At 39.7% G+C, this 144179-nt stretch overlaps 4 protein-coding genes across 4 annotated transcripts; 2 read left to right on the top strand and 2 right to left on the bottom strand.

The window, feature by feature from the left end:
• Positions 1 to 10005: 10005 nt before the first annotated feature.
• LOC118849958 (C-type lectin domain family 2 member E-like) lies at positions 10006 to 15827 on the bottom strand. Its single transcript, XM_036759073.1, has 6 exons — positions 15423 to 15827; positions 15016 to 15105; positions 13609 to 13802; positions 13039 to 13145; positions 10796 to 10933; positions 10006 to 10299 (listed from the first exon to the last, which is right to left on the bottom strand). Exons 1-5 carry the CDS (start codon positions 15559 to 15561, stop codon positions 10822 to 10824), a joined length of 642 nt encoding a protein of 213 aa, XP_036614968.1. The 5' UTR covers positions 15562 to 15827; the 3' UTR covers positions 10006 to 10299; positions 10796 to 10821.
• Positions 15828 to 32348: 16521 nt separating this feature from the next.
• LOC118851155 (C-type lectin domain family 1 member B-like) lies at positions 32349 to 41122 on the top strand. The gene is made up of 6 exons (XM_036760678.1): positions 32349 to 32421; positions 34245 to 34343; positions 36005 to 36115; positions 36280 to 36431; positions 38243 to 38349; positions 40957 to 41122. Exons 1-6 carry the CDS (start codon positions 32349 to 32351, stop codon positions 41120 to 41122), a joined length of 708 nt encoding a protein of 235 aa, XP_036616573.1.
• A 20689-nt stretch (positions 41123 to 61811) lies between these two features.
• On the bottom strand, positions 61812 to 92394 carry LOC118849779 (C-type lectin domain family 1 member A-like). The gene is made up of 6 exons (XM_036758747.1): positions 92141 to 92394; positions 78418 to 78516; positions 76815 to 76991; positions 74452 to 74603; positions 65762 to 65880; positions 61812 to 63618 (listed from the first exon to the last, which is right to left on the bottom strand). Exons 1-6 carry the CDS (start codon positions 92253 to 92255, stop codon positions 63468 to 63470), a joined length of 813 nt encoding a protein of 270 aa, XP_036614642.1. The 5' UTR covers positions 92256 to 92394; the 3' UTR covers positions 61812 to 63467.
• Positions 92395 to 121385: 28991 nt separating this feature from the next.
• TMEM52B (transmembrane protein 52B) lies at positions 121386 to 139253 on the top strand. The gene is made up of 5 exons (XM_036758553.1): positions 121386 to 121469; positions 123995 to 124038; positions 131302 to 131340; positions 136727 to 136893; positions 138997 to 139253. The coding sequence occupies exons 1-5, from the start codon at positions 121386 to 121388 to the stop codon at positions 139251 to 139253; spliced, it is 591 nt and encodes a 196-aa protein (XP_036614448.1).
• Positions 139254 to 144179: the final 4926 nt, after the last annotated feature.

The following is a 144179-nucleotide window of genomic DNA, read 5'->3' as shown; positions in this document are numbered from 1 at the left end:
ACAGCAGAGGGAAGCAGGGCTCCAGCCCAGGACAGCCTGGATGGTCTCTGGGTGAGGTCTATCCCACATGGAGCTGGGAGCTGGGAGCTGGGGAGCTGGGAGCTGGGAGCTGGGAGCAGAGCGGAGCAGAGCACAGCGTGAGCAGCACGGACCAACCAGACCAGGCAGAATGTGCCCTACCACCCCGAATCAGTGAGCTGCGGCAGTTACCAGACTTCTCAACCCACAAACACCAACAGCGGAGAAGGTTAGTGGGAAAATCTGCGGGAGTGGAAGGAGTTCACGGTTCGGCTACCAGCCCCGGGGGCAGCGGAGGTGGGGCAGCTACAGCTGCAGTTGCTTCCGGCCCCAGGCCCACGTGGTGGGAGGAATTAAGTGGCGGATCAGAGCAGGAGTGCACAGCCTGATGAAGATTTAAGCCCAGTCAAGGTTGGGGGTTCTTGGGGAAGGAGCAGTGCTGGTGTGGCAGAGCTGGCACATCCCCCCCAAACATGGAACATAGAACTCTTTAGCCTACAAGCAGTCATACCCCACTGAAAAACTCAAGGGTCAAGTTAGTTGGTTGGGAATATGGCCAGGCAGCGAAAACGCACCCAGATTCAGTCTCAGACTTTGGATTCTTTCTTTGGTGACAAAGAAGACCAAAACATACAGACAGAAGTTAACAAAGTCAAAGAACCTACAGCAGAAACCTCCAAGAAAAACATGAACTAGTCCCAGGCCATGGAAGAGCACAAAAAGGATTTGGAAAAGCAAGTTAGAGAAGTAGAGGAAAAATTGGGAAGAGAAATGAGAAGGATGTGAGAAAACCATGAAAAACAAGTCAATGACTTGCTAAGGGAGACCCCAAAAAATACTGAAAAATACACTGAAGAAAACAACACCTTAAAAAATAGACTAACTCAAATGGCAAAAGAGCTCCAAAAAGCCAATGAGGAGAAGAATGCCTTGAAAGGCAGAATTAGCCAAATGGAAAAGGAGGTCCAAAAGACCACTGAAGAAAATACTACTTTAAAAATTAGATTGGAGCAAGTGGAAGCTAGTGACTTGATGAGAAATCAAGATATTATAAAACAGAACCAAAGGAATGAAAAAATGGAAGACAATGTGAAATATCTCCTTGGAAAAACCACTGACCTGGAAAATAGATCCAGGAGAGATAATTTAAAAATTATTGGACTACCTGAAAGCCATGATCAAAAAAAGAGCCTAGATACCATCTTTCAAGAAATAATCAAGGAGAACTGCCCTGATATTCTAGAGCCACAGGGCAAAATAGAAATTGAAAGAATCCATCAATCACCTCCTCAAATAGATGCCAAAAAGAAATCTCCTAGGAATATTGTCGCCAAATTCCAGAGCTCCCAGATCAAGGAGAAAATACTGCAAGCAGCCAGAAAGAAACAATTTGAGTATTGTGGAAACCCAATCAGAATAACCCAAGACGTGGAAGCTTCTACATTAAGAGATCGAAGGGCTTGGAATACGATATTCTGGAGGTCAATGGAGCTAGGATTAAAACCTAGAATCACCTACCCAGCAAAACTGAGTATCATGCTCCAAGGCAAAATATGGATTTTCAATAAAATAGAGGACTTTCAAGCTTTCTGAGTGAAAAGACCAGAGCTGAATAGAAAATTTGACTTTGAAACACAAGAATCAAGAGAAGCATGAAAAGGTAATCAAGAAAAAGAACAAGAAAAAGAAATTGCAAGGGACTCACTAAAGTTGAACTGTTTTGTTTACATTCCTACATGGAAAGATGATGTGTATGATTCATGAGACCTCAGTATTAGGGTAGCTGAAGGGAATATGCATATATATATATATGTATATATGTTTATGTATATATATATAAGTGAATGTGTATGTATGTATATATCTATGTATATATATATATATATATATATATATATATATATATATATATATATATATATATATATATAAAGAGAGAGAGAGACAGAGAGAGACATAGAGAGAGCGGGCACAAGGTGAGTTGAAGATGAAGGGAAGATATCTAAAAGAAATAAAATAAAATTAAGGGATGAGAGAGGAACATACTGAGAGAGGGAGATAGGGAGAGATAGAATGGGGTGGATTATCTCACAAAAAGGTGGCAAGAGGAAGCAGTTCTGTGGGAGGAGGGGAGAGGGCAGGTGAGGGGGGAATGAGTGAACCTTGCTCTCATCAGATTTGGCCTGAGGAGGGAATACCATACATACCCAATTGGGTATCTTACCCCACAGGAAAGAAGAGGGAAGAAGATAAAAAAGGGGGGGGGATGATAGAAAGGAGGGCAGATGGGGGTGGAGGTAATCAAAAACAAACACTTTCAAAAGGGGACAGGGTGAAGGGAGAAAATTTAATAAAGGGGGATGGGTTGGGAAGGAGCAAAATATAGTTAGTCTTTCACAACATGAGTGTTGTGGAATGGTTATACATAATGATACACATGTGCCCTATGTTGAATTGCTTGACTTCTTAGGGAGCATGGGTGGGAAGGGAAGAGGGGAGAGAATTTGGAACTCAAAGTTTTAAAAACAGATGTTCAAAAACAAAAAAAAAAGTTTTTGCATGCAACTAGAAAATAAGATACACAGGCAATGGGGCATAGGAATTTATCTTGCCCTACAAGAAAGGAAGGGAAAAGGGGATGGGAGGGGAGTGGGGTGACAGAGGGGAGGGCTGACTGGGGAACAGAACAACCAGAATATATGCCATCTTGGAGTGGGGGGGAGGGTAGAAATGGGGAGAAAATTTGTAATTCAAACTCTTGTGAAAATCAATGCTGAAAACTAAATGTGTTAAATAAATAAATTTAAATTAAAAAAAAAAAAGAAAGAGTGCTGGATTTGGAATCAGAGAATGTAGCTTTAGATCCTGGCTCTGCCATTTATTAACCATACTGTAACCTTGGATAAGTCACTTAATTTCTCTGAGTCTCAGTTTTCTCAATTGTAAAATGAGAAAATTTAAGTAGATGGCCTCTGAGGTCCCTTTGAGCTTTAAAACTGTGCTCCTATGTGGTTTTCCCTGCTATTTGCTACATATTATGATGTTTATGTGTATTATCTATGATCTCAGAGTAGACCAGGAAAGATGCTGTGGAATAGTACATGGAAAGCCAGCTTTATAGTCAGGAACTCTTACATTCAAGCCCCGCCTTTGATGTATACTATCTGTGGTAAACCCCTGAAACTTGGAGTGTCCCTAGGCAACTCTTCAAGACATTAATTGCAGAGGAGGTATTTATCTGCATAGACAGAGGATGTTTTTCATCAGGAGTTTTCTAATACAAGATGCTATCAGAAAAAGCTGGAAAGACCTACATGAACTGATGCAAAGTGAAATGTACTGTGTACCAAGTAACAGCAATATTGTAAGATTGTAATATTGTAACTGTAATTGACTTAGCTCTTCTCAGCAATACAATGATCCAAGAAAGCTCTCAAGGACTTATGATGAAAAATGCTAAAATTCCCAGAGAAAGAACCGATGGCGTCTGCATACAGATTGAAGCATACTCCTTTACTTTATTTTTATTGGGGGTTTTTGATCTGTTTTCTTTTACAACATAGTAAATATGTTGTAATATGGAAATATGTTTTGCCTGACTACATATGTATAATCTATATCAAATTGCTTGCTTTCTCAGTGAAGGGGGTGTGGAGAGAAGGAAGGAATTTGGAACTCAAAATTTTTGAAATGAATGTTAAAAATTGTTTTCACATGTAATTAGGGAAAAAATAAAATACTAAGTGAAAAATATTTTTAAAGGAATTTGCTAATACAATAAAAAATGAATTTGAAGTAGTTTGGGGATGAGATAGAATAATGATAGAGTATTTAAACTGGTGCCATGGTTGAGGGACAGAAAAGAGGACTAGTGAAAGTATTAAAGAATAATAAATAGTGAGTTAGGGGTAATCAGTCTTCTATCCAAGCCTATGAGTATATATGCAGAAGGAGGTATGACCTGGGTTCAAATTCTCCCTCTGATTCTACCTATGAGACCTTGAGCAAATTATTTAAACTCCCTTGGCTTTGGGGTTTCTTTATCTGTAAAAAATGAGGGAGTTGGGCTAGATGGACTCTGAGATCCCTTCCCATTCCAAATCTATGTATATAATACTGTAGTTGAGATCTTTCCCTCCATGTTAGGATCTTTTTGTAATGGAAGTTTATCCTCCCTGCCCTTTAAAATCTAAGCTAACATTCCTTTGTAGAATCTCAAAGGAAAGAGCTATCAACAATTCACATCAATGGACCTGAGATCCTCACTTGAGAGACCAACTCAAGATCATCCTCTAAGCACTGGTCAGGTAGTTTGGAGGCCTGGAATTCTCTGGAAAAACTCATACCCATTAGAGACTATCCTATATACCTCTGTGATTTGAATTGCTTTTTATTTTCCTTTGCATTCTCCCCTATTTCTCTCCCTCTGTTTCTCTATTATAAATTTATAAATGTATATCTAGTTCAATGGCCCTATAGCCCATGCGATCATAGGTAAGATCTTCTGTATCCCTGTTGTTATTCAGCCTCAAGTAAAGTATGAAATACTTTAAATTTATATTATCATTTCCCTGGACCAATTATAATGCCTGAAGATTCTTAAGTGTAGTTCTCAAAGTATAGATAACATATCGTTCCCCACAAATCAACACCCTAGAGCCCATTAAAGGAGGGAGCATCCCTAAAACAGGTCAAAAATGAGATTTTTTCTGTACAAAAGGGGAAAGCTGAGGACCCATTTTTGAGAACTACCACATCACCACCTCGATGGATTTGAAGAAATACATAAACCCTTTCCCAGCCCAGCACCCTTGAGGTCTTGTTCAATTGTACAGGATATCCTTTGGTAAATCTCATTTAGACATGTAAGTACCATGTGTTTCCCTTTTCCTTCCCTAATGTTGATGCTAAATTATCAATCTTTGAGGGGGACTTTGCTACCAAATGTAGTGGAATGGTGGGGAGACTGATTTCCTCAACAAAGCCTCTACTTACAGAAAATGATTAAGATGCTCGATCACTTCAATCATAGGTTTAGACTAGGTACAAAGTGGTCTTCAAACTGGAATGATAGTGCAAAAGAATCCGGTTTTTGTTTTAATAAGCCAAGGAAACATGCTCATACCTCAGAGATCATTTATAAATTATCAAACAAATTGAGAAAGGATTCCACCCCAGAAACTGGAGCAAATGTGGCTTTCCAGCACATTCTTAAAGACAGACTATCAAGGGGTGGTGGTGATGGGTAGGAAAGGTCTTCACCTGGTCTCTTCTCTCTGTCACCAGGGACATTACTTTGTGGGCTCCAAAGGGTCAAGACAAGGCAAGAAGCATTTATTAAGGACCTCCTAGGTACCAAACACTTTTTTTTAAAGCTGGAGATACAAAGGAAGGCAGAAAACTAGTCCTTGTGCTGAGGAGTTCATAGTCTAATGGAGACAACGTGAGAACAACTATGTAGAAGTAAGCTATGTACAGGATAAAGTAGAGATAATTAACAAAAGGGAGGTCCTAGCATTAAAGGGGCATTGCAAAAGACTTCTTGTACAAGGTGAGTATTTTTTTATCTGAGACTCGAAGGATTCCAAGAAAAAGGAAGAAATTTCCAGGTATTGTGGAGGGGGAGGTGGGTGGGGACAGCCAGCGGAAATGCTCAGAATCAGGAGTAGTATTCTGTTTGAGGATCATCAAGGAGGCCACTGTCCATTATTCACGCAGTACCTGGAAGGGACTAGGGTGTAAGAAGATTGGAAAATTAGGAGGGGGATAGGTTATGGAGGGCTTTAAAAGAGGATTTTATATTTGATCCTGGAGGTGATAGAGAACTACTAGAGTTTACTGAGTGTGTGGGTGGGGGGGGGGGGGAGAGGGTGTGTGTGTGTGTGTGTGTGTGTGTGTGTGTGTGTGTGTGTGTATGGGTGGGTGTTGGTGTGGTCGTGGGTGTATATGTGACATGATCAGACTTGTGATTTAGAAAGGATACTTTGACAGCTAATTGGAGGATGGATTGGTATAAGATGATAAAGACCTACACTGGGATGGTGGGAGTATCAGGAGAGAAGGGTACATTTATGAGAGATGTTATGAAGGAAGGAACCACAGGACTGGAGAACTGATTGGGATGAGAAAGTGTGAGGAGTACAGAATGATGCCCATATTGTGAGCCTGGGTGAATGGGAGGATAGTGATACCCTCAACAGTAATAGGAAAGTTAGAAAGGAGGGATGATTTTTTTGGAAAGATGATGAGTTCAGTTTTGGGTATGTTGAGCTTAAGATGTCTATGGGATATCTGGTTCAATATGTCTAATAGGCAGTTGAAAATTTGAGAATCTAGGTCAGAATAGAAGTCAGGGCTAGATAAATAGGTCTGAGAATTATCTGCATAGAGATGATAATTGAATCCATGGGAGTTAATGGGGTCCCCAAATGAAATAGTACAGAAGAAAAGAGGGCCCTGACAGAGCTTTAGGGACACTCATAATTAGCAAGTGCGACCTGGATGAAAAGACCACAAAGGAGACTGAGGAGTAGTCAAGTAGGTAGGAGGAAAACCAGGAGAGATCAGGTCATAGTGAAAACAAAGAACAGGGTTGGGGGATGCAAAACAGAAGGAGCGGAGTAATGACAAGAGATTGTGGTAAGGTATAGGAATTTCAGAGTACATGAACATGGAAGTAGAATGCTTGTGGGTGGCAGCAAGATCAAGGGTATGATCATCTACCTCTGTGTGTGGGTGAGGTGGAGTGGAGGAATAGGTCATGGAAAATGAGGAATTTGAGGAATTGGGAGGAAAAGGGGTATCAGTTGAGAGACTATCAATATGTATGTTGAGGTCCCCTAGTATAAGGGCAGGAGTTGGGGAGGAGAGAAATACTATAAACTAGGCAAAAAAGAAAAGAAGGAAGGAAGGAAGGAAGGAAGGAAGGAAGGAAGGAAGGAAGGAAGGAAGGAAGGAAGGAAGGAAGGAAGAGGAAGGAAAGAAGAGGAGGGAAGGAAGGCAGGAAGGAAGGAAGGAAGAGTGATCGGAGGTTATTACTTTTTCACTGTGCCCACCAGTGTTCCAGTATTGGTGGGACTATTGTGGCTGCCATTTTCACACCATTCTCCTAACTGCTTCCTTGTAAGGTCTTTATCATCATGGCTCTACAAGGAGCCCAGAAAAGGAAAAGGGAGAAAAGCACTTCTAGCAATCAAGGGCTGTGCATTATCTCTTTGTCATATGCACTCTCCAAGTCTGAATCAATTTTCCTCTGGATTCCATATGCATTTGTGAGAGAGAGTGCTTTACAGAATTTGGAGGTGAGGGGAGCTCTGTACCGACTGCTCATATTGCTCTACCTTAGAATATACCTCCTTTCTAAACTACTTAAAGTTGGCTGACTAAAATTATTCTTAGCTGTTAATCTTAGGGAGAAGAACACTGGTTAGGGATGAAGCCAATGACATTAAGAAACACCCCTTATTTCTCAAGGGGTACCCTTTGAACCCTGAGAGAGAGTTGTAGCTAGCATAGCTCTCAATCAGAGTGGGAGCTGGGATGAAGACCATCAGAGCTGATATGGCCTATGGTAGGAATGGGTAGGAGAAACTCATTGCCTCATTTTAAAACACTTTGAATCCATAACACCCTTATTCTGTAATTGCTGGATTGAATATCCTTAATGGACCATTACTCCCAACCCCTAATAGTTTCTGTCACAGGTGAACACATTCTTAGTTATTATTCAGTTCCTGGAAGCTAGTTTTTTTAAAATCATTATCTCTTCTAACATAAGCCATAAAAGGAGGTTTTTCTGTATTAAATAAACCTGGAATTAGCTAGTAGTGTTAGGCAACTGTATGCTTTTGTAGCCTTGGGCACACAACCCTTCCCTCTTAGATGGAGTCACAAACTCTAACCACAGGTACAAGAAGACTTTGGTCCTAGTCTCAAGTTTGCTATTTATTACATGGTTGACTTTTGTCAAGTATCCCCATTTCTCTGAACCACAGTATGCCAATCTGTAAAATGTGGCTAACAATGCCAAACCTTTCTATATCCCAGGGTTGTGGTGAAGAACACATAAGATAATGGACAAAATTATTATTTATAAAGTATAAAACATTATATAAGTGAAAATTACTGCTAATCATCTTTTGTGAGCATTTCCTGACCCTACTGCCGACTCGATTGTAAGCCTCTTTAGGGCAGGTACTATGTTTTATGCTTCTTTCTGTCTCCTGTGAATTGTACAGTTCATCGCCCAGAGCAGGTGTTCAGTATATTTGATTTTTACTGTGATCATCCACATTTACTGTTGCATTAACATTCAGAATTATCTTGAATTGTTCACGTTTAATTTTTTATTGCACAAGTTTAAAAGCAGAACCACTGCTTACATCTTAGTCTCTCATCTATGCTTTTTAAAATTTTTTTTAATTACTTGCCTATATCTGTATGAGTCCTGGATGTCTACCCCAATCCCTAACTCACAATTCTTCCAGTGTCTTATTTCTTTTTCATCGCATCTCTACTTGACTATTCTGTTGCCACTTTTCAGTCAATTTTATGGTGATTAGTCTGCCTACACACCATTAATTGGTTCCATGGAAACACAACATTGAATGAAACATTATCAAGAGCCATTCAGCTGAAAGATACTTCAGCAACATTAAGTGAGGTTGGTCATAAAGTCTTGATGACAGTGGTGGGCAATGCCTGAATTGTAGTGTTATCACCTTAGGGGTTAAATTCTTCCTTTGAGTTTCTGCCCTTGCAAATATACACACACAGGTGATGGTAATTAATTATACATTTCAAATGAGTATTGTATCTACTCTTCATTTAGCTTGTTTATACTTTATTATATGCTATATATATATATATATACATATATATTATACTAAACTATTTCCCTCATTAGAATGTGAGCTCCTTGAAGAGAGATTTTTTTAAAAAATTTCTTTGTATCCCCAGTGCTTATGAGATGCAGGGCATAAAGCAAGCACTTTTAAAATGTTTCTTGATTGACTAAGAAAGAAATATCACAAATTCTGTTTCTTAAAAATAAATTCCTTATTAAAATAATTAAATTTAAGTTAATTAATTAAGTCCAATTAACACCAGAATTTTCTAGCTCTAGTACCTTATGAGTCTAAGTATGATGTTTATAAAGCAAAATATAAAGTCTCTGATACATACATACAATACATTTTTGTTAAATAAATCATTTGTTCCTTGAACATTTGTTACTTTAAGATGTTTAGAAAAAATCTCAGTCACATACTCAGCCTCAGCTTACTTTTTTTGGAACTACTTATTTCATTGACTTCTTGCTTATAAAGGCATCTGTTTGTGATGGCTTCCTGAGATATCCATGGAAGGTAAGGTATTTGCCTGTATCTCTGAATTTTTTTTCCTAACTAGGAAGATGCCCTAGGAAGATGCTGTTCCCATCAGAACACTGAGCATTCTGTTACTTATGGGAAACATAAAACTTGATTGGTGTTGACAACCCCATGAATCACAGCTCATAGATTCCTTTTTATCCCTTCTAGAATGGAAGCTTCTTAACCTTCTTTCGTGTCATGGAACCCTTTGAAAGTCTAGTGAAGCCTATGGATCACTTCTCAGGATCTTTTTTCAGATGCATAAAATAAAATGCATGGAATTACAAAAGGAATCAGTTATATTAAAATGCAATTAGCAAGATGTATTTTAAGTTCACAGGTCCCAGATTTTAGAAGAATGGAATAGTCTGCCTATGAAAGTAATTTGGATCTTAGATATAGATTTAGCATATATAGATTTAATAATGCTAGCCAGTTTCTAGATTTCTTTAGGAGTTGGTTTAAGGCACAGAGAGAAGGCTTTATTTTTTTTAACATTTCAAGACTTACTAGAATATGAGCATTTTGTTATAATTATAATGATGATGGGGCACATGACTGCCCCTCCTTTATGCAGCAAGGAAGAGAATTTTTAAAAAAAACCAAACAGTTCAAGAAAGGTACAAAATAAGGCTTTTATTATTTTTTTAAACTAAAGACTATGGAAACAAAAGCAGCAAAATGAAACACAATTACTTTAGGGAGTTAAGAGGCTGTCAGGGCAATAACGTTGAGAAGATTCATGCTTCAGATTGGGGTTAAACTAGATCACAGCTGAAGGCTTCTCCCACTTCAAAGACCGTTTAAACTTCGACCAGAGCAAGTCGATCTATTCACTTTCTCATTAGCCTAATTAAGGCTCTTCACTGGGATTTGCCACGTAGTATTAACTAGTCACATCTGGACCATCCTTCAGGTTTGGGGTGTAATAAAAATGGTTCAGATATAGCTGTTCCAAGTGCCTCCCCTGCCCTAGTTATAAATGTCACCTCATTATGCTTATGAATGGCCTTTTTCTCATGGGACTGGCTTATAGGACTTAACTTTTAGCCTCAGGAGAGAGGATGAAGTACTTCATAATCTGTCCATAATAATACTGGGTTTGGCCTTCTTGGACAGGCTGTGTACTCCCATAACCATTCATAATCCCCTTCCCCCAGGCCCATTTTTTCTTGTCTCTCCACCATAAGACAAGCCACCAGAGAGAACAAGAGACACAGTTCCACTCCTTGTGCCTTCCTATCACCACACATGGTACTGTATAAAAAAATAACATGAAACAAAGGAAACCCCAAATTTCTCACATATATATCTACATCATAAAGTGTTTGAGAGGAAGGGAAGTGTCCATTGCATATATCACCATGTGTGCCAAGAAAAACCTAAATTTTCTTTAAATGCCATACCCCTTTTTATGAATGCCACTCTTTCTTTAGCCGCATAAGTCGACTTTGCTGCACATGTAGTTTCTAGAAGATTTACAACTGTCAGTAGAAATGCCTCTTTTGCTTAAACGAGCACAACCAGCTCCCTCAATCAGCAACCTGGAACAAAATGGAGAAGTGAATCTTTCGATGGCTTGACTCCAGCAGCAAGAATGAGGATGGAGTTCATCCTCAGAATCTCTCACAGCATAAAGTAAAGTGACTGGTTATTCAACTGGTCATTATGGGATAGGAATAAAATCATGGGTCAGGCAGTATGGCTGGGTAAGGTGAGACTGGCAGATTTCTCTCTTCCCCTCACCTTTCCCCCACCTCCAGTCTTTGCACTCTGCTCAATGATTGTGTTTCAAAATCCCACCCACAGGTCACATCAGCCTGCATGTCCCTTAAATTCCCATGGAAAGAAAAATAACATATCTATGACATGATAGCATAAAGCATCCCTGCTTTGTCACTTGACATAGAGCTGTGTGTGGCAAGTTACTTAATCTCTCTTCAACTGTAAACTGGTATTAGTGCTATCTACCTTTACAGAGCTTCAGTGAGGATAAAATAAGGGAATGTGTATAAAATATTTGGTGATTACAAAATGTTAAATCAAACATTATACGCTAAGTATATTCAGGAAAGGGTTCTAGTGTCCCAAACTGCTAAGGACCATAAATCAATTACTTTGGGGACAAATTATACAACCAGTGTGATCTTAGAAAAACTCAGAGAGCACCTCACAGAATATTAAAGTTCAAGGAGATCAGGACTAGATCAGAACTTTCTCTATGTGACATCAAAAACCAGGGTATGCATAATGGATCACTGCAAGCAGCAGCTCCATGGCCCATCCCTGAACACCTACTTCCTAATATTACAAGACCACCACTATTTTCTACTTTCCTGAATTGAAATGTTCTATCCAGAAGGGTTATCTGTAAAGTTAGTCTTTGCAAAGGAAACTCTGCTTTTCCATTTTTCCAATTCCTGCTATAAAATTGTACATATCATTATATTGTTTTCAGTGCTACAATAGAGTGAATTGAGAAAAATTCAACAAGGAATAAGTAAATACAATAATGAATCTATCAGAGTTGTGTTCAACACTTTTTGAACATTGTAGTGGCACACATTTCTTCAGTCCCCTTCTTGCTGGTTTGCCCTAGAAAATACTTTCCATGTAGGTGACAATTCCCTCCTTTCTTTCTCATTCATTTGTTTATTTTTCTCTTTTGGCAAATTTTGTCTACTTACTCTATTTAATCAAGTTAGGCTACAAAATCTCATGATAGATATCTATATCATAATGGACTTGCCAGAAATTCATTGAGTTTTAGATTCAAAGAATTAATGCTTCATTTTACTCATTCTGTATATTAAAATTTTGTAACACAAATTTACCTTAAAACAAAGCATGCTGGGAATATTCATTACTTTCCATTTAATCAATGGTAACTTTATAACTGCCTTTTCCTCAAATTTTGTATCTGTTTCATGCCCCCAAACTACAGCATGAATTCCTTGGTATTAGGAATTCATCCTTTGTTATCAGGTGACCCTCAAACCCTAAATGTCTTAAAATAGTACTCTGAGTATAATAGGAAATTAAGAAAGGCTTCCTGTTTAAAAACACCAAACAAAATGGAAAACTGACAAACTAAACCTTCTTTGAAAAAAACTGGCAAGGGATTGGGGAAAGGTTTAGTTTTGGAAAATGGTTCATTTGATTTAAGATTGGTGAGCTCCTCTGGAAATGTTTTGTTCCTTTTTAACTTAAACTTTAAGATCAAGAACAGATCAGTAAAGATCGATGAGGAAATGAAAACCAAACAGTCTGATAGGAAAAAAGGTAAGTTTTTATTAAGGGAATTCTATTTTTTCCCATTCTCTAATTCTCAGTATAAAATTGAATTTTTTTCAAATAGGGCTAGGGGGAAGATACTCCAATAAACCAAATTAAAAAATATTTGATGAGGAAAAGGTAAATGTATCCATGAGTTTTATATGTTTTGTAACACTGTCATAGACCTGTAATTTAGTCATCATAAAACCTGCCAGTGTAGAATACCTTCCACTCATGTAAATTGTAACCCATCTCTAACTGATAGTCTTAGAGAACATATCCTTCTAGTTTGGTGGCCAGTGAGTTGGTAATAAAGAAATAGAGCATTTCTCTTATCAATTCTGAATAAATGAATAGACATCTCAGGACTCACCAACTGGAAGGTGAAGTTCCATCTGTCCACATCCAGGATGAGGTTCCTGTGTCATTAGTTAGTCCAAGCCAGTAGTTATGAAAGCCAATACGTTTCATCAGGAATTCCTTTCACAAAGCATAGCTGGATGTGACATCTAATTCTCCAGCCCCCATCCCTCCCTCCCACCTAAGCTCATTTCTCCTTCCATAACCTGTCCTCTCTCTGAACACAGTTTGCCCACTCAAATCACTAACTTGCAACTATGTCTAGAATTCCTGTGCCAGGACTTGTTTATGCTGTGTATTATTCTGTATATTAGTGATGGGCACAGGGTCTCTTTAGTTAGTCTCTTCAACATGGCGATTCACGTGGGGGAAAGAAGGAGTTGATGTAAAGAGGCCAACCCAACTCCCAGGATTGTGCAGAGACCTGTTTCCCTATTTGTAAAATAAAGTTATTGGCTTACACAATCTCTTTGGTCCTTCAAGTGCTAATGCTCTGAGTCTATGTCTCATCACCTTAATGGAGAGGCTGGAGATGAGAGGATAAGATGAATGTTCAACTATAGCTCTAAAATAGATTCCTTACCATTTCCTCCATGGTTCTAAATATAGCCAGATTTGCACCAAGAGACCTACACGCTTTCTGACTGGCATTCCAGGACTTTCGATCCAGTGATAGGTAGTAGCATTTACGAAAAGCTCTGAACCAGCCTTTTGGACACCCAGTTGTGTTAGGTGGGCAGAGCTTGTCTTCAGAGATTATATCTGCCTTTTTTCCAACTAGAATTGAGACAGTGATACAGTGAGGCTAATGTGGGGTTAGGTCACTGAACCTTAGTGATGGTGAGATCTGCATTCCCAGTCTGTTTTCATTTCATTGGGTTAAACTTAAAACATTAAAACAGAATCGGAGAGACATTAGCTCAGACTCTGAAATAAATCATCACTAAAGGAAGTACTTAGAAAAGGGACAAAAACTGTGATTTCATTAGGAGAGGGAACTCCCAAGGGAGAAAACTCTCTCTTCCAATGAAGATTGGCACCTCACCTGCAACTTGTGGCCTTAGATAGCTGTCCAGAACACTGTAGAGACTGTGACTTGCTAACCAGTGGAACTGAAATCTAGGTCTCCCTGACTTTGAGGCTAGCTCTCTATCCAACTGTATGACATTGCCTCCCAAACTAATGCATATTGTTTACTTCTTTTTGGTGGAGAGGGGAGATGAGGATGTTTTAAACTTTAATTTCACTTTCCCAATGAAAAATAACCCCGTACCAAAGCAGCAAAATGACTTAACCAGACTTAAACAGCCAATTTGGGTCAGAGCTAGGATGTGAACCCAAGTGTCCATGGCTTCAAGGCCTCCTCTCTGTCTACTATACCTTTATCTCCTACACCAGTGGTTCTCAAAGTGTGGTCCAGGGACCATCGAGGGTTTCCAAGGCCCTTTCAGGGAGTCCCTAAGGTCAAAACTATTTTCATAATAATATTAAAACATTTTAATTTTAGATAAAGTACACATTGAGAGATATAACCTGAATAAACCAATGCTTTTTGTGGTTCTCAGTAATTTTTGATATTGTAAAAGGACACCGAGGCCAAAAATGTTTGGGAATTCCTGTACTACGCAGTGCTGTCTTTCCACATATTTTAATGAATGTTGAAAACACTCACTGGTGCACCATTTCTCATGGGCAATAGAAGTGTCACTACTAAAGGACAGGAAGTGTGGGAAAATTAATAATCCTTTGGATGGTAAATTTTGCGTAGTTGATTACATTTACTACCTCTCTTTCCTTCCAGAGTTGGTCATACGGCCTAATTTGCAAGGAAACTGAGTTCAAGGTCTTTCCTTGTCCTGTTTGAAGTTCTTTTGGGAGGGCCCTTCCTGCCCCCAGGCTTAAAGTGTCCAAAGACTGAGAGGGTGAAAGCTATGATCTCAGAGCCTGGGACTCAGAGGGGAATAAAAGTTTAGGAGGATGTATCACTTACCGAACTTACTAAAGAGGACCGCTAGCAATAAGACTAAAATGACGCCACCACCAGCCGCAGTTGAATAAATCAGTCTCTTGGGTATCGCACCTAAGGAGAAAGCGTGCTAATGTACACTACTTGAAATTCCTCCGGAGAACAGGCTTAACGGAACAGTTTCATCTCGAGTTTAGAAGGATGTTTTATTTTCTCAGACTTGTTTTTCCTAGGGGCACTTTACTCTTTCCCCCACCCCTCACCTCCTTCTGCCAAGATTGGAAAGGAAGAGTTCTTCTGTTCCCGGAGTTACGTAGGTTCTTCCTTCTTCGCCCCCACCCAAGGCAGTCCGATTACAGTCGGGTGTTGGGTTTCGGTGGGGAAGGGGACAGTTACAGCCCCCGGGATACAGGGTCAGGAGTCCTTCTTACCTGGCCTGAATAACCTCTGTGGCATCTTTACCTCCTCCTCCAAGATCTTGTCTTTTTTGTCCTCCTCCTCCTCCTCCTCTTCCTCCTCGAGTTCCTTATTCTCCTCTCTGGCATTCTTGCACTTCTCTTCTTTTTCCATTTCCCTCCCTCACCTGCTGTGGTCTGGGCACTGCACGGGTGGGGATCGGGGCAATCTTAGGGCATAGCTAAAGGTTGCGATTGTCTGAGAGAGAGCCCAGGTACTGGAGGAGTATGCCCGTAGAGAAGCAGAGAGAGAAACGAAGACCCGAAAAGCTATGAGATGCCACTGAAGGCTGGCAGTCCCCGGAGGAGCGGCGTACTACATTAGCATCTCCAGTGGGTGCATGTCTGACCTTGTCCAATTCCCCCAGCTTGCGCCCAGACGGCTGTCTCTAAGTGCCTTGTTCTCCGGGCCTTTTAAATGTCCGTGACAGCAACGGCAGGCGGAGAACTACCCAGTAACTCGCGTGACAAAGACTCCAGTCACTGGCTTGGCTCATTTGAGGAGAGCGCACGCAGGCCTGCTCTCGCTACCTGCTTCCCCAAGCTCCCAACTGCTCCATCCCTCGGTCTTCTCTCACGCCCAGTCTCCTCGCTTCATAACCACCCTCCCAGCCCTATTCGCCCCTCACAACCACCCTCCCAGCCCCATTTCCCCCTTATGGCTACCCTCTCGGCCTCATTCCCCGTCATGGCGACCCTCTCAGCCCCATTCCCCCCTCACGACCACCCTCCCAGCCCTATTCTCCCCTCATAACCACCCTCCTAGCCCTATTCTCTCGGGAGATGTCAGTTCTGGTCGTGGAAAGGTGGTTTATCTCAGGCTTTCTTTCCACCTGGCCAGAGAACACTCCTGACTGCATAGGAGGAAAGACTTAAGACACCCAAGGTGGACAAACCTCAGGCCCCACTGCGGAAACAACCTTCATCTTAACGCCCACTGATTTCCATGCAGCACCTTGTTCAATCCCAAATTCCTGGCCTGGCTTCAGGGCCGTTTTGTTGGAAGGCAAGGCTGTGTGCCTGCGTTCTGCTGCCCACCCTGATACCAAGGGCCAGGGATGTACCAAGACCTAAATACAGAAGAGTAAAGCACCAGAACTATCAGCCAGCAAGGAAGCTAAATAAAGACACATGGCATTTTTTTAGCCATAGCTCTTCTCTTCTCAACAGTCTTCCAAACCCTTGAGACAATTCTAGATCACTGAGCATATAAGGCCCAGGTAAGAAGAATACAACAAACAAATTAATTAATAAGATAGATAGACAGTCGGACGGATGGATGGATGGATAGATAGACGAAAGGATGGATGAACAAATGAATGAATGAATGAATGAACAAATAAACAAATGTGTACTGTTTGCATATTGTACTAGGCCATGAAGGAGAGAAAATATTTAGATGTCAAGGATTCTGCCCTCAACCAACTTAGAGTCTCATGTGAGAATGAGACACAACACAGAGAGCTATAATACACAATATTACATGATAAGAAAAGTTACAAAACTGAATGTTGTTTGAGGGGATAATTGTTGCTAACCTAGGTGAAAAAGAAAGCTTCATGGAGGAGGCAGCATTGGAACTGGGCTTCAACAAGCAATAGGATATAAACTACATAAGAGAAAGGACTCTTTACATTTCAGTCTTTGTATCCCCAGCCCAGCATATGCACCTAATGGTGCTTAATAAAATTGTAGGTGAAGAACAGATGGATGAATGAAGTGGGAAAGCTATGTATGCCTAGGGAATATTGTGGACAAAGGCTTGGAGGGCTGAGAATACAGTCAGTGTATAGAGGGCAAAGGATAATCAAAGTTGGCTGGATTATAGAATGGAATGTGTGAAGAGGGGAGTAATTTGAGATAAGTAGTTGGGGATCATATGTCTTCTTGAACGCCAGGAAGAGGATGATGAACTTTCCTTAGCAGTGTAAGAAGCCATTGAAGATTTTCAAGCATGGAAGAAGACATTACTTGTGTGTGTTAAAGATTATTTTTTAGCAGTGCTATGAAAATAGGCTATAGGCTGAAAGGATGGAGAAACAGAGACTTAGTAGATCCTAATAATTTGGAAGTTATTTCACTAGGCAGGCTAGTCAGTCAATAAGCATTTATTAAGTACTCACCATATGCCAGGAAGACTAGGGATTGAAAAACAAGCAATATCTGTCCCTGAGGAGTATCTATTCTAATGGAAGAGGCTTTATATTAAAGTTTGTAAATAATACATATAAAATGAATACAAGTTATTTATTGGAGGAAGGGAACTAGCAGACAGATCAAGAAGGGCTTCATATAGAAGGTAGCACTGAAGGTGTCTTGAAGGAAATCCAAGATTCCAAAAGGTGAGAAAAGGGAATGCAATCCAAACACTAGAAGGAGGCTATGCAAGAGAATGGAATGGAGTACCATAGGTGCTGAATATCAGACAGGCCAGTATGGCTGGATGGCTGAATGAGGAGAAGGGAGAAATATGTAAGAAAATCAGAAAAATAGAAAGGGATCAGATTGCAAACACCCTTAAATGACAGAGGAATAATATGAAGGCTTATACTAGAATGGTGGAAGTGGGAAAAGGAGTGCATGTTCTGGAGATATTGGGATAAGGAACTGCCAAGTTTTGGTAACTGATCACATATGAAGATGGAGGATGAGAGAGAGGAATAAAGATAGGGAAGGAGGGAGGGAGGAAGGAGGAGAAAGAGGATTGCAAAAAAAAATTCAAACCAGGTGGCACTAAAGACAGAAGTAGTGAATTCAGAGGACAGGAGGAAGAACAGAATGAGCTTAATTTTGGACTAGTTGAATTTGAGATGGAAGAGAAACATCCAGGTGGTGATATTCTAGAGGCAATTAGGGATTTGAGTCTGTAGTTCAGAAGACAAATCAGGACTGGAGATATAGATCTGGAAATCATCTAAAGAGAAATGCTATTTAAAACCATGGAAATGAATTTGATTGTGAAGAGTGACAGGATAGGGCTTAGAAGGAGACCAAGATCAGATGCTTGGAGAAATCCCACATTTCCAGGTTGATAAAAGGATGAAGGAGCAACAAAATAGACAAAGGAGGAGCCGTTAGAGAGGGAAGGAAAAAGGAGGTGACCACTATAGTCAAAAATTGAAGGTAAGTCAAAGACAATGAAGACTGCAAAAATCACTGGATTTGTCAATTAGGGTGTCCCTGGTGAATTTGGAGAGGAGAGTTTCAAAAGAGTAGTGGTAGCAAAAATCTAGTTAGGATTGACCGGAGCAGTGGGTAAGGGGGAAGCATCATATATTGATAACTTTTTTTAAATTGGTAATTTCAATGGCCCATCAAAGCACTCAAACAGGTGAACAAGGATCATAGAACTAGAAGAGATATTAATAGTCATCTACCCTAACCTGTTCATTTTACAGACGAGGAAACTTATCCTTCAGAAAGGATAAATAATTTACCCAGGATCATGCCGATAAGTAAACAGCAGACCTAGGATTCAATTTAGATTCCCACACTTCAAATACAGTGTGCTGGACAAAACTGCACCATGCTGCTTCTGGAAAGATATTACAGCAAAATAAAACAAAAGACCAAAATAAATCTCCCCCCAAAGTGCTAAGCAACACACAAAGTGATTGTCTATAATTGTACACAGTCATAATGACTAATATCTAGGGCAGCTAGGTTGTACTGGGCCTAGAGTCGGGAATACCTGACAGTTTTCTCAAGTGTAAAATAAAGATGTAAGATAAATAAGTGAAGATTTATTTATAAATAAAATTATCGATAACAATCTAAATTATAAGGGAGAAGGAAATAAACATTTATTTATCACCTATTTTGTACCAGGCACTATGCTAAGCGCTTTATAGATATAATATCTTCGATCATGTCAACAACTTTTTGAGGTAGGTGTTCTCCTCATTTCACAGTTGAAGAAACTGAGGCAAGCAGAGGTTAAGTGACTCGTCCAAGATGACACAGCCTGTAGGTATCAGAAACCAAAATTTAACTCAGATGTTATTGAGTTCTTGACTCCAGGCCCAGCAACTCTAGCAACCACATCATCTAGCCACTTATAGGTCAATGAGTTTAACTTTGATTCCTGGGAAAAAAATTCTTAAAATTATTAAAGAGGTGGTTAATTAACATGTTGAAAGGAGAAGAGTGATTACCTAAAGCTTCCATGGCTTCATTAAGAACAGATCCCAGGATCAGAGTATCTTGGAATCACAGAGTTGTAAATGCCTCAAAGGTCATATGAAACTAAGACCAAGAGAGATTAAATGATTTGTCCAAAGGTCATAGATAGCCAGGGACAGAGCTGGGATTTGTCTTCCCACTTTCTCCTAGTTTTGTAGTGGACAGAGCACTGACTTTGGAGTCAGGAAATTGAATTCTATTCCAGCCCCAGACTCTGAATCTTATTAGTCCTCCTGGCAAAAGCCTCAAGCCACACCATCTTCTGGGAACTCACTTGGCTTCTGGACCCCCACACCTTCATGCTTGCTCCTCCTCACTCTAGTTTTCATCCTCATGGTAACCTCCAATCTCACTGTCCCTCTGCTACATTCTCCTCCCTTCCCAAACCCCACCCCTTAATGAATCAGTCTGACTTTGCATCATCCTCTACTCTTGAATCCCATTTTTCCTCATCCACAAATGACACCTTGCTAAACTCCAGCCTTAGATCTTCCTCTTTTGCTTCTATGCCTAGAGACAGCTAGATGAAGCAGTGGATAGAGCAGCTGAGCCCTCTCAACTTGGTCCTCTCTTGTAGCAAGCCAATTCTATGACTCTTCCCTAACTGATTCTCTAGCCTACTCACCACAAGAGCTCTTCCAAAACTTTTCTTTTCTCCTCAAGCCTCCTATGGCACCTCTTTCCTAAACCATCTCAGCCAAAGATTTGGACTTCACTGATTAAAAATTGAGGTGAGACCTTTGCTGGGACCTTCTTCTCCAATCCTCCTCATCTCATATCTCTCTAACATCATTCCCCACCATCTCCTTCTTCACTTCAGTCTCTGGTGATGGGGTGGCTCTTTTGCTTCCTGCAACTATATGTATTCTTTTTTTGGAGGGGAGAAAGCAGGGCAATTGGGGTTAAGTGACTTGCCCAAGGTCACACAGCTAGTAAGTGTGTGAAGTGTCTGAGGCTGGATTTGAACTCAGGTCCTCCTGACTCCAGGGCCGGTGCTCTACTCACTGTGCCACCTAGCTGCTCCCCAGCTACATGTATTCTTGATCCCACTCCCTTCCATCTTCTCTTGCAAATTGGCATCCACTATTATTCCAACTTTTTAATCTTCACTCTCTCCCTATCTACCAGTTGCTTGTCTGCTGCCTACAAAGAAGCACAAGTCCCCCACCCTTAAAAAACAAAACAAAACAAAACAAAAACCCCACTGGATCTTACCATCTCCAACAATCATCATCTAAACTTCTAGAAAAATATGTCTATAATCTTACATTCTCTTTTAAACCGTCTACAACATGGTTTCTGACTTCATTATTCAACTGAAACTGACCTCACTATATACAGATACAGATATAGATATAGATATAGATATAGATATAGATATAGATATAGATATAGATATAGATATAGATATATAGATATATATATAGTTTCTTAAATGGCAAGTGCAATATTTTTTTTCTCAATCCTCATCCTTCTTGACATCCCTGAAACTTTGGAAACACCTCTTCTTCTTGGATACATTCTTCCCTCTGGATTTTTGTTACTTTGGTATCTCCTATTTTTTTTCTCCTACTTGCCTCAGTCCTCCTCAGTCTTCTTTGCTGGAACTTCATCCGTGTCATACCCACCAAATGAAAGTGTGCCCAAGGTTCTGTCCTGAGCCCTCTTCTCTCTCTACACTGTTTCACTTGAAGAGCTTCTAGACTTCCAAGGGTGCAAGTATCTTCTTTATGTAGATGATTCCCAGATTACTATATCCAGTCTCCGTATCTCTCCAGAACTTCAGTTCCTTATCGCCAGTCGCCTGTTGGACTGGTTATTATGGCTTTCTCGAGCTCAACATATCTAAAAGAGAACTCATTATCTTTCCCTGCTCAACGCACACCTCTTTTAAAATTCCCTATTATTACCACCAGCCTGCTTCTGATCACTCAGGTTTACAACCTCAGCGTCAACTGTAACTCCTCAACCTTTCTTACTCCATGTATCCAACCTGTTGTCAAGTCTCATCATTTTTACTTTCACAGTATCTCTCTTGTAGTTCCCTTCTCTCTACTTACACCACCACCACCTTAGTTCAGTCCTTTATCACCTCTCACCTGAATTATTGCAATAGTTTTCTTATTGATCTCAAACATTTCTCCAATACCTTCTTCACAGATGTGTCAATACCAAAGTGATTACCTAAAGCATAGATATCTCTGACCTTGTCACTCCCTCCACTCAATAAATTCCAATGTCTCCCTATTTAATATCTAAGATCAAATATAATGATGATGATAATGATGATGGCAAAATAATAATAATAGCATGTATTCTGGGTTAAGATTTGCAAAATACTTTTATACTTATTATCTCATTTGATCCATCTACTATATAAGATGACTACTATTATTATCCCCTTGTTCCAGATGGGGAAACTGAATCTAAGAAAGATTAAGTGACTTGCCCAAGGTCATATGCCAAAGAAGTATCTGAATCAGTATTTGAACTCTGTTTTATTTTTTCTGACCAAAGTTCAGTTCTACCCCTTTCATCAAGTATAAGCTTTTTGTTTTCATTTAAAGGTCTTCACCACTTGGCCCCTGTTCCAGTCTTTTTACGCATTATTCCCTTCCATGAATTCTAGAGTCCAGCCATATCTATCTGCTTGTTAGTCCTCACAGTCTCCTGTCTCTGTGTCTTTGCATTCACTGCCCCTCATTCCCGGGTTGCTCTGTCTTCACCTCCGCCTCTTAGAATCAAACTCTGCTGAAGCACCACTTCCTGCAGGAGAGACTTCTTGGATCCCCCTCTCACCCCTGGGCCTTCTCCATCAAGGCATCTTTGCATTTATTATCTATTTATCTTATACGAACCAATTTACATGCCAATTTTCTCCTCTTTGCAATTTGAGCTCCCTGAGGGCAGAGACTGTTGTTATTCCTCTGTGTTTTGTTTTTTTAATCCTCCATACTTAGTACGATATGAGACACATATTAAATATTTAATCAATGTGTCTTAATTGTTTGATTAATTTAAGTTCTCTTAGTCTAAGTTTTGTTATTCATAAGATGGGGATAATAATGGCTTCACATGGTCATTGAGAGGATCAAATGTAAAGCAATTTGCAAACTTTTAAGTTACTACACAAATTTTTATTATTAATATTGTTAATACCTCACCATTATCGGGTTTTTATGTTGAATCACAAAATACTTTTCTCATAACTGCCCTGTATGGATGAAGAAATTGAGACACAAAGAAATTAATGGTTGTGCTAGATTACCATGAAGGTCCCTTCTAGCTAAAAGCTGTTACAATTTATTATCATTTCCCCAGGGTCACACAACTACTAGATAAGTGTAGGAGTCTAACCTTCAAACCAAATCTTCTGATTCCAAGACCCAGTGTTCTTTCTACTAGAGTACAATGTTTTTTATTTTTCTTCTTTTTTTCTTGGGGTATTTGAACATCACTGTTGTACTCCAGACTTGCCATCATGGCTCCTTCATGTTCTTCCTCTGTTCATTCCCTGACTTTTCATGGCTACAATCATTTTTCCACCTACCTCCAACCACACCTGTCACAGAACATAAATATCTAGCTAACTTTGTAAAAGTACCTTCAAGGGTTCACAATATATTCTTTAAAAAGCAACTCATGTTTACATAGGCATGTATACATATATGTATACATACACATACACACATATATATGTCTATACACACATACATATATACACACATATGCACATATGTACATATACATATATGTGTGTGTGTATATGTATGTATGTATATATGCCCAGTTTCTGCTATATTGCTTTCCAGTTTTCCCAAGTTTTTTTTTTTTTTACCAAAAAATGAATTCTTATCCCAAAATCTTAAGTCTTTAAACTTGTCAAATACAAGGTTATTATGTTTATTTGCTGCTGTAAATTGTATGTTTACTCTATTCTATTGATCTACCTTTCTATTGCTTAGCCAGTACCAAATAGTTTTGATAATTACTGCCTTATAATACATTTTAAGATATGCTACTGCTAAACCTCTTTCCTTAACATTTCTTCATTATTTTCTTTGATATTTTTGACTTTTTGTTTTTCCAAATGAATTTCTTATTTTTTTAAATTCAGTAAAATATTTTTTGGTAATTTAATTAGGTTGGTAATGAATATATAAGTTAGTTTAGATAATCTCAATTATATTATAGCCAAGATCAGAAGGAAAGCAGAAAATTTGGGGAAAATTTTATGGACAGTTTATTAGATAAAGTCATATCTAAAATATATAAAGAACTTTGTCAAATCTATAAGATTATGAGTCATTCCCCGATTGATAAATGGTCAAAGGACATGAAGAGGAAGTTTTCCAATGAAGAAATCAAAACAATTTATGATCACATAAAAATGCTCTAAATCATTACCAATTAGAGAAATGCAAATTCAAAAAACTTGATTGGCTAAAATGATAGAAGGGGAAAAGGACAAATGTTAGAGTGTGGAAAAATTGGGACACTAATTCATTGTTGTTGGAACTGTGAAATGATCCAACCATTTTGGAAATCAATCTGGAATTATGCCCAGAGTTATTAAACTGCTTATGCCCTTTGACCACCGCTTGGTCTATTTCTAAACGTGATTAGGGGGAAAGGAAAAGAACCTATATGTTCTAAAATGTGTATAGCAGCTCTCTTTGTGGTAGCAAAGAACTGGAAGTTGCAGGGATGCTCATCAATTGGGGAATGGCTAAACAAGTTGTGATATAGGATTATGATGGAATAATACTGTACTATAAGAAACAATGAGCACAATGAATTTTAGAAAAACATAGAAAGACGTGCAAAATGAGCAGAACCAAGAGAACATTGTATTCAGTAACAGCAATATTGTTTTAAGAATGACTTTGAGCAAATAAGTTATTTAGTCTATTATAAATACCCAATTAACTATAAAGCACATATGAAGAAAGACACTATCTAAATCCAGAAAAAGAATTGATAAATAGAAGTATGTGTCTAATGGTAGCCATCTAGGACAGGGTTGAGGGGAAGGGAAGAAAAAAAAGAAATTTACATGATAATTTTGTTGTATGTTTGAAAGGAATAGCAAATTGTGCATAGTAGATTTGCAGTTTCATGTATAATCATCTTTTTTATTGTACTATGTTATGGAAATGCTTATTTTATTCCATAAATTATATACATATTCAGAGTAACCCATCTCTTTCCCAGCATCATCAGGAAACGTAGGCTAACCTTGTTTCTTTTTTGTACAGAGTAATTAGAATGATAAATCAGGAGAATACTATAGAGATAATTTACCTAGATTTTACAAAGCACTTGGCAAAGTCTCTTATGCCAATGTCTAGGCAGCTGGATTTGGAACTGGGTGCATGACTGGCTATAAGGAATACTCATGGGTGGTTCAACTTGAACTGGGAATGCGGTCCCTAGTAAAGTGCCCCCCAATTTCTTCTTGATTCTGTCCCATTTAGAGATGTCTCCTTTTTGATGTGGATAAAAGTATAAATGAAATGCTTATTAAATTTGATGATGCAAAGGGGAGAATGCTACCAAGCAAAGAGGACTAGTTAAAACATTGTGTAGCAGAGTCAGTGTCCAAATAAATCTTGACAAGCTAGAACTTGGTGATTAAATTTGAGGTTAAATTTAATTCAACAGTTTATAGATGCGCCACCCTACTAGGCCTTTGGGATAAAAAGACAAAAAAAGTATATAATTACATCCTATTGGAGGAAAGATAACATTTTCACAGATGTGTCAATACCAGATAATCTGGGGAGGGAGAAAACACTAACAGAGAGGGAGATCAGATAAGACTTTCTATAGGATATGGCATCCAAGTTAAACCTTGAAGAAGTCTAAGGGATTTAATGTGTGGAGATGAAAAGGCAGTGCATATCAGGCTTATAGGACAGCTTGCTCCAAGCTACGGAAGTGAAAAATGGAATGTCAGACTCAGGTACAGCAAGTATGGTAGTTTAATCAGAATATGGAGAAAGGAAAATATGAAGCAAGTCTGGAAAGGTAGGTTGGATCCAGATTGTGAAGGGCTTTCAAACTAAGCTAAACCAAAGAGTTCACATGTTACCCTAGAGGCACTTAGGAGCCATTGAAGAAATTTAAGCCAGCGAGTAATTTAGTCTTGACTTTCTGCCTTAAGATCATTTTGTTAGCTGTGTTGATAAGCCAGAGAGAGTCCAAAGTAGGACAACCAGAATGGTGAAGGTTCTTGGGATTTCATCCTATAAAAATTGCCTGAAGGAATTAGGAATGTTTAGACTGAGCAAGAATTAGAGGGGACAAGATAATTGTCTTAAAATATGTGAAGAGCTGTCTTACAGGGGTGGGATTAGCCATGTTTTACTAGGCCCCAGAGGGCAGAACTAGCAAGGAACAATAGCTAAAAGTTGAAGGGGTGGAAAAATTGGGGGGTGGTGTAAGGACAACTTCCTAATGTTTAGAACTTCCTAAGGTGCTGTTTCAGGATGTGGTGGGTTCCCCCTCTCTGAAGGCCTTCAAACAAGGAAAGTTGTAGAAAGAATTCTTGTTCACTCAAGGGCTTGTTTACTGAGTTTTCTTTCAATTCTGAGATGCTATAATTCTTTTGATGTTCTCTTGGAATTATAGAGAAAGACAAAAGCAAGAACCTCGAAGGCATGATGAGAAAAATGTGTATCAATGGAAAAACTGGTCCATTATGAAAAAGAATGTCAATCTGGAAAAGAGATATGGAGTTGCCAAATTTGTGATGTTTGTCATTGTCTACAAAGTTTCATTCATCTTTTTAGTAATTATATTTACTTACATTTATGCAAGAAACAGGAGATATAAACTTATTCTGTTGATATAAAACACAGAACCAGGAAGTATAACAGTCAATTAAGAAGTATTTATTAAGCACCTACTATATGCCAAACCTGAGTAAACTGCTGGGAATATACAAAGATAGGGAGAATAAAACAAAAGCAATCTTTGCCTTTAAGTAGTATGCATATTAAGGAGGGAGACAACACGTAAATAATCAGGTATGTACAAGATACATAGTCAACAAGCACTTATTCAGAGCTTCTATGAGCCACTCACTGTGCTAAGCACTGGGGATACAAAAAAAAAGCCCTGAAGTAGTTCACCAAATGGGAGAGGCAACATGCAACTATATACAAATAATATATACAAGATGAATTAAAGATAATCTCATGGCAGGGGACAAGCATTTTAAGAAAGGCATTTTTACAAGGTGAGATTTTATTTAAGACTTGATGAAAGCCAGGGAAGCTAGGAGGTCAAAATGAGAACAGAAAAGATTCCAAACATTGGGTAGAGTCAGTGAAAATGCCCAGGGGCAGGAGATGAAGTGTCTTGTATGAGAATGAGCAAGGAGGCCAATGTCTTTGGATCCCAGAGTATATGGACAAAACTAAGGTTTAGGAAGACTTGAAAAGTAGAAAGGTGCCAGGTCATGGAGATCTTTGAAAGCCAAACAGAAGATTTTATATTTGATCCTAGAGACAATGGGGAGCCACTAGAGTTCATTAAAAGGGAAGGTGGTGTAACATGATCAGGCTTACACTTTAGGAAAATGTCTTTGACAGCTAAGTGGAGGATGGACTGGAATGGGGAGAGATTTGAAGCAGGGGGACAAACCATGAGTCAATTGCAATAGTCTGGATGTGAGGTAATGAAACCTTCTACCAGAGAAGAGAAGGGGTCATATGTGAGAGGTGTTCTGAAGAAAGACCTTGACCTGAATGTTGGTTAGAGGGATGATGGCATAGTTATAACTACACTTAAAATAATCAATTGGAAGCGAAGTAGAAGATGGATTGAAATGGACTCTCTGTCACAGTACAGATGAGAGGTGATGAGGACCTGAACTAGGGTAGTAACTATATGGATAGAGAAAAGGGGATGGCAGATGTAAAGACAGAAATTACAAGATTTCACAATGGGTTGGATATGTGGGGTGACTGAGAGTGGAAAATAGAGGATGATAATGAGGCTATGAACCTAAGTGAGGGGGAGCATGGTGGGAAATTTGGAAAGAGGGAGGGTTTGTGGCCATAATGAGTTCTGTTTTGGACCTAGTGAGTTTGAAACGTGTACAGGACATCTATTTCAAGATGTCCAAGAGGCAATTGGAGACGTGTGACTGACTCAGCAAGGAGACTAAGGATGGATATATAGAGCTGGGAATCATCTTTATTGAAATGATACTTGAACCCATGGCAGCTGGTGAGATCTAAATATAGAATGAGAAGAGAAGGAGGCCCAGGACAGAGCTTTGAGGGATGCTCCAAGTTAGTGGGCATGACAATGGATAAAGAACCACCAAAGGAAACTGAGGAGCATTCAGACAAATAAGAGGAGGACCAGGAAAGAGCAATGTCACTAACAGGGAATGAAGCTTGACTCCTCTCACAGCATTTGTGAGAGCTCTCCAGATGTAGATTTCTATATTGTTTAAAAATTCCTTGTGAGAAACTTTGGAACTTTTCATCTGTGTGTTTTAATCATTTATAAATTTATCTATGGCGATTTAATAGGTAATGGCAGGGGCCATGGTTTCTCAAAAGTATTTCCATCAATTGACACTATAAAGGGATATGAATATCTTCCTACCCAGCCTGTTTTATTCTCACCTAAAAAGAAACATGAGATGTGTACATTTAGAGATATCTCCACTTCAAATGTTTGTATGGACTATTTATGCCCAACCTGTGGTGGAGCCTTCTGAGCTCATATTGGTCTGAACAGCCACAGTCAGACACGTTGTACCTTGACCCCAACACATTGTTGTCATTTTGATTCTCTTCTAGAATGAAGGACAACAACCACCATTCTTACATGCATCTTCCCAGAAACTTATGAAGTTTGACCACTTATAGGAGCATTATCTTTACTAAGACACTGACTCTATCATTTTCAACACTAAGGGAAAACTAGGATCTCTCTCCTTTTTTTACATTTTTAAAGTTTTGGGTTCCAAATTCTATCCCTCCTTCCCCTTTCCCCTCCCTGAGACAGTAAGCAATCAAATATAGATTATACATGTGCACTTATGTAAAATATTTCCATATTAGTCATTTTGCACAAGAAGATTCAAATAAAAGAAAAAAATAAAGTAAAAAATAGCCTGTATTCGGACAATCTCAGTTCTTTTTGTGGAGGCAAGTAGTATGCTTCATCGTTAGTCCTCTGGGATTGTCTTGGATTGTTGTATTGCTGAGAATTGCTAAGTCATTCACAGTTCTTCCTTGAACAATATTGTTGTTACTGTGTACAAAGTTCTCCCAGTTCTGTTCACTTCACCGTGCATCAGTTCATGTAAGTCTTTAAAGGTTTTTCTGAAAATGTCCTGGTTGTCATTTCTTATAGCACAATAATATTCCTTTACAATCATACACTGCAGCTTGTTTAACCATTCCCCAATTGATGGTCATAGGATCTTCTTTTAATGGAGTTACTAAGTGAGTTGATGATTGATTTACCATTGGGAGAGCACATTATAAAGTGTGTTTCAGTTTGCTGGAAAATGCTAATGACACAAAGGAATCTTAAGAATTGGTAGGATGAAATTGAGAGACCTTGCTTCGGATGACCTACATTTTAAAAATGAAGTAGGAAGTGAAGCTAAATAAACTCAGTGGTGGATCTTAGGAGAGGGACAAGTTTAAGTAGTGACTGAATAACTGAGTAAGGAGCAAGAATAGTACCTACTCTGTGTAGGACCCCAAGTTAATCCTAATGGAGAGTGAAAAATAAAACATTATAAGTGTCTTAAGACACTTATAAGATGCTATGAATCTTAATCCATTAAGGGATAGGTAATGTTCACAAAAGCCTAGAATACTAGCCAATAATGTGAAAATGCAATGAGTGATATGAAATACTATGTTAGTTCATAGAAGGGATAAGTGATTTCTTACTGGAGGTGTCAGGGAAAGCTTCATAGAAGAAACATCTTTTGAGCTGGGTTCTGAATGATGAGTGGGACAGGATGATCTGATGCAAGAGCATTCTAGAAGAAAGGAATTATGGCAGGAGTGAAAATGCCTTGGAATCAAATGTTGCCTTCTGCAGGAGATCCTCTTTTAAAATACATACCTCAATGTGGTGATTCAGGAAAGCCCTTAAAGTCATTAATTTGAAAGTTTGATCCTCCAGATTTTGAAGGTATTTGGTATTGTGGGGAGTTAGGGAAGCATGATATAGTTCAGTTCAACAAGACACCATTTTCCACACAAGATAGAACATGTACACAGTATAAGTAGATAAAGTAATTTTAAAAAGTAATTTCAAGAGAAAGAGACATTGCTATTCTAGGTTGATCAGGAAAGGCCTGAGCTTTGAAGTAAACTAGGAATTTCAGGAGGCAATTTTAGTTGAGACGGATGGTAAGGAGGCAGACCTTATAAAACAAGGCCCTGTTGAGGCAGGATCCTGAGATGCTATCCCCTGGTTGAACAATAAGGGATTAGACTTTCTGTGAGTAGGAGAAATTTCATTCCACAGTACAGGGGAGAAATTTTATTCCATGTCATACCAAAAGAAAGTTTGATCTATCCTTTGAAATCTGTCCCATCTGTGCCCCTACGCATAGCTGGCACTCGACCCTTGACTCACTCACAAGCCTTGGGACAATGTGAGTGGTGTGGGAAGAGAGAAGGCCAGTGGAGACATTGAGAAAGACATGCCCAGGGAGAAGGGCATCAGGACAACTGTACCTGAGGGTACAAGTCCATAGCCAAGTGAGGACTGATAAATGATAACAAAGTACCAGAAGAGTATGCATTCCCCACCAATCACCCCATCCTAGTTATAGCTCTGTTTCTGTAGTTTGTGGCAAGCAAAAGAATGGTGGAAATGTTAGAAAGAAAAAGAAAGAAAACAGACACTTGCAAGCTAGGCCATATTTGAACTTAGGAAGAAGAGTCTTCTTAATTCCAAGCCCAGTGCTCAATCTACTTCACTATCTGGCTACCCAGTTTTTTAGGCTTTCTCTTATTTATTCATCATTTTTCTAGTGTCAGAATATATTTATATATTATATATATATATATAATATGTAATCCAGGGCAAGTCTGGATTAATAATGTCAAAATAAGTAGTTATATTAGTAATCTTTAAAAAGTTTTGTACTGCCACTAAATAGCAACACTCATAGCCACAGTTTCCTGTTATGTTTGAAATATATATGTAGATATGTAGGTATATATATATACACATACACACACACACACACACACATATATTTGAAATCAATGTCACGTTCATCCTCTTACCCTTTTCTCCTCAAAGTTAAATCTATTCAATTGCTTGCATTTTTCCTTACTGACCCTATCCTTAACCCACACTGAATTGTTATCTTCTATATATGGGTTTGATTTTGGGGAAAATAAGTGTTTGTGTAGAAGTATGTATAATGCGGTGATCTCTTAAAGTGAGGGGCCCTAGACTGTAGAAAACTCTGACCTCATTATGGCAAATATTCTCTCAGCCTACAGGTCAATTTGGGTGTCCCACTGAGAGAAAAATACAGTGAGATCAATTCCCCAAAGGATTCAGTTTTGCTCTTGCTAGGATCATTCTGGTACTAGTTAAGTGACAGACTTTTAGCTTATCAGGAGAGGATGGGTTGTATATATGGTATGTAATATAGCTACTGGTTATTCACAGTCCTACAAAACTCTGAAAAGCTAGTTTGGAATTAAAAATGATGTGGGAAAAAAAAGAATGATGCAAGAATTCAAGTTTATTTTATGCCAGCAATTCCCAGCCTGTGGGAGGGCAATGGAGTTATTAAATGAGTCAGTATTATGAACAAGCAAACAGACCTTTTGCAGACAGAATAAATATTCTTTCCAAAAAGATACGTATTACTATTTCTAAATATATGTAGCTGTTGTGATTAATAAATTCCGAATTCATTGAAAAGTGTTACTATTCATCCTAGCTTTTTGTCATGTGTTTCCCAATCAACAAATCAACTAGTAATACTACTATTATTATTCACAGGGATTGGTGAAATGCCTGGGCATCAAGAAGTTTTGGACATATGGCTTTAGACACTGTCTAGTTGTGGCTCCAACCCTCCACATCAGGTCATGAAATATTTAATTTTCCCAGGTTTGAAGTTGGACCGTATTAGATCCTCTCCTCAGCTTTTCCCGCTCCAAGATCAATATCCTTGTTCTAAACTCAAATAAGAGTTTTGCCCTACGATAATTTGTGGAGAAATTCATGTCAGAATCTAGGTCATTCTGCTCCTTCAAATGGAAAAAAGTAAGGATGGAAGGAAGGAAGGAAGGAAAGACAGACGAGTGAAAGGAGAGAGAAAGAAATGACAGAGAGAAAGAAATGATGGAGAGAAAGAAAGAGAGAGAGAGAATTGGTTCTTTGGAAAGATACATGTAATGGAATGCCTCTGTCACTCACTAGAGATAAGAAAAAAAAGGAAGAATTCATTCCATCTGTTTCCGCACCAAAAGTTCCTTTTCCTCTGTGTCCAAGGCCAGTATATCTCTGAGTATCCATGGGAGGACTTCCTGAAAGAGGCATAATATATCCAGCCTGTAAATGACTCCTTCGTACTGATGAAGAGCAAAAGAAAAGAAGAATAAAGATAGAGACATTGATCTTGGAACTGTGAAGGTGGTCTGTGCTCTCTGGTGTGGCAGTCTATGCTAAGCACTATAGTCCAGCAAAGGAAGAGACATGCAGGATGAAGATGGATATATCACGTTGAATTTTAAATCAAGGACATCAGCCATGACTTCAGGACTTGCAGGTAGGAATTCAAATATCCTTGGTTGTTCCAAAAGCCAGCAGGTTGAGATCATTCTAATTCCAGCAGTTATTGAGGAATGCCCCCCCCCTTTAAAAGAAAAAGTGTCATCCATATACTTTTATGGATGTGCCTATATTTTTATATGCCTATGGAGAGCTGGCCTCAAAGACAAGAACTGAGCCAATTCTCATTTCTTACATGTCCAGGTTGTATGAGAATTAAAGAGGTAACCATTTAGTACTCTAGGCATCTGACATAAATTGTGAAGAAAGTACCCACTTGCTTTGGTAAAAGGAATTTTCTCACCCGGGAGTCCCCTACACCGATGAAATCACAGCCCCATCTCTAGATTTACAACAAGGTGTATATTTGTATTGTCTGTGTGTGTTTAGTAGAAATGGTACGGTATAATGGATAAAGGGCTGGACTTGGAATGAGGAAGACCTGAGGTCCTGTCTCAGACATTAGACTAGCTCTGTGATGCTGTGAAAATCACTTAACTTTTCTAAACCTTAATTTCCTCATCTGTAAAATGGGGATAATATAAGCAACTACCTTACAGGGTATTGAGAGAATCAAATCAGATTATATATAATATATATATATATATACACTATATATATGTGTGTGTGTGTATCTAGATTTATATATGTAGATATATTTATATGTGTATCTAGATTTATATATATAGATATATCTAGATTTATCTATCTAGACATATCAAGATTTATCTATCTATATCTATATATGTATGTGTATGTATGTATACACACATACACATATATGTGTATGTATATAGTGGTACATATACACACACACACACACATATATATGTTGCTTTGCAAAATTTAAGGCATTAGGCAATTGTGATCTATTTTTCGCCCAGCCAAATAATGTGCCAGAGTCCGGAGGTTATGTAGTGTCCAGACATGGGGAACAGATTTATTTGAAAAAGAGACAGCTGAAAAGATAAGGGAAGACAGTGAGACCATTGAGAGAGGTGATCACAGGATCAAAGAATTAGAGCCGGAAGGTATCTTTGAAGTCATGTGACCATGTGTATATTATTTGTCTGAGAAGCATATTATTTAGTGAAGAATGCAAAGTATTTGAGAGCAGGGACTATTTTGTTTCTAACCCCTCATTTTATAGATGAAATTGAAATGCCAGGAAATTAAATGATTGTCTAAGATCTCATTGGTAGTAAATTGCAGAGCCAAAATCTGAACTCGTGTTTGGTTCCAAAACCAACTCTTGTTGCACCTCACAACATTGATAGCTGTCTCCTCTGTCTATCCACCCAGAAAATATCTATGATTGCCTTGTAATGGACTGATAAGTTCCACTCTACCCAACCTAAAATCAACTTTGAAGATATCTTATTATTAAGGGAAAATGAAGCCTACTTACCAGTGAGACGAATGTGCAGTAATGATCAGAGATTCTTTCTGGGGAGCCATTCCCTTCACACTCAGCTTAGCTTTAGTGACATCCCTATTAGGACCCAGAACAGGAGAAAATGAAAAAAAGCTCTAGGTAGCTAAAGATGTAGGATAGCTCCCCCTTCCTTTTGTTGATCCAATAATCAGCAGTTTTAGCCCATGTCATAGATGCAACGTATAGGAAAGGTATAGACAGACAACAGGGAAACAGCATATCTTGGAAATGGGTGTGGAAACGCTGATAAACAAGAGGCAAGCTTGGTCTCTGGAGCTGCCTCTATTTCTGGTCAGCTCCTGGGAAGGTAAGGAGGAGCCCCTAGGCTGTGTTTCCAGGAGGTGCATGCTATTCTCTGACTCTCCTCTCCTGCTGGTTGCCCATAGTTGAACCCAGTGTTTCTCCTGTGTGGCGTACAATGGCTGTAACGCTGCTGTTCCTGTGCCTAGGGTTGACAGCTGGTCTGGTGACTCTAGGAATAATGTGTAAGTGTCAACTGGCCCCCAAGACTGGGATGGGGAAAGAGCCCCAATTTATAATTCACCTGATTATATATCCTTATAACATCCATTTACACCCCATTCTTGGGACCTTCCCTCTGAAGAACCTCTCACCATACTTAGGCCCTTTTAGAGATGCAAGATCCCAAACACTGAAAAAAAAAATGAAAACAGAGGGTTTTTCAGCCCTAATTTACATGTAGTAGTATGATTCCAGAGACCTAGTGGGGAAACCATCACTCCTTCTTGCTCCAGTTTAACTTTTTGTTCTTGCTGTTCAGTCACATCCAACTCTCTGTGATGCCATTTTGGGGTTTTCTCAGCAGATATTGGAGTGGTTTGCCATTTTCTTCTCCAACTAATTTTACAAATGAGGAACAAAGAAAGCAAACAGGGTTAAGTGACTTACCCTGGGTCACACAGCTGCTAAGCATCTGAGGCCATATTTGAACTTAGGAAGAAGAGTCTTCTTAATTCCAAGCCCAGTGCTCAATCTACTTCACTATCTGGCTACCCAGTTTTTTAGGCTTTCTCTTATTTATTCATCATTTTTCTAGTGTCAGAATATATTTATATATTATATATATATATATATAATATGTAATATACAGTTAAAGAACTAGTGAGTTCTCTATCACTGGAGGCCTTCAAGTGGAAACCAGATGACTGTTCATTGGTGGCTTTAGGTGGGGGGTTTCTGGAAGAATGGATTGGACTGGATAACCTTTGAGTTGCTTTTTAACTCTGAGATTTCATTATTTGGTGTGTTGCCAAAATTCTGGTCTGTTGAGTAAGCACTCATGAGTTAATTTGTTAGTTAGTTAGCTAGATTTTCTCATCTACCTCCCTTACTCTGGTTAGTGGCCTGCCACCATGGAAACACAGAGCATTTCCTTTAATGTGCTGTAAATTCTTCTTTGACAGCAGACCCAGTTTTACTTTTGTCTTTGTCCTCAGCCCCGAGCACAGTGCTCATCACAGGCCAGGTGCCATACAAATGTTTGTTGATTGATTGGTCTGTTTTGTAGAGGTCATTTGATTCTTCACCTTTCCTTCTGGGTCTCTTTCATAGCATCTCACAAGGGGAAGGAACTTCAGAAGCCAACTGAAGTCAGCTAAGTAGTACAGAGAATAGAACACTGGGCCTAAAACCAGGAAGACTTGCTTTCAAATTTGACCTCAGTAACTGATAAAGTCATTTAACCTCTGTTTGACTTAGTTTCTTCATCTGTAAAAATGCGGATAATAATAGCACCCACCTCCTGGGGTTCTTGTGAGGATCAAATGTGATAACATTCCTAAAGCACTTTGCAAACTTAGCTATAGTTACTGTTTTAACTCAAGACTGATTGAGAATCCCTCTACAAGGTCATCCGCCTTGGTTCGACAGCTTTTAGTGAGACAGAACCTAATAACTTCCAAGGCAGGCCATTCTGCTTTTGTGCAAGTCTGTCAACTAGATTATCCGATCATTTGAGTAACCTTTCTATGTACCAGACTTCCTCTCTTCATCCTTTTACAGAACACCCTACCCTATATGTGTGTTATAAATTATCCTGAGAGCAACAACTATTGAATTCATAAAAAGGCCTTTGATGTGTTATAAACTAACATTATTCAATTTCTTTCACTTCCCCCATCCCCAGCTCCCCCAGTCTTCAAACAAGATTACCTTCATACTCAGAATGGAAATCTCTCAGAGATTCTCCAGAAAGTAGCAAAAAACTTCTGTCAAGAGCTTATTCAAAAGCCTATGGGTAAGTGTATCAGGGGACTCATTATTCTTTTTTGAGTCCATCTCCTCTGGCTCTGCCAGAGTTTCTTTGCTGTCTTGAGATCTGAGAGGGGAGACTCCAGTACTGAGAGAGTGGGAAATCATTGCTGGACTGAAGAGGTACCTTTGCTCTGTCTTGTACTATAGGTCACAAATACAACCCCTGTGACACCAACTGGAGATATCATGGAGACAAATGCTATGGTTTCTTCAAACACAATCTGACATGGGCAGAGAGTAAACAATATTGTGCTGAAAGGAATGCCACTCTTCTGAAGATAACCAGCCAGGATACTTTGGTAAGGAGATTGAACTCCCATCCCACTTCGGAGGGATTCCCATAATAAATACTCTGGGACTCCAAATGGTTAGGTTAGCATGCTGACTCCCCTTGATTCTTCAAAATGTGACCTCTCTAAAAAGTGTAGGATGTTCTTGAGAAAGTGGTAAACAATATCCTCTCACTTTGCCTGGGACCGCTGAAGCTTCTACGGGGAAGTCTTTCTTGGCTTTTAGGGATTGTTCTTTCTCTCCAGTCAAGCAACACAGAAGATGCTTTGAAACTCCCAAATCAGTTAACAGGGGAACAGAGTGGACATTTATCACCTGTATTTCTATAAACTCCTTTGAGTTTCTGTAAAAACCTTCAAGGCCAAAGTTAGGTCAGAGAGACCTACCTGAAAAATGTATGAGTACATATCCATATCCATATCCATATATGCATACATATATGCATACATATACACATACATATACACATACACATATACTACATATACATCTACACATACGCATAAACACACACACACACACACACACACACACACACACACACACATATATATATATATATGTGTATATGTATATATATCTGAGGAATAGAATTATTCCCTGTGACTAAAAGTTATAGAAAAGAAGAATTCAGCCAAATATGAGGAGGTAGGATCCTAAGACAAAGCAGTTTGAAAATGAAATGAGGCCATCTTGGTAGAGAAATAGGTATACAAAAAGAGGGCAAAAATGAACACTTGTTGGGGATGACTTGTCTTACACACAATTTCTACTTCAGTTAAGGATTGGACTCAGTAACCTCTGAGCTCTCTTCCACCTCTGGGATTGATTCTATGACAATAAGGACACTGACAGCAGATTAGTGGAAGTGAAGTAGCAAAGCAGATAGAGCACCAGCCCTGGGGTTAGGAGGATGTGAGTTCAAATCCAGCTTCAGACACTTATTAGCTGTGTGACCCTGAGCAAGTCAGTTAACCCCAATTGCCTCCCCAAAACCCAAAACCAAACAAAAAAGTGGACCGAGTAGTTAGTTCTATGATGAATGGTGAACTGGAGTCATGTTTTTGAGGGATTCTTTTGTTTTGTTTTGTTTTGGAAAGAGAACTTTTATGTCAGAAAAAAAAAAAGGAAGCCCAGCAGGTTGTGAAGGATAGCCCATTGTCACTTATATCTTGATTCTTGTAAGCACCTGTGGGGGGAAGGACAGTAACCTCAGATATCACATACCTACCAAGTAACCTGTGCCATATTTCATTACTATGAGATTTTCCTTTGCTCTTCTGTCCCTTTCTCCTTACCGACATAGTCACCACCCTAGTTCAGGACCTCATCACCTCTTTACTGGATCATTGCAGTGGTCTCTCTAATTCAAGTAGTTCTCCATTCCAATCCATTCTGTACTCAGTTGCCAAAGTGATTTTTCCAAAGCTAGGTGAAACCATCGTATCCTATCACCCAGTTCAAAAAGTATTCAAGCCTCAACCACAAAACATGCCTTTACTCTCATCCTATCTCACATCCATCTTGCTAACTTAATTGCATTTCATGCTTGTATTCCACCTTTGGGGCATAAATTGTGAAATATCTTCTTACCAACAGACTCTGCCAGAGTGATAATAGGAGATCAGTTGTTTAGAGTTCTCAGATAATGGGGTCTTTCTCATTCTAACACCACAAACCTTGGAACCCTAATAGCCTTCTGTGGTCTACTTCATTTGACCACCAGCTCATTTTCCTGTCTTTACTGTAGTGGAATCTTGTGTAACTATCACCACCGTGAGTTACTCTGACTAGTAGGACTTCTATATGTCCTCTTTAGGATTTCCTCAAAGGAAGAACTGTTTATATTCGCTGGATTGGACTGTCCCGTAAAAACTCTGATGGAATCTGGATTTGGGAAGACGGTTCACCCCTCTCTAAGAGTGTGTAAGTCACTAGACATCTATAATTAAGACACAACTAGGATGTTTTGTTCCTTTGGCATGCTTCAGGAATTACAGTCCTCCTAACTATTCTCTCACTTTTTTACTGTCTTCCCTCCACTGCCTGCTACTTTATCTCACCTCTGAGGTGGATAAAACTGGCAAGGCAACGCAATGATAGCCCTGGAAAGCCATTTCTAGTAGAAATACCTCATGATTAGATCTTGGGGTCTGAAAGATTGCCTAACATTCAAGATCCTCAACAAGCTGGCCCCAACCTATGTTATGTCCCTTTGTTCCCCAGCAACAACTTTTTGCTTTAGCCAGGGGTGGTGAACCTGTACCTTCAAGGCCACATGTGACCTTCTAGGTCCTCGAGTGTGGCCCTTTGACTGAATCCGAACTTCACAGAATAAATCCCCTTAATAAAAGGATTTGTTCTGTAAAACTTGGACTCGGTCAAAAGGCCACAACTGAGGACCTAGAGGGCCACATGTGGCCTCGAGGCCACAGGTTCTCCACCCCCACTTCAGTCTATTTGATATGTCGGACCATTCTTTCTCACTCTCTTTTGGCAGATTATTATCTATGTCTTTAAAACAATCAATAGACATTTATTAAGTGCCTACTGTGTGCCAGATACTGTGCTAAGCACTATGGATACAAAAAGAGGCAAAAGATAGTCCTCATTCTCAAAGAGTTCACGATCTAATGGGAGAGACAGCAAGCAAATATATACAAACAAACTACATACAGGATAATTGAGAGAGGGAAGGCACTAGCATAAGGCTTCCTTATAGAAGAGGGGATTTTAGCTGAGACTTAAAGAAAGGCAAGGGAGGCAGTATGTGGAGTTGAAGAAAGAGAGCATTCCAGGCATGGGGGACAGCCAAAGAAAATGCCTGGAGCTGAGAGAAGGAATGTCAGGCAGGATAAATTCAGACAGTGTCACTAGATCAAGAGTACAGATAGGGGAGTAAGGTGTAAGAAGACTGGAAAGATAGGAAGCTATGCTGTTAAGGGCTCAGAATGCTAAACAGAGGGTTCTATATTTGATCCTGGAGAAAACAGGGAGCCACTGGAATTTATTGGGTAGGAGGAGTGCCATGGTCAGACACGCATTTTAAGAAAATCATTTTAGTGGCTGAATGAAGGATGGATTGGAGTGGAAGAAATTTGAGACAGACAGACCCATTAACAGGTTATTTTGATAGTCCAAAAACATGAGGTGATAAGGACTTGTACCAGAGTGGTGGCAGTGTCAGAAGAGAGAAAGGAGTGTTTTCAAGAGACACTGCAAAGGAGAAATACCCAAGCCTTGACAATAGATTGGATATAGGGATAAGAGATATGGATGTTCCAGGATGACTGATAGGTTGTAAACCTTAGGGAATGGAAAGACGGTATTGTCCTCTATAGTAACAGGGGAAATAGGATGGAGGGAGAGTTTAGCAGGAAAGATTAAAAAGTCCTATTTTAGACATGTTGAGTTTAAGATGTCTACTGGGCAACTAGTTTGAAATGTCCAATAGGTAGTTGGAGCTGTGAGACTTGAGGTCAATACAGAGTATGGAGTAGTAGGATAGGTAGATTTGAAAATCATCAGCATAGAGATGGTCATTAAATCCCTGGGATTTAATGGGTCACCAAATGAAATAATGTAGAGGGAGAAAAGAAGTGAGCCCAGGACAGAACTTTTTAATGATGAGGATAGCCAAAAGGATCCCTCCTTGGCCCTTTTTTTTAATCTACATTTTCCCTCTTAGTGATCTCATCAGCTACCATGGGTTAAATTATCATCTTTGTTCAGATGATTGCTAGATCTACCCCTAGTCTTACTTGGGTTCTAGTGCCATGTCACTAAATGCCTTTTGGACATTTGAACTGGATATCTTGTAGGCATCTCAACTCAATCTGTTCCAAAGAGAATTCATCATCTTTTCCCCAAAATCCACCCTTTTGAACTTCACTATTATTATCAAAGACAACACTATCCTTCTAGTCACCCAGGCTTGCAACTTTCTTGTTATCTTTGACTTCTCATTCTCACTTACCCTAGATAGAAAATCATCTGTCAGATCTTGGGGTTTCTACTTCCATGACCTCTGTCACATCTATCCCCTTCTCTCTACCCACTCAGTCATGCCCCCAGCTCAGGACCTCTTCACTTATCAATAGGACTATTATGACACCCTGTTAATGAGTCTCCCTGTCTATAGTCTTGCTTCTATCCAATCCATCTGCAAGAGCAGTTTTCCTAAAGTGTAAATCTGACCATGTCATCCCCTACACACACACACACACACACACACACTCACACACACTCCTTTATGCAGCCTTCCTTCATTACCCAGTCCAATCCATAGTGATCTCTCTCTCCCTTGAACTCTCATAACACCTATTTGACATTTCCTCATTTGTTGTCTTGTATTATTCCTTAAATTTGCACATATCAACTTGCATTTACTTGTCTCTTCCCTCCTTGAGGGAAAGGTCTGTATCTTAAATCTAACACATGGTCATATGATTGGTGATCAAATAAGTATTTACTCTTTGCTTTTTAATTAAGTTGCAGTTCTTGTTAACTTTTACCTACCTTTTCCTTCCACAGGTTTAAGCTTTTAGTTAATGGAGAAGATCAGCATTGTACCTATTTTTTAAAGGGAAAAATTTATACTTCACTCTGTAATGACACACATTACTTAATGTGTGAGCGGAAGACCAACACAGTGAGGATAGACCAACTGATTACTGGAAAGACAGATGCAGAAGAATGATATGTCAGTGACAAGCAGCTTGTCATTGGTGGCAAGTGAGAAAGTCCTCCACAGAAAGAAAAGACTTTGCTCTGTGGCTTTAACATACACACGCACATGCACACGCACACGCACACACACTTTTGGCTAATCACTTTCCTGCACCTATACACACTCTAATTTTGGCCTTCTTCCCCAAGATTGTTCGTTTGTTTGTTTTTTGCAAATGAGCCTTTTTCTCAGCCTGTTACTTTGGTTGTTTCAAAGTTGAGTGTTTCTCACCACTTTCTCAGCCATCATCTTATATAAAGAAATCAAGGCAGGAATTGCTAGTGTCTTATGGATGAAGCGTTTGACCAGACTCAGAACACCTCTAGGAGTATGACATAGTGATTCCTAAGGAAAACAGCTTTGAATGACAACAGAAAGCTGGTCAATGCTGTGCGCAAGGATGACGTCAGAAGAAATCTGATGTTGGAGCAGGAATGTCTGTCTCTTGGCAGAGAAGTGATAGACTAAAAATGAAGAATGAGATACACATTTTCCCACGTTGGCCAATGTGATGACATATTTTGCTTTGTTGGACTTATTTGCTACAAGGGAGGATGTCAGAGTGGGCTTGAAACAATGAGATATAGCAGAGTTTCCCAAGAAAAGAACATTGGCAAACTGAAAAAAATACTCAGAAAAAATTAAAACCAAAAGTGCAGAAAGGGAAAATAGGACAATTTTGTAACTACTGGTCAAATCTAATACACATAGTTATGTTAATGTAATATACAAAGTTATGTAAATGCAATATACATAGCTAGGTGGGGGAGGGGGTGTGCATAGCTAGGTGGTAGCTGGGCCTAGAGTCAACAGATAACATGCTGGGCCTAGAGTCAAAAAGACTCCTCTTTGTGAGTTCAAATTTGGCCTCAAAAACTTACTAGTTGTGTGACCCTGGGCAAGTCACCTAACCTAACCTGTTTGCCCCAATTTCTCATCTGTAAAAAAAGATGAGATGGAGAAAGAAATGGCAAATTACTCCAGTATCTTTGCCAAGAAAACCCCAAACTGGGTCATGAAGACACAACTGAACAACACCTTTTAAAAACAATCTATATGTAACAGTTCATAGTTTCACAGTCTTCTTTATTCTTCTTCTTTGTATAATGGAATATTTCTGTTTGTGGATGATTTTCAAGTGCTTAATAAATAAATGCCGCTCCTATGAAATACCACCTTTTGTGGCAAAGTCTTTGCAGAGGTGGGGAACCTACAGCCTTGAGACCACATGTGGCTCTCTAGGTCCTCAAGTGCAGCCCTTTGACCGAAAACTTCATAGAACAAATTCAACCCTTTAGTCTTTTAAGCCCTTCCTGGGAAGGAACTATTCATTGGTAACTAGGTTCTCTCATAGCAGTAATGTGGAAAGGTCTTATCAGTTCCAGACTGTAATGAGCAAAAGTCTGTGCTGCTCCTGCCTGTGTGTGTCTCATGCCAATATCCCCTGCAGGCTCCATGTTTCAGCACACACCTGAAGCTTATAGTTCTGTTCCTTTTGCCAAGGCCCACAGGACCACTGCTCCTCTATACTAGGGTTGAACACTGTCCCACTCTTCCAGGCTCTGGCCATGATGCTCTCACCAGCTGAGGGCCTATGCTAGGACCTGAATACCGCCAAGCTTTCCTGGGATGCTGAGGCCAAGCAAGCATTCAAACCCCCAGGAATGTCCATCTCAGGACTGTTCTTTACTCACTTGGGCTCAGAAGATACACAAAACAAACTCATTTAGGTGCCCTAGCTGCCACGTGCAAATAGGCACCATTTTAGCTAGAGTGGAAGAGGGAAGCCAGGGCCCTCACCAAGACCCATCCACAGGGGTGCCTCACCCCAGTTCTTACTTAAGATCCCAGTGAGAAAGAGAATTATCATAGTTAACCATTCTGGAGAAAAGGCAAAAGCTGTAGCTCTCTCTCCTTTCAAAATGTCCTCAGCAAATTGACTGCAAATGCGTTTAGCACATATATCCATATCTTCAGTTTGGGAAAGGTCTTTAGGGTTCTGGGAAGACCCAAGCCTGGTCCTTTTAAGAGCTTACCTAGTGCTTGGAACCAAAGAGCCTTAATGGCCTCCTAAATACTAAATATAATGTTCCCAGCAATCACTTAGATTTTGCAAATTTTACAAATTCAATCAACAAAGATTTACATGTATCATTATTAGGCAAGGGTTTTGAATGCACAGAACACATTCACATCTGTCTCTAGCTGTGTCCACAGTTTACTAATCTCCCCAGGTCGGTGGGGACTGCCTGGCAGCACGCAATCAAAGGCAAAAACAACACCAGAAGCACGGTGGTCAAAGGATGCAAGGCTCCCATATCATGGCATCTGATCATTTAGGGCCATTCTTCCTCTGCATAGCTCTTCCCCCTTCAATCATTCTGATCTAATACTGGTGACTAATACCTAGATTTGTTCTGACTCAAGCCACTTTAGTAATTCAGGTTTAGGACTGAAATAAAATAAGCACATCCAAACCATTTAGCAGTTAACAAAAGGAGGGTTTCTAACCACAGCATGGAAAGGATATATAACAAGAATATAGAATTGCTTCAGGTGAGCACAGCTTGTCTGTCTCTGGGTTTGCCATGCTGACTTAGTGGTAAGAAGTTTTTGTTGAACCTGAGAGCCCAGCAGTCTCCTCATACCCTGACTTTAGGACTTGGAACACCAGGAAACTACATTAGTGCTTTGAGCCATTTATGGTTTTGCCTGCATGGGGTAGATGGTGCTTATAAAACACTGGTGCTTAGCACAGTGCCTGGCACATGATAAGAAGTTAATAAATGTTAACGGATTGATTTTTACTGTAATGGTTGTGTTGATGGATGTAATTTATAAATTTATAGGGAAAAAATTTTTAAAGGAAAAGAGAAACTTGAAGTGACGAGTAGAAGAGTCTAGATTTAATTGTAAAGGCAATGAGCAAGCTTACTGAGGAGGGAAATGACATGGTCAAATGGGTGCTTTGGAAAAATTGACAACTGAGTGGGTATACAAATAGAAAACTAGAGATAGCCTCTGACCACAAAGAACTCACATTGCAAAGCGCAATACGTACAAGCAGTTTTAGCTATAAGCCACGTGGGAAGGTTCCATAGTATTTAGGGTGACTCAACAAAGCAGTTGGTAATGTATCTTCTTGAATGTCATGTGGGGATATGTCATTGGGCTTAGGACAGGACTGAACTTTCTGTTTCTATTTCTTTACATAGAAAGAAGAGATGGTCAAAGGTGTCAAAGGTGAAGAGGAAGAAGTTCAATTTGTTTTGCGTGACTATATATATTTGTAATAGGTTTTGTTTATCTTGCCTTCTCAATGGGTGGGGAAGGAGAGGGGAGGGAGAGAATTTGGAACTGAAAATAAAATAAAATTTAACTTAGAACAGGAATAAAAGAAAAAGAAAAAGCAGGTCCCTGATTATCTTAAATGTAGTCATTATCCTAGGTAATAAATATTACCTCTTTTGTTTGTTATCAGTATCAAAAGTAGCCTGGAGTCAGGAAAACTCATCTTCCTAAATTCAAATCCATCTTCAGACACTTAATAGCCCAAGTCACTTAACCCTGTTTGCCTCAGTTCCCCATCCGTAAAATGAGCTGGTACTTCAGTACCTTTGCCAAGAAAACCCCAAATGGGGTCAGGAAGAGTACATGATTGAAATGACTGAAAAACAAAAGTAAGGTACTCATTGTACTTGGTGCTGTTCCAAGTACTTTATGAAAGCTGTTGAAGAGATAAAATTGTTATTCTCTAGGAGCTTATGATTCAAAATACACAATACTGAAATGTGTCTGTGACCTCGCTGAACTGTCTGTGCCTACTTATCCACAGACTCTCTTGTCCAAGTCTTCCCATTACTGGGAATTTGCCCATACTGGACAGCTTCCTCATGTTCTCCTGACCTTGCACAAGTACCAGTGGCACAATCTGGGGATCCAACTGTCATCTTTGGTTCTTGCCACAAGATCAACATATCTTTTCTTCATAGCAAAAATGCTCTGGTGATGCTAATTGTGGGTGACCTGGTACCCTGGACCTTTTTCTCTTCTCCCTCTATTCTATTTCACTTGGCAATCTCATCACCTCCCATGGAGTTCTATGCAGATGATTCTCAATTCTGTTTCTATAGGATCTCTGTCCTGCAGACATCTTAAACTCCACATCTCCAAAACTGATCTCAATTATCCAACCCAACCACACCTCTTCTAAACTTCCCTATCACTGGCAAGGGTACTTCCATCCTCCAGTCATTCAGGTTCCCAACTTAGGTGAAATCCTTACTTCCTTATTCTTTCTCTCTCAGTACTCCATATCTAATCTGTTACTAAGTCCTATTATTCTACTTTATACTATTTCTCATATATATGTACTCTCTTCTCTCCTCTGACACTTCCACCAGCCTGGTACGGTCCCTCATCACCTCATCCCTGTACTGTTGAAAGAACCTGTTGGTTCGTCTACTTGCCTCAATACTGCTTCCATTCCAGTCTATCTTCCACTCAATTGTTAAATTGATCTTTCTAAAGTGCAGGTCTGACCATGTCACCCCTTCATTCAAGTTCCAATGGCTCCCTAGCAGTTTCAGGATAAAATTTAAAATCTTTCATTTTTTGTTTGAAGGCACTTCATAACCTGGCCCCCTCTTACCTTTCCAGAATCATAATCCATTAACACTTGCCTTGCTGTTCTTTGCACAAGAAACTTCATTGTCCAACTCTGGGTATTTTCATGGTGGTCCTCCATGTCTCAAATTCTCTCCCTCCTTATCTCTACCTCCTGGATTCCTTGGCTGCATTCAAATTCCAGCCAAAAATCTCAGCTTCCCCAAAAAACTTTTCTCAATCCCCTTAATGCTAGTGCTTAGCCCTTAGACTATCTCCACTTTATGCTGTACATCTTGTTTGTGTAGAGTTGTTTGTATGTTGCCTCTCTTATTAGATTGCCATCTCCTTGAGGGCAGAGATTTTTTTTTTGCTTTCTCTGTATCTCCTGTGTTTCATCATAAAGCCAGGAAAGAACAAGCCATTTAATAAATGTTTGTTGACTTGACTTGGCTTACCACCAAGTTCTTTCCCCTTGGTAGGGTAGAGGGAAAATCAAGGTATTTCTGTAAATAGAGAAAATTGCATAAATCACTGGAAAGGATGTTCTCATGACCTTGAGTATTTTCTACCAAGTAGACCTCAACTAAGCATAACAGTGACTACCCTAGCCTCCACTGCCTGAAGGCCAGCTATGTTACATTTCACTCCACTCTCAGGGTTCTCTACTACTTGGGGGTGGAGGTTTCTAACCTCTCTACCATTGGCTCAAGCCACCACCAATTGTGTTCCTCCAATTTTAGCAGTCCCCTGAATCCTAGTTCCATTTAACCACTAAACAGTGGGATAAGCTTCAACAAAGGATGATCTTCCTCAAAGATATAGCTAGAACAACTATACAAACACCTTCCCCAACACATGGGGACATAATCCCTCCCTCCAATACTAACTCAGTCTCTGAGGAGGGGAGTGGGATTAGGTTCACAGCTTAACTCAGTTCCCATATAGCATGGTCCAAGTCTCAAATCTCAAGTTCCCCCTGTCCTGGACTTTTGTTCTGGCCCCACAACTTCTCAGAGATTGTCCACTGGGCTAGCAGCAACATCAAGCTTGGAATCTTGCCTCCAAGGTCACCATGGCTCAAGCACCTGGGTCCAGGAATTCTATTGTATGCACCTAGAAATGAAAAGCTCAAATGAAACAGCACAACTCCAAGCCTGATGTTAAAAGCCATCCAGGGGGATGATAGCCCTTCCCTCACACTCAGCTCAGTGCATGGCACTCAAATCCTCTTCCTCCATACCCCTCTGGACATCACCAGAAAGAGAGTAACACTGTCTCAGCCTGATATAACTATGTAGTCAACAGAAAGAGGCACTCCTACCCATGTGGTGGGGAAACTCAGAATATTTTCTCCCAGAAACAGGTTCCAAGGATCTTCCATGTGGGTGCCTCCACTGTGGGTAATCTGGTTATGTGTCAAAGTCCCATCACACAGGGATAATTCTGAAGGAGTTTTAACAGATCACTGGGGAAAAGTAGAGGCCCACTAGAAAGGGAAGGAAGGTTGTTCTGATTATTCATGGGCATAGTTATGAGTCTGTTGCTTTTTGCTGGATAAAATAAACACTTTTTGGTATTCGATATTATTAGCCTAAGGGCTTTCATTGGAGCTGAAGATTCTTTTATTCTGAGGTTCCCAGGGAAAACCTTAGGTGGGAAACAAATCAAGGAGAGTGATTTATGAGATCAGACCCAATTTATGTAAACCCAGAGTTCTAGAATTTAATCTTTTCTACTATAAAATGGGCATAAATTACTTGTTGTCAGCTCTCTGGGGGACCTGTCTTGTAAATGCAATTAGGAGTTAAGAAAAGTGCCCCTCAGCTACTAGATGTCCAGGGATCAGAGATTATGCCAGATTTTGTTGTCAGTGTAGGCCCGAGGAGGAACAACTTATGGGACTCAGCCCATCAGTGAACTGGACCCAGCATCTGAGATGCTACTATCTAGAGTGATTTCATTGATCAGCAATGTCTTGTGTGGAAGTGAACTTGGTGGAATGAATGCTTAGCAGAAGACATTTTAAGTTTGAACCCACTCCCCCCAGGGACTAAGTTGGTTTAGTGAAAAGGATTTGTTTGTTTTTCTCATATTTTAGCTTCTCAGTAAATATCCCTTTGTGAACAATAATTGATGTTGACTGGTTAAATGACAATGAATGATAATCATTGTAGAATATAGATAATATAAAGGAGATACTACTGAACAGATGGTTGATATTAGGGAGAGCACACCAGAATAGGGACTTGAGCTTATAGCATTAGAAAAATGCCTCCAACCTCTTAGGGATATCCCTAGAACCCTGAGGAGGAAATTACGGGTGAACTTCTGGTGACCTGGCCCAGTGTGAATGGAGGTCCAGAGCCTTTATCAAATTACATAATACCTACAGTCCACTCAGGTTTTTTTTTTAATTTTTAAAATGCATTTTGTTTTTAATTTATGGAATAAAACAAGGATTTCCATAACATAGTAGAATAAAAAAAGATGACTGCACATGAAACTACAAACCTATTATATATAGCTTGCTGCTCCTTTTAAATATACAATAAAGTTATCATGTAAACTTTTTTCTTCTCTCCCCTCCTACCTTAAAGATGACTGCCATTAGACACAAGTATGTATGTGTGTGTGTGTGTGTGTGTGTGTTTAAAATCATTCTATACATGCTTCATTTCTTTCTCTGTAGTTAATTTGGGCATTTATAATAGTCAAAATGACTTATTCACGCAAAGTTATTCTTAAAATAATACTGCTTTTACTGTATACAGTGTTCTCTTGGTTCTGCTCATTTCGCTCTCCTTTATTTCATGCAAATTTATTCGTGTTTTTCTAAGAACATCAAGCTCATCATTTCATCATCTGTGAGATTCCATCACAATCATATGCCACAACTTGTTCATACAAGGTTTTTGTAACTAAAGCATCTAAGTCAGGTGAACCCACATTTATAACAGCATTGCAAAATTTATAAAGTCCTTTCTTCAAATACCACTGGGAGGTCAGTAGTCCAACTATTACTGTTTCCCTTTTCACAAAAGAAAAAGCTAAAATCTAAAGAGATAAAGGGATTTGCACACCTGGTGTCACAGCTGGACCCAGGTCTCTTGATTCAAAATCCAGTGCTCTTACCGCCAAACTTTAAAGCACCGCATAAAGTATGAGCTTCTTCATGTACTGTATCTTCCCTTTTACATTGGAGTTTGAATAGTTAGCTCAGAAGTAAGCGTATTTCATCAACTAAGATATTTTCTCCTAGTCATCTAAGATCCTGAGTTTTGTAAGAGAGAAGTCCAGTCTTTATGGCTGCTAAATGTACGGTAATCGTATTTCATACAGCACCACTATAGTTCTGGCTTGGTTGTTTGTTTGTTTTGTTTGTTTTTGGAGAGAAGGAAATCTAGCCAGTAAACCCAAAGTCAAGGAGGCTAGATTTCTTCCTCAAAAACCAAGCCTTAAACTCACCTTACTCTGGAGCTTGTAGATTGGACAATAGGTCCCTGCCCCCCTAGCACAGAGTGAATGTAAACACTAAATAATAGCTGCTTCTCTTTTGGCCAAGAACTCTGAGGGTCTTCCCCTCCCAGTTAGATTCCTTTTTTTTTTTTGAGTTTTTGATTAAGGGGGCCATCCCTTGTTAACTTCTTAAAGAGACGTATTCACTGAATGGGTGTTACTTACTCAAAGTGAGAACCTGAAAAGACTTTAGCCTGAAAGGGCCAGGGTCTCCCATGCATCCTCAACCATCTCCAGTCATCCTAGTGAATATCAGGCCACTGGAGCCAGATGGCTCTGGAGGAGAAAGTGAGGCTGGTGACCTTGCACAGCCCTCCCTCACTGAAAACAAAGTCAACTGCAAGTCATGTCATCATTTCCCTGATGTCGTGGTCCTCTTCGAGAATGAAAGAACACAGTTCAGGCTCTGATTGCCTTTCTGTTTTTTAAAACTTCATCATTTTTATTTAATATTTTAGTTTTCAACACTGATTTCCACAAGATTTTGAGTTACAAATTTTCTCCCCATTTCTATCCTCCCCCCTATTCCAAGATGGCATATATTCTGATTGCCTCAGTCCCCGGTCAGCCTTCCCTTCTGTCACCCCACTCCCCCATAGATTTCTATGTCCCATTCCCTATATATCTTGTTTCCCAGCTGCATGTAAAAACAACTTTTTTTGAGCATATGCGTTTAAAAACTTGAGTTCCAAATTCTCACCCCTCTTCCCTTCCCACCCACCTTCCCTAGGAAGGCAAGCAATTCAACATAGGTCACACCTGTATCATTATGTAAAATACTTCCACAATACTCATGTTGTGAAAGACTAACTATATTTCCTTCTGTCCTATCCCATCTCCCTTTATTCAATTTTCTCCCTTGACCCTGTCCTTTTTCAAAGTGTTTGCTTTTGATTACCTCCTCCCCCTATCTGCCCTCCCTTCTAGCATCCCCCCTTTTTTATCCCCTTCCCCTTACTTTCCTGTGGAGTAAGATACCCAACCGAGTGTGTATGTTATTCTGTCCTCAAGTCAAATCTGATGAGAGCAAGATTCATTCATTCCCCCTCACCTGCCCCCTCTTCCCTTTGAAAAGAACTGCTTTTTCTTGCCACTTTTATGTGAGATAATTTACCCTATTCTATCTCTCCCTTTCTCCCTCTCTCGATATATTCCTCTCTCACCCCTTAATTTTATTTTATTTTTTAGATATCATCCTTTTATATTCAACTCACCCTGTGCCCTCTGTCTATAAATATATATGTATACTTGTATTGGCAATCAAAATGGGCTCTTAGCACTTAATTCAACCAAGGGCCCTTGAAGAATTTGGCCTTTCTTTCCTTGATTAAATTAGGAGGCCTTGATGACCTCCTTGCCTCAAGGAAAAGCCTAGTTTACATTGGTTTGAGTGACAAGTTTGTGACATCAGAGGCTTTTATACCATGTGGGTTTAAGTCACACTTTTTTGATGATTTTAGATCACATGGGTGAGTTGCATGTGTGACTCACCCTTGTCCCTGAAAAAGATATAAAACCAGGGGTTGGCTTTCCTTTTCCAGAGCTCTGACCCACAGCAGCAGTGGCACACATGCATGACTCTGGTCCAGTTGTTCTTATGAGCTCCTTGGCTGAACCCAGATGTTGGTAACTATGAATTGTATTTGGTCTGTCTGTCGATGTTTGTAATTTGTTTGTATTTGCTCTGAAGTTCAGGGTTCTGGCTTTTTCCCCTGAACTAAGTGAATGGTATTTATATGCTGGATTAAAATAAGATTGTTAACCCCTTAACATTGCTTTCCTTAGTAAAGCAGATCAAAAGAACCTGGGCTTGCAGCATTCTGTGAGTTGTTGTTGGTTTTACACCCCCACAGCAGCTGCTAGCCAGATTGTTGAAACAGTATTCCCTTCAACTACCCCAATACTAAGAAAGGTCTCGTGAATTATACACATCATCTTTCCATGCAGGAATGTAAACAAAGCAGTTCAACTTTAGTAAGTCCCTTATGATTTCTCTTTCTTGTTTACCTTTTCATGCTTCTCTTGATTCTTGTGTTTGAAAGTCAAATTTTCTATTCAGCTCTGGTCTTTTCATTGAGAAAGCTTGAAAGTCCTCTATTTTATTGAAAATCCATATTTTGCCTTGGAGCATGATACTCAGTTTTGCTGGGTAGATGATTCTTGGTTTTAATCCTAGCTCCTTTGACCTCTGGAATATCATATTCCAAGCCCTTTTATCCCTTAATGTAGAAGCTGCTAGATCTTGGATTATTCTGATTGTGTTTCCACAACACTGAAATTGTTTCTTTCTGGCTGCTTGAAGTATTTTCTCCTTGACCTGGGAGCTCTGGAATTTGGTGACAATATTCCTAGGAGTTTTCTTTTTGGGATCTTTTTCAAGAGATGATGGGTGGATTCTTTCAATTTCTATTTTACCCTCTGGTTCTAGAATATCAGGACAGTTCTCCTTGATAATTTCCTGAAAGATGATGTCTAGGCTCTTTTTTTGATCATGGCTTTCAGGTAGTCCAATAATTTTTAAATTATCTCTCCTGGATCTATTTTCTAGGTCAGTGGTTTTTCCAATGAAATATTTCACATTGTCTTCCTTTTTTTCTCATTCCTTTGGTTCTGTTTTATAATATCTTGATTTCTCATCAAGTCACTAGCTTCCACTTGCTCCAATCTAATTTTTAAGGTAGTATTTTCTTCAGTGGTCTTTTGGACCTCCTTTTCCATTTGGCTAGTTCTGCCTTTCAAGACATTCTTCTCCTCTTTGGCTTTTTGGAACTCTTTTGTCATTTGGGTTAGTCTATTCTTTAAGGTGTTATTTTCTTCAGTATTTTTTGGATGTCTTTTAGCAAGTCATTGACTTGTTTTTCATGGTTTTCTCACATCACTCTCATTTCTCTCCCCAATTTTTCCTCTACTTCTCTTACTTGCTTTTCCAAATCCTTTTTGAGCTCTTCCATGGCCTGAGACCAATTCATATTTTTCTTGGAGGCTTTTGATGTAGGCTGACTTTGTTGACTTCTGCTGGCTGTTTGTTTTGATCTTCTTTGTCACCAAAAAAGGAATCTAGAGTTTGAGTTTGAGTCTGAGTTCATTTTCGCTGCCTGTTCATGTTCCCAGCCAACTACTTGACCCTTGAGCTTTTTATTAGGGTATGACTGCTTGTAGAGTAGAGAGTACTTTGTCCCAAGCTTTAGGGTACAAGCACTGCAGTTTTTAGAGCTACTTCCACTCCACCATCACCCCAGGCTCTGTCACAGCAGTGCTCCTCCTCCCCCAAGAACTGCCAACAAGGACTGCAATCCAGATCTAAGCAGGGCACAGCAAGGGAAATTGCCTCTGTGCCCACAAAGCACTCCTTGCACTTCTACTCTGATCCACTACTAGATTCCTTCCACCATGCGAGCCAAGGACTCAGGAAGCAGCTGATGCTGGAGCTCTGGCAACAGCCTCAGGAGCTTCCTGCTGCTGCCACTGCCACTGCTGCAGCACCTCTACCACCACCAGGGATGGGGCCGGACCCCTCTAAACTCGATCCTGCAGTTTCCCACTAACCTGCTCTTTGGTATTTGTGAGTTGAAAAGTCTGGTAACTTCTGATTGCCTTTCTTGAAGATCATAGCAAAGAGCCTCCCATTTGCTCTCCTTCCTCCAGCTCTCTCCTCCCATCATCCATTTTCCATATAGCTGACCAAGTAGTTTTCTTAAAGCTCAGGTTTGACTGTGCCATTCTCTTGCTTAATAATTCCAGTGGCTCTCTGCTAGTTCTAGGATCAACTATAGCCCTGCCCTTACATTTAAAGCTCTCTAAAACTAGCTTCCTTCCATCTTCTTCAGTCTTCTTACACATTACCTCTTTCCACACACTATAAGGTCCAACCATGCTGGAGTACTTATCTTTCCTTGTGCACAATTCTCCATCTCCTATCTCAAAGCCTTTACCCTAGGCCTCCCTCATTACATTTGCCTTGTTCTTTAAAACTCAGCTCCTACTACCTTTTACATAAAATCTTTCCTGTACAAACAATTTTGAACTGTTTTTTTTATTTTGAGTTCCAAATTCTCTCCTCTCCTCTTTGTCCTCTTCTCTCCCTGACAGTAAGCAATTTGATATAGGTTCTACATGTGTAGTGATGCAAAACATATTTCCACATTAGTGATGTTGTGAAAAAAAACAGAGACCAAAACAAAAAAAAACACGCACAAAAAAGTGAAAAAAAAGTATGCTTCAATCTTCATTCAGACTCATTCTCTGGGGGTGGATACCATTTTTCCAACATGCATCCTTTGGTATTGTCTTGAGTCATTGCTTTGCTGAGAATAGCTAACTCATTCACAGCTGATCATTGTACAGTATTGCTATTACTGTGTACAATACTCTTCTGATTCTGCTCACTTCACTCTGCATCAGTTCATGTAAGTCTTTCCCGGGTTTTCTGAAATCATCTTGCTCATGCTTTCTTACAGCACAATAGTATTTCATTACAATCATATACCGTAATTTGTTCAGCCATTCCCCACTTGATAGACATCTCCTCAGTTTCCAATTCTCTGCTATCACAAAAAGATCTACTATAAATATTTTTGTACAAATAGGTCCTTACCTCCCCCTCACCCCCACCTTCTTTAATCTCTTTGGGATACAGACCTAGTAACTGTATTGGTAGATCAAAATGTATGCACATTTTGATAGCTCTCTGAGCATAGTTTAAAATTGCTCTTCAGAATGATTGGATCAGTTCACAACTCCATATGCATTATGTGTCCCAATTTTCCCATATCTTCTTCAAAATTTATCATTTTCCTTTCATATTAGTCTATCTGATAGGTGTGAAGTGGTACCTCAGAGTTGTTTTTTCATTTCTCCTTCATTACATTACATGGAGAGATGGAAGATAAAGAATCAGAAGACCTAGATTCAAATCCTACCTCTTGATAATTACTACCTTGTGTGATCTTAACCTGCTCGATCCTCAGTTTCCTCATCTGTAAAAAGAGAGGGCCTGGACTTAGTGGTCTTTGAGGACCTTCCGACTCTAAACATATGACCTTATGAGCCCTCCTATATATACTTTTCATGTCTGTCCACAAGTGATTTCAACTCTGACTTCCCTTCTACCACCCAGCAGCTAAATCAGATGGCCTGCCCTGTGAATACATCAGAGTGTGGAAAGAAGGAAGGAAGGAAGGAAGGAAGGAAGGAAGGAAGGAAGGAAGGAAGGAAGGAAGGAAGGCCACCAAAAATAGAATGAAATGGTACAATTCTATGATTGGTCAGCTTTAGAATGGGGAACTCACATGATTGGCTAAGGGGGAAAAGCTGAGGAAATTTATCCCACATTTGGTTATAAGGAAGGAGCACCCATATTTGGTTAAGGGAAATGTCCATCCACCATTACTATTTTGTCAGCAGTATCTTCGAGCCTTTCATAGCCTATCCCAGCATAGACTTTCTATTGTCCATATTTCCATTATGGGGCATTAGTCACTAATGTTTGACCTGCAGAGACTTTCCACAGCCTTATGAACCTTATTTCAAGCATGGTATACTTAGGAGTGGTGGGATCAATGCTAATATAGCAGCACAAGCCAAGATAAGTCCTTTTAATAGGCCTATCTAATACAGTATAAATCTATTCTATATATCAATCACAAGTAATATAATCATCAATACATTGTGGGTTAACTAATCATAACTCAGAGATTAACTAACATAACTAACTCAGACTAAATTCTGTTACTTTACTCATTAATACAGTCACTGATACTCATTAAATCATAATTATTTGAGTAAATACTGATTAAATTGACTAGAGGTATCAAAATTATCTTCATAACAGGTTTCCTATCTCAGTGACATCCTTGATTCCTCACTCTCACTCATTCCATATATCCAATCAATTACCCAGTCTTGACATTTCCACCTTCACAACACCTCTTTCATATGTCCCTTTCACTCTACTCTTGTAGCTGCCACCCTTTCTTAAGCCCTCATCACCTCTAACCCAAATAATTATAATTGCCTTCCCTGCCTCAAGTCTCTCTCCACTCCAAACCCCCATCCACTCTGCTGCCAGAGTGATTTTCCTAAAAGGTAGTAGGTCTCACCACATCCCTGTTTTACTCAATAAACTCCATATTGTTCCATATTGTCCTTAGGATCTAACGTAAAGTCCCTTGGTTTTTAAAGCTTTGTATAACCTGGACCCTTCAAGCATAATTATTTGCATTTTGTAAATGAGGAAACAGAAATTCGATGAAGTTACATGACTTTCCCACTGTCTTACAACTAGCATATGTCCACCAGTAAGTCCAAAGTTATAACCCATTTTTAATTGGGATTAATCAGCCAAGTTTAAGCCTGAGGACTTCTCTCTAACAATAATATGTACAGTCTAGGCTTGTTCCCACCCAGTCACATTTAGTCCCTGGGAATGTTTGAATTTAATTCATTTTTACTCCTCCTCCTTTCTTATTCTATCTCTCAGTAATTCAGCAAGCTTCAGATAAGCATTTGAACACAAAGAAACATTATTATAGGCATGTAGAAAACTGAAATGGAACTTGTCCTTGCTCCCTCCCCCAAAGGGTGGGACTTCTTACCTGGGAAAACTACATTGTGAATGGCCTTGAAGGGAGAACTCAGTTGAAGTCAGACTACTCTTTGGTGTTCAGCTACTTCTTCTGAGAATTGTTCTACAAAGAGGGGACGTGGCCCCTCAGGAGAGACTCATAGTATGACTACAAGTCAGCCGTGATATGACCCAAGGGTGTATGATCAACCAACCTGGCTAAGAAGATGGTTCCTATCCCACAGTACAGAGTGGAACTTATCTCCAAGTGCATCCCTATCCTTTGACATTCCCTCAAGATGCTCCTATTCTCTTCCCTGTAAGCATTGAACTTCTTCCCTTTTGAGCCAGATGTTGATTTCTCGTGGCAGTTATAACTTATAGTCTAACCTCCCCTAGAACCCCATAGCAGCAACTGTGCAGGTGCCTTTGAGTGAATTCTACTTGCCCAGAGAATTCCCCTGCTCTCAAGATCACCTCTTGGCTGCTCATCTCTCCCCACTCCCCCCCACCTCACCTCCATCTAGCTTTCCTGTGCAGGGTACCTCCCCTGCCCCCTTTTGTCTGTTGTCTCCCCCTTTAGATTGAAAGTTCCTTGAGGACAGGAATTTTCTTTCTTTTTACTAATTAAATCCCTAGTGATTAGCACAGTACTTGTCACATAATAGGAGCTTAATAAATGTTCATTGGAATTTGGGACTTGTTAGTTCAGCCACCATTTCAAGGATGAAATTACCATTAAATCAAGTCAAAAAACTATTTGCTGCTCTGCTTTAGCCATCCTGGTACAGCCCGTCATCACCTCAAGCCTGACTATTGTAATCTCCTTCTGTCTGGTCTACCTGCCTTAAGACTCCACCTACTTTGGTCCATTTTCTGTTCAAATGCCAAAGTGATCTTCCTAAAATACAGATCTGACCAAGTCACTGCCTTCTCAATAAACTCCAGTGGTTCCTTATCATGTCTAGGTTCGAATACAAAATCATCTGCCTGGCTTTCAAAGTCCTTCATAACCCAGCCCCCTTCTACCTTTCCAGTCTTCTTAAACATTCGTCCCCTCCAGGTACTCTACAATCCAGCAACACTGACCTTACTGTTTTTCACACATGACACCTCATCTCCCAACTCTGCACCTTTTCTCCAGCTGTTCCCCATGACTGGACTGCTCTCCCTTCTCATCTCCACTTCCTGGCTTTGGTGTCTTCCTTCAAGATCCATCTCAACCCCCACCTCCTGCTAGATATTTGTACCATTTTCCCCTACATTTTCTGCCTTCTCTCTGAGTTCACCTTCAATTTATCTATATAGATCTTGTATCTACATAGTTGTTGGCAAGTTGTCTTCCCCGTTAGAATGTGAGCACCTTGAGGGCAGGGAACATCTTTTTGCTTTTCTTTGTAACCACAAGTGCCTGGAGTCACTCAATGAATGCTTGTTGACTGACTGGCAAAGAAAGAGCTTCAGTAACTCAGAGGATCCCTGCAGTCCATTATCAATAAAGTATCAGGCCTCTTTCCTTCACTTGGAATTTGCTTTTGAATTCTTCATCTAGTTCCTCGTTCTGGCTGCATGATCTATGGTGCACTCCTATTACAATATTATTTAAATTTCTGCCTCTGTGGAGCCTTCTTTGATAACTTTTTCTTAATTCTCTCTCCTCCTAATTACCTTGTATTTACTTATCCATGGAAATGTTGCATTCCCCCATTAGAAAGTAAGTTTCTTGAAGATGGGGATGTCCTTGTATCCTCAGCACCAGGAACAGTGCCTGGTACATAAGTAATAGTGAATTTGTACAAAGCTGATAGTGTAAAGCACTCAAATGAATCTACAAGCCTATTGCTGAAGACCACATAGTTCCAGAGCAAGCTGTGGGTTTTTTTGAAATTAAAAAAAAAAACTTTGATCTTGAACTGAAATGGAGGGGAGTTATGTTCAAAGGTTACCTCTCTTCTTCATGAGAGGCTCTGGGAAGGGATAACACAGAATGTAATAAAGAAGAGGCTTTATTTGAGGGTTCCCCTGAGCTCCATTGTCCTGCTGGTGTTTAGATAGAGCAGAGATAATGTCACTCTTGGCAGGTAGTAATAGACAGAAGTGTCCAGAAGTCTTCAAAGGCTTTCACAAACTGGGGCTAAGTATAGTTCCAAAACAGGAAACTCTCATAACTCCTCTTAGCCGCAGTACAATGAGGCAAGGGATAATAACATCCTCTTGCAAATGTCTTCCTCCCTATGGGTTGATATAGTGCTGGAAGAATGAGAGGTTTGTTTTCTGGTCCAGATGACCTTATCTCCTGGGAGTTTCATTGTTATCAACTGTTTAGCGTGCAGGTGCATTGGGGAGGAGACTCTTCCTTGTAGCTCACATCTGGGCCAAGATTCCTGGGTCTTATGATAAGTGATTCAGAAATGAGGAGGCACTTTGGATGTCATGTCATCCAATCCTCTTCTCTATCCCCTCCTCCCTCTCCCCACTTTAGAGATGAAGAAATTAATTCCCAAAAAGGAAAGGTGATTTACCCTTGTTCACACAGGTAGTAAATGGCAGAGCCAACGTTTAAAACCAGTTACTCTTCCAAATTCAGGGCCCTTTCACTCCAATGTGCCCTTTGCGAGGTATTAGAGGTCAAACTTTGCCACTTGTGTTCAGAAAACAGTGTTCATAATTTTCATCACTGACAGAAAAATCTTAGGTGATTTCTTTTTTATTTTATTTTGTTTTGGGTTGTTGGTTTTTGTTTTGCTTTTCTTTGTTTTTTCCCTTCTTCACTAGTTTGATGTCTATGAAATATCAAGAATATACACCCTACCCTCTTCCTAAGAATATAAAAAGACCTTATTTGCTGACATGATTAAAGTGCTCTGAGCTCATTAAGATATATGTGTAGGGCTCCCCCTAGGCCCTCTCTCCTAATTGGGTACTCACGCTTGAAGTCTGAGGTCATGAAAGACTGTCTGGCTATTTATTCCCAAGGTCCTAGGGGTAGGGCTGGATTTCTAGTAGTTTTGTTCATAATCCCCCAACCCCCTGTCCTGGGGCAGTATAGGACAGCAGAAATAGCAGAGTCAGAGGACTTGGGTTCAAATCCTGCCTCTGATACTTACTGGCTTGGACAAATCACTTAAACTTCTTGGTTCTCATCTGTAAAATGAGAGAGTAGGACTAAAGATGGTCTTAGAGGTCCTTCCAGCTTTAAATCTGTGATCCTGCTTTGCATATATGCAGATGCCTATATTATCTTATAATATTATAATAATATTACCACATCTATAGATGATGTGGCATGGATAGAGTGCTGGGCTGGGCTTAGAATCAAAAAGACTTGAATCCAAATCCTGCCTCGGACTCTTACTAGCTATGTGACCTTGGGCAAGTCACTTAATCTCAGCCTGTTTCCTCATCTATAAAATTAGGAAGCTGGACTTGATGGTATCCAAGGTCCCTTCCAATCCTACATCTATATTCTTATGACCAGCCGGTTGACTCAACTGACTTTTAGAAAATAGATTTACAAAGATGACATAAGTTGGTACAAAAAAATTCTTTCCATCATCCTCGTGTACAGTATCCCACAAACACATACAGGTCCATGGGAAGAGTCAGCTCACAGAGTACAGAAGCAGGGAAGCATACTTTGAAGATCTGCTTACTCTTAGGGCAAGAAAGCAGCTCACAATGACTGGCTTCTTACACCCTGGAAGTCCGCCCTGGATTTCATAGCCAGCATTCTTCTCTGATATTAGGGGTCAAGCTCCTGAAAGCTGCCTCCCTTCTTTCATGACTGACTCTCCCCGGTTAGATATTCTGATTCTTACTGATTTCTCTTATTCCGTTGTCTGTCACTGGTTCTCTGATGACACAGTTAATGTCTTTGTTCTTGTTCTGCCATTCCAATTGTGTTGGACTCTTCATGACCCCACTTGAGATTTTCTTAACAAAGTTACTGGAGTGGTTTGCCATTTCCTTCTCCAGCTCATTTTTACAGATGAGCAAACTGAGGCAAACAGGGTTAAATGACTTGCCCAGGGTCACACAGCTAGAAAGTATCTGAGGTCACATTTGAACTCAAATCTTCCTGACTCCAAAGCATTCTATCCAATATGGTTTATGTTATGGGTGAGGTAAAAGGAGAGAGAGAGGAGAGAAAAAGAGAAGGGAGAGAGGAGGGGAGAGGAAGAAAAACACTCTCCTCCCTCCAAGATTGATCCCTTCCCCAGGGATCCTCATCTCCTGAACTTGGAATCCTCTGCCATTTGATTGGGTCACCATTTCACTGGTTCACTGTTAAAATTCCTGCAGCTACTTAAATTCCCTCACACCCTGGCTGGCTTCTTTGCTAAGCCAAAGACCTATTCCCTTCTTGATGTAATCAAAGAGGTTTACAGTTTAAAGAGATCATAGGCTACAGATCTTCATGTTTATACATTTAAAACTTCACGTAGTTATGCTTATTACATTGAAGTAGGGGCTGTGGAACTCCCTCAATTAATGTAATCAACATAACTATGTGAAGTTTTAAATTAATAAACATGTATATACATATATGTATATCTATGCACATGCATATGTTATTTGCCTGTCAGTAGTTATAATATGTGTCCAAAAAATGAATATTAGCAGCTTCTGCCAATGGACTTTTTTCTAAGGAATCACAGTGTACTGAATATTGGAAATATTATTCTATTTCTGTGGACACTAAATATTGAGGTATGTGGGGTGTTGAGGCAGGACTGGCACCTCTGGTGTGAGGGTTTGCACAGCCTTTTTCAGGGCTGCTTATCCACCTTTGGTGTCCACCTGCCATCTAACTCTCACCTGTGGCTCCAAGAAGCTGTAGCATGTGCAGCAGCCACAACACCTTCTCAGCAGACAGTCTAAACGAGGTTGAAAGTAACTGATAGGCCTCAAACTTGTCAGGGAGCTAGGGGGATGTCTACTCCAAGAATATGACTTCCCCTGCCAGAATGGAAAGATGAGAAGAATTCATTCCAACAGCCATGAGGGCAGCTGAAGCAGGCATTGGGGAGCATTTAGGGCTTGGTCAGCCATTGAAAACACCAAGGTCATCCATTTCATCCCAGGGCATCACCAGTCATCTTGACTTTTGTCCTGCCACTGCACTTTGATGACTCTGGAAGAGAGAGTGAGGCTGACAACTTTGTGCAACTCTGCCTCACTTAAATCCAATTCATGCACAAGTCATGATATCACCCTGTGATGTCATTGGCCCTCTTCGAAAACAAAGGACAAACAACATTAAACACTAATATTAAGAATACAAAAATCATGTAAGAGTGCTTTTGGCCAACATTCTTAGATAACACTAAGATCTCCTTGGTCAATGCCTCTTTTGGCTAGACTGCTGCCTAAATGCCCACCCACTTTTTATGATTCAGTTTGTATCTGAGGTCAAAGCCCCCTAGCACATTTCCTGCTATTTCAGTGTTTACCTCCTGTATCCTGCTGATAAAACCTGACTGCTAGTTCTGTGTTCTGAGGAAAAGAAAGAGCTAATTACTTACTGTAGGCCACTTAGTCTATTAGAAGAAAGCCTCCTCCCTGCAGTTCCTTCAGAGTTACCTTCTCAAATGATGACAGGACGACCTCAGAGAATCAGAGTCCTTGAAACTAATTGCAGTTAGTTGTTGTTTCTCTATTATTTCTATCAAACTTTATTCTTGCTCAACTTATAACCAGAGCTACCTTTCCCCTAGTTTTATCAGAATTCCTTACTTGAAAAAAAAATTATTTTACTCTCTTCTTCTCTGGGACCTATTCCTCAGGACATAGGCTAATATTGTGAGTCCTCTTATAAAAAGTTAATTATGATGAAGGAGAATAACTAGTTCAAGGTCACAGAAAATATTGACAACTGAGAAATGAATCAATCTCATATCTGTTCTGCAACTCATTATACAAACTCTCCTGGCTTTCTTAAATTAACTCTCCATACTTTCTACAGGTAGGTTTAAGCTTGTTTTAATTCACAGTTACATTTCTCTTAGAATAATCACATACAATTCACATTTGTGGGATGCTAACACTTGCATGCATCAACCCTTCCAACACGTGTTTTGGCAACTTTCATCGATCCTTACCCATAAAATCTAGGTACTTCACAGATTGTCAATGTATCTACAGATACCTGGGGAAGGACTTTCCCCACATTTCTGTAGCTTCTCTACCTCTATTGATGTCCCAGGAGATTCTATGAAGAATATATATTTTGACTTTCCCCTTGAAATTTCAATCTGTTGCTCCAACATAAGCCTGAATATTTAGTATGATAGTGCTGACAATACAGATTGTTCTGTGTTCTTCATTCTAGTCTCATTTCCCAGGAGCCACACCACCTTCTCAGCATAACCAGCAACCAAGAAGTGAACTGGCAGACAACTTTTAGGGAACTTTTCAGACACAAAGAAGTTGCTGACTGATTTCTAAGTAACTTGTGGAAGTCTTACCACCATCCAACATTTTCACTGAAAATTGATCTGAAACACAACACCCAGGATGTAAGTGGCCCTATTGGGACCGTGTACAGGGTCCTTTGGCTTGCCTCTTCCTGTCACCTTCTGTGCTGATTGGCAGTCTCTTCATGTAGGAGTTTAGTCTTCTGTCTTAAGGGTTCTTTTAACCTTTCCTGTGAGCTTGGGAAAAAAGCCATTTGCCTTCTTTGGGACTAAGTTAATTCATTTATAACCTGGCTTCGACACTCTGTCATGGGACCCCACCCCTTCCCTCACAGCACAGAGCACTGAATACAACTGCAAATTCACCTCACAGTCAGCCTATACACACACATTTATTCTTGTACAAGTACCTGAAAGGACTGATGGTAATTTTCTAGCGGGAAAAGGACCTTAAAAGTCACCAATCCCCTGTAAGGAGAGACATCTGGAGCCTTACTTTTCCCTGGACTCCCAAGTCCTTGAAAGGAGGAAATGAGTCTTATTCCTTCCCATAGTGATCTAAAATAGATATCCTTGGCTGCTGTAGGCCTCAGATAAACGTTCCTCCCTGAAGACTTCTGGGGCAAATGAAAAATTCTTAGAATCCATTATGGGTTTAGAAAATTGTAATATTTAAATGATTCTCAAAGGAAGAAAATCATTCAGGTGTTATAAATTGCGGGAGGTGTACCATAAAACAAAAACAAACCAAAAAAAAAGGATCAATGATGGTCATTCTTTGGGGTACCGAATTTTCCGTTAGTGGCATAACTTTTGTCCAAGAATTTCTCATTTTCCTTTTAAAAGCAGTAAGAATGACAGCAGAGGGATATTAACAACCAGTATAAATGAGGGAAATTAGGATCTTGAGAATTAAAAACAAGGCCCGGACATAGAGGATGTGAATCCAGGGCTGGGTGGAGTATCAAAATTGGATTTTTCTGGGACTGAAAAGTTTGTGCTTAAACCCAGGTGTATGGGGCTGATCCTCCTTGGTAGTTTCCATGAAGAAGATTCTTTTTTTACTGGCCAGAGAGACCTGCTCTTCTCCTTGTATTCACAGAGATCCCAGGGATTCGGAGAGCTCTTGTCCTTTCTCCCGCTTGGCTTTCATCCGTTTTGGTTTGTAGATATGTTTGAAGGTCCATTTACCTCCAACTCGTCTTTAGGAAGATTATTCCAGCCACTCTGGCATCACTGTTGCTGCTGTCTTCTGACATGCACAACGCCTCAGCTCCTTACAATCCTTTGAGAAAGCCCTTCCATTCAATATTGTCACACAGTCCCAGCTCCGTAAGCTGCTGAAGTCAATGGCAATCTCAAACCTGAGGGAAAAAAAAGAATCAATCTTGGGTCACTCCCCATCATCAAAAAGGAGTTAAGATCATAGACAAGAAACAGTCTCTGTCCCAAACACTCTTACTCCTATGATGGGGTCACAAAGGCTAAGGCCAGAAGCTCTACTTTCTGCCACATTTTACTTACCCAAATCTCTCCTTACACCTTGGTAAAATAGGATAGAATTAGCTATTGTAATCAAGAGATAAAGGTATTACTCCAGCATCCTGTTGTGTACTGACCTATGGCAGTCACCTAATTCTCTGTAGTTTAGTTTTTCCATCTCTAAAATGAGAATGATTGAACCTTCACTCTTCCTATCTCCTGGAAGCACGTAAATGTGACAGTTCAGTATGTAACCTTCCCTGAGCTCCTTTAAACAAAAGTACAACATCGATCCAAGACATTGTTTGAGATGGTAATAATTTAATAGGTAGAGATTATATTTGAGTGTATACTCCCTACTCACTCACATTAGGTGGTTTTTGATGCATGCTACAGAGGGAGTTATTACTTCTGATTGACGGAGAAAATGTTGAACCACAATGGGAGAGTGGAGAATGGAGACTCGAGATGGTTAGATAACCACTAGAGATGCAAACTTGGCCTTTTGAAAGGCAGAAAGGAGATGCCCTGGAACCTCAGACATGTGTGAAGATGGGACCAAAGATGTCCCTTGGCTTCTAACCTCTGCAACTATAGAGAATGACTTTTCACAACCCCATTTGGGGTTTTCTTGGCAAGATACTGAAATGGTTTGCCATTTCCTCCGCCAGCTCACTTGACAGATGAGGCAAACAGGGTTAAATGACTTTCTCAGGGTCACACGACTTTCTCAGGGTCACACAGCCAGATTCAAGCTCAGGTCTCCCTGATTCCAGGTCTGGCACTCTACCCACTCACTGAGCCACCTAGCTGCTCTTTGGTGAGCTGCAATCTTATCTTCTTCACAGCTGCAAAAGTGCCTTACTCTCGTATGTCTTTAGTGTAGTCTAACTTGGACAACTTCCCCAGTTTCCATTTGCTGCTTACTTTGATAGAGGTTTACTAGTTATTCGTGATGGTCATTTGTGTAACAAGTGTTTCTTGGGGGAGTGGGGTGTGTGGGTGGTGGACCTAGGTTATATTTGAGAGCTAATAGGGAAAGTGGCATTGATCATCACTATGTAAGCACCAGACTTCAGAGAAAACAACCCAACCTGAGGATCACCATTAAAACAACTCCACTTCTTTTTAATCAAAAGGAAAATGACCAGCAAAACAAATGACCAGCAATCACTAGTGTAAAAATATTCCTGCAGACAAACTCTCCCATGTAGGAAATATGTGGTTGGCTAATGTAAACAGAAAGATGGCTAGACATGTGCATGGCATGGATAGCTATCAGAACCAAGATCAGGTCCACCCGTTTCCTAGGGAGACTGTTATTTCTGCTTTTGGGGAAAGTATGAGGAGTACTATGGCTAGGCTTTTTGTCCTTCCTTCACTTGTCTTTCAGAGAGGGACTTAAATAATGGTATTCTGGAGGACAGCCTGGGATCATTTTCCCTGATTGCACAAACTGACATTTCAAATAACTAATACACCTATTTCTTAAAGTAAACGGGAAAACAGAAATCAGGAAAGTTATATAGATTAGAATAGATCAAATGATCCTCAAGAGTACAAGAGCTCTTCAGCTGGGACTAAGGTAAGATCTTGGCTCACAAAAGAAATAGAACAATCACCAAGGGCAGTCTGCTTTTAGCAGTATCTAGGTTGAAAGCATTAGAGATTAAGGGATATGCTGGGGCCCACTTCCCTACTGAACTGAAGCTCCAGGGGAAATCTCTTTTTGCCATTCAAAAGGTTGAGTTTGCCTCTTATGATCGCTTCTCATAAAGACTTCAAATCCCCAGCCTCCAGCCCATCATTACCCAATATTCTCTCAACCAACATGGAGTTACATCTGTCTCTACCATATGCAGTAAAAATCACTCATCCTAAATGTGCAAAGGTGTTATAAAAGGATTTCAAAACTTCACATTCTTGTTCCATAATCATCTTCCCTAAAGTGAGATTTCCATTTCAGAATGAATTCACCCTCCTACCTTCCCCCTTCCCCATGTTTCTGAGAGGCTGGAGTCTTACAAGTCAGAGGAATGGAGAGATCCATCCGTCCACAGCCAAGGATTGCCGCTACCATTGCGGGACAGCCCTGTCCAGTAAGAGTAGAAAAACTGAGAGTAGCTCTGAGGCATCACAAATTCCTGTAAGAGAGACAAAGAAAGTGGGTTGTTCTTTACCTTCTCTTCATACTGTTAGGGCATACCAATCAAGTAAAGAAGACAATGTATTAATGAAAAATTCTCTGGTAATGTGTCATTGAGCCAACACATTTAGACTATATACAATCAATAGGTACTTTAAAAGCACCTACTATATGCCAAACACTATGCTATGGATACAAGCACAAAAAAAATTTTTTTTTAAATCCCTATTTCCAAGGAGATCACATTCTAATTGGAAACATATGCAACATAAATATGAGTTTAATACAGATATACATGTATGTATATATAAACACATACAGATATATACATACGTATTGTGTACATGTGTACATACACACATGTATATGTGTGTATATACATACATATATACATACCTACATATACATACACACATACATGCATACATACACACACACATATATGTGTGTGTGTGTTGTATATAAAAAACAATGTGGTTTAGGAAAAAAGGAATTAGTAGTAGAGGGACTGGAAAAGGCTTCATGTGGAAGATGGTACTTTAGCAGCATCTTAAAAGAACAGTATGACTCTATGAGAAGGAGGTAAAGAGGGCATGCATTCCAGTCTTTTGGTATGGCTAATGCAAAAGCAATGAGCTATCACAGTCCCTGATTTTCTACATGAGAAATTAGAGAAGAAATTAAAGAAAACAGAAAGGAAAAACAACCATATTGAACCAAGTATATGTGAGAAAAACTATGTTATCACTAACACTGTTGAGAGGCTTTCATGAAGACTATTCCCACATTTTCTGAGAGGACACCAACTTATTTGGGGGAGGGAGAAGCAAGATGTTATTTTTTTTAGTTTTTTAAAATAAGCTTTTATTGATAATTTCTATTTCTTCTATCACCATAGTTATTTCAGATGTCCTTCCCTCTCCCCCTCCCAGAGAGTCATCTCTTTAGAAAGGAAGAAAAATCAGTACAACAGATCAATACATTCAAAAAGTCAAAAAATATGTCCAGCGTATAACACCTGTGGACCTCCCACTTCCACAAAGGAGTAGTTGGGGATATCTTCTCATATCTTTTCATTTGAATCTTGCTTGATTTTTATAATTTTGTTGTTTTTTACCTTCAATTTTCCGGTGTACAGGTATGCTTTCCATTTACATTGTCGCAGTTACCGTGTATATTTTTTTCTTGGCTCTGCTTACTTCACTGTGCTTCAGTTGATGTAGATCTTTCCATGCTTCTCTCTATTTATCGTTCACATTATTTCTTATAGCACAGTAATATTCTACTGCATTCATGTACCATAATTTGTTTAGCTACTTACCAATTGATAGGCATCTAATTTGTTTCCAATTCTTAGAAATCATAAAAAGTACTTCTATAAGTATTTTGGAGTATATGAGGACTTTTTCTTATTGATCACTTACTTGGAATATAATCTCAGTAAGGGAGTCTCTGGTTCATATTTTAGTCATTTTATTTTCATAATTCAAAATTGCCTTCCAAAATAATTGTACCATTTCACAGCTCCACCAACAATGTATTAGGGGGCTTATCCTTCCACAACACTTCTAACACTGACTGTTGCCATTTTTTGTCATTCTTGCCAATTTTCAGGGTGGGGGTAAAGCCAGAGCATTGTTTTAATTTGTGTTTCTCTTATTGTTAGTGATTGGGATCATCCTTTCATTTGTTGTGAATATTTTGCAGATCTTTTGAGAACTGCATCTTCATATTCTTTGACTATTTATCTATTGGTGAATGGCTGTTAGCAAACACACACGCAGGCATGCACGCACACCCACGCACATGCCCAGTGTGTGTGTGTGTGTGTGTGTGTGTGTGTGTGTGTGTGTGTGTGTGTGTGGTTTATATATCTTGGATGCCAAACCTTTATAGTGGAAATTCAATGCAAAAATTTTTCCCATACCAGATTTTAAACTATGTCACAAAACAGTAATCATCAAAATAATCTGTTACTAAGAAATAGAGTGGTGGATCAGTGGCATAGATTAGCAACACAATACACAGTAGAAAAGGGCAACTAAGTGGCACAATGGATAGAGTGCCAGACTTGGAGTCAGGCCTCAGACATTTACTAGCTGTGTGACCTATTTGCCTCAGTTCCCCATCTATAAAATGACCTGGAGAAAGAAGTGGCAAACCACTCCCATATCTTTGCCAAGAAAACCCCAAATAGGGTCATGAAGAATTGGACATGACTGATATGACTGAATAATAGTAATCTAGTGTGTGATAAACCCAAAAATCCAAGCTTTGGGGACAAAAACTCACCATTTGACAAAAATTGTTGGGAAAACTGGAAAGCAATTCGGCAGAAACTAGGCATCAGCCAATATCTCACACCATATACCAAAATAAGGTCAAAATGAGTAAAGAATTTAGACATAATAGGTGACATCATAAGTAAATTAAGGGAGCATAGAAAAATTTACATGTCAGATCTATAGATAAGGGGAGATTTTATGATCAAACAAGAGATAGAGAGCATTCCAAGATGTAAAATGATTAATTTTGGTTACATGAAATTAAAAAGGTTTTGCGAAAATAAAATCAATACAGCCAAAATTAGAAGGAAACCGGGGTGGGGGCGGCATATAATGTACAACTAGTTTCTTTGGTAAAGGCCTCATTTCTCAAATATATAGGAAACTGATACCAATTTGTAAAAATAAGAGCCACTCCCCAATTGATAAATGGTTAAAAGATAAGAACCAGCAATTTTCAGAAAAATAAAAGAAAGCTATCAATAGTTACATTAAAAAATGCTCTAAATCACTATTGATTAGATAAATAAAAATTAAAAGGTATGAGGTACCATCTCACACCTATCAGATTGACCAACATGAAAGAAAATGAAAATTATAAACGCTGGAGGGGATGTCGAAAGATAAGGACATTAATGCATTGTTAATGGAGTTATGAACTGATCCAATCATTCCGGAGAACAATTTGGAATTATGCCCAAAGGGCTATACAAATTGCACACCTTTTGACCCAGCAATACCACTATTAGGTCTATATCCCAAGAGATCAAAAGAAAGGGAAAAGGACCTTTTTCTACAAGAATATTTATAGTAGCTCTTTTTGCAGTGGCAAAGGATTGGAAATTGAGGGGATGCCCATTAACTGGAGAATAACTGAACAAGCTGTGACATATGATTGTGATGGAATTTTATTGTGCTTTAAGAAATGATGAACAGGATGGTTGCAGAAAAATCTGGGAAGATGTATATGAAATGATGCAAAGTGAAGTGAGCAGGAGCAGAACCAGAGGAACATGATACATAGTAACAGTGCTATTGTAACAATGATCATCTGTGAAAAACTTGGCTGCTCTTATCATGACAACAATCTAAGATGATTCCAAAGAACCCATGAAGAATATGCCATTTACCTCCGTAGAGAGAACTAATGAATTCTAAGTGAAGGTTAAAGCATACTCTTTTCCCTTTTTCTATTTTTCTTGCATTTTTGCACTTGTGTGTGTTTGCTAATATAGAAATATGTTTTACATGACTTCGCATGCATAATTTATATCATATTGCTTGCCTTCTGAATACGTGGGAGAGTGGTGGGAAGGCTGAGAGGCAGGAGAGAACTTGGAGCTCAAAATTCTTAAAGTTGAGTGTTTTAAAATTTTATTTCATTAAACGTTTCTTAATTACATTAAAAATATAATTTAAAATATATAAAAATATAATTTAATATAATTATATATTGTGTGTAATATATATTATGTATTATGTATAATAATACATAATGTATAATTATAATTAAATAAATGAAATAAAATTTTAAAATTAAATAAAATTTAAAAATAATTTTAAAATATTTCTCCTATTCAACCCTTTCCTTCTTATCTTGGATGTATTAATTTTGTCTGTTCAGAAGCTTTTCAGTTTCCAGCAATCAAAATTGTCTAGTTTATTTTTTGTCATTGCTTCTATCTCTCATATGATTAAGAATATGTCTCCTACCCATAGCTTTGAGAAATACAGGATCTATTCTCTTCTAGTTTTTTATAGTATAATCTTTAATATTAAGGTCATTTATTATTTTAGAATGTATTGTGGAATATAGTATAAGGTGTTGGTCTAAGTCTCATTTCTGCTAGACTGCTTTCCAGTTTTCCCAGAAGTTTTTTAATCAAATAAAGAGATGTGTTTGTTTTTAACTAGGAAATTTAGGATTTTCACTTTATCAAATACTGGATGACTGAATTCTATTTTTTCCAATTCTTCCTTGTCTAGTCTTTTCTACTGATTTCTCCATTCCTTAACCAATACTAGGTGGTTTTCATGATTTCTGCTTTATAATATTGTTTGAGATCTGCTAATGATATTTCCCTTTTGTCCCTACTTCTTTTCATCATTTCCCTTCATATTGCAGATCTTTCATTTTTCCAAATGATTTTTTATTGTTTTATCAAGTTCTGTAAACTATCTCCTTGGTAATTTGATTGGTATGACATTAAAAGTGTAAATTAATTTTAGTAACATTCTAATTTTTTTTATGTTGGCATGGACCACTGATGAGATTCCTCCAGCTATTTAAATTACTCTTTATTTCTTTAAGGAACACTTTGAATCTATAGAAGTCTTTTATGTTCTTTGGTAGGTTAATTCCCAGATATTTTTTGCATTTTATAGTTATTAGGAATGGGATTGCCCTCTTTATTGTTGTTTCTTATGTTTTATTAGTAGTATATAGAAAGGCTGTTGATTTTTGATGATATATTCTGTGGCTTGCAACTTTGCCAAAGCTATTAATTATGTCAATTAGCATCTTTACTGATTCCCTATATTTTCCAAGTAAACCATCATATCAACAGCAAATAGAGAAAATAATATCTTAACTCAATTCCAAAAGCATTGATTAGGTGCTATTTAGCATGCTTGACACAAGACATACAAGCACTTAAAGGAAATAATCCCTGCCTTCAAGGAGCTTATATGATGCTAATTGAAAACAACATGTAAATAGAAAAATACATAGAAAAATATGCAAAATAAACATGAAGTAGTCTGAAGAGAGAACACAAACAACCTGGGGAGTCAGAAAAGATCTTTTACCAAAGGTGACATTTGAGATAAGACTTGAGATACCAAGACTAGAGATATCAAGAAATAAAGAGGGAGAGTTATCTTTAAACAGGGGGTGGGTGAGACTGCAAAGGGACAGAGATGGGGGAGAAAAAATGTTGTGCATGGATGATATCAAGTAAAATAGTTTGACTGGAATTTAGAGTGTGTGAAGAAGATTAACAGCAGGAACCTTCAAATATGGGCTGGAGTTAGACTGAGAAGGGCTTGACATGCCAAGGAAATTAGTTTGTATTTTATCCTAAAGGCAATAGAGAATCAATGAAGCTTCTTGGGCAGGGTAGTATCATGGTCATATCAATCATATCAATTTAGCAGCTTTGGAGAATGAATAGGAGAGAGAAAAGGTTGAATATGGAGTGAAGTAAAGTACTTCAATAGGTCAGGTGAAAGATGACAAGGGCCTGAAGTAGGGTGGTGGCTGCTTGAATGAAGAGAAGAGGATGAAGTTGTGAAAGTAAAATCGACAAGTCTTCCAAGTGACTACATACAGTTGAAGGAGATGGAGTTGGCGATGACTCATAAGCTATGAACCTGAGTGACTAGAACAGTAGTATGGTCAATAGGAAAAGGGAAGGTAGAGGCAGGATAGACTTAGAAGGAAAGATAATTAGCTAAGTTAAAGGAGTGTTGAGTTGGAGATGCCTACAGGACTGCCAGATGGAGATATCTATAAGGCAACTAGACATGTAAAACTGGAGTACAGGAGAGATTGGAGGGCTCAATACATAGATAAAGGAGTTGCCTAAAAAGAGATGATATTTCAACCCCTGTTTGCTAATGAGATGACCAAGAGACAGATTGTAGAGAAAGAAAAGAAGAGGGCCCAGATTAGTGCCCTCGGCATATTGGTACAACACATAAGGTACAGGACATAGATGATGATCCTGCAAAGGACACTGAGGATTGGACAGAGAGCTAGGAGGAGAACCAGAAGAGAATAATGTCACAAAAATCCAGAGTCAATAATGGTCAGGTGTAGAGAGAGAGTGGTCAATAGTATGAGACTCAGTCAAGTGGTGAGCTCTAAAGTTGGGTTGTAAGGCATTGAGAAGTGAGTAGGAGGCATAGAATGTCAAAGTAATGAAAGTAGATAACTTTTTCTACCAAACATTTCTACTCAAAAAATGTGATTGTGAAAATAGCAATAGTTACCAACCCTTGTATCTATTTTCCTAACTCTATAAAATCTTCATGAGAATATTCTGCCCAAGCACCCAGAGAATCCTTAATGAGAATGGAATAGACACACTTTCATAATATTTTGTAGGAACTGATTTTTTTTAAATCACACAATTGACTGAAAAGTGACTCATTAGCAAACTCTACGATCCTTTTGTGATTATTAATTTTTTGTTTATAAAACTTTTGGCTCGGCATTACAAAATGTCACTTTAAAGGCTCTCTGTCAATAAGATGTCTCTGATGCATGTAAAAATTATACAAGACTCCTTGGGAAATGAAACAGTAGAGGTAACTTTGCTCAAAGATCTTTTGATTATTAATATCGAATGAGACAAAAAACAGGGATGTATGCTCACCAAAGGTGTTTGTCACTGTCATGTAGACTGGTACAGAGACAAGCAAATGAGAAATTCCCTATAGGTGATGAGATCCTCCAGACGCTCCTTTTTGTGGATAACATGGGGCTTGTATCAAACCTCAAAACATTGCAGAGCCTCCTAAATGAAATCCATAGTCACTCAAAAGAGTTTAACCTAACTATTCACCCAGGAAGAACTAAGTGGATGAAGAATGCCTGTAGTCCAGACTATAATATGTAGTTGAATGGCCATCCCATAGATTTTAGCCATCAGTACATATACCTTAAGCGGACAGCCTACAGATTTTATCCATAGGTACATATATCTTAAACAGATACTGCAGATGGACAGAAGTGGACTGAGAATTGAATAGGAAGCAAACAGAGGGCTGGGTTGCATTTGGGGAACTGCACTGTTCTTTTAATGACCCCAAGTTTCTGAAACTGAACCAAAAAAACAAGTTTGTAGCACCAACAGCCATTAGTAATAAAAATAATCAACATCTCAGAAGAATCAAAATTGGAGGCACTCAAAGGCAATAGAGAGATAAACAGTGAATGTGAGTAAGCTAAAGAATTGTGCACGAGAATAGGCCAAAAAACATATCATCAAGGAGATTTGTGACCGGAAAAGAAGAGGAAAAGCAAGAGATTGTAATAGCAAGGAGATTAAAGGAAATCATGTTGGGTAGATCCTCTGTGAAGAATTTATAAGAGGACATAGACATGTCATACAAAATGAGAAGATTGGATGGTTTGCCTTTGACACAGTCGGAGGAAGTATCCACAATGATGAGATTACATTGAGAGATCTGTAGATATACTGTAGCAGCAGTTCTCATAGTGTGACCTAGGGACCCTTCCAGGTTCCCAAGATCCTTTTGGGAGTCTGCAAGGTCAAAACTATTTTCATAGTCATACTGTTTTAAATTCTAATATGGTAAGTAACAATAAGAATAACCGACATAAACAAATGGTCTTTGGGGTCCTCAATAAATTTTAAGAGTGCAAAGGGATCCCAAGACCAAAAAATTTGAGAACTGCCATACTGAAGTATTCAACAAGTAATGTCTATAAGTGGATGCTAAAGTCACAGACAGCGCAAATGAGACAGGTTATGTTCCATTTTGTCTTTTTGTCTCAACTTTATGGAGGTAGTGGAACTTGAGCTATGGCTTGAAGGAACTGTAGGCCTTGAACATGGGGAGAAGGCAAAGGTGGGTATCTCAAGGAAGGTGAACATCATTAGCAAAAGCAATGGGCATGTAGTGAGAGACTCTGAAATGTTATTCTATTTATTTACCAGCCTGTTCAGTTTTCAGTATGCCTTTATGTCAGAGTACATGAATGCCATCTGTTTTAGAATGTAAATTCCTAGAGGACGAGACAATTCTAGCAGCTGTTCTGGCTTGCAACCTAAGAATCACTTGAAATTTTGCCCTCTATCTTCCCCTATACAGTTCTTGGTATTAATTAGAGCACATTAATATAGGAATTTTGATGATGACATTGTTCACAGCGATGGTCTATATTTTTAAGTCAATGATTTGTATATTTGAGAGGAGGATGACTGTGGGCATTTATAGAACAGCCAGCAATCCTGCTTTTGCCCATTTTACCCTATGCTATGATTCTCTTTCTTCCTTAACAAGCCACTAGACATTTGAAACTCAGACATTCTTCCAGCTATCTGATCTGGGGTTGAAATAGAGATCTCACTAGGTTTCTCCAGCCCTCATGGGAACCATGTTATTTGTGTTGTGTTGAGGTGCTGGGCTAGGAAGTCTCCCTCTTAGATGCATGCAATGAAAGCTGCCAAGAGGAATGGGGTCTGAAACATGAGGCTTTGCTTCTCTTCCTGTAGCAAGAATATTAGGAATAAAAAGCCCCAAACACGCCTTACCAGAACATCTTGTGCCTCTATCTTCAGAAGGGTGGAGTTCTCAGCAGCGCAGAAATGTTCACATCCCTGCCAAGTATTGCTTTCCTTAGAGAAACAGTAGCAACTATCTTTGTGCCACTTCCATTTCTTAGGGCAGGGGCTGCATCGGTGCTCTGGCAAAGAATCCAGACATTGTATTGGTTTGATGTGTTTAGCTATACTCCTCCTGCTTTTTAATTTTTTTTTTTACAATGGAGTTTTCTAGGGAAGAGGGAGACTGAAGAGTGATTAGAAAGTAACAGTGACATAAAAAAGAAAAAAAGCAATGATGAAGCATTTTCTTTCTTTCAAAATGCACTCTTTCCCCCTGCCCCTTGTTTAGCTTCTTAAAAATGTTTTTGAAGGACATGGGCTGTCATTTCTTTCTTTGTATCTCTAGTGCTTAGCCTAGTGCCTGGCACATAGTAGGTGCTTAATACATGTTTACAGGCTCTGATTTTGACTTTGATTTCCGTTTGGACAGGGGTTTCTAGTAGAATGTCCCAGGGATATGTCCTTGGCCTTATACTACTAAACCTTTTTATCAATGGCTTGGGCAAAGGTGTGATTATAACTTTACAGGTGGAAGAAATCCAAAAGAAGTTGTTAACATGTTGGATGACAAAATTAGGATCCAAAAAATTTCTCAGTAGGTTAGAATGATGGGTCAAATCAAATAAAATGATTTTTAATAGAAACATATGAAATTTCCTGAATTCAGATTAAAATTAATTAACTGTACAAGTATAAGATGGAGGAATTAATAAAAAAACTCTGGGTTTTAATGAACTGCAAATGGACTGGGTTAAGATCAAACAGTTCAAAAAAGCAAAGATGGTCTTAGATTGCATTAAGAAAAACAAAGACTCCAAAACATGGGAGGTTATAGTCCCTTTGCACTCTTACCTCTGACTTTAAGAAAAGGTGGAATGACTTATCAATAAATAATTAATTAATAAACATTTGTTAAGTGCCTTCTATGTGCCAGGTACTGTGCTAAGCATTGGGACACTGCACTAAGACCAGTAGGGGCAGCTAGGTGGCCTATTAAATAGAGTGCTGGCACTGGAGTTAGGAAGACCTGAGTTCAAATTCAATCTCAGCACTTAGCACAGTACCTGGCACATAGTAAGGGTCATGTAAGTATTAGCTATTATTATTATTATTATTATTATCATCATCATCATCATCATCACTAGTTAGTATTTACATTCAGATACAATTAGGCTAGATGGTCTTTTCCAATTCTAAGATGCAAGGACTTTGATACAGAAAAAACATCTACAAACAGCAAATCATCAAAGAAAAACTCCTGAATGTTGAAATCCCTGTCCGGAAGCCCATTGGTGTGAGATTCTCTCCTTACTGGGGAAGATGAAGACCCTACCCTATATCAGGGGCAGGGTGAGGGGAGCTAGCGAGAGGCAAGAGAGCTCCAGCTTTCACTAGTCCCTTTTGGGACTCTATGAGAGAGTCTGTGTCCTCCCTTTGGGATTCTTCAGGGCCAGTCCCCTTTGGGTACTCTTCCAACAGGAGTGCCCCTTCTGGACTTTTCAGAGCCAGTCCTCTTTGAGACCAGTCAAGCTTCAAGTCTTCTTTGATACTGAGTCACTTCAGGTGCTCCTGACTTTTAGCTTGGTGAGAGAAGGTGGAAGAGGCCAACCTCCCTTCGAGTTACTGAAGATAAAGACTCCAAGAAGACATGAATGGAGCTCACAGTCTCCATTACGTCTCTACCCTCAGCTTGTCCACTAGAGACCATGAGGAATTTCCCACAGGGTGAGATCCAGAACTCTCTTTTGGTTAAGATGAATTACCTTGCTCCTAATGACAGAACTCCTTCATTCTGTATTGTCTGATATATATTCTCCTATATATACCGTCTCTGATTTCTGTTTTTCTATGATATGGATAAATGGGCTTTTCCCTCCCTATCCATTGTGTGTTCCCTGTGGATCTCATATTAGATAGGAAAGGGGTCAAACCTTGGATATAGGGCTTGGGGTCCTCCTTCCCCCCAAAAATGACAAAGCAATCCAGAAGTTGGATGGAACCCAATCACATCCCCCAGATGAACAATATATAAGGGAGCAGATAGACACAATTCTAGCCTGAATCCCCCTCTCTCTGGGAATCCTCTCTGGCCCCAACTTCCTGCATCCCTTCTAGGCAGGAACAAAAGTATCCTTTGGAGAATGGTAAGGAGAGAAAAGTTTTAAGATGTCTATTCTTCCTCACTTGGAGCACTAAGCCTTTGCTATATGTGGGCCTCTCTGAAAATGTGGGCCCCACCACTTTCTTTCACTATAGTGCCTTATCAAGCAGACAAATAACAGGGCACTTACCTCCAGTTTTGTTGTAGAGCTCCCGACAGAGCTTTTTAGCCAGGTGATGCAGAGTATCTGTGAGCTTCCTGTTCTGGGCCTGGAGAGAATGCAACTGTCTGGAAAAGTTTGCCAGCCTTTCTTCCTTTTGAGTGAGAATATCCCTCTGGGTGACTGAGAGTTGGTTGATCTGAAAAACTGATCAACTGAGATGGTCAGAATGTGTATTGGAAATGTCCCTATCACTATACATCACTTATATATAAGCTTCCTTGCTCTACTTTCTGTATGCCCTATCTACTCACCAGCACAACTCAGGCTCTCACTAAATGCTTATATGGGTGATATAGATTGTCCCCTATGCTATAGAATAGATTAGGGCCTGGAGCAGGGGTGTACTGCTAAATATTTAATATCAGCCTTTCTGTATACATGATACACTTTTAAGTTTCATCTGTTTTACACATAACATTTTCTCCATCACTTTCTTTAAAAATCAATCAATAAACATTTATTAAGCAACTACTGTGTGCCAAGTACTGTGCTAAGCTAGGAACACAAAAAGAGGGAAAAGACAGTCTCTGCCCTCAAGGAACACAGAATCTAATGGGGGAGATACAGTGCAAACCAATATATACAAAGCAAGCTATATACAAGGAGAGAAAGGCAATGATTAACAAAGGTAAGGCTTTAGAGTTAAGAGGACTTGGGGAAATCTTCCAGTAAAAGAAGATATTTTAGTTGGGATTTAAAGGAAACTAGGGAAGTCAGTAATAAGAATGAAGGAGAGAAAGTGTTGCAGGAATGGGAGATAGCCAGAGAAAATACCCAGAGCAGAGAGATGAAGTATCCTGTTTTGGTGAGGCCAAAGTCACTGGATAGAAGAGTATGTGTTAGGGACTAAGGTATAAGAAGATTGAAAAGTAACAGGGGGCTAGGTTATGAAGGGCTTTGAATGACAAACAGAACATTTCATATTTAATCCTAGAGGCAATAGGGAACCACTGAGTTTATTGAATACGGGGAGTAGGGGTGAGAGAAGGGTTTGACGTGGTGAGATCTACACTTCAGGAAAATCACTTTAGTGGCTAAATGAATGATGGATTGAAGTGGAGAGAGACCTGAGGCAGGCAGAACCACCAGCAGCCTATTGCAATAATCCAGGCATGATAAGATGAGGGCTTACAATAGAAGGGTGGTGATATCAGAAAAGAGAAGGGGGCACATTTGAGAGATGTTGCAAAGGTGTAATTGATAGGCCAACAGATCAGCTATTGGGGGTAAGATATAGTGAGGAATCCAGGATGACTCCTAAACTGTGAGCCTGAGGGATTGGGAGGATGGGGTTATCCTCTATAGTAATAGGGAAAGTGGGAAGAGGGGAAGAGTTTAGCGGGAAAGACAATGAGTTTTGGACATATTCACTTTAAGATGTCTACTGGACATCCAATTCGAGATAGTCGGTACAATCAAGAAAACAATTAAATTTGCTGATTTCCCAGGTGTAAATGTTCAGATTAAAAATTTAACAGCTGACTCTATTGAGTCCCTAAATCTTCATCACTCCCATCTCAGGGCAAACCCTTGAACTCCAATATAATCCCGGGTGTGAGTATATACTTACATTCAAGCCCTAATACCCCCAGTCCAATCAGCAACAGCAGGCACAAAGTCAACAGAATTAGAGCAACTGGGCGCCAAGATGGAGAAATAGTTGGGTATCCTAGGAAAACAAGAAGAGTCAATGATCAAGAGAACCAGTCTTTCCTTTTTCCTGGGACAAATTCAGCAATAATCAAATTCAATCAAACAAGAAACATTTATTAAGTGCCTATTATGTGCCAGGCACTGGTACAGTTGGAGAGCATAAATGGAAGTAGTCTTGGTGCCCAAGGACAATCAGTGATACTGACATAGCCTCTGTCAGTGAATCGTGTAGCGTCAGTAGTCAGTGAGGCTAAAAGACGCTCAATTTCATTCCTGCATAAAGCCAGACCCTCTCTCAAATCTCTCTATGTCATTAATTACATTTTATGTTTATATACTTTATGTTTATATACTTAATTTATATTATATATATAATATCATATACACTTAATTTATATTTATACATTATATACTTAATCACAGCCCTGTGATCATAGGCTCAAGAACAAGAGCTTTACATCCTTCTAGTTAATCAGTCATTAAGCATTTATTAAGCACGTACTACATTCCAGGTACTAAACTAGACACAGGAGATACAAATAAAAAATGAGCTAGTTCCTGACTTAAAGGAGCTTATATTCTACTTGAAGGACACTACAGAGTCATAGATAAGTTAATATAGGATAGAAAAAAGTACAAGGGTACGTGAGGACCAGAAATTTACAAGTGATTGGAATAACAAAAGATCTCTTGAAAGAAATAGAACTTGAGTGGAAACTTTACAAAGGGAGATTGGGGTCAAGAGAGAGTGTTCCAGGTATGGAGAGCATCCTGTTGGGAAGTGATGAAGACTGAAAATAGAATATTGTGTACAAGGACTAGCAAGTGGAGTGGTTTGGTTGGGGGGAAAGAGTGTATAAAATAGAATAATGTGTAATCAGCCTGGAAAAATAGGCTGGGGTCAAGCTGTAAATAACAGAGAAGTTTATATTTTAATGCAAAGGCAATGGGGAGCCACAGAAGCTTCTGGGGCAGAAGAGTGAAACGGTCAAGCCTGTACTTTAGAAATATAAATTTGCATGGTGAACAGATTAGAGAGGAGACAGAGATTATATTTTTCCAGACAAATTTTGAGATCATTATAGTAGTCCAGAAAAGGGGTGATGAGGACCTAAACTAGGCTGGGTCTGATGAAAGGATAAAGGATGAATGTGAAGGATGTCATTTGTGGTGGAATTGATAAGAATTGATAGCTAATTGGACTCTGAGAGTGAGTCTGACCCTTAATATTAAGATGAAGGAAGAGAATCCTAAAGAAGTGAAGTTTTTTGTTCAAAGATGCCACATAGAGAGTAGGAGAGCTAGAGCCAAAACCTCTGACTCCAAGTCCATTAAACCACTGAGCTTGCCTGGTTTTGGTGGGGTGGAGAAAGTGAGACACAAAATAAACGGCAGTCATTGTCCTTGTCCTTTGAGAATTTGGAATTTAACTGGACAAAGACAGCATAAACTAACTGCATTAATTGGAGGAAAAAAATCTCTAGTTTTTTAGGCATAACCTTTCTCATGTGCCCTAGCCATACTTCCTCCTCCTCCCTAGTGTCCCCTCCCTCCTTCCCCGCCCCTTTTCTGGAACTTTAGTCTTCTGTGCCTATTAGCTTCCGAACCAGAAAAGTCTAGCCTCCCAGTTTATTAGCTGTGACGACAAAGGCAAAGAAAACAATGAAGGACACCACCCTTCCCCTACCTCCCCCTCCCACCAAACACTTGTGTTATCTGGATCCCTGAAATGCTCTCATGGATAGGACTGTGGCCTCAGAAGTCTTAGAAAGAGCCTGGGGTGGCAATGTCAGTGGCCTCTAGAAAGAACAGTGTGCTTAGTACAGTACCTGGTACATAGGAAGCACTTAGTAAATGCTAATTCACCAATCAACTGGACTCTCTCCTCCTGCCATGACCCAGTGGCCATCAAGCCCAGGGCTCTGTGTGAAAATCCTTGGGTGAATCTGATCTTTTTTTTTCCCTCCCACTTTGGGGGCCTCATTTTTGGGCCCAGTGGGAGAGGATGTTCAACATTCATAGTTTCAGATGTGCCAGCTGCTACCCCCAGGGGATGCTGCTCTAGTGCCCTTCCCTTGTTGCCCTGGCTCCTTGTACCATATGCCCTTGGATATCTGCACTTAAGGCACGTGGCATTCCCCCTAAATGCAACAACTAGAAAAGGATATTTATTAATAAGACATTTTTTAAAAATTTAATTAAATTTATATTAATTTAAATAATATTAAATTTTAAAAATAATTAAATCTTAAAAATGTAAATAAAATAGAAGGGTCTATTACTTTTAGCATTGTTCAGTAGTGCTTTAGCAATAGCTTGGCTATTATACCAAGCTCTTTGAGTTCCAATAATGGAATTATTATAGTGCTATCTTTACAGATGTTGAGGAGACACACAAACAATATTGGAATTATTGAAATGAAATAGGAATCAATCAGTTGTAGGATCTGAAGCTTTCTTACAAAAGTTTTTTTCAGGCAGTCAGTACAGAAGCATTTCTTGTGGACTGGACAGCATTCATGCTAAGGTCTAGGGATACAAAGAAAGACCTAAATAGAAACAAGTCCTTGTCTCCAGGGAGTTCACCTTCTCATGGGAGAGATAACATGGTGCATATCTCATATACCTATGTCATAGGCACATGGGGATACCTCGATAACTAGGTCTAGACAGGATACTTTATATACAATGTAAATGGGGGGTTATCTTGGAGAGAAGGTACTAATAGTGGGGGTAAGTGTAAGGGGAAGGGAGGCAAGAGACTGAGAAATGCATCTTGCAAAAACAATAGGCTTCCACCTGAGTCTTGAAGGAAGCCAGGAAGCAATAGAACCAGAGGTGAGGAGGGAGAGCATTCCAGAGATGGGGAATAGATAGTGCAAATGGACAAACAAGAGAAAGACTGGTTCTCTTGTATGAGGAACAAGTAGCTGAGTGTAACTGGATTATAGACTAGTATGCTGGATTGTAGCACATAGGGAAGAGAGTAAAAGGTAAGAAGACTGGAAAAGTGGGATTCTTACAGATTGTAAAGGGCTTTAAATGCCAAAGAGAGGAGTGTTTTTTTTTATTTGATCCTGGAGATAATAGGGAGCCAGTGAGTTTATTGAATTGGGAGGGAGGTGCACTTTATAATACCTGGATTTTAGGAAATACCACTTTGGCTGCAGAGTAGAAGATAGTTTAGAGTTAGGTGGGGAGACCAAGCATTTGAAGACTGATCCAGCCAGACATATATCCCAGCTTAAGAACTGGGCAAAACGATTTGTATAACACAATTAAGATTGATGTTATGGAGTTTTATCTTAATTTGCCTAGAGAATTATATTAATTTTGTCATTTGCAATGGAGCCCTGATCCTTGGGATCTTTAATTTATGTCCCATGATAATAATAATACAATTCCCCTTCCTAGGGTTCCCTCTGGGATAGTAAAAAGAAATTCAGCATGTCTCATAGTTATATCCATACATCAAGCCTTCCAGGATCATTTGGAAGGAACCATCTTTTTCTGATTACATTTTGGAGTCCATTCTACTCTGATATTTTCCTCCCCTCTTTGTCCAGAACTTACTCATCCTTGTTGTAGTTGAAAATTTTCACCAATATGACTCTTAGAAGCTTTCCAAAGTAGGCTTAATGCCTAGTTCAGCTTGAACCTTTTATCTTCGGAAAGAAGTATAGGGTCAGAATTTCTCTGACGTCCTCCCCTCCCCTCAATGCTTTTACTCCCTCTGTGTTTTCTCCTTAGGCTGAGTTTAATGTTCTTCAAGATTGTTCCAGGTGCCCTCAACTTTAATGAGGTCTCTCTCAAGGGGTTGCATCCTGGAACAAAGCGGCTTTTCATGTGCTGAAACTGCCTGGGAGGTGCCTCTGTTTGGCTTGGCTTTAACTGGATTTTATTTTTTAGAAGGAAACTTCCATACTGTTTACCGAAATATGTTTAGCAAAGAGGTATGGACAGGTCAAAGACTGATATAAACATCTCGGAGAATAATAATATATGTATATAAATAGTCCCTTCCTGTATTTCATTATTAAAAAAAAAGTCTATCATCAGTCTGAAATTAGAAATATTTCCACTTTGTATAGGACTTGCCCAGTATTGTGCTCTCCTGGCGTAGGATTCTCAAGGTCACTTCCATACAGCAGTGAGAATCAGAGTGAATAGGACATTAGTGAACAAAGTACTATGGGAAAGACCATGAGAACATCTGCCTTGTCTGCCTACACATCGTAGGATAATTTCCCCAGGCTTTAAATAATGAATAGCATTTGAATCCTGCAATTGTACTTATTTTGTATCCGAGAGGAGGGCTGATACTCGTTAGGGGAAGATCCAGAATGTCAGAACCCTATGCAGACTGATGCTCGAATGCAAGGATTCCATCAAGAGCTGAAAACTTGAATAAGAAGATGGAAGAAAATCGAGCCATATGGAAAGTAATTGGAGATGTTCTTGAACTGTTGTAAGACAAGCACAATAATGGGGCGCTTTGATGTTAAAGGACACGGTCCATCGTACAGGAGACTTTGGCATGACAACTATACTTGGCTCATCCAAGCTCCAAGAAGACAAGGACCCACGAACTCCACTATGCGTGGAAAAAGCTGGCAGCCCCAAACTGAAATTAAAGCCAATTAAGGGTTTGCAATAAACTTCAGAGACTATCACTAGGAGGAAACTGGAGAATGATGGATAGTTCCCCCATCCCATTTACCCATACCTTGAGAGCTAGTTTCTTTATCGCCTTCCAAGTTTTCCCTTGAAGGGTTTTTTTCCCCCTCCTATCTACTACCTTAGGGGATATAGAAAGTTTAACTTATTTGCATGTGGAGAGTGGGGTAGGGGGATTGGCAGAGGATGATTACACTACTTGAATCTCCCCCCTTTATTTATGACTCCATTAAATGCTTTTGCTAATGGATTTGTGATTCTTGCAAGGTCTGTAAATAAAGAATATTGCATAGATGGAGGCTTGGATCTTAATTTGCATAAATTTACCAAAAAAAAAAAGAGCTCAACTGGAAAAAGTAATAAAGGATTCCAGAGTTAGAATTCTCCAAACTTTCAAAGGTCTGTGGAAGATTGGTTGTTGATAGATTCCTGACAATTGAGTAGTTAATTCTCACTAGACTTCTTCACTTATTACCCGGGCCTACAAGGCAATGGGCAGATATACTCATGATCTTCCTCACAGTTCTCCACCAAAGTCCCACTCATTCTGACAGTCACTGTGATGTAGAAAAGTCCTTGAGAAGACCATTCAAGTAAAAGCATAATTTCCTACAGGTCCTATACTAAGTGGAAATGCTTCTGTTCCAGACCTGGCCATAGACCATTTGTCTGGAGTCCAAATACTAGCTTAGCTAGAATGGAGAGACACTTTACACCAGGTTGCCCCAGATGCCGCATGCATCTGGTTTTTAAGGGATAGAAGGGTTGTGATGTGCATCAGTGTGGCAAATATGCTGACAATGAAATCAAAGCTCTTTTGAATTATTTAAATATCTTTACTGCCCCTTTGTAATGCAAGGGGGATGTCTGAGTCTTTAGAGATGGAGAAAATACAGAGAGGTGCCTCTCCCCAAATGGCAGATTGGTGGCAAAGCTAGATTTTTAAGCTTCCTTTTGTGTACAGTAGAGTGCATACTCATCTTCAAAAGGAAGTGAGAATTGAACTCTCTGTACTACCAATAACACCAGAAAGGTAGAGTGAGGGAGCCCTTTGAAGGGCTGTGGCCATTAGTCTTCTGTGTGTGTGTGTGTGTGTGTGTGTGTGTGTGTGTTGGCTCTCATTTATGTATTTTTTCTGATTCCTATGCTGCCTGTTGAATATACTTTTATTTTTCTTCCAAAATAAATGTTTTTCTTTTTGGGAGTTTCTCAGATTATATTTATTTTTTCTTTAATCTGCATATGTGGAATATAGTTAATACACCCATGAGCTGTTAACAACAGACTAATCAAAGTTCCTTCAATATGCTTCCAAATAAAGTATAAAACTCCACCTAAAAATTCTGTATTATCTAGAGAAGAATTCCTATGATTTACATGATTTATATGACAGAGAAAAGGGAAAAGGAGAGGGCCAAAGGCAGGAATTATGTATGGAAGAGAAGTGAGACCAGTTCTAGTTGCTCTGGAGGGCAGACCTAGGATCAGTTTATATGACAGAGAAAAGGGAAAAGGAGAGGGCCAAAGGCAGGAATTATGTATGGAAGAGAAGTGAGACCAGTTCTAGTTGCTCTGGAGGGCAGACCTAGGATCAGCGAATGAGAGTTGCAGAGGCACAGCTTTAGAACCATTTTTTTAAAAGTGGAATAGGTTGATTTAGGTAATGGTGGGTTGTCCTTCACTAAAGGTCTTCAAGGAGGGGCAGCTAGGTGGTGCAGTGAGTAGAGCACCAGCCCTGGAGTCAGGAGGACCTGAGTTCAAATCCGGCCTCAGACACTTGACACATGTACTAGCTGTGTGACCTTGAGCAAGTCACTTAACCCCAATTGCCCTGCCAAAAAACAACAAAAAAAAAGGTCTTCAAGGCGAGGATAGATGACCACTCATTTGGGATGTTGTCGAGGGCATTCCTGTCCAGGTAAGGGTTGGACTAGATGACCTCTGTGCTTGCTCCTGACTCAGCTTCTGTGATCTGGAAGAAACTGGAACTTCTCCATATCAGTCTTTCACCTCAGAGCCACCTTTACCATTCATTCATTCGACAGACATTTATTTTGTAAGATATGCCAATTTGGGATTCCATCCAAAGGAATTTAGTTACTGAAATATAATAACAATTTTACTTTCTAAAGTATCAAAGTTATCTCACATGGAGGTGACTTTTTCCAGTGGCATGCTGGAAGCAGCTCATAACATTTAGACCTCAGAGGGAAAAAAAGCTAACAAAGCAGGATTTGATTTATTATTTTGTTGATTGTCAGAAAATGATGGAGAAAACATTAATAATGCAGATTAAACTTGAAAGTGTGTCACGTGTATTTTTCTGGAGAGTCGGTTGTTAAATATTTACCAGCATAGCTCTGATTTTACTGCTACACAGATGCCAAGGACAAAGTTATAGAAAAGCTCTTCTCATAGATTGCATGATTTGAGAGCTGGAAGGGCCATCAGAACTCATCTAAGAAGTTTAAGAGAGAAATCATGATATAGAAGATAGAGGATTGCAGTTGGAGTCAGGAAAGCCGATCAGATTCCACATTTGACACCAACTGTGTAACTAACGTTATTTCAGTTATCTGGCCTTCAATTTCCTCCTCTATACAGCACTTGAGGTACTTATTTCATGGGAATGTTTATGAGGTTCCAGTGAGAGAATATATGGAAAATGCTTTGCAAACTTTAAAGGAATAGAAAAAATGTCAGCTCTTTATTATTACTGCCACTATTATTATGCCCCATGATCTCTTTGTAGAGATGAGGAAACTGAAGCCCAGAGAGATTAATTAAGTGATTAGCCTAACATCACACAGGGAAATCCTTTAACCCCCTGTTTTGTTTTTGGTTTTGTTCTTTTATTTTGTAATTGTTCCCTCTAGGTCCAAATTTCCAATGATTCTAGCATGAAAGAAATTGATTTCTCCTTCACCTGCCCTCCTTATCTAGAGTCTCGATGAGCCTTCTATTTGCAGTAGGAGCAGAAATTCAAAATATGCTAGTTGAATTTTGTAACACCCTTGTCTTGCTTGCTGTCTTTTCTTCTTGACATCCATACTTCAGAGAAGGAAATAAAAGTGACTGGGGTCACCCGGATGCACACTGATAGGTACATACACTACAACCAGTCAAGTTCAGATACGGAAAGAGAGAATGGGTTGAAAATGGGGGAGAAGATGGAGAGTGAAGTTAGTGATCCTGAGCCATGGACTAGCTTTATCTAAAATCAGAGAAAACTAGCTGCTAGAATTCAGGTGCTCTCTTCCCCATCTTATTTCCCTAAACCAAGAGCTGTCAAAGTATGGTCCATGGATCCCTGAGGATCTCTGAGACCCATTCAAGGGATCTGTGATGTCAAAATTATTTTCATAATAATAATATATTATCTGCCTATTTAAAATGACGGGCTGGTAAATATTTAACAACCAGCTATCCATTAAAGAACAGATACCGATGACACACTTTGGAGGTCAATCTGTATTTTTTCCATCATTTTTAAAAGTCCAGAGACAATCAGCAAAGCAATAAGTCAAGCCCTTATTTGTAGTATTTGCCAATTTCTGGGGAGTAAATGCTCATACTGATAATTTAGCAGTTTGCTGTTACATTTGAACTGGCTCCAGCACACCCCTATCTATTAAAATGCTCCTCCCTTTGCCAGCTACATATCTGCATAAAGTCAGATTTTCCTCATATACTTCAACCAAAATGACATATCATACCAGACTGAATGCAGAAACAAATATGAGAATTGAGCTTCTTCTATTAGGCCAGACATTAAAGAGATTTGCAAAAATGTGTGAAACAATGATACCTTTCTCACTAACTTTTTTGTTTTGGAAAGTAGTTATTTTTCATAAAAATATTACCTATGTTAACATGTGATGGGTTTGTTATTGATACTTTTAAATGAATCAAATATTTTAAAACTTAATTTTAACATTTAATATAATATATATGACTCACATAAACAAATGAAAAAAACTTTGGAGTCCTCAATAATTTTTAAGAGTATAAAGGTATCCTGAGACCAAAGGATTGAGAATTGCTGCTCTAACGAAACTCATGTAATTTAAATAAGAGGAATGAAATAGTCTACCCCTGCCTACTTTATATGGAATACGGGTGCATTGATTAAGAGAATTTCTCGACTGTACAGAAGATTTGAGGGAGGGGAAGGTGCCACAGAATTAGTTTATATGTTTCTTTTATATTTATGTCCATCACGACATCATCCTTTAGTTAATTTTATTGGGAAGCCACTTTGGAGAGGAACATATTTAATTGAGTTGGTTAACTGAGAGCCAAATATAGAGAGCAGGTTTCATATTTTAGTATTTTGAGCAATATACCTTTTTGCCTCCTAGATCAAATTGAGCCCCAGCCAATAAGGGGTTGACAAAAACTGTCAAGGTCACATGGATTTGTTGGTGGTGGTTAGCATCTGCCTAGGTGTTTATAGGCCAAGAACTCTTGTGTCCAATGGAAATACTGCAGTCTCTTAGGAAATGGTTGTTCTTCAAGATAGCACCAGAGATAAGGCCAGGAATGGTATTTAAGTAGACCACCATCATGTAGGCAATCTAGACATTTAAATTAGCTGTCTGAATTCCATTGATGGATATAGCATCCTGTGGGCTTAAGGAAGGAAGTGCTCAAATCACATAATTAAAGGGCCCAATGTGTGGGTCAATGTCACATAGGCGAGAGACAGAGAGAGAGAGAGAGAGAAAGACAGAGAGACAGAGAGACAGAGAGAGACAGAGACAGAGAGAGAGACAGAGACAGAGAGAGAGAGACAGGGACAGAGACAGAGACAGAGACAGAGACAGAGAGAGAGACAGAGAGCGCTGATATTCAAATCCAAGTCTTGTAGTAAGTAGATATTTCTTACTAATCTATAGGTCAAGGAGTATGAAATTTATATAATACAAACCATTGTAAATTCCTGAATCTGGTAAAAGTGGTTTTAAGAAAATTCATCTAGCAGGAATATAGAGAATAGATTAAAATGGGGAAAGATGAGTCAGGAAGACTTTAGCTAAAAAGTTATAGTCATGGTTGAGGTATGAGGTCATAGGGCCTGAACTTGGGTAAAGATAATGGAAATGAAGAGGAACAAATAGATAGAGCTATTTTGAGAAAAGAACAGTATGACTTGGTAGTATATGAGAAGTAAAGAATGAAGAAAGAGTAGTCAAAAGTAACAGAAGGGAATCTAGCCTGGGAGACAATTTAGTCATTGACAGAAATAAAGAATTTGAGCTGGGAGTTGATTTGGGGGGAAAAGTTGAGAGGTTTAGTTTTGGATAAGTTAGTTGAGTTTGAGGTAATGGGGAAACATCAAATTTTCAAACTAGGAATTACATATGACACTGCATTGTGATGGAAATGCTACAAATGTTTTAGAACTGGGATTTCTGGGAAAGGTTTTGCTTCTTGGGCACCTTCCCCTGCACAGCACAAGGCTACAGGGCATCAGATTAGAACTACATGTACAAATATGTAGCTTTGAGAGTCTTCAACACTGAGGTAAAACCTGAAACCATAATAACAGATGAGGTTTGGGAAGTACATATAAAGCAGGAAAAGGCAGCTAGGAGGAGAGAGTGCTGGACTTGGAGTCAGGAAGACCTAAGTTCAAATTCTGTTTTAGACATTTACCAGGCTGTATGACCCTACTGAGGAATTCAAATAGCTAATTCAAATGTCTAAGTTGCCTGCATGGCCTTGGTCCACTTAAATACCATTCCTCAGCCTGCCTCAGTTTCCTCATCTGTAAAATAGGGAAAATTATAAGACCTTTACAGGGATATTTCAAAGACTAAATGAGATAACGCATGTAAAGTATGTTAGAAGCCTTAAAGTAATTAAGTGGTAAAAGGAAGAAGTACCACCTTCTTCCTATTACTACTAGTATTATTTTTTAAAACTAATCCTGGATAATACATTCAAGCTGCCCAGGGACAATAATTCTATTATAAATGAATTACTCAGTTACCCAGAGAAATCCCTGAACCTTATATTAGTAGCTGATTCTTTTAAAAAATTAATTAGTGATTTTAATTTATTAAAAATCCTTTCTAGATTCTTTCTAGATCTGATTTTTATTTAGTTTTATCATTTTCCCCCAAATAGAGCTAATATTGCCTGAGCTTGGAAACATAATTACTAGTTATAGGCACAGAGGGTGAGGTTTTTATGTCCAGATGTTTGTCTTCAAGATATGTTCTCTAGCCTCCACTCCCTGAATCGTTAACCTTTCCCTTCAAATGGGAGGGGAAGCTGGTTTCCCCCTTCTCTGTCCCTGCCATCCCAGCAGCAGGAGTTGGAACACTATGTTCCCTGATAACAGCAATGCTTCTGTTCACTAACAGGAGCTTCCACCTCCCTTCATTGCTAGATTTGAAAGCAGGAAGACCCGAGTTCATATTCCTCTGACACTATGCAACCAAGTTGCTTAACTTCTGGGCCTCAGTTCCCTCAGCTGTAAAATGAGATACCTGCACTTCTTACCTTGAGGGGTGATTGTAAGGCTCAAATAAGATAACCTTTTTAAACATTAAATCACACTATACACGCCAGTTATTGTTGTTCTTGGAATAGGGACAGGACTTGTGATTTTATCAGCGTAGAGAACTCCCACTTGAGGAAATTCACTCTACTAATGCAGGTTGCTACCTTTTCTGAAAGTTATAGTCTTAGAAATCCACCAAGAGCACATAGAGTTTACCCAAGCTTACCTAAGGTCACACAGCCAGTATGTATCAGAGGCAGGACTTAAACTCCTTCCAAGACCAGGTCTCTATCCACAGAGCTGAACTGCCCTTTTGTTACCATTTTTGTTTTTACTGTAATACAGGAATGGGATTAGCCAATGAACCCAGTCCTTATAAGGACATGACATGCCCAGCCGATGCTGCTCCAGCATGGACTGTACAGACTGTATGTAAATGGTTCTGGTCCGCTAACCTTCTGATGAAGAGGAGACTTTTCGATTGGTTGTGGAGCTGAAGTAGGTTGCATTCAAAAGGCATTAACTAACTGGCCAAAAGTGAGTTCTTTTCCTCTTTCCTATTTGGTTATCACTCAGGTAAGTAGGTGGGCCTCTAAGACACAGGCCAGACAAAAAGAGAAGTCACTGGGGCTAGTTTGTACCGTCTGAATGCACCCTAGTTCTGCTTTCACAGTCAATTTAAAAAGCTCCTTTTCACCATAGAGCTAGGAGACCAGAACCAGTTACAGAAAGTCTGTGCATGCTCCAAAATCCACATGGATATCGCGTCAACTAATCATGCTGCACATGCTCATAAGAACTGGGCTGATCGGCCAATCTCATTTGCTTATTTCAGTAGGAGTAGTAGTAGCGGTAGTAGTAGTAGTAGTAATGGTAGTAGTGGTAGTAGTAGTAGTCATAGTAATAGTAGCAGTAATAGTAGTAATGGTGGTGGTAGTAGTAGCAGTGGTGGTGGTGGTGGTGGTAGTGGTAGTAGTAGTAGTAGTAGTAGTAGTAGTATTCCCACACAGATTTAATTCTATATAAGATTTTCAGGGGGGAAAAATCCCCCTCTATTGCTCACATCCTGTGGCTGCAGAAACTGTCACCAAACAGCCCCCCCCCCCCACCATGATGTCTAGAGGACTGGAAATCCCCAGGGGCCATTTCCAGAAAATGACACTAGCAGGGAAGGAAATCATACTTGGGATTGAAGAAGAGCCCGTACAGGGATTTTGTACAAATGTGACACCAGGAATAACATTAAAGTATATTAAAATGTGAATAACTCAGTGGAGAAAGAGAAAGGAGAATTTTCAACTAGCGCCTGAAAAGGACCAGTGCTCCCAAAGTATTATTATGATTATAGGACAAAAATGGATAAGTTCCAGAGCTAGAAAGGGAATGCAAAGGACATTTTAAAGGAAAAGTGATGAGGTTGAGAGTTGAAAAAACTTGGGAGAGGGAAGAAAAATGGGGGTTTTGACAAACTGTAATGTAATAGATACAATACAAACTACAAAATGGAGAGAAATTTTAGCTCTAGGCACAGAACATTTGAAATGGACTAGAAATTAGAGAGTGACAAGTTCATGACAGAGGCTAGAGAATTCCCCTGCCTCAGTTTTTCTTTTGTAAAACTGAGGATAAATTGAAATCTTCGATTTCAGAAAAATAAAAGGGACAATCATAAGATGAAAAGGACTAATCCAACACTTTAAAGTAGACAGTCACTAGTAAATGCTCCTGTACTAATGGCATTAAGAGGTTTAGCAGAACTAGTGTGCTTACAAATTGGGTGGACAGAACCAGATTTAGAATACACTACCTGTATCTTCAAAGCCAAGGATAGTGTTTCCACTTTGAAATCATTAAGCCAAGTGAAAAAAGAAAAGCCAGGTAGGAGGCAGCTTTTATAATATTATAATTTGCAAGTTATTCACATTACAAGGCATTAAATGTATGATTCTCATGTAAGAAAAACAAAACAAAATTTCTACCAATTCAGACCATTGGGACATATGATCATCCTCATTTCTCTCTCTTTCTCCTATCTTCTCTCTCTCTCTCTTTCATACACACACACACACACACACACACACATCATGGTATAGCATGACAGAAAAAAAACTCACTGAAATACAGAACTGACCCAACGATGCCTTCTAGCCTTATATGGATCACATGGTCTTATAACATGTGTATATATGTACATGAATACATATGTACATCAAAACGCCACCAGTTCACATAAAATACATATTGTAGCAGCAAACACCTAACAACACACTCAAGGAAACCCATAGCAACATGGCTGCTCACAAAAGCTTCGCTCCTTTTCCTGTCTCTAGGCTGTACACACCAAGGCGACCCTGTTCCTCTTTTGCATTGACCAGTGATAAACAACATTGTATCCACATCTTTGGCCTCTTCAGCCAAGGAGTGCATTGACCACAAGGAATGCTGAAGATACCTGTGTTCTTGCTCTCTGGTCTCTGAGCAATGGTCAGGGCTTGGGAATGTAGGCTTAGGGTGGTCTCCCCATCGTCATCCAGCATAGCCAGTGTACTGTTGTACTTTGCCTGCATCTGAATCCTTAGAGATGAGAAACAGCTGCGGCGTTTATCCTGCAGCTGCCCAGGATGTTGTAAGGCGGATCAGTGCTGCACGAGAAGGAAAAAACATTCCTAATGCTCTGTGCTGCTGGCTTCAGCTGCTGAGGAAGTCACCGACCCCTGTTCCTGAATGGAGAGGCCCAGCCCTTCTCCTGCGTACTTGTAGCAGTCAGAGTGAATGCCAAAGAGTCAAGCTGAGGGGAAATCATTTTTTTTTCCCTATTCAGACCATCCCTTACCAAGCTCTCAGTGAGAGGGCTGACCATCTTGGATCGTTTGTGTTTTTCAATCTTTCCACTTGCTAGTAAAGGCATTGTGAAATTTAATTCTTTTTGCCATAACAGATTGGCCCTCTCAGACACCACAGCTGTGGGGCAGAGAGGAAGGACTTATATTGTTGGTGTCCACAGGGAACCTTTGAAGCAAAAGGCCAAGTAAGTCTCAAGAGACCTTGATAGTCAGTCAACAAGCATTTAGTAGGGTCTTCCTTCTTGCCAGTCACTATACTAAGCACTAGGGACACAGAGAAAGGCAAAAATGCCATCATTGCCCTCAAGGAGCTCAGGCTACAATGAGGACGAAAACATGCCAAAAATTATCTATTCAAGATACATAATCTCAGAGGGAAGGCAGTCAGTCAATTAACATTCATTAAGTGCTTACTACATGCCAGGCACTATTCTAAATGCTGGAGATAACAAAAAAAGACAAATACAGTCCCCGCTCTCAAAGAGTTCACAGTCTGATGGAGCAGACAACATGAAAAGAACAATGTACAAATAAAGTGTTTACAAGATAAACTGGGGATGATCAATAGAGAGAAACTAGAGTGGGGGAAGAACCACCAGGAAAGGCCTCCAGCCTGAAGGAAGCCAGGAAAGTCAGGAGGCAGAGGCGAGGAGGAGAGCATTCCGCAGTTAGAGAAGTCATTAGAGAAGAATGGAAAGACATGAAGTCAAGAGGTGAAGTTTTGTGTGCATGAGGAGTAGTAAGGATGCCAGCAGGGTCAGCTCAAAGGGGAGTGAAGCATAAGAAAACTGGAAAGATCAGAAGGGGCTGGGCTATGAACACCTTTAAATGCCCAAAAGAGGACTACATATTTGATCCTGATGTAATGAGGAGCCACTGGAATTCATGTGGGCAGAGGATGTACTGGAGAAGGGAGAGATTTCATTTCAAAGACTTCCCAGGGAGCCCCACGGCATCTCCCCTCCAGGTCACACACCTCTGTCCTAAGACCCAAGGTCTCTCTCCAGGCATCCAGAACCTTTTTTAATATTCGACTCAAGTAGAATCATCAGGTTTTATGCACTGTCCAGACCCTCCCAGGCCATGCTTTGATCTGCTCCTGCCTTCTGTGAGTCCATTGTTCTGGGCCTCCCATGACTCCATACCAGCACCTGCCAAAAGGCTGGACTTTGATGGAAGGCCTTGAACAGTCTAATCCATGCCTCTCACAGTGAACCCCTCTCTAGCCTCTAATACTCACCTTAATAGTTATTGCCTTGTCATATTATCCCCACCACAGTGAATCCCCTGGTTATTTAAAAAAAAAAAAACCTATTCCACATCCCCCATGGCTCACTCCATTATTCCCATCTTCCTTAACTGTACCCCTTGAAATGTTCCACTCCAAAACTACCCACCCCTTCCACTGTGGCCTCTGGAATGCCTTCTCCATAATAAACACACTTACTTTCATCTTAAACTTTATGCCTTTTCTCTTCTCACTCTCGCCATCTTCCGACATTTATTGAGACCTGGTGGGAAGGACTAGCACCTCTGGTGTGAGGGCTTGCTGGGCTCTTTTCAGGGCTGCTTATACACCGTTGGTATCCACCTTTCTCCCAACTCTCACCCATGGCTCCAAGAAACCATAGGATGTGCACTGGCGACACCCTGGTGAACTGTCCCAGCAGATAGGCTATGCCAGGTTGAGGATAACTGATAGGTCTCAGACCCATGGGTGAATTAAGGGGATGTCTTCTCCAAGCATATAAAGACTTCCCCCAGTTGGAATGGGTAGATAGGAACAATTCATTCCAACAGCCATAAAAAGGGTCACTGTGGAGCACTTAGAGCTTGGTCAGACAGCAAAGACACCAAGGTCATCCACTGCATCCCAGACCATCTCCAGTCATCCTGACTTTTGTCTTGCCACTGGATTTCAATGATTCTGGAAGAGAGAGTGAAGCTGATAACTTTGCCCAGCTCTACCTCACTAAAGTCGAACTCACGCACAAGTCAACATATCACCCTCATGATGTCATTGGTCCTCTTCAAAAACAAAGGACAAACAACAAAAATTGAGACCCGCAGGGTTCTCTCCCGATGACATTATATTCCTTACTACCCTTTCCAGCACTGCTTACATTTTCACTCATATTCCCTGACTCAGCAGTAATGGCAGGACTTTGGGTCTTGGGACAGAAGCCACACCCTGCTTCCCATTGTCACTTCTAAATTCTCACTCTGCCATCATCATTCAGTAACCTCTCCTCCTTTGAAGTTCATTCAATCCAAAGTAATCACCCAATCAATATTCTGGCAACTATTATCTATCCATCACGACAATCTCCCTCTTGCTTCAATGAGTTGGGTGTCTGGCACCCTAAGTCCTGCTCTCATACTAGGGGACTTCAGCATACATAAAACACCCTAATCTTCCCAGTTCCTCAATCTACTGAATTCCCATTAATCCACTTAGCTACACACAGAAATGGCCATATTCTGGATCTTGCCATCACTTAGAAGTGATTTTCATGTCTGTGAACACTGAAATTCATTTTTCAGATCATAATATTTTGTCATTCATCTTTCCCTTTGCCTAAAGCCCTTGACCCTGTTCTTTGATCTCACAATGATCTCTAATCCCTTCACTCTTTGTTCTTTCCCAGGCCAGTACTGCTTCAATGACAATCCTCTCCTCCCTTTTCTATCTCTATGCCTTGGTAAGTTCAACTCCACATTGTCCTTTACAGTGGGGTCCCTCTGCCCTTTTACCATATGTAGCCAGAATGGACTTTGTTTTCTTTGAATGACTCAGCTCGCCTCATTGAGCCTCTGGACACTGTGGCTTGCTCTTCCGGGGCAGGAAGCCCAAAGAGCATTCCAGGAAGCAGACAACTTCCTGTGTGATGAGTCATGGGGCTGGCTGAGGGGAGGTGTTAACGGCTACGCTAGGGGGAGGGGCCAAGTCAAGAACCAATCGGCCCTGGTCGTGCAGGCGGTGCTTGATGATGTCAAAAAACTCTATAAGAGGGGAGAGGACAGCTTGAAGATCCTCTTTTCCTTTTCCGGTTGGAGCCAGAGACAGTTACAGCGACAGTTACAGCGACAGTTACAGCGACAGTTACAGCTACAGTTACAGCCACAGCCACAGCTGAAGCAGGAGCTGCCAGTAGCAGAGCTGACCTACGGGAGGAAGCTGAACAAAGACTTCAGTCCAGTGGGTAATCTTATTACCATAGAGGGGGAAACATGATTTTGCTTTACGCAATCATGCTTCTCTGTAGCCTCCTGGTTACTCTTTCAAGGCGTACTTATTGGGCCTGGAAGCTTTTGATCAATATATCAAAATGGGGTTGCTGGTTCATGGGTTGGTTACTGTGGAGCCTAAATAAATGTTTTGATTCTTCTGCCTTCTACTTTGAGAGTTTCTTATATCCGGCGGTTCCGAACCTTTCAGACATGTTTATGATCCTCTTTGAGATTATAAACTCTGCCCTCCTAATACACCATATCATGCTCCACCAAGTTGCTGCCACCATCTATTGTCTTCCCTTTTATTCACATGCTGGAGAAAATTACGAAATTGTGCTGATTGGGTCCACTACAAATTCACTACAGCAAGGTAATCCTTTATACCTTCCTAATCGATTCACTATTCCACTCAACAAAGCAATTCCAAACCTTTTCATTTCTCCTCAATCCTCCCATGGCACCCTTCCCCTTACCCTCTCAGCTGAAGAACCTGTCTTATACTTCACTGGAAAAATTGAAACCATTTACCAAGAGCTCCCTCTTCGCCACTCCTCCTCATCTAACAACATTAAAACATGCCCCCCATTATTTCCTCCTTCATCCCTGTTTAACATGAAGAGGTGACCCTTCTCCTCATCAAGGCAAACATTCACTTGATCTCATTCCATCCCATCTGCCCCAGCATATCACCTTCTCTGTCATCTCCCTTTCTCACCAATTTTTGATGTCTTTATCTCTCCTTATCTCCTGGCTCTTACCTGCTACCTACAAGACATGGCATGTCTACTCTATCCTTTAAAAACCCTTACTTGAGGTATAGAAATCTATCTTACCCTACAAGAAAATAGAGGGGAAGGGGATAAGAGAAGGGAGGATGATAGAAGGGAAGATTAGGGGAGGGGGTAATCAGAATGCACACCATCTTGGGGTAAAGGAGGGGAGAGATGGGGAGAAATTTTGGAACTCAAAATATTGTGAAAGTGAATGTTGAAAACTAAAAATAAATTAATTAATACAAAAAATCCTCACTTGATCTGAGCATTCTCATTAATTATCTTCCTATATCTCGCTTCTCTTTCAGACTAAATTCCTTGAGAAAACCATGTGGGTAATATCTCCACTGCCTCTCCTTTCTCTTTCTTCTAAACTTTCTGCAATTTGGCTTCTGCAATTATCATTCCAGTAAAACAGCTCTGCAAAGTTACCAAGGATCTCTTAATTGCCAAACCTAATAGTCTTTCCTTAGTCCTCATCCTTCTTGTCTTCTTTGCAAACTTAAACACTGTCAGTCACCCTCTTCTGCATAATCTCTCCTTTTTAGGTTTTTTTATAGACCTGTTCTCCTCCAACCTGTTCGTTTCTCTATTTTCCTTTGTTGGATTTTGCTTCAGGTCAAGGCCATACCTATGAGTGTCCCCCAAGGTTCTGTCCTGGGCCCTCTTTTCTTCTCTCTCTACACTGTCTCCCCTCATCAATTACCATGGGTTTAATTATCATCTCTATTCAGATGATGCTAAGATTTATTTATCTAACCCTAATCTCTCCTGATTTCTAGTCTTGCATCTTGAACTGGATGCCTAATACACATCTCAAACCCAACATGTCCAAAATGGAACTCATTATCTTTCCCCAAAAACCCTCCCCTCTTCCCAGCTTCCTTTTCACTCTCAGAGGTACCAACCAGTCACCCAGTGTCATCCTTAATTTCCCAAATGAGTACCCTCTATATATCTAGTATGTTGTCAGGTCTTGACATGTCCACCTTCACAGCATCTCTCCTAGATGTCCTTATCGCTCCACTCAGACGGTCACACCCTGATGCAGGCCCTCATTACATCATACGTGGACTTTTGTAATAGCTTACTGTCTAGGCTCTCTGTCTCCAGTCACTTCCATCCACTCTCCACTCAGGTGCCAAAAAGACCTTAGTAACATGTCCCTTCTCTCCTCAGTGAATTCCAGTGGCTTTTTATTACTTCCAACATTAAGTATATAATTCTCTGAGGCATCTGATGACACAGTGGATAAAGCACTGAGCCTAGAGTCGGGAAGATCTGAGTTCAAATGCAGCCTCAGAAACTTGTTAGCTGGTACAGTGAATCAGGGTAGTATTGTCTTCCACAGCTGCAGTAGCTGCTAGCAACGTTGTTGTTACAGCTGTGTGGTCCTGGGTAAGTCACTTAACCTCTGTTTGCCTCAGTTTCCTCAAATGTAAAATGGGGATAATAATAGCACCTACTTCCCAGGGTTGTTGTGCAGATCAAATGAGATAATATTTATAAGAAAACACTTAGCACCTGATACATAATAGGAGCTATATAAATGTTTATTCCTGTACCTTCTGTTTAGCTTTAAAAGCCCTTCACAATCTGTCCCCTATCTACCTTTCCATTCTTCTTACACCTTACTGTAACAGCAAGCCCCCTGGCATGCCCAGGACGGCCTGCTAGCACAGGTTCTTTGATCTGCTTTTCTTAAAGGAAAGACAACTTTAAGGGGGTCAACAATCTTACTTTAATCAAATATATATAAATCATTCACTAGTTCAGGGGAAAGGTCAGCATCCTCAACCTGGAGAAAATACAAGCAGGGAAATTAGCACAGAGATCAACAGACAGGGCTCCAACTGTCTGAACAAAGCAATACAACCACCTACATACACCACCAGATTCAAGGAGCAGCATCCGAGTAGTCGGCAGGCTCTTAACCAACAGATATTCAGAGTCCCATCCAGGGAATCAAAAGGCCCTTCTCATGAGCAAGCCCTCAAAGCAAAATCTCACGTCAGAATACACACACACACACACACACACACACACGTTTGGCTAATAGGCTCAGAGCCAGAAGGCATCACAACCCTCATCATTAGCTTAGTACCAAAAAGTATGAAAGCCTTCCTGCAAGTAAGCCTCACCATAAGCAAACCTCCCCCTAAGCAAGCTCCTTCTTAGGCAAGTTCCTCCCCCAATGGGCTTTATGTGACTTAGAATGTACCACAGCTGGGCTGTGGAGTTCAAAGCAGCAAGACATCTGTGATTGAATACATATGGTCACATAGACCTATTAATGGACAGGGAAGATCTTTCTATTCCATTAACATTATACTTACCCTTCATATACCTTTACCTTACTATACTCTAAATATATATATATATATATATATGTGTGTGTGTATATATATATATACATATATATATGTGTGTGTGTGTGTATATATATATATACATATATATATGTGTGTGTGTGTGTGTATATATATATATATATGTATATACTATACCATACCCTTACTATACTCTGCAACCAGTGACACTGTCTTCTCACTGTTCTTGCACACAATGCTGTACTTCTGACACTATGCCTTTTCACTGACTGTCCTCTCCTGCCTGGAATGTTTTACCTCCTGTTTCAACAATTCGGCTAGCAGCTGCTGTGGGGGTGTAAAACCAACAACAATAAGCTCACAGAATGCTCCAAGCCCATGTTCTTTTGATCTGCTTTACTAAAGAAAGCAATGTTAAGGGGTTAACAAGTTTCCTTTAATCCAGCATACAAATATCATCCACTTAGTTCAGGGGAAAAGCCAGCACCCTGAACTTCAGAGCAAATACAAACAAATTACAAACATCAACAGACAGACCTTGTCTGATTCAAATCCTAATTCATAGTTACCAGAGTTTAACCAAATCCGAACATCTGGGCAAGCTGGAGGGCTCTTAACTACAGCTACCCAGAGTCTTTACATCAGTGCACCACCAAGAGTGAGAGCCTTAATCAAATAGCTCTGTCTTCTTTTTTTATACAGTTTCAGACATCATCACATGTCATCTGAGGGACCAGAACTTAGGCTCCTTCAATTGGCTCTGGTGTTAGCACCTCCCTTCATTGGCCCCACCTGGAGCCCCACCTTAGTTACCAATTCACACCCACATAGGCTTAGCACCTAATAGGGGTTTGGGCCTGAGGTTTAGCACCTAGTAAGACTCAATCAAAGACACTGAATTAATCAAAGGAAACAAAGGCCAAACTCTTCAAGGATCCCCAATACACCTCACACCAGAAGCAAAGAATTTGAATCATTTCTACTTGAGAAAGAGGTAAATGCTGCACTTGACATGCAAGTTCATAAACAAAAGGAAGTTAATAAAAGTACATAGATTGATATAGCATGAAAAGACCAAGCAAGTGAAACCATGTTTACATGCTTCAAGAAGGGGATAAAATTATTGTGTTTTACAATCTATTAATGCTTGTGTGAGTTGTAAGAAAGGAACAAATGAATGAAATACTGCAAAAAAAAAAGTTATGATCAATGACCTTGAAGACCACAATGTCAATCTTATGGTAGACACAGAATCCAGTGGGGGTGAGAAGAATTTGAAGGTGGTAGAGAAGAGTGATATGGAGACACTCTTAACAGATTCAGCATCAGGGTATAGAGGATGCAATATTTGACTATTTGTCTGTGAGTTCTAAAAACTTTACTTCATTTAGTCTTGTGTTAGTTTTGCCTGAAATTTTGTTCAGTATTGATGCAGCTAGGTGGCATAGTGGATAAAGTGTCAGGAGGCTAGAGTCAGGAAGCCATCTTGCTGAGTTCAAATCCAGCCTCAGACACTTACTAGCCGTGTGACCCTGAGCAATTCACTTAACCCTGTTTGCCTCAGTTTCCTCATCTGTCAAATGAGCTGGAGAAGTAAATGGCAAACCACTCCAGTACCTCTTCCAAGAAAACCCCGAATGGGATCATGAAGAATTGGACATGATTGAAATGACTAAATAACAACAAAATTGTTTACTATAAAAGAAAAGAAGACATCTCTGATCCCAGATCTCTGAGCCCAACATGACTTCAGAACTGATAAAATTCTGGGGATTTCAGTGAACTACAAGTTCAATATGAGTCAGTTTCTCAATAATGGGGCCCCTTGGTGACACAATGGATAGAGTCCTGGACTTGGAAACAGGAAGATTTGTCTCAGGAACTTATTAGCTGTGTGACTGTGACTTAGCTTCTCAATACTTTAGTGTCCTCCATCTGTAAAATGGGGATCATAGTAGCACTGACCTCCCAGGAGTGTTATGAGGTTCAAATGACATAACACATGTAAAGAGCTTTGCTAACTTTAAAATCACTATATAAATGCTGGCTATCATTAATATTATGTGGCAAGTTAACAGATTAGTGCAGTATTGGGTTGTTTTAGGGCAAGTATAGCACCAGAGAATAAGGAAGAAAGAGTTCCATTGGATTTTTTTTGCCAGACCCTATCTGGAGCATTGTGTTTGGTCTGGGGTACCATATTTTAGAAAGAATATTGACAAACTGTAGTGTTGCCATGAGAACAACTAAGATGATGAAAAGCTACAGTATTAGGGCAGGGAAGAGGGATAATTTGGAAGACCTGGGAGTATTTCTTCCAAAGAAAACAAGAGCTATCATTAAGCTTTTCAAGGCTTATCACATGGAAGAAGAATTAGATGTATTCTGTTTAGTCCCAGAAGGAAGAAAACAGGGATCGGTAACCTACAGCCTCAAGGCCACATGTGGCTCTCCAGGTCCAAACTTCATAGAACAAATCCTTTTATTGGGGGCAGAGCCAAGATGGCAGCAGGAAAGCAGGGACTTGCTTAAGCTCCCCCCCAAATCCCTCCAAAAACCTGTGAAAAATGGCTCTGAACAGATTCTAGAGCTGCGGAAGCCATGAAATTGCAGAGGGAAACAGATCTCCAGCCTGGGAGAGCCTGAATGGTTGCCAGGAATGGTCTATCGCACGGTGCTGGGAACAGAGGGCAGCAGAACATGGGCTGCACCGGGACAGGCCAGACCCAGAATAGATCAGACCTGGAATCAGCCAGCCGGAACAGGCCTTGGGGACGTGAAACAGTGAGCTGTGGCAGTTATCAGACTTCTCAACCCACAAACACCAAGGAGCAGGTTAGGGGGAAACTGTGGGATCAAATTCAGAGGGGTCTGGCCGCCAGCTCTGGGGGTGGAGAAGGTCGTGCAGCAGTGGGGTAGCAGGAAGCTCCTGAGGGTGCCACCAGAGCACCACAGTCAGCAGCTTCCCGAGTCCCTGACACACACAGTGGGAGGAATCTAGCAGTGGATCAGAACAGAAATGCAAGGAGCACATTGTAGGCACAAAGACAGACTCTCTTGCTGTGCCCTGCTTGGATCTGAATGATGGTCCTGGTTGGCAGTTCTTGGGGGAGGAGGAGCACTGCTGTGACAGAGCCTGGGGTGATGGTGGAGTGGAAGTAGCTCTGAAAACAGTGGTGCTTGGACCCTACAGCTTGGGACAAAGTACTCTCTACTCTACAAGCAGTCATAACCTGACAAAAAGCTCAAGGGTCAAGTAGTTGGCTGGGAACATGAACAGGCAGCAAAAACAAACTCAGACTCAAATCCAAACTCTAGATTCCTTTTCTGGTGACAAAGGAGATCAAAACAAACAGACAGCAGAAGTCAACTAAGTCAAAGAGCCTACATCAAAAGCCTCCAAGAAAGATATGAATTGGTCTCAGGCCATGGAAGAGCTCAAAAAGCATTTGGAAAAGCAAGTTAGAGAAGTAGATGAAAAATTGGGAAGAGAAATGAGAGTGATGTGAGAAAACCATGAAAAACAAGTCAATGACTTGCTAAAGGAGACCCAAAAAAATACTGAAGAAAATAACACCTTAAAAAATAGACTAACCCAAATGGCAAAAGAGCTCCAAAAAGCCAATGAGGAGAAGAATGCCTTGAAAGGCAGAATTAGCCAAATGGGAAAGGAGGTCCAAAAGACCACTGAAGAAAATACTACCTTAAACATTAGATTGGAGCAAGTGGAAGCTAGTGACTTTATGAGAAACTGAGATATTATGAAACAGAACCAAAGGAATGAAAAAATGGAAGACAATGTAAAATATTTCATTGGAAAAACCACTGACCTGGAGAATAGATCCAGGAGAGATAATTTAAAAATTATTGGACTACCTGAAAGCCATGGTCAAAAAAAAGAGCCTAGACATCATCTTTCAAGAAATTATCAAGGAGAACTGCCCTGATATTCTAGAACCAGAGGATAAAATAGAAATTGAAAGAATCCACCCATTGCCTCTTGAAAAAGATCCCAAAAAGAAAATTCCTAGGAATATTGTCACCAAATTTGAGAGTTCCCAGGTCAAGGAGAAAATACTGTAAGCAGTCAGAAATAAACAATTTGAGTATTGTGGAAATACAATCAGGATAATACAAGATCTAGCAGCTTCTACATTAAGGGATTGAAGGGCTTGGAATATGATATTCCAGAGGTCAAAGGAGCTAGGATTAAAACCAAGAATCACCTACCCAGCAAAACTGAGTATAATACTCCAAGGCAAAATATGGGTTCTCAATAAAATAGAGGACTTTCAAGCTTTCTCAATGAAAAGACCAGAGCTGAATAGAAAATTTGACTTTCAAATACAAGCATCAAGAGAAGCATGAAAAGGTAAACAACAAAGAGAATTCATACAGGACTTACTAAAGTTGAACTATTATGTCTACATTCCTACATGGAAAGATGATGTGTATAATTCAGCAGACCTTTCTCAGTATTAGGGGAGTTGAAGGGAACATAGACAGAGGGCACAGAATGAGTTGAATATGAAGGGATGATATCTAAAAAACTGAAATAAATTTAAGGGGTGAGAGAGGAATATATTGAGAGAGGGAAAAATGGAGAGATAGAATAGGGTAAACTATCTCGCATAAAAGTGGCAAGAAAAAGCAGTTCTGTTGGAAGGGAAGAGGGGGCAGGTGAGGGAGAATGAGCGAATCTTACTCTCATCCGAATCAACTTGAGGAGGGAATAGCATACACACTCAATGGGGCATCTTACTCCACAGATAAGTAAGGGGAAGGGGATTAAAAAAAGGGGGGGATGATAGAAGGGAGGGCAGATAGGGGGAGGAGGTAATCAAAAGCAAACACATTTGAAAAGGGACAGGGTCAAGGGAGAAAATTGAATAAAGGGGGACAGGATAGGATGGAAGGAAACATAGTTAGCCATTCACAACAAGAACATTGTGGAAGTGTTTTGCATAATGATACATGTGTGATCTATGTTGAATTGCTTGCCTTCCTAGGGAGGGTGGGTGGGAAGGGAAGATGGGAGAGAATTTGGAACTCAAAGTTTTAAAAACAGATGCTTAAAAAAATTTTTTTTTGCATGCAGCTGGGAAACAAGATATATAGGGAATGGGGCATAGAAATCTATCCTGCCCTACAAGAAAGTAAGGGGAAAGGGGATGGATGGGGGAAATGGGGTGAAAGAGGGGAGGGCTGACAGGGGAATGAGGCAATCAGAATATAGGCCATCTTGGAATGGGGGGAGGGTAGAAATAGGGAGAAAATTTGTAACAAAATCTTGTGGAAATCAATATTGAAAACTAAGATATTAAATAAAATATATACGAAAAACATAAAATGAAAAAAGAAACCAAATCCTTTTATTAAGGATTCAGTTGAAGGGCTGCACTTGAGGACCTAGAGGGTCACATGTGGCCTTGAGGCCACAGGTTCCCCAGTCCCAATAGGACCTATGGAAAAAAGGTTGTGGAGGGACAGATTTCAGTTTAATGTAAAGGAAACCATACTATTGGAGCCATCCAAAAACAGGATGAACTGCCTTAAGAGTGGGTTTGGTTTCACCTCACTAGATATTTCTTGGGCAAAGGATCTCTGACCACATTGGGAGTATGTTACAGAGAGCACTTTGCTCAAGTACGGGGTAGCTACATAGCCTCTGAGACCCCTTTCTGACTCTGCAGTCATGATTGATCAGAGGTGTACCTAAAGGTAAGGGCATCCCCCAGTCAGTGAAAAAGCCAGAGAGAATCTGGCAGCACCCTTTTTTTGGTTATTTGGCAACCAAATCAAGATGATGTGCTGGGAATCAAAATTAAAGCATTACTTTTCTGACCCTCCAACAGAACTGGAGATCTGGTGGGTGAGGCTAATTCCTTCCTGCCTCATTTATAGATTGCAGAGATAAATCCTAGACCTGGAGTTAGGGAGACCTAAGTTTAAATCCAACCCCTCAGATACTTACTAGCTGTGTGATGCTGGGCAACTGACTGTCTCAGACTCAGTTTACCAACTGTAAAATGGGGATCATAATAGCACCTACAGCTGCTGTGAGGATAAAATGAGATAATATTTATAAATTATATAAAATATATTTATATTGTACTTATGTATAAAATTTGTATAAAATATATATTGTATGTAATTTTACATAAAATTTATAAAAATATATTATATATAATTTTGTATAAAATTTATAAAACTGTATTGTATATAATTTTATATAAATATATTGCATATAATTTTATATAAATATTTATATATGCAGACCACTATTATTATGATTTTAGATTGTATTAGGAGAAGACTAGTATCCAGAAGGAGAGAAATGATTACCCTAGTTTTTACCTGTATCAGCCTGAATTTGGATTATTGCTGTTCAGCTCTGTGCCACATTTTAGGAAGGACATTAATAAACCATGGGGTGTCCAAAGGAAGAACAACCAGACTGAACAAGGGCCTCACCATGTGAATATCAATAGAAAGAACTGGCATTAATTAGACTGGAGAAGAGATGAATTAGTGGGGGCATTATAGCTACTGTGAAGTATTTGAAGGGTTCTTACATGAAAGAGGAATTAGACCCATGTTATTTAGTCCTAAAAGGCAGAAACTTGGAGTAATGAGTCTTTGTTGTAGAAATATAGATTTTAGCTCCATGTAAAGAAAAACTTCCTAATAATTAGAGCTATCCGAATGTAGAATGGGCTTTCTTGGGAGGCTGCCTCTTAGTAAAGGTTTTCCAGTAAAGGCTGATTGCCCACTTCTCATTGTGGGATTTTGTGGAAGGGATTTTTTTCCTGGTACAGATTAGGCTAGATGGTCTCTATGATCCCTTCAGTTCTAAGCAACTTGACCTTTGAGACTCTTATTTTGGACCCATTACTTACTCCCTGAAGAGAAAGAACAAGATTTGGAGTCAGAGAACCATCAGAGAACTCTTGGTTTTACTACGTTCTATGAATGTGACCTTGGGGATCTCACTTAACCCCACTGGGTCTCAGTTTCTTCATCCATAAAACAGAAATGGTAATGCTTCAAGCATTATCGTCTTTAAAATGGGGAAGATAATTTTAATTTACAAGGTCATTGTGGGTGGGGAAAAAAAACCACCCTTGGCTAACTGTAGCATGAAATATAAATGGGAACTGTTATTATAACTGTTTAGTTTTCTTATCTGCAAAATGGAAATAATACTGCCTATCTGATCTACTTCAAAGGGATATGGCGAAGGTAAGATGACATCATTGATATTGAGACACTTTGAAATTAAGATTGTTATATACCCATGAGGTATCCTGGCCTCTGACATTTATATAACACTTTAAACTTTTCAAATGACTTTACCAATAATCCTTCCTTCTGCCTCATGGAACATCCTAAACTCTAACCCCACCTTCCAAACAAAGACTTAGACAATTCCTTATATCCTAACCTCTACATAATTTCCTTTTACATACATTCTCTCCCCTTCTTCATTCTCATTCCCCCATTCCTTCCCCCATTCTTCATTCTCTCCTCTCCCCCATCCCTTCAAGCCCCTTATCAGTGGGTTTACTAATTTGCCTAGTTTCTTCCATTTCTGTTTCATTCCCCTTGGCATGTGATTACCATCACTTCTCTGCCCTTCGGCTAGCTAACAGAGCAGAACAGAATAGGTCTCCATTAATGGCCTGTTTGCCATTCTCTCTTGTTAAAACCACTGCTGATGCTAATACTTTCCCCTCCCCCTTTTCCATTCCTGGAATGTTGTAAATCAGTGACTCCAGATCTCCAAAGCTATTTAAAAGTAAGTGATTGAGCTTTGAAACAACTTTGACCCCAGAACTCTGGTTCTCTCATACTGCTTTGCGACTTGGTGTGGGTAGAGACAGGTAGATTAGAGTAGGCAAGATTAGAGAAGGGAGAGACCCAGTCACAGAATGGTGAGGAAGGGCAAAAAAGTAACTCAGGGGGACCCTTCACAATCTTGTTGCAACCCTATTAGTCTGACGAATCATTAACTTCCATACTAGACATTAAGGACACAGAGTGGAACCAATGGAGTGATCATGCATAAACACACACGTGGGTACACACACACATACATATACAGTCACTGAATTGTTGTCCACTGATTGTAATGGGTGGAGTTTAAATTAGTATTTATTTTGGGATACTTTGATAACTCTCCCAGTAGCTTAGGTCATGTGAATCACTGCTGTCCCTCCCCAACACCCAGCCTCCCCCAAGGTCTTGGTAAAATAGGGACCATGACCTTGGTCTTGGGAAAAAACTCAGTACATCTGCAAAGAGATGAACTTGCTAGGTGGAACTCATGAAGCAAATATATGTTTTAGAGCGATAATCAGAGTATTGCTTCAGCAATTGGTATGATCTTACTCTAGTGACACAACTTTTTTTTTTTTTTTTGGTTAGGAGGCAAAAGAAGAACTAGGTATTTGGGTTATATCTAAAGAAACCTAAGGGTGAGAGGATTGAATTATCCACTTCAATAGGTGTCTTAAGCGATCACAGAAACTACTTTCTTTAGAAGTCTTGCTTTTGGCTTCTCTCAGGGGACATTGATAAGAAAATTTGTGGCCAGACTGGTCACAATGAAGACTTTGTTTTTCTACATGAATTCACTTGTCACATGTATCATGGAACTCTTCCCAGTTGTAAAATGCTCCTGTTTGATAGAGATGTATAAGCAAGCTGGGGAAGTTGGTGCAGTGGATAGAGCGCTGTTTCTAGAGTCAGGAAGCCTGAGTTCAAATCCAGCCTCAGACACTTACTGTGACCCCAGGCAAGCCATTAACCGTTTGTCTCAGTTCCTCAAATGTAAAATGAGCTGGAGAAGGAAATGGCAAACAACTCCAGTATCTTTGTGGAGAAAACTCCAAATCGGGTCACAAAGAGTCTGAAAGGACTGATCAACAACAAAATGCTTGTGAACTTGGCAAAGCCAGCTCAGGTGACATACCTCTCCTTTAGGTTATAGGGATAGAGAAGATACAGCCTAAAGGTGGCAAATTCGTGCAGTTTTGTTTCCTTCTATCACCCTATCATGGCCCTCGCTGTAACTCCCTAAAGTTCTCACACTCTATTCGTGAAGAGGGTGGCCTTGGGTACGCATTTTGAGAATGAAAGATGAGGGATAGGTACATGGCACAGTGGATAGAGCACTGGCCCTAGAGTCAGGAGGACCGGAATTTAAATCTGGCCTCAGACTCTTTCTAGCTGTGTGACCCTGGGCAAGTCACCTAACCCCAATTGCCTCCCCTGCCCCCCCCAAAAAAGTGAAAGATGAGAATTTAAGCAGATGTAAGAGGCAAGGGAGAGACAGCATAGTTTAGGGGATGCACAGCTGGTCTAGGAGTAACTGGATTGAAGTCCTGCCTCTGACATATACTGGCTTTATGGCCCCAGCAAGTTACTTAATGTCTCAGTGCCTCCAGACAACTCTTTAAGATTCTAAGTTAGGGGTAGGGAGCCTAAATTTGAGGACCTAGAGGGCCACATGTGGCCTTAAGGCCTCAGGTTCCCAACCCCTGCTCTAAGTTATGGAGATCACAGGTCTGACTTGATTCCCCCCCAAAAAACAAATTTAATGGGAGGTTCAGGGGCCAAGCTACATTTCCTTATTTTTCAGAGTTGGAATTTTCCATGACAAAAACTGAACCTCAAGAACTTTTTGGAATTGCTAATTATCGCTTCTCTTTTCTTCTCTCTCTACACTTTCTCTTTTGTTGATCTCATCCACTCCAATATTTTCAATGCTTGCTACATTGCGAGTGACTCCCAGGTTGATATTTTCAACCACTCATATTTTTTTTGTTGATTGCCATACCCCCATTTCCAATTATTTTATGGATGTCTCAAACTGCTTTTCAGTAGGAGTCATATTTCTCTCTCTGGGCAGATACTCACAACGCACAAGGCCAAAATAAAGCAAAAAGTGAATTGTCTCTGACTTCAAGTAGGCAAAAAGATTTCAGTTAAAATCCATTCCTCTTTATGTATTATTGTTCATTCATTTTTCAGTTGTGTTTCACTCTTCATGACCCCATCTGGGGTTTTCTTGGCAAAGCTACTGGAGTGGTTTGCCATTTCCTTCTCCAACTCATTTTACAGCTGAGGAAACTGGGGTAAAGAGCATTAAGTGACTTGCCCAGGGTCACACAGCTAGTAAGTGTTTCAGGCCAGATCTGAACTCAGGATGACGAGTCTTCCTAACTCCAGGTCCAGAGCTCTATCCACTGAGCCACCTAGCTGCCCTTTCTTGATGTAGTTCTGCTTAATTTCCTACTCATATTTGGTTTATTTCACTGTGTTTTTGTATAAATTTGATGAACAACAAGAGGTCTAGTCCAACTGAACCATATAGAGCAAAAATGAGGGTAATGATATATAAGAAGGACCAAAAGGTAGATTGTATTTAGGATGTGAAGGATTTTAAATAACGAATCAAGTTTATATTTTGTTCTAGAGTCAATTGAGAAGTATTAGAGTTTACTGAGTAGAAAAGCGACATAGTCAGGCCTGAGTTTTAGAAAAATCTCTTTGGGAACCGTATGAAGGTTGGATGGGATATGGGAGAGATTTGAGGGAGGGAAATCAATCTGAAGGTTATTTCAATAATCCAGGCAAGAGGTGGTGAGAAATTGAACCTTAGTTGTGGCAGTTTCGGTAGAGAGGACAGATGTGAGAAGCTGTGGAGACAGAAATGAAAAGATTTGTCAACTTCTTTGAAATGTGAGGAGTGGGTCATAGAGAGAAGACATGAAGGTTGTGGACCTGGGTGACTAGAAGGACGGTGGTCCCCACCCCCACCCCAAAGAAATGGAGAAGTTTGGAAGAGATGTTGGTATGGGAGAAAAGATAATGTAAAATTCTGTGGTGCTGATTATAACCCGTCCATGACTGCTCATCCTCTCCCACTCTAAATGAAAAGTGAAGGGAGTGTCTCTTACTAAGGATCATGGAATTAGAGCATGGAATTTGCCCTTTAAGGATCACATGTTGTATCTAAAAGGTGACCTGAGAGAAGAGGTTTTTCTCAATGGCACCCATACTGCTACTGCTGTGAGTGGCTGGGTCATGGCTAGGTTATATAACTGCCCTTAGGGGCAACTACCCAGAACAGAAAAGGGGAGGTTCAGAAAAGAGGGGGTATAAAAGTGGTGGGGGATAACGGATGAATGATTGTATTGGAGATAGTCCCCATAGATTTGCTATTCCAATGATCAAACATAACTTGTAATTAAGCCCTGGTCTCGACCTTGGAAACTACTGCTCTAATCAACCCTATCTCTATACACTAATGCCAGATTTAAAACCCTGATAATACACAAACCTAATCAAGTCATTCCTATGCTCAGAAACCATGACTCATCATTCCCTAGGGACTAAAATCCTAAATCCTCAGCCTGCCACCCTCAGATCTTTTCTCAGTGCTCATCCTTACTGACTTCTCTGTGACATTTGACACTGTTCATCACTATCTATTCCTGGATACTCTCTCTTCTATGGGTTTTCGTGATACTAGTATCCTGATTCTCCTCCTACCTGTCTGACGTCTTCTTAGTCTCCTGACTGAGACTCCTGAACCAACATCATCCTTTGCCCATTCTTTAGCTATGAGTACACCCTAAGATGTTATCATCGGCATTATTCTCTCTATATGGCTTGTCCCTTGGTGATCTTATCAACTCTAATTGTAATCTCTCTGCAGTTGACTCCCAAATCTACATTTCTAAGACTGTTAGAAGCAGACTGTACCCTTTTAATTCAAGTTCTATATTGTGAAAAAATAAGGTAATTGTAGATCATTCAACAGTTAGCAAAATGAGGTCTACTTAATGCTAACGTAAAAAAGATACTCAACAAAACTATAATAATACTTAACTGGTAGATAGAAGGGGGAGGGGGAGGGGAAGAGAATTAGTCAATCAATCAATCAATAAACATTTATTAAGCATCTGCTATGTGCCAGGCACTATGATACAAATAAGGAAAAAAAGAAAGATAGTCCCTGCCCTCAAGGGGCTTACAGTCTAGGATCTGGTGATTTGTACAGCCTCATATATCATTTGTCCCTCTAACAGATGGGGGGGAAATGTTAGAACAGACTATAAAGAAAATAACTGCCTTCTACCTTAACTTTGATGCTCAATTTTCTCATGCATCCAAAGGCAATGTTAAAAAAAAAACCATGAAAATAAATGTAGTTATGTACTAGTTTCTGTTGTAGAAGATGAGAAACTATGAAGAGCTAGACAAAAACTTAGAAATTAAATAAAATCTCTTACTTAGTGAACAATGCAAAGGTGGACAAAGGGGAAATTGGTGAAAACAAATTGAAAAATAATGCTCAGATATAAGAAATGAAAGAGACCAAAGGTTTGTAGTCTATGCTGCGTATGAGTAACAAGCCTATATATGTACATACTTTTCTCAATTTTATTTATCTCATCTTCGATTATCTGAATCTGTAGTCTTGCATTTGGACAGCTAGGTGGCCCAGTGGGTAGAGGACCAGGCCTAAAGTCAGGAAGACTCATTTTCCTGAGTTCAAATCTGACCTCAGATACTTTCTAGTTATGTGACTGTGAACACTTAACCCTGTGTGCTGCTATCTGCCTCCAGAGAAGTAACTGATAAATAGAAGTATGTATAGGATGATTTTACAGACATATATAATATATATGCACACATTTGTGTCTAATGGTAACCATCTCTAGGGTGGGAGGAAAGGAAAAAAGAAATTTACATGGTAATTCATTATATATTTAAAAGGAATAGCAAGTTGTACATAACAGATTTGCAGTTTCATGTGCAATTGTCTTTTTTATTGTACTATGTTATGGAAAAACAAATTTGTCTCTGTTGATGAGAAGGAGAAAATGGCAAGCCACTTTAGTATTTGTCAAGAAAACACCATATGGGTCACAAAGAGTCAGATATAATTGAAACAACTGAACTTTTTTGCACTTAAGAGATTTCACATATTGATTTTCTAGTTTATTGACACTATAGTCTTTCCCTCCAACCTCCCCTTACCTTATTCAGATAAACAGCAAGTTTTCTGAGATAACCACTTTACTCACTCATCCACATAGGAACTTGTATAATCTTCTCCTGTCACATCCCAATTATGAGAAACAGTAATTTTCTCCTTCCTTATCACCATTTGTTCCCTACTGTATTCCATTTCCCACCCCCCCTTTTTTTCTCTCTATTGAAAAAAATGCTCAGGCCCTAAATTCATCTCTCTTTGTTCCTTCTTTGATGCTTTGAAAATGAGATTTTGATGGGACAACCATCTCTTCTACCCCTCTTACAATGTAAGTATGTGATCATCATTTAACCCTTTCAAATTGTTCAAACTTGTTTAATTTTCTAGGTTTCTTTTCTTTCTTGCATTTCAAAGATTCCAATAAACTTATTTTCTCAACAGGAATACTTGGAAGTCATCAATTCAACTTCAGATCTATTCATTTTTCCTATATAGTGAATTAGGCTTAGCTTTGCAAGATAAATCATTCTTGATTATAGGTAATTTTCTTTTGCCTTTTGATATGTTGTTTTCAAAGTTTTCCTTTCCTTTCTTGTATTTGCTTTATAATCTTGTGAGATCCTGACTATAGTGTCTTGGCACTTAATCTTTTCTTCCTTGATGCTTGCTCTATTTTTTTTTTGCTTTGACTTAGAAGCTTTGGAGTTTGGCTACCACATTTTGGAATGTGCTAAATTTGGGGTTTCTGTCTCTGAAACCCAGGAATGATGACTAAATCTGAGATCCTAATCTCTATCCTTTTCCCTCTTGCAGCCTTAGGTGAAGTAACTGAATTGGGATCATGGTAGTCTATGGGCTCTGCATTCTTGCTTCATTCCTGGACTAGGGTTCTGAGACAGGGCCACACATTCCTACTCCCACAGTCCTGGACAGATCAGAGGAACAGGAAGTTGAGATCTCTTGATTGAAAACACTCATCCTTGTCTCAAGACCCTATTCTCTTTCACAGTTCTAGATTGAGCCACAGGTTCAGCTCTGAATAATAGTCCTATCATTTCTTCAAGACTCCTTTTATTTTCCCAGTATAGTTTAAAAAACATTCCTTTTTTGTCCTCATCAGTCTCAGCTAATTCTGAGTTTTTATCTATCAGTTACTTGTTCTTATACTATCTTGCACGTGTGTTTTAAACATTTAATTTGGTCTCTTTAAATATCTCATTAAACAAACAAGTGATAAAAGTATTTTTAAAAAGATAAAATAGATAAATTTGCTTGCATGAAATTGAAAAGCTTCTACATCAGCAAAATTAATGCAACTAAGATAAGAAGAAAAGTGGTTGATTGGGAAAAGCAATCTTTGTATCACATATCTCTGATAAAGGTCTGATATTCAAACTACATAGAAAACTAACAGATAGGAGTTTTTCTATAAATAATTGGTCAAAGGATATGAATATATAATTCTCAAAAGAAGAATTTCAAACAACTAACAACCATAGGGTAGAATGCTCCAAATCATTAATAATAAGAGAAATAGAAACTTAAGCTTTTTCCTCACATTTAGCAAATTGGCAAAGATGACAAAAGATGAGAATAGTGTTTGAGGGGTCCTGGAAATACAGCCACACTGACAGAGCCATGAATTGGTCCATCCATTCTGGAAAACAATTTGGAATTATGTGAAGAAAGTTACCAAAATGTTCATCTCATTTAACCCAGAGTCTATTGATAAGTATATGCACCCCACAAAGATAGTGATCCTTATAAAATTCCAAGTAGGACAGAAGTTTCAGAAAGTATTTATTTTATTTTTAATTTATGGAGTAAAACAAATATTTCTGTAATGTAGTATGATAAAAAAGATGATTGCACATGTAAATACAAATCTATTACACACAATTTGCTATTCCTTTCAGATATACAACAAAACTATCATCTAAATTTCTTTTTTTTCTTTCCTCACCCTTCTCTGCCCTAAAGATGGCTACCATTAGGCTCAAATAGGAATATATATGTAAAATTATTCTATCTATACTTCTATTTATCAGTTCTCTCTCTGGATGCAGATAGCATCTTCCTTCATAGTCCTTTATAGTTGATTTGTATATTTATAATATTCAAAATAATTTATTTGCTCAAAGTTGTTCTTAAAAAAAATATTGCTATTACTATATATGATTTTTTTTGGTTCTGTCCATTTGACTCTTCATTATTTCATGCAAGTTCTCCCATGCACAAAGGATATAAATAGGCAGTTTCCTGATGAAGAAATCAAAATAATTTATACTTGTGTGGAAAAAAATGCTCCAAGTCATTATGAATTGGAGAAATGCAAATTAAAACAACTTTGAGATATCATCTTATACTTACCAGATTGGCTAAAATGATAGAAGGGAGAGGTGACAAATGTTGGAGGGGATATGGAAAAATTGGGACACTAATTTGTTGTTGGTAGAATTGTGAACTGATATAAACATTTTGGAGAGCAATCTGTAATTAACCCCAAAACAGTATTAAACTACCTATATCCTTTGACCCAGCAATACCGCTACTTAGTCTATTTCCAAAATAATTAGGGGAAAAGGAAAAGAATCCCTATGTTCTAAAATGTTTATAGCAGCTCTCTTTGTGGCAACAAAGAACTGAAAATTGCAGATACACCCATCAACTGGGGAATGGCTGAATAAATTATAGTATGTGATTGTGATGGAATGCTACTGTACTATCAAAAAGTATTTAGAAATTGATTATCAGGGCTCTCACATAAGATAACAAAATACTGCATAAAACTCTATAAATAAATGAGGAGTTATCTGGAGACAAATTATCTAAGCAATGACCTAGAACATAAAGCTTTCTGAAGTGCCAGGAGTAGTTACAGATGTTGATGATAGACCTCCACACTTCACATTAGTTCCATCACAGTGGAACCAAAGGCTTAGATAAAGATTTTTCTCAGGAAAGGAAAGGATCCATTTTCTCCCTGGGCAAGTAACATGGGATATCTGGATCAGAAACATGATGAAAGCACTACAACATTGGCAGAATCTGGACGTAGACTGCTAGAAAGCACAGCTTTTAGAATCACACAGATTCCAAAGTCTTCAAAACCTAAACCACATGGCAAGGATACCTTATGGTGGGAGTTCATGACAAACATATGAAGTTTATTCAGTCTAACTTCACAAAAGAAGGGAAAAGCCATTCATATTTGTAGCTTGGATCAACAATCAACTGAAAGACTAATAGAGAAAAATAAGCAATAGTCTAGGGGAGCACATGTGGTTAAATTTGAACAGGGAATTGACATTCCTAATTTGTCTTGAGTTAAAAAAAAACCAACTGCCAAAACTTTTATAATTTGCCGGTTGGAGTAAATTGACTTCCATATATTTCCAAGCTACAAAAAAGAATATCTAATTTGTTTTCACTCAGCTCTATCTACTACTCATCACATCTTCCTATGAATAGGCCATAGAAACTAGGCATGAGACCATCTCCCAATTCCCCTGATACTCAAAAATGAGAATCTCTTCCAATGAAGATGACGGCTAGAAAGCAGGGACTAGTGTGAGCTCCCCGCCAAGTCCCTCCAAAAACCTATAAAAAATGGCTCTGAACCAATTCTAGAACTGCAGAACCCACAAAACAGCAGAGGGAAGCAGGGTTCCAGTCCAGGACAGCCTGGATGGTCTCTGGGTGAGGTCCATCCCCCACGGAGCTGGGAGCAGAGAGGAGCATGAGCGGCACAGACCAACCAGACCAGGAGCCAGGTACAGTGTGCCCTAGTGCCCTGAATCAGTGAGCTGCAGCAGTTACCAGACTTCTCAACCCACAGACACCAAAGACAACAGAGAAGGTTAGTGGGAAAAGCTGCGGGAGGGGAAGGAGCTCACCGTTAGGCCACCGCCCCCAGGGCAGCGGAGGTGGGACAGCTACAGAAGTACAGCTGCAGTCGCTTCCGGCCCCAGGCCCACCTGGTGGGAGGAATTAAGAGGCAGATCAGAGCAGGAGTGAAGAGCCTGCTGAAGATCTAAGTCCAGTCCGGGTTGGGGGTTCTTGGGGAAGGAGGAGTGCTGGTGTGGCAGAGCTGGCGCATCCCCCCAGGCATGGAACATAGTTCTCTAAACTCTACAAGCAGTCATACCCAACTGAAAAACTCAAGGGTCAAGTTAGTTGGCTGGGAATATGGCCAGCCAGCAAAAACGCACCCAGATTCAGTCTCAGACTTTGGATTCTTTCTTTGGTAACAAAGAAGACCAAAACATACAGAGAGAAGAAGTTAACAAAGTCAAAGAGCCTACAACAAAAGCCTCCAAAAAAACATGAACTGGTCCCAGGCCATGGAAGAGCTCAAAAAGGATTTGGAAAAGCAAGTTAGAGAAGTAGAGGAAAAATTGGGAAGAGAAATGAGAGTGATGCAAGAAAACCATGAAAAACAAGTCAATGACTTGCTAAAGGAGACCCAAAAAAATACGGAAAAATATACGGAAGAAAACAACATCTTAAAAAACAGACTAACTCAAATGGCAAAAGAGTTCCAAAAAGCCAATGAGGAGAAGAATGCCTTGAAAGGCAGAATTGGCCAAATGGAAAAGGAGGTCCAAAAGACCACTGAAGAAAATACTATCTTAAAAATTAGATTGGAGTAAGTGGAAGCCAGTGACTTTATGAGAAATCAAGATATTATAAAAGAGAACCAAAGGAATGAAAAAGTGGAAGACAATGTGAAATATCTCATTGGAAAAACCACTAACCTGGAAAATAGATCCATGAGAGATAATTTAAAAATTATTGGACTACCTGAAAGCTATGATCAAAAAAAGAGCCTAGATATCATCTTTCATGAAATTATCAAAGAGAACTGCCCTGATATTCTAGAGCCAGAAGGCAAAATAGAAATTGAAAGAATCTATCGATCGCCTCCTCAAATAGATCCCAAAAAGAAATCTCCTAGGAATATTGTCGCCAAATTCCAGAGCTCCCAGATCAAGGAGAAAATATTTCAAGCAGCCAGAAAGAAACAACTTCAGTATTGTAGAAACACAATCAGAATAATCCAAGATCTGACAGCTTCTACATTAAGAGATCGAAGGGCTTGGAATACGATATTTGGAGGTCAATGGAGCTAGGATTATAACCAAGAATCACCCACCCAGCAAAACTGAGTATCATGCTCCAAGGCAAAATATGAATTTTCAATAAAATAGAGGACTTTCAAGCTTTCTCAGTGAAAAGACCAGAGCTGAATAGAAAATTTGACTTTCAAACACAAGAATCAAGAGAAGCATGAAAAGGTAATCAAGAAAAAGAAATTGCAAGGGACTTACTAAAGTTGAACTGTTTTGTTTACATTCCTACATGGAAAGACGATGTGTATGATTCATGAGACCTCAGTATTAGGGTAGCTGAAGGGAATATGCATATATATATATATATATATATATATATATATATATATATATATATGTTTATGTATATATATATGTTTATGTATATATATGTTTATATATGTGTGTTTATATATGTTTATGTATATATATGTTTGTGTATATATATATAAGTGAATGTGTATGTATGTATATATGTATGTGTGTATATAGATATATAGATATATATAGAGAGAGAGTGGGCACAGGGTGAGTTGAAGATGAAGGGAAGATATCTAAAAGAAGTAAAATCAAATTAAGGGATGAGAGAGGAATATATTGAGAGAGGAAGATAGGGAGAGATAGAATGGGGTGGATTATCTCACATAAAGGTGGCAAGAGGAAGCAGTTCTGTGAGAGGAAGGGAGAGGGCAGGTGGGGGGGGGGGAATGAGTGAATCTTGCTCTCATCAGATTTGGCCTGAGGAGGGAATACCATACATACTCAATTGGGTATCTTACCCCACAGGAAAGAAGAGGGAAGAAGATTTAAAAAAGGGGGGGGGGGGTGATGATGGAGGGGAGGGCAGATGGGAGTGGAGGTAATCAAAAACGAACACTTTCAAAAGGGAATAGGGTCAAGGGAGAAAATTCAATAAAGGGATGGGTTGGGAAGGAGCAAAATGTAGTTAGTTTTTCACAACATGAGTATTGTGGAAGGGTTATACATAATAATACACATGCGGCCTATGTTGAATTGCTTGACTTCTTAGGGAGGGTGGGTGGGAAGGGAAGAAGGGAGAGAATTTGGAACTCAAAGTTTTAAAAACAGATGTTCAAAAACAAAAAAAAGTTTTTGCATGCAACTAGAAAATAAGATACACAGGCAATGGGGCATAGAAATTTATCTTGCCCTACAAGAAAGGAAGGCAAAAGGGGATGGGAGGGGAGTGGGGTGACAGAAGGGAGGGCTGACTGGAGAACAGGGCAACCAGAATATACGCCATCTTGGAGTGGGGGGGGAGGGTAGAAATGGGGAGAAAATTTGTAATTCAAACTCTTGTGAAAACCAATGCTGAAAACTAAATATATTAAATAAATAAATAAATAATTTTTTTTTAAAAAAAAGTGAGAATCTGCAGAGAAAGGAAACAACAGACAGAATAATTCTACTGGGCCAGTGGTCTGGTTCCTCACAGGCCACAGCCACAGCCACAGCTAGGCTTGGTGAAGAAGATATCTCAGCATTTGAGCTGACTCTTCACAAGGCGTAGCATCTCTGATGAATGGGTTAAGGCTATAGAGTCCCTGGATCATTCTTCATTGGGGAGCAGCAATACCACCACCTCCAGCCTTCTTCTTGGTTATTCTTTAGTCGTTTCCTCTACTATCAAAGGATGAAATTATCGTTTTAGCAAGGCAAGAATTCATGAACTGCTGTAAGTGGGGAAAGAGTGCCAGAAGATTTCCAGGTAATCAAGCCTCCTGACTTTGAATTGTTAAAAGTCATTCTCGTATTTTAGAAGGACTAATCTGTCCTATCTCCCATAGGGTGTCTACAGTCAATGTTTAGTCACCAAATGAACAGAATAGGACTGAACAGAGAGCTCCTAAGCCAAGTTCCTAAGGTCTCAGTTTCATCAGTTACAAAATATGGTTAGAGATATAAGGGGAAAGGGGTAGGGAGGAAAGAGGCAGAGAGAGACCAAGGGGGAGAGAGAGGAAGAGGAAAAGGAGGGAAAGGGAAGAAAGAGGGGGAAAGAAGAGAAGAGAAGGAAAAGAGAAGGGAAGAAGGAGAGGAAGAAAGGAAGAGGAGAGAGAAGGTGAGAGAGCAGAAGAGAGAGAATAAATGGCAAATTGGAGCCCTCTGAGCCACAGACACATATGGGAGCCAAACCCATCATGTTTCTTGACCTCAGGGCCTGCAAATCTAGAGTCTGCTGAAAGTGGACCTCCCCTGGGTGAGATCATTCTCTCTCTCCTGGTTTGAACTTAGATCTTATTTCACTCCCAGCTGAAAAGCTTATTTACTCTTATGTTCTCCTTGGTATATTCTAATCTGTGGAACTTCAATTTCTGTTTGCTCTTTTCTTCAAATAAATGTTCCTTGTTAGTATTATTTGTTTCTTTCATGTGACTAACATTTGGTAGTGACTAGAAAGCATAAGCTAAGGAATGCCTCCGTTTAAGAGTGATCAGAGAAGTGACTTTTGTTCTGAATCTATCAGACTTTTAGACCAGGTATATTAGAGGACTAGCAGATAGATTTCATTCTAGCCTCATGCCCTTCTTTGAGGCTGAAAGAGATTAACAGCCTCAGTGGTCCCAGACCTTGGCTGTTCCTTTGCTTCCTCCACCTATTGTGGTACAGGCCTAGTCCTTCTCCTGCTTTCCTCATAAGTGAGCCAAACTTCAGATTATAACTATCCATTGGCATCCATGGGCTGCATCTATATTTTTAGACAACGTATATGTGTATGTATATATGTATATATGTGTGTGTATATACATACACATACATGTACATATATATTTATATGTATATGTATATACACACAGGCAGGTGGTGCAGTTGATAGAGTGCCAGGCCTAGAGTCAGTAAGACTCACCTTCCTGAGTTCGAATCTAGTCTCAGACACTTACTAGCTGGGTGACCCTGGGCAAGTCACTTAACCCTGTCTGTCTCAGTTTCCTTATCTGTAAAATGACCTGGAGAAGGAAATTACAAACCACCATGGTATCTTTCCCAAGAAAACCCCAGATGGGGTTACAAAGAGTCAGACATGACTGAAAACAACTGAACAACAAAATACATAATTATCTACAACACACATAAGATAGGTATCACTCTAAAAATAAATAATTGTAAATGTTGTTGTACTTAATTAGGCATCTCTTTTCATATATTCTATTTCCTTTCCATATATTTTCTCTCCCATTTGAGTATATTTTCTTGGAGGGCAAGAGCCATACGTCTATTTATTTGGTATCATCTACTAGGCTAGAAAGTCTGTGAGGACGGATACCTTGCTTAGTTTATTTTTCTATTTTCATTTTCATCAAGTACATGACTCCTAATTGAGTATAAATGAATGAATAAAAATCACTGATTATTTCCTTTATGTCAATCATTGAGCCTTAGTGTTGGGGATTCATATATAAAAAGCAAAGTGCCTACTTTGTTGTACAGGGAGATAAGGAAGTAATAACCAGGAAAAAATGTTTAGAAAGTCAAAGGGATAGAGTGTGGAGACAAGGGAGTTAAGTGATAAACACGTAATAGAAATAAGTGTTTCATAAATGTTTGTTGACTAAATGAATTCCTCTTATAGTATCTAAGGCTGGACTCAGTACTGGCAGTGGAATTTCAAACACTGTCATTCACATACCAGTTGACTAAATGATCTGTTCTAAAGGGGGCTGGAGGTTCCCAGTGAAGGTGTGTGCAAACGGAAGAGCTGCAGCAGGGATTCCTGATCTTAATCTTCACCTGACCCTGCCCTAGCTTGAGATGGCTTTCCAGGCCATTGGACAATCTCTTCAGATATTCTTGAGGTTGAGGGTAAATGGTCCATAACCAGACAAGTTTCTGACTGCAGCTGCAGTGAGGGAAAGCAATGCCTTAGAGAGGGGGATGGGAGGAGAGTGGTCACATGGGGGAGTAAGGTAGAGGTCATTTTCATTTCCAGCAGTCTCTCTGGAGAGTTGTGGGGAAAGAGTAGGAATATTACCACTTTCTTGGCAAAAGGAAGACTAGAATTGGGATTCTATAGCTTATTAGCAATCTATCTTTTGCATTTCCCTTTTTCCCCAGTCAAGAAAACCAATACCTAGGAAAGATAACTGGTAGAGAGGACAGATGGGTCTGACCTGAATCTTCCCTCATAGTAAAAAAAAAGTGAGAAGAAAACAGAATTATACAGAAAGAAAGGAGACAAGAAGCAGATGTGAGCAAGAAAGGGTCAAAGGATCAAAGAAAAGAGAGAGAAGATATGACAGGAAAAAGAGTTTTTAAAAAATAAGATAAAAAGAGGAAACTGAGGCAAGCTGTGGTTCATTTAAGTGTAGTGTCTCTTTCCTCATAGTCAAAGAATATGAGATGGCCCAGGATTTTGAAAGAAGACAGCAAGTAAATACTACATGAATCAGAAGAAACAGAAGCTCAGCACCATGAGCAACCATCTCCTGTTTGTGACCTTCTCTACTCTGGTGTGTCTCTCCCAGGTGAGTCCAAGTGTGAGGAGGAAGATCCCCCACCTCCACACACATATACCCATGGTTCTGTGGGGAAGAGAGGTTCAATGGGGGAGATAAGGTGCATGGAGACAGGGCCTGTTTAGAAGAGGACAGTATGATCATGGTGATTTCACTGAAGATTTTAAAAAGCATGTATGTCTGGTCATAATGAGAAATGGAGTAAGGAGCAGAAGTTACAATCATCTTGGGTTCAGGTGAGGTACAGTAGGGCTTTAGAATGGCTACATGAAGGTTCAAGCTTCTCTTTTCTTCAGGATACATTAAGGATGCATTTATCAGCCTTTTCCTACTGCATAGACCTATATACACTATGTGATATGTCAAGATCAGGTACAAGGAGATTGTCCCTCTTTTACACCTTAGTATGGCCCTGATCCCTATGCTAAATAGACAATCCCAAATCCACAAGATAAAAAACTGGATAATGGATTTGATCAATTGCTTGCCTTCTCAATGAAGGATTATGGGAAGGAGGGAGGAAGAGACTCTGGAACTCAACATTTTTTTAATTGTTCTTACATGTAATTGGGGGAAAAATAAAATATTAAAAAAATTAAAGAATGGATTTGATCCCTTAAGGACACTTTGAACTGCTAAGATGTCTCTCATCTGGTTATGTATTGCAGGTTAGCCAAGAAATGGACTAGCTTATTAGATGTGAGAGAACAAGAAAAAAGTTCAATGGGTCATTTCTCCCCAAGGATTCAGTCCAATTTCTAAGGAAAAATGTGAGTTGTAACGAGATTCATTGAGAGGAAGAGAGATAGTAGGATTGGAAATAGAATTCTTAGAGGATTGGGTGCTATCTTTTTTGTTTTCTGTTTATAAAATGGAGTTAGTGTTCTACTCACCTTTTATTTTTCTCTTAAGTACTAATAAATTTTTGTACCTATTAAGCACATTCAACTTTTATTGACCCTCTATGAGAATTCAATTCAATTCAGCACTGGGAAGTCCTGGTCTTGAGAGCTGTGAGCAGATATTCCTGGCTGGAGAGTACATGCACAGGTTGATGTGACATTTGAGGAGAGCAAAGCATTCAAGGGCAAGGGGGCATAGATTTGAAGATAGAAGAATGTGGCCCAGAAAGAATTGTTCAGCACTGGTGCAGCCATATAAATGACAGAAATAGATAAAGAAATGATAGGTAGATAGATAGATAAACAGGCAGATAGATAGACATATAGATAGGACAGATAGATGGTAGACAGATAGGTAGATAGATAGATAGACAGATAGATAGATAGATAGATAGATAGATAGATAGACAGACAGACAGACAGACAGACAGACAGACAGACAGACAGACAGATAGATAGATAGATAGATAGATAGATAGATAGATAGATAGATGGATGGATGGATGGATGGATAGATAGGTAGAGCAATCCTCTAATGTGTTCACTTGTTCACTTTATTCCAGGCATTGTACTAAGTACCAAGGATACACATTTATGTAAGCAAGACAGTCCTGCCCTCAAGGATCTGACATTCTACTGGCGGAAAGATAACACATACAGAGGTTTTGGAAAGGGGGGAAGGATTGGAGAGAAGGTGATCAAAAAGTAGTAGGGGCAGGATAAGTTAAAAGTTCACCTATTGGAGGCAGGAGATTGAAGTGAGGAGTCCTAGAGAGACAGCAGAAGCTACAGGGCCTTAAGGAAGCAGATGGAGAGAGAAGAATATTCAAGAGTAACTTGGAGCCATAAGCAAGAAGCAACTGTGAGCCAGGGAAAGAAGGAAGTGGGAGCCCCAGTGGTGACCTGAGCTGAAGAAGTGTTCTTATAGACACCAGGAGAAGCTGGACCAGCAGAAAAGCAAGTGCTTATTTCCCCTTTGTTGGGTTATCACTCTGGACAATATTGTGAGGCATATGGGACTATCCAGGACCTTGAGGAAAAAGGGCTTACTGAAAGGGGTTCTTGGGATTTTCTATTGCTTTGTGCCCTTTATTGCTGTATGTCCTGGTTAGTCTGAGTGCTTGCAGGTGATCAGAGGGTGAAGGAGGAGATGGAAGGAACTGAGGTTTCCTAGGGATTCCCTTGAGGTAGAGGAACACTTCAGCCAGACAGATTTTTTGAGACTTATTGAGACATCCCTAGGTCTTCAAGTCAGACCCTCAGACACCAGCGTCACTGTCTACAAAAACAATGCTGCTCATTCAGCAAGAGCCTTTGATACAGCTTCCCTTAACCATCACTACTGCCACGAAAAAGTGGCAGAAGTTTTGCATCAATTCATTCACACTCCTTTGCCTGGTCCTCATATTTCTGAGCAGGGAATGCTTTTGCAAGCTGAATGTGCAGGTTTGGTGTAAAACCTGTGACCTTGGAACACAGTGAAGCTGATTGGCCCATACGTGGATTGAATTTGTATCTCTGTTCTTATCAGTGGAAAAAACAGGTCCCAGCAAAAAGGGGAGGAAATGACAGGTAGAAGCAGATTATATAGCAGAGCAGGTTCCAATCATCTGTTACTTTCACTTTTTGTAGCTTCCTCGGGTGACATGTGAAGAGAACTGTGTGAATTCTGAGCAGTGAGTATCTGAACCTCCAAACCCATTTCCCAAGGAGGGAGGGAGGAAGGTTGAGCCAAGAACAGAGGACAAGAAGTTGGTAGATGGCCTGGGGTGGGGGGCAGTAGGATGAGGGGGAATTTCTTTGTCTCTGTTACTACTGGGATAGGCATTAACTGGGGAGCCTAGGTGACACAGCAGATAGAGTAAGGGCTCTAGAGTCAGGAAGACCTAGGTTCAAATCCAGCCTTAGACACTAGTTAGATGATCCTGGGCAAGTCATTTAACCCTGTTTGCCTCAATTTCCTCATCTGTAAAATGAGCTGGAGAAAGAAATGGCCAACCACTCCAGTATCTTTGCCAAGAAAACCCCAAATGGGGTCTCAAAGAGTCAGACATGACTGAAACGACTTAACAACAACAATTGTCAGAGATAAGCCATTCAGAAGCACAGATGTGTGTCACCATTATCCTAAAGATTGCAAACCAGCATTGCTCACAGTGCTATTTCCAAAACCAGACTCCCCATCCATCCCCATCTTAATTCGTATAGAATGCAATCACAGTGGCTTATCATACATCCTTCATATATGCTTTTGTAAATCATCCATCATCCATGCTGGGCTTTATTTAGCTATAGTCCCTGGCTACAAACACATTTACCTCTAGGATTTCTTAAGCACTACCACCACCTCATATTTGAATATCTTTTAATATCTTCCAATTCATTCCTCCAACATTTAGTGAATACTTAGTATGAAAGCAGCACAGTGTTAGACTTGGAGTCAGGAAGGCCTGAATTCAAATCCTGACTCTGACACTATAGGATCCTGGGTAGGTTACTACTCTATGGGCTTCAGGCAGCTCCCTAAGAATTGTGTGATAATGGCTCAAGGGAATCATAAAGCAATATGCTAGTGCTTGAGGAGATGTATAAATATGGTGCTGGGTCCTTGCCCTCATAGACCTTAAACATATTCACATACTTGATACATTTAGTATAGTTACTCTCTTGCCTTCCTTGATACAGTGATTCTGCAAGTTTTTCCTGACTTCTCCAGCCTAAAATATTCTCTTCCTTCTTTGAACTCTGATTACATTTTTAGTTAATGCTACACAGTTTAGCATTTAATCATTTTTCTAAATGACTATATATGTTAGTTCTGTTTTCCCAGATACATTGTAAATTCCTTGAAGATAAGACTTGTATCTTTTTTTGATGCTTATTTTCTCTTACATTAATTATTAAAGATGATATTTGAGCCACACAACAACCTTGTGAGTTGCTCCCACTTCACAGATGAAGGAATCAAGGCACAATGAGATTAAGTAAAGGAAATCAGAGCAGTATAGTTGAAAAAGTGCTGCTCCTGGCCTTAGGGAAGCTGTTAAAATTCCCTGAGTATCCTTGAGAAAGCTGCTGGACCTCTTTGGGCCCCAATTTCTTCTGTAACTAGATGAGCCCTAAGATCCTTTCTTTCCTCACATCTGAGATCCTACCCAAGTCAATAAAGTGTCCGAGTTTGGATTTTAATACAAATCTTTCTTTATCTCCCTCTGGTACTCAGTCCCATTACACTTTTACATCATTACACCATTAGACCTCCATTCTGTCATGAACCTAGCACAATTTATATTCCACAAACATTTAATAAGCTTCCATGTGCACAGAACACTGTGCCAAGCTTTGGTGAGAAGAAACCAAAAAGTTCAGATGAGGTATGAGCTCTGCCTTCACAGAGTTTACAGTTGACAAAAGTATAAAGTGACATACATAATATTAATATAAGCACAGTAAAGAGGTACAAAGCAAAATGGGGAGAAAGTGGTATTTGAGTTGGATTTTATTTCATTTTATTTTTAATAAGTTTATTTATTTTTGGTTTTAAATTTTCTCCCCCTCCTCAAGATGACATGCAATCCAATATAGGCTCTACACATACATTCCTATTAAACATATTTTCTTTTTTTAATGAATTTATTTTATATTTTTAGTTTACAACACTCAGTTCCATAAGTTTTAGGGTTCCAAATTTTCTCTCCCTCCCCCTCCTCTCCCCCCCCAATGCAGCATGTAATCCAATATAGGTTCTACATATACCTTCACATTGAACTTATTTACATAATAGTTCAGTTGTAAAGAAGAATTATAACCAATGGAATGAACCATGAGAAAGAAGAAACAAAACCAAAAAAGAAGGAAAAAAAGAGAGAGCAAATAATTTGCCTCTATCTGCATTCAGACTCCATGATTCTTTTTCTGAAAGTGCTTGGCTTTTTCCATCATGAGTCTTTTGGAGCTGTCTTTGGAGCTTGCATTGATGAAAGGAGCCAAGTCTGTCAAAGTTAGTCCTTACAGATGCCATGTATCTGTAATCATATATAATGATCTCCTGGTTCTATTAAACATATTTTCACATTAGTCAAGTCGTATAGAAGAATTAGAACAAATGGGAAGAACCATGAGAAAGAAAAACATAAAATAAAACAAAACAAAACAAAAAAAGAAAATAGTCTGCTTCAATATGCATTCAGACTCCATATTTCTTTGTCTGGATGTAGATAGCATTTTCCATCATGAGTCTTTTGGAATTGTTTTAGGTCTTTGCATTGCTGAGAAAAGCTAAATCTATCAGTCAGTCATTGCACACCATGGCTGTTACTGTGTACAATGTTCTCTTGGTTCTGCTCACTTCTGAGTTGGATCTTAATGGATGGATTAAGAGAGGGGAGGAGAGAATGAGAGGGGGAGAATGAGAGGGAGGGGAAGAGACCAGGAGGGAAAAAAGAGTGAGACAGAAGGAAAGAGAGAGGGAGAAATGGAGTAAGAGGGAGAGAGGGAGAGAGAAGATAAGAGGAAGAGAGATGGAGATGGAGGGACAGGGAAGAAGGGAAGGAGAGACACAAGACAGGAGAATGTGAGTGAAAGAGAGACAAAGAGAGAGAAGAGAGGAAGAGAGGGAGGGAGGGGAGAGAGAGAGAGACAGAGACTGAAACATAGAGGACATAATAAGGCATGTTCTGGGAAGCTTAGAGTTTATGTGGAGGGCATCAGGTTGTAGAGGACCATGGAAGGAGCCTGAACTTTTGCTGGGGGGCCATAGTGAGCTGTTGAAGATTTTTGAACAGAGACCAGAGCCAGTCAAATGGAAAATTAGCCTTGAGGTAGAGAAGAGACAGACAATAAAGCTGCATCTAGGAGAGAGGGGATGACTGCTAGAACTGGCTCCTGAAGGAGGCAAGGGAAGAAAAAGAAGGACACTAGAGGAAGGATTAGCCTTAATGAGGAGCAATGATGCTTCTCTAATCAGAGGGAAGAAAGGGAAAATGGGTAATGATGTGGAGAAATGGAGAGGAATGGAGAAGGAAAGCCGGATAACCTCATGAGAAGTAGCTACCACATTTCAGTGAATCAAAAGCTAAATCATCTGCTCTAAGTGCAAGGAGTGAGCATGCAGATATAGGACTAGAGGGAGAAAAAAGGGTTTGGAAAAGTACATGTGAAGAAGGAGACAGGATGGGGAATATATTTAGTAGGTGCTAAAGAAATGTTTTGTTGTTATGCTCACAGTACAATATCTTGCCTAGGACCTAGCCTCAATAGGTTGATTGATCAGTTGACTGACCCCATCGTCCTGCTTAGCTAAGGCAGCATATAGAGGGAGATATCTCATCATAACCATTACTGCTCATTAATCAGAAATGCAGCAAGCATCACTGAAGAAAAGTCTGTGGGAATGTCGCTTGAAAAGAAATATTAAACATGGACAAAATTGAAGTGACAACCACAGAGAATATAAAGAGTTCTGCAAAAGCTATATGAGCCATAAGATAGGAACTATAGTTCCCACATTTATTTTACATTTCCCATAGCACAATCCTGGGCATGTGGTAGGTATTCCATAAATGTATGCTGACTGATTATTCAGAAACCAGAAAATGTGAGCACTTTATGGCTATACAGAGTACTGTCATATGCCTAATCTCATTTGACCTTTACAACAACTTTGAATAGTAAAATTCTTATCATCTCCATTATACACATGAGAAAATAAGACTAGGAGAGGCTATATGATTTTAAGGTCCAGATAGGGATGGCATGAATAGACAGTGGTACTATATTGCTTATGGAGCACTAGTCTGGGAGTCAGAGAGACCTGAGATAGAATCCTGGCTCAGATAAATAACAGTTGTGTGTCTCTGGACAAGTCACTTAATCTCTGTCTGCCTGGGTTTCCTTATCTATAAATGGATAATAATAGAACTTACTTCCTGGGGCTGTTGTGTGGATCAAATGAGATAATCTATGTAAAGTGCTTTGCAAACTTTAAAATGCTTCTAGATAAATTGTTATCACCACCATCTTCATCATTATCACCATCATTAGTCTAAAAAAAATCTGGTTGTTTCATGGACAGCAAGCTCAATATACATAATAAGCCAATAAAATCAGTAAGATAATTGATGTTACCAATAGAAAGGGGTGCTTGGATTAAATCTGGATTTAGAGAGAAATGTTGTTCAGAATAAGGGTGGTAGTATATTCTTTCCAATTCAGGCCATATCTGGAATGTCGGACTCCATCTTAAATGCTGAATTTGAAAAACATTGACAAATTGGATACTGTCCAGAGGGGGATGATCAGGGTTATGAAACAAAGCTGGTTGAAAGAATTGGGAATATGCCCTGGAGGAGAAAAGATTGGGGATGGGGAGGCAGGACAGATGGATTATGATCTGTCATCAAATATTTGAAGGGTTATCAAATGAAAGAAAATTAGATTTCTTTTTCACGACTCCAGAGGGCAAAACTAGCAACAACGGCTAAGAGTCAGAGGGGCAGATCTAGACTAGATATTAGAGGAAAACTCTCTTGACAATTAGAGTTGTCACAAGGTAAAATGAGGCAGCCTTGAAAGGTAGTAAACTCCCTATCTCTAGAGATCTTCAAACACAGACTGGATGAGTTTTGTTAGGCTTAGTTTACAAGTTTACCAGGACCAATTCTGAGGTTTTGTGATTCTGATACACTTGCCTTGTCTGGGTTTTATAAAGACACAGAAGCCACGTGTAGAAACAGATGAGTTCTTTGTGGTTCAGTTATGTGACTCTTTGTGACCCTGTTTGAGATTTTCTTGGCAAAGATATTAGAGTGGTTTGCCATTTCCTTCTCCTGCTTATTTTACAGATGAGGAAACTGAGGCAAATAGGGTTATAAGTGACTTCTCCAGGGTCACACAGCAGGTAAATGAAACAAAATTGAAGATGACTGGGAATCTAGTGAGAACTAGAAGTCAGTGGCATTTATAAATACTTATTATATGCCAGCTACCATGCTGAGTGTTGAAGATGCAAAAGAAAAAAAAAGAAAAAAGTTCCTGCCTTCAAGGAACTCAGAGTCTAATAGGGGGAGGGGGAGACAATATGTAAACAGCTATGAACAAACAAGATACATGCAGGATAACCTGGAGATAATCTCAGCGGGAAGGCACTAGGATGAAGAGAAGGAAGACTGGGGAAGGCTTCTTGTAGAAGGTAGGATGTTGGGTGAGACTTGAAAGAAGTCAAGAAAGGTAGGCAAGGAAAAGATAGTGAATTCCAGACATGGGAAATCAGCTCAGTGCATGAAGATTCATGGAGTTGGGGCAATGGAGTGTCATGTGTGGGGAAGAGCAAGGAGGCCAGTGTCACTAGATCACAGAGTATGTGGAAGGAAGTGAAGTATAAGAAGACTAGAAAGGTGGGAAGGGACTGGGTTGTGAAGGAGGTTATGAAGTCAAATAAAAGATTCTATGTTTGATCCTGGGTGTAACATGGAGTCTATTGAATGGAGGCAAGGAGGGACTGACATAGTCAGATCTGTACTTTAGTGAGATCACTTTGATAGTTCAGAGAAGTTGGACTGTTCAGAGAAGATAGACTGAAGTGGCGAGAGGCTTAAGATAAGGAGAACAACCAGTGGGCTATTAGAATAGTCCAAGGCATGAGGTGATAAAGGCCTTCACCAGGGCAGTGTTAGAGGATAGAAGAGGGCACGTACAAGAGACACTTTTTAGGTAAATTCAACAGGCATTGGCAACAGATTAGACATAGGGAGTGAGGGAGAGGGAGGAGTTGAGGATGACACCTAGGATGTCATCTGAGTGACTGGGAGAATGACAGTGCCTTCAACAATAATAGGAAAATTAAGGAGAAGGGAAGCTTTGGTGGGAGGGTGGAGAAAACAATGAGTTCAATTTTGGCCATGTGGAGTTTAAGATATCTATGGGATATCAAAGTCAAGGTGTGAAATTGAAGGTCAGGATAGAGATTAGGACTGGATAAATAAATCTGAGAATCATCTGCATAGAAATGATAATTGAACCTATGGGTGCTACTGAGATCACTAAGTGAAGTAGCATCGAAGGAGAAGACAAGAAGGCTCAGGACAGAGCCTTAAGGAAAATCCATGGGTAGCCAGCATGGCCTGGGTAAAAAAAAATCCAACAAAGGAGACTGAGAAAGAGGGATCAGACCCCTCTGAGAGGAGAATGTGGAGGGTTCTTATGGAGAAACATAAAGAGAAAAAAGGGGGAGAAGAGGGTTATTGAGAGTTTCAATGACTTCAGAGAGGCCAAGAAGGATAAGGACTGAGAAAAAATAGGTTTGGTAATTAAGAGATCACTAGTAACTTTGAAGAAAGTAGTTTCAATTGAATGAGATCAGAAGCCAAACTATAGGGTTAAGGGAATTAGAAAAAAGGAAATAGGGGCACTGAGTATAGAAGACTTTCTCAAGTTTAGTCATAAAATGGAGAAAAGATATAAAAGAATATTTAGAGGGGAAGGATAGAAGAGAGATGAGCATGTTTATAGGTGATAAAAAAGCAACTATTAGAGATTTAAGATTAAGGGGAGAGTAAGAATGATAGAGGAAAAAAATCTTCTGGAAAAAAATAAGAGGGAATTTGATCAAAAGTGCACGTAGGGGAGATAGCCTTAGCAAGGAAAAAGGCCACCTGTTCACATAAGTCAAGAATAAAGGAAGAAATCGTGGCAGAAGGCAGAAGGAATACTCTTTGGTTTTCAAGTATATGGTTAAGTAAAACCACTTTATAGAGTTTCACTGCAGATTAAATCAAATTCTAAGGCTTCTTCAATAAAGAACATTAATTACATGGGTTACATCCTTTTCCCCTGACACCAACATTATTACAAGCTTCCACTATATAACAACTATATAACACTGTATAACAAACTTTTTACTATTTTTACTATATTACCTGACCTTTCTGCTTCCTCCCCAGCTGTCTGACCACTGACTGGGTCCATCTCTGGTATATCTGGTAAGTTTCCAAAGATAATTCTCCAGCAAGTTACCCATTATCAACATTTATTGGTCTTAAGGATATTTATATTATTAGTTTCAAGTGTGATATCATGGAAAATAATGCACCTTTATACAATTGGCTATGTTATAAAGCACATTTCTTATGCTATACTGGTGAGGAAGATAATCCAAATCCTCCTTTTATAGGTGAGGAAACGGAAACTCAGAGAGCTTAAGTGATATGCTCAGACCCACACAGATAATAAGTGCTAGGGCTAGGACTTGAAACTCGGTCTCCTAACTTCAAATATACGTTAATAATATCTAAAATGTTCATTCTACTACAACATGTAGGCATAAATCTAGCAAATCTAGCAAAGGACCAATAGGATGGCTACCATTATGGTATCTCAACAAACTAAATTTCCTTTCCTGAATACAACCTATGTGACTATAAATGATAAAGCTTTTGATGGAAAAAGATGGAATGGTGTCAGAAATTAGCAAACTATGACCTGAAGGCCAAATCCAACCTGCCATTTGCCTTTTTTTTTTTTTTGGTAAGGCCTGTGAGCTAAGAATGGTTTTTCCACTTTAAAATGCAATAAAACAATTTCAAAATGTAAAAACCATTCTGAGCATGCCTGTACAAAAACCGGCAGGGAATGATCTGACCCCAAAAGTAGTTATTAATGATTTGATATAGACTTGGAAGGATTTGTTAGATGCAGGTCACAGAGATCTATCCTAGATCTTGTGCTATTTAAAGTTTTTAATCAAAGACCTGGATAAAGGTATGTATAGCATGCTTATCAAATTCATAGATGACCACAAAGTTGGGAGAGAAATCAAATCTACCTCCTCCAGCTTATACATGTAAAGTTAGTTTTCTGAGCCCAACTTTATAAGTTTTACTTTAAAACTTTATATTTATCCCTATTAAACTTAATTTTATTGGATTTGGCCCAATGTTGTATTCTGTTGAGATTTTTTTTTTTAATCCTGACTTTGAAATCCAAGCTGTCTGTTATCCCTCTAAGCTTTGTGCCATCTGCAATTTTGATAAGGATGTCTATCTAAGTCACTGAGACAAATGTCCCACAGCCCAAAGCCAAGTTCAGACTTGCAGACTTCCTGAAATACTATCCACTAAGGTACAATACCTCTCTTTCTTATAAATTTAATAGGAAGGAGATTAATAGGAATAAATGTAAAATCATAATGCTTGGGTTCAAAAGATTAATTAAACAAGTATAAGATGATCAAGACAGTGTGACCAGTTAGAAGTTTATCTACAGAAAAGCTGGCTGATGTAATGAATTGCAAGTTCATTATAAGTCAATAGTGAGATTCATGGTGCCTAAAAAAACCAAAGGCAATCTTGGGTTTCATTAAGAAAGGCACTGTGTCTAGGAATGGGAAAACAGTAATTTTGATATACTCAACTCTGGTTGGACCAAATATGGAGTGTATTTGTTAGGTTTGGACCACAATTTATGAAGGACATTGATTAACTGGAGAGCATCCAGAAGAGGGCAACCAAAATGCTTAAAAGATCATTGCATGCAAAATTCCAGTAAAGGAAGTGAGAGTGTTTTACCTTGTTAGTCACAGGGAGTCTGTCAACAACTATTATTAAGCATTCACCATGTGCCAAGAACTGAACTAAGCACCGGGGATACAAAGGAATACTAGACAGATAGGCGGTACAATGTAGAGAGCACCAGACCTGGAGTCAGTAAGACTTGTATTCAACTCCAGTCTCCGACGCTTACTAGCCACACAACCCTGAGCAAGTCATCTTATCTCAATTTGTCTCAGTTTCCTCATCTGTAAAAACAAAACAATATTTGCACTTACCTTCCAGGGTCTAAGGGCTAAATGAGATGATATGAGGCTAAATAAATAAATAAATATGAGGTTAAATAAATGAGGCTAAAATGAGATAATATTTATAAAGCACTGTATAAACCTTAAAGCATGCTTAAAGCATCATTATTAAAAATATCATCCCTTTCCTAAAAGAACTCATATGTTAATGGGAGAGAAAATACATGAAAAACTGTAAATGCAAGACATATATGGTTGTAAATCGGCAGCAGTCTCAGAAGGAAGGCATAAGCAATCAGACACAACAGGAAAGGCTTTCGGCAAAAAGTGGGATTCACGATGAGTTCTGAAGGAAGGCAGGAATCAGAGGTCATGAGGGCCAGCATTCCAGGCACAGATGACATTTGCTGAAAAGGCATGGGATCTGGAGATAGCATATCATGTTCAAAGAGCAGTAAGGTCAATGTCACTAGATCATAGAATTTATGGGTAGGGTAAGATGTAAGAAGACTAGAAGGGTATAAAGGAGTTGGCTTTTGAAGGGCTTTAAGAGCCAAACAGATACTCTTATATTTTATCCTGGAAATAACAGGGAGCCACTTTTAATTCTTGATTGGGGGGTGTAGGATGGGAGAGGTGACATAGGCTTAAACTTTAGGAAAATCACTCCAGCTAGTGAGGATGGATTAGGGTGGAGAGAGATTTGAGACAAGAAGAGCAAGCACAAGGCTATTGTAATATACAAGGCATAAGGTGAAGATGGCCCGAACCAGGTGTGTATGGGTAGAGAAGAGGGGATGCAGAGAAGAGATGCTGTAGAAGTAGAAAATTCAGCAATATGGTGAAGAGGCAAGAGGCTCAGGAGAAGAGGGCAGAGTGAAATACTGACCCAAGCAAGCAATCTAGGTCCATTTTCATAGAATCACAGGGTGGCCTCAGTAGGAAAAGCCTAAGGCCTCTCCCCTTCCAGGATTGTTCTCAGTGGAAGCCATCAGTAGAATGCAAAAGCTTCAGCATAGCTGAAGAGAAAATGGCCCAAGAGACTGGACAGGTTGATTCAGTCCCTTTTGAAGACACGTACCAGGTCCAGATGGAGCAGACCCCAAAGCTCCCACAAAGTCAACCAGAACCAAGAATGGTAACTCCATGAGATGGCCCCTATAGCCAGTTAACTCTCGCTACACTTACAATAAATTTTGCGATATAGAGATATTTTCACTTTTAATATTTTAGAGAAAAATATTCATTAACATCAGCATTTTCCTCATGAAATCCCCAATGGTTCCTAACGATCCTAATGGTCACAATTTGAGAAATGTTCCTCTACTGTCTTCTTTTCCCAACACCCATCATCCCATATGGGAAGCTGGTAGCACAGTTTGGGTAGAGTGCTGGGCCTGGAATAAGGAAAGGCATATTTACTTTGAAGATATAACAATAGCCGAAGTTCAGTCATTTTGGCCCAACACCTCAGAGGCAAGGTTTCTCCTATACTACCTCAGTCTTCTTCAGAGAGTGGGCTCACTCAGCATAATTCCTACATAACACAGGGCCTATTTAGTTCATATCTAGCTGTGCCATGACTCCTAGATGAATCCTCATCCCAGCTACCCTAAGCTGTGGCGTCACAAAGGTCACTCCTAAAGACACTCTTTGCTCTCCAGGGGCATCCCTGCTGAGCTGGCTGCAAAACTCTGACAAATGAGACACCAGGATGCCATTCTCCCTTCACCTAAAATAAGAGAACAAATACTGACCCAAGCAAACAATTCAGGTCCACTTTTATAGGACCACAGGGTGGCCTCAATAGGGAAGGCCTAAGGCCTCTCTCCTTCCAGCATTGCTCTCAGTGGAAGCCATCCGCAAAGGACAAAACCTCCACCAAGAGCACAGCTGAAGAGAAAATAGCCCAAGAGACTAGGCAGAGGCTGACTCAGTCCCTTTTGAAGACACGTACCAGTTCCAGGTATGCAGCCAATCAAATCAGACCTCTCCCACCCATATAATTATCATACCAGGCTCATTGAAAAATGTCTACACATGCTCCACAGTCTCTCCCAGGCACCAACATCCCACATCATCACAATTTTCCTGGAAGCAGCTTCCTCAGCCTCTCCACAAGAGCAATGCTGTGCCAGGTACCCTGTGTATGCACTACATCCCTGTTACACGAAGTCCATAATAAATTCCACACGTCCTGCTTTCTTTGCTTCATTCTGAACCTCTTTCTGGTCTCTTCAAAGCCTTCTAACAAAATGTTTCAAGGGCCTTCTTTCAATGGCATAGCTATTGCTTATCACCCCTCCATCCCCTTCCAATGAAAAATTGTGACAAAGAATAATGAAGCAGGACAAATCCACACAGAGGCCATGTTCAAAAACGGAGGCCTCTTCCTGACCCCTGAGTCTATCACCTCTCTGAGAAAAAGGCTTTGCCACAGGTGGAGACATGTTGTTTTCATTGTATAAACTGTTCTTCCTTTTGTGCTCACTTCACTCTGCCTCTGTTCCTACTTCCCAAGATTCTTTGCAATTGTCCCTTTCGTCATTTCTTACACCACAATAATATTCCATTGCATTCATATGCTGTAATTTGCTCAGCCATTCTCATATTCTTTTCTATATGCCAAATGCAAACCCATCATTGCCTCCTGCTTCCTATTTTCCCTAGGCAAAGGATTTATTTGTTTACTGTGTCCCGCTACCACAAATTCCATGCTTAATATGTTGGAGCCTTAATAGGCCTATTCGTAGGTACTATTCGTTTTTTATGCACAGGAATTACTGTGGAAACAGCTTTTTAATCCAGTTCCTAAGAGAGCAGTGACCAAATTTGTAGTTATATGAATGCAGGTTATTGGAATTGTGGATCCATAACTGATCAATTCTCAGTAACAAAAGAGCAAGTCAGAAATCCTTTCTACTTCAGACATGTTTCTTCCTCAGCTAAGCCAGGGAACAGAATATTGGAGAGACATCTACTAGCACAAAATGCTATCATTCTACATAGAAAGAGACACCCAAATAACCCATTTCCAGGGAAGGAAGGGTTTTACTTCAGCGTAGTATAACATAGTTCTGGGGTGGCTAGGTGGCACAATGCATAGAGTGCCAAGCCTGAAGTCAGGGAGACTCATCTTCCTGAGTTCAAATCTGGCCTCAGACACTTACTAACTGTGTGACCCTGAGCAAGTCACTTAACCCTGTTTGCCTCAGTTGCCTCATCTGTAAAATGAGCTGCAGAAGGAAATAGCAAACCATTTCAGTATCTTTGCCAAGAAAACTTACAAAGGGTCAGACATGAGTGAAAGGAATATGAGAACAACAAACACAGTCCCCTATAAACCACTCTCAGTTATTCTAACAATGATATCATTATGGTGATGTGATTTTGTTCCGTCTCATAAAGAATGAAGGCCCTCAGGAAGCTGAAATCAAAGCAGTTCTGTATAGTATATACTCTGTGAGTCTTTCTGGAAAACACAGAAACAAGGAGCAAATGTACATACATTGATATATAAATTTTTTATTTAGAGATATGACCACTCACACCTTCTACCCCTCCCCTTGCAGGCTGCTGGTGGTGATCGGTGGCCTATTCCTTCTGTGCGGCCTGACCTCAGTCTGCCTCCGCTGTTGCATCAGTCGACAGCAGAGAGGAGAAGAGGTGGGCCCACCACCGTACGAAGTGACAGTCATTGCCTTTGAACATGACAGCACCCTTCAGAGCACCATCACTTGTGAGTACATACACGTACTCACCTGGAGGGAGCCAAGGGAAGGAAACATTTGAAAGAATGCTAGTCTAAATTGTAGACCTTTGGGATGTTCTGAGCAGATCTGCATTCTCAAGAACACAGTGTATTCTAATTCTGCTTGATTTGTAGATATTCCGAGTGCTAGTGAGAATCAGACATGCAAAAGGAAAGATTTTGTTCCCATGTTGGGAAACACAAAGAATCCGACAATGAGAGGGTGGGGGTGGATCAGGGCCTTTTTGTACGGTTCTGACAATGATAATCTATGAAGAAACGGCCCTTGATGTGACAAAGGGATCATGGAGATTAATATATCCTTTTAACATGTGTTCCTGGATCACATCTGTCCATCCCAACAGTCTGTCTATGGGATCACTAAAAGATATTTTGTGGGAACATATGGCTGTCCCTCATAACAAATTCAAAAGGTTAATGATGACCCTACCTTAAAACATTCCTAACTTCTACTGAAGGGACAGTTATTCATCTATCATGCACGCATCCTTCTGTCTTCGTGGGACCTATGTATATTTTCAGTCTGTACCACCTCTAAGGAGCACTACACTTTAAAATTTTACTACAGCTAGACAGCACAGTAGATATTGTGCTGGGCCTGGAATTAATAAAACCTGAGTTCAAATCCTGCCTGACTTAATAAGTATAATCCTCAGCAAATCATGTAACTTCAGGTTGTCTCAGTTTCCTCATCAGCAAATTTGGGATAATAATAGCACCTAACTCCCAGGGCAGTTGCAGAGAGAAAATGATGGAATATTTTTTGGGTTTTTTTTTTGGAGGGGGGAAGGCAGGGCAATTGGGGCTAAGTGACTTGCCCAAGGTCACCCAGCTAGAAAGTATGTCGTGTGTCTGAGGCTGGATTTGAACTTACGTCCTCCTGACTCCAGGGCTGGTGTTCTGCTTACTGCACCACCCAGCTGCCCCATGATGGAATATTTTTAAAGTGCTTTATAAAACCTTACAGTACTGTATAGATGCTAACTAGCATTTTTATTGTTATTGTTATGGTCCACTGTACAAAACATACTTTTTCTTTCTCCAAAATCTGTGTCTTTCGAAATCTAAGGAGTATACTCCTCCTAGTTCCTTCAGCCTGGTATTTGGTGAATAAGTCCATCTCTATATGACCCCTACCCCTTCACAGTTTTATAGATTTTAATGATATCCCCTTTTAGTGAAAGTTGTAAAAGTTTGTTTTTCTGGGCTGAAGAATCATATATTTTAGTCTATTCTCCCTATAACCTCTTTATGATCATAGTGACTCTTTGCTTGGTCCAAGTTCTCACTGCCAAAGTTCTTGACACTGTTAAGAGTTTCATGATTCTACCACCCCATCTACTTTGCTCCTGCATCCTAAGGACCACTGTGCCTTTCCATCTTGCTTGCAACTGAAACCTCCTATATTTGTCTCACCCATTAGAAGGTTAGCTCCTTGAAAGCAGGAGTATCTTATTTTTCTATTTGTGACCCCAGTGCTTGTCATGTAATTAGCACATTTAATAAAGAGCTTTTTCATTCATTCACTCCTTCCTTCTCCAGTTCTATGATTATCTTTCCCCAAATTCAGTGATCAGAACTGGAATCAATATTCCAGGAGTGAGTTTTTGTTTCAAGTTTTTATCCAGTGAAAGCTGGAGAAATCAAGTTTTTATACCATGGCAGGATGTTTTCTCTTTCTTGGAAGGCATAGAAAGATGTCAGGAAGAACAAAGATGGGCCATCCAAAGAACTCTGATTGTGTAAATGGGTCCATCCAAAGGTTTCTCAATATAGCAGGAAGGAGGAATTAGTTGGCCAAAGGGCAGTAGGACCAGAATCTGGAAAGCAGAGAAGGATAAATCCAGGGCATTATGGCAAATGAGTTTTTAAGGAGAGGAGGAAGATGCCTCTCCACCAGGAATCTGGGGATTTTCACAGGGGTTGTGGGAATGGGTGTGAGGGTCAGAGGGCTGGTGGTCATACTTTGCATATTTGCAGAAAAGAACATAACCTAATGCATTGAGGTCAGAGTCTGCTTTTCAAGCACGGCTCCCATGTTCTAGCTCCCTCTTTCTTTCTCTCCGGCAGCTCTTCAGTCAGTCTTTGGACCAGCAGCCCGTAGGATCTTTGCAGTAGCTCACTCTCACAACCCCATGCAGATACCTTCATTGTCCTCAACTGTGGAGACGCCCCCAGGCTATGAGGAAGCTCTGCACATGAGCCGCTTCACAGTGTCCAAGTGTGGGCAGAAAGCTCCCGATCTGGCTCCAGTGCCTGAAGAGAAGCAACTGCCCCACGGAGAGAAGGATGTTCCTCAACAACAGATAGAGGACACCCCCAATTGACAGTTTCCTGGGGTGTGTAGCACTTGGAGTACCCTTCTCTCACACAAGGATTCCCTAGAATAGCTATCCCAGGTTCAAGGTAGAGTCTGTAATCACTCAAAACTCTAGTTCTTGAGCCTCTTCCAATGTGTTTACTTTTCTCTTCAGTCAGTCACAGGACACAATTTGTTCAAAACAAAGGCGTTTAATAAAATAACATAGTAATAAAAATCAAAATAAAACATTCCTTCCCCTAAGCCTGGAGAACACTCTCCCACAAAGATACATACTGGTGTGGTAGTGGGAAATGAGCACAAGAGGGGCACACTGTGCTTCCACGACCCATGTGTGGAGGGCCAGATCGCTTCCAAAGCTGCAGGACCACAAGTGTCTTCCGATGAAGTCATGATGTTGTTCTCACCGGTCTTATTTCCTGTTTGGTAGAGAATCTCCATGCGTGTCCACTCTGTTAGTTCCTGACATTTTGGCAATGATTGGTAGGCATATAGTCTCACCTGGAGGCTGCTTTTCTGATTTCCAGTGATCTAATGTTGCCTTCTGGGCATGATAGTCTCTGCAGGACTTTACTCCCTCCTACCAGTTTCTGGGCTTCTTCTCTTTAGGGTCACTTGTTGGCCATCTCAACTCTCATTAATGGTGTAATGACTTGAACCTCCCCCTACTAAGGACATACTGGTGGAACTTTAGTCAAAGCCACCACACCCTACTAGCAAAAGGTAAAAAGGGAGCCTTTAGGCTGATTAAGTTTTCTTTTTCTTTCTTTAACTTATTTTATTTTTAGTTTATGGAATAAAATAAGCATTTCCGTAACATAATAATAAAAAAAATGATTGCATGTGAAACTACAAATCTATTATGTACAACTTGCTATTCCTTTTAAATATATAATAAAGTTATCACATAAATTACATTTTTTTCCTTTTTTCCCTTTTTTTTCTTCCCTTCCTCCCCCTACCCTAGAGATGGCTACCATTAGACACACACACACACACACACACACACACGATATATATGGATATATATACATACACATATACATATATATGTATGTATGTATGTATGTATGAATCCATGTGTGTATCCATGTATATGTGTGTATGTATATATATACATATACATACATATGTAAAATTGTTGTATACATACTTCTGTTTATCGGTTCTTTCTCTGGATGCAGATAGCATCTTTCTTCATTTCTGCAGGGAGACTGTTGACCTCTATTCCAGACAACCATACCACTTAGGGTTAGATCTTCCTTATACTCTTTTTCCCTCAGGATGTGAATGAATTTGAGCCAGACCAAAAGGCAAGCTAAGGCAGCAAGGGCAGTGTTGTCTACTCCCCTAACCTTTAGTATGCACATCTATCAGCAACAAAAATCCAGTTCCTCAGGTATTGTATTTTGGCCAGTTAAAAATTTCATCTCCATGAATTTCTTCCCAGTAAAGAATATGAAAATCTCTGTATCCCAAAGAGATCCTAAAAGTGGGAAAAGGACCCGCTGACCTCCTTGTTGTTCCTCACATAAGACACTCCATTTCCTTTCTCTTTGTCTTTACTGTGTACTGACTGTTTCTCATGCTTGGAATAATTTTCCCTCTCGCTAAGATTAGCTTTCCTGGCTAATGTGGTTTGACTTAGCTCAAATCCCACTTTGTGCGGGAGGCCTGTGTAACAGCAAGCACCCTAGCACACCCAGGGTGGCCTGCTAGCACAGGTTCTTTGGTCTGCTTTTCTAAAGGAAAGGCAACTTTAAGGGGGTCAATAATCTTACTTTAATCAAACATATATAAATCATTCACTAGTTTAGGGGAAAGGTCAGCACCCTGAACATGAAGAAAATACAAGCAGAGAAATTAGCACAGAAATCAACAGACAGGGCTCCAACTGTCTGAACAAAGTAATACAACCACCTACCAACACCACCAGATAGGGGGAGCACCAACATCTGAGTAGTTGGGGGACTCTTAACAAACAGCTATTCAGAGTCCAGTCCAGAGAATCAAAAGGTCATGAGCAAGCTACCAAAGCAAAATCTCACCTCAGAATATATATATACTTTTGGCTAACAGGCTCAGAGCCAGAAGGCATCACAATTCTTGTGACTCAGTGCCTAATTAGCTTAGTACCAAAAGGTGTGAAAGCCTTCCTGCAAGCAAGCTTCCCCTAAGCAAGCTTTCCCTTAGGCAAGTTCTTCTTAGGCAAATTCCTCCCCCAGTGGGCTCTAAGTGACTCGGGAGGTATCACAGCTGTGAGCTGGGTCAGAGCTCAAAGCAGCAAGACATCCATGATTGAAATACCTCTGTACCTTTAAACCTGGAACACAAGGAAAAAGGGGGACAGATGCAGTCACATAGGCTTATTAATGGACAGGGAAGATCTTCGTAGTCCATTAACATTACAGCCTGTAAGGCCCATACTCCTGATGCCATTTAAGGGGTTCAGGAAACTACCAAAGACCAGAGTACTGGACAGGGTCGTCTGGAATAAATTCATGGACTCAAGCATTCTTTAAGTCAAGGTGGCAAAGGTTTATTATAATGCTATTATGGTGGGTAGAGCTCCTTAAGGACCTTGGCACTTAACAGGAATGACGCTAAAGCTTATATAGGAAAAATAGTGGATTATCTGGCAGATATGCTATTTAGGTGATAACTTACAACCTTGACCACAGGCATCATTCACTACTGAAAACCAAGGGAAGGGTTTTCTCAGGGGTGTATTTTTGGTCTGTTACATCTATAGCAAAATAGCTTTGAGAGTTGATGTCTTATAGCTTGACATCTGGATTGAATATGATAACTTTGGGAATCAATACATGATAATTCTGTGGTTACAAGATAGTCCTGTTTCTACAAGAGAATTTCTTCAGAGGTCAGCTTGTTCTTGTGATGGAGAAAGGTAGTTGGTTTTACTGGGGCCCACTCGTGAGTTATTGCTAGGCATAGTGTCCCGAGGCTGAGGAGAAAAACTGTCAGGGATAGTGTTTTGAAGCTAGGGAGAAATGTGATCTTGGAACTGGGGTCCAAGCAAAAGCACCCAAGCACCCCATCACTCCCATTTTCTTCCTTCCAAGATTACTTGCCATCCATTCTGTATATACATAGCTATTTAAGAATTGTCTCCCCCACTGCAGGAGGGAACAAATGTTTTGGAAGCTCCTTTAGAATTGGGACCATGTTTTTGACTTTCTTTAGCACAGTGCCTGGCACATGTAACCTTTAATAAATGTTTGTTGACTTACTGACTGCTCAAGATGAAATCCAACTAATTCCCCCAATAGACAAGAGGTGATTGTGATATATTTTATTTCTACAGCTAACTTGTCTTCTAGAAATTTGCCCAATCTTTCACCTTGGTATGGTATGTCTCTTCTTCTATCTACTATTTTGTGTGTTCCCTTTATATCAAGATTTTTTTGCAGAACTCTTTCTTTGCTGAAGAACTTAACAATGAATTTAAGTATCTCACTGTCACCATTTCTATCAAAGCTGAGCCCATAGCTAGGCAATGGGCCTCCTCCTCAGCTTGGCTCCTCTGTTGCCATTTAGGACCAGTAAAATTTGTTTCTTACTCAGTCATGTCCTTCATCACGTAGTATTAGCAGGGTCATAGAGTCAAATGTCTTCTTGGGTGACACCAATGTAGTGTGTGATCAGTTACAGACTGATATAACACAGTAAGATGCTCTGTCTAGGGAATGGAGTTGGAGTCCATGAGGGTCACTCTGGGAATCAATACATGATAATTCTGTGGTTACAAGACAGTCTTGTTTTAATGAGAGCATTTCTTCAGAGGTCAGCTTGTTCTTGTGATGGGGAAAGATAGTTTGCTTTACTGGGGCCCATTCATGAGTAATTTCAGGGAAAGGTAGTTTCTCTCACTGGGGCCCACTCATGAGTTATCATTAGGTATAGTATCTTTGAGCTGAGGAGAAAACTGTCAGGGTTAGTGTTTTGAAGCTAGGAAGAAATGTGATCTTGGAATTGGATGTGAGCACAAGCGCCCAAGCACTCCATCACTCCCATTTTCTTCTTTCCAAGATCACCTTCCATTCATTCTGTATATACATAGGTATTTAAGGTATTTAAGTACTATGTAAGTATAGTTATTTAAGCTTGTGTTACTTTCCACAGCCCATCATCATGCATGTAGCTACTCAAACTCTCAATCACCCAACAGAACCCAAGGCAAACATTGGTGCAGTGCAACAAAGGTCACACCCACTGATGACACACCCTATAACAAGGGTCCCAAATTCTCAACTGTATTTCCACTTGAATGGGACCCAGCTTCCTAAATATCAAAGATCATTTTCACCCCATTCTAAGGCAATTAGCTTAGCTTTGGACCTACATGACCTACAAGGCACAGCACCTGTATCCAAGTTAGTCTTCCCTATCCCTGGCCAAGGACGTTTCCTAAACTCATACTCTTATACATGCTACCAGGCAGGTAGCATTTAGATTGGCAATGAACAAAATACAGATTAGTGGATTGTCATCTATTTTAAACTTAAATTTAGGTCAATATACATGGTATTTAAACTTCAAAAGCAAGAATGCTAGTTTGCATATTGAATAATGGGTCTCACTGTAGGTAACTCTTCTACTCACAAATGCAATGGGTTTGTGGTGACCCTTACTCTGTTAGTAATAGATCGCTCCCTAGCATTCCAGGTGAGCTTCAGAAAGAATCTGACCAGCTCTATATTGGCTAGCATTGGTGCATATCAAAGGCAGTTGACCAAATCCTTAAAAGTATATTCACAGAAATCTGTTCCAGTGATCTCCAAATGGTCTCTAGAGGGTTGGGCCAGTTGTCCAATGCTCACTCAAGTGTTTTGGGTTCTTCCAAAACACATATCCAAGTCTCCTATCATTAGCAGGCTTAGCAGTGATAATGTAATTCTCTACAAAAGATTGA

This window comes from Trichosurus vulpecula, chromosome 5 (assembly GCF_011100635.1).
Source record: "Trichosurus vulpecula isolate mTriVul1 chromosome 5, mTriVul1.pri, whole genome shotgun sequence".
In the NCBI taxonomy this organism is placed as follows: domain Eukaryota; kingdom Metazoa; phylum Chordata; class Mammalia; order Diprotodontia; family Phalangeridae; genus Trichosurus; species Trichosurus vulpecula.
This window is presented reverse-complemented; position numbering and strand designations above follow the sequence as displayed.

Excerpts from the sequence above, each read along its gene's own strand:
- LOC118851155 (XM_036760678.1), top strand. The coding sequence starts at position 32,349 with ATGCAGGATGAAGATGGATATATCACGTTGAATTTTAAATCAAGGACA. Across the intron at positions 36,116-36,279 it reads GCTTATTCAAAAGCCTATGG|GTCACAAATACAACCCCTGT; the intron begins GTAAGTGTATCA and ends CTTGTACTATAG. Across the intron at positions 36,432-38,242 it reads TAACCAGCCAGGATACTTTG|GATTTCCTCAAAGGAAGAAC; the intron begins GTAAGGAGATTG and ends TGTCCTCTTTAG.
- LOC118849779 (XM_036758747.1), bottom strand. The coding sequence starts at position 92,255 with ATGCAGGCAAAGTACAACAGTACACTGGCTATGCTGGATGACGATGGG. Across the intron at positions 78,517-92,140 it reads ACCAGAGAGCAAGAACACAG|GATACCCAACTATTTCTCCA; the intron begins GTATCTTCAGCA and ends TTGTTTTCCTAG. Across the intron at positions 76,992-78,417 it reads GGGGGTATTAGGGCTTGAAT|TTTTTCAGATCAACCAACTC; the intron begins GTAAGTATATAC and ends TCAGTTGATCAG.
- LOC118849958 (XM_036759073.1), bottom strand. The coding sequence starts at position 15,561 with ATGGAAAAAGAAGAGAAGTGCAAGAATGCCAGAGAGGAGAATAAGGAA. Across the intron at positions 15,106-15,422 it reads ACAGAGGTTATTCAGGCCAG|GTGCGATACCCAAGAGACTG; the intron begins GTAAGAAGGACT and ends CTTTCTCCTTAG. Across the intron at positions 13,803-15,015 it reads GGTCCTCTTTAGTAAGTTCG|TTGGAAAAAAGGCAGATATA; the intron begins GTAAGTGATACA and ends TCTCAATTCTAG.
- TMEM52B (XM_036758553.1), top strand. The coding sequence starts at position 121,386 with ATGAATCAGAAGAAACAGAAGCTCAGCACCATGAGCAACCATCTCCTG. Across the intron at positions 121,470-123,994 it reads CTCTGGTGTGTCTCTCCCAG|CTTCCTCGGGTGACATGTGA; the intron begins GTGAGTCCAAGT and ends CACTTTTTGTAG. Across the intron at positions 131,341-136,726 it reads GTCCATCTCTGGTATATCTG|GCTGCTGGTGGTGATCGGTG; the intron begins GTAAGTTTCCAA and ends CTCCCCTTGCAG.